The sequence below is a fragment of the Salvelinus fontinalis genome, chromosome 2 (genome assembly GCF_029448725.1).
Source record: "Salvelinus fontinalis isolate EN_2023a chromosome 2, ASM2944872v1, whole genome shotgun sequence".
Taxonomy (NCBI): Eukaryota; Metazoa; Chordata; class Actinopteri; order Salmoniformes; family Salmonidae; genus Salvelinus; species Salvelinus fontinalis.
The window spans coordinates 90265137-90382636 of NC_074666.1; the positions used below are offsets into that span (position 1 = coordinate 90265137).

A 117500-nucleotide genomic window follows, 5' to 3' on the forward strand; every position below is an offset into this window, starting at 1 on the left:
AAAACATCTACAGTGACAAGAAAAAGTATGTGAAACCTTTGGAATTACCTGGACTTCTGCATAAATTGGTCATCAAATTTGATCTGATCTTCATCTATAGACAATCACAACAATAGACAATCTGCTTAAACTAATAACACACAAACAATTATATGTTTTCATGTCTTTATTGAACATACCGTGTAAACATTCACAGTGCAGGGTGGGAAAAGTTTGTGGATTCAATAACTGGTTGACCCTCCTTTGGCAGCAATAACCTCCACCAAACATTTTCTGTTGTTGCGGATCAGACCTGCACAACAGTCAGGAGGAATTTTGGACAGTTCCTCTTTACAAAACTTTTTCAGTTCAGCAATATTCTTGGGATGTCTGATGCTCCCTCCACCATACTTTACAGTTGGGATGAGGTTTTGATGTTGGTGTGCTGTGCCTTTTTTTTCTCCACACATAGTGTTGTGTGTTCCTTCGAAACAACACTTTTTGTTTAATCTGTCCACAGAATATTTTGCCAAAAGCTGTGGAACATCCAGGTGCTCTTTTGCGAACTTCAGACGTGCAGCAATGTTTGTTTTGGACAGCAGTGGCTTCTTCCGTGATGTCCTCCCATAAACACTATTCTTATTTAGTGTTTTACAGATTGACTGATCATTGACAACAGAGATGTTAGCATGTTCCAGAGATTTCTGTAAGTCTTTACCTGACACGCTAGGATTCTTCTTAACCTGTTGAGGCTAGGGGGTGCTGTTGTCACTATTTATGTAAATCGTGTAATTTTTTAAATGGCTTCCTACTAAATTCTTGATCGTACAATATGCATATTATTATTATTATTGGATAGAAAACAGTCTCTGGTTTCTATAGCCGTTGAAATTTTGTCTCTGAGTGGAACAGAACTCATTCTACAGCAATTTCCCTGACATGGAGTCAGATTTCACACATTTTGGCCCCTGATCTGGAGTCAGTTTAAAGGCCACTGTTATTGCTATGAGCATACAGACACTGCTTACGTCTTCCCCTGGATGCCTTTACGTGATGACGATTTGAATGGTATCGATTGCGCAATCACAGCCCCTATAAAACAAAAACACGTGTAGGTAGGAACTCTTTTCCAGATGCGTCATGCGCGCGGTGGACACCGACCTGCACTTTTTCCAAGCACTAGTGAAGCCAGTTATATTTCTCCGGTCATGTTTCTACTCGTTATAGGAGTTAAAAACATCATAAGGTAGTTAATTTAAACCGTTTTATAGCAATTTATTTCCGTTTAGTGCGATTTTGGGACATTTATTTCTGAGACACTGTGAATCTCTGGGCACGGTTCCAGTTCATGCCGAACGCAATGGGCATTTCGACATGGCAAGAGGACAGCTTTCGACCAAAAGACGATTAGACCCAAGAAAGGATTCTTTGCCCAATATTCTGATGGAAGAACAGCTCAAAGTAGGAACAATTTATTATGATAAATCTTGTTTCTGTCGAGAAATGTTAATCGCTTAGGGGGCCATCTTGTTTGACGTAGCTTCGCTTGGCGCAAACTGTATTGAAAAGTAAGGATAATTAAAAAAATGTAAATCAGCGATTGTATTAAGAATTAAATTATCTATCAATCGCTGTCCACCCTATATTTTTTAGTCACGTTTATGAGTATTTATGTATACGGCTAGATCACTGTCTAATATGGCGCACGACATTGTCTGACCAGCTGGGCTACTTTTGTCATTGTCTAACCATGATTTTGGTGGCTAAATATGCACATTTTCGAACAAACTGTATATGGATTGTGTAATATGATGTTACAGGAGTGTCATCGGAAGAATTCTGAGAAGGTTAGTGAAAAAATTAATATATTTTGGCGATGTTTACGTTATCGCTCTCTTTGGCTAGAATCAATGCTCTGGTAACGTTTGCATATGTGGTATGCTAATATAACGATTTATTGTGTTTTCGCTGTAAGACACTTAGAAAATCTGAAATATTGTCTGTATTCACAGGATCTGTGTCTTTCGATTAGTGTATGCTGTGTATTTTTACGAAATGTTTGATGATTGCTCTATATATTTATTCTAGTCCATTTGTGACGGTGGGTGCAATTGTAAACTATGACATCTACCTGAAATATGCACATTTTTCTAACAAAACCTATCCTATACCATAAATATGTTATCAGACTGTCATCTGATGAGTTTTTTTCTTGGTTAGTGGCTATCAATATCTTAGTTTAGCCGAATTGGTGATAGCTACTGGTTTGGTGGACAAATAAAAGATGGTGTCTTATGCTAATGAGTTTAGCTAATAGATTTATATCTTTACATATTGTGTCTTCCCTGTAAAACATTTAAAAAATCGGACATGTTGGCTGGATTCACACGATCTGTGTCTTTCATTAGCTGTATTGGACTTTAATGTGTGAAAGTTCAGCCTCCCGGGTGGCGCAGTGGTCTAGGGCACTGCATCGCAGTGCTAGCTGCGCCACCAGAGTCTCTGGGTTCACGCCCAGGCTCTGTCGCAGCCGGCCGCAACCGGGAGGTCCGTGGGGCGACGCACAATTGGCATAGCGTCGTCCGGGTTAGGGAGGGTTTGGCCGGTAGGGATATCCTTGTCTCAGTATGTAAATGTAATAAAATGTATGCACTCTACTGTAAGTCGCTCTGGATAAGAGCGTCTGCTAAATGACTAAAATGTAAATGTAATGTAAATGTATAATGTCCGCTATTGTGTCATTATAATATCCACTATTCTGTCATTATAATATCCACTTTTCTGTCTTTATAATATCCACTATTCTGTCATTATAATATCCACTATTATGTTATCATAATATTATGTCTGAATTGTAGAACCACTCTAGGTATCAAAAACCAATATAACAAAATTATTTGATAACATTTTGAATTTGGCATTTACTACTATAGCCCATAGAAACACATTAAATAATTTATTCAGAAATGGCAAAAAAAGACAGTCCAAAAATAATACGTTTTGGACGCTACAAACAGAAGTTGGCACTTCGATGGTACCTACTTCAGACGAGTCCCATGGGGCTTGTGGGGGCCGTAAAGACACAAAACTACCTCCATTACATTTTTAAACCGTTACCGGTCACCTTTGAACGAGTCCCGTGATACAGTCCCGTGGGGGTTGTAGTGCAAAGCGGAGGACACCATCGTGTTCATGAGGGTCTCATCTAGACCAAGTTGTTCGGAAGCTACATATGTTTTTGTGAGAAGACCAGTATTCGGGATGTCTCATTGTCTAACAAACACCACTGCAGCTCAGCCACCTTCCACCGCAAGTACGGAAGGCTGCCATAGGTGAATGTGGTGGATTGAGACGCAACCCATGCACAAAAAACAGATATCTCTAGCTTAAACTGATGCATTTTGATGGGGATGTTTTCATTATGTTACTTAGATTGATGCACCGGTGTGTCAATAGACTCTAATAAGCCGACCCAGCATAGTAGGGACACCCTATTTCTGAACAAAGTAATAAACCTTAAACCACCCAACAGGTGGGGCCAATACTGTACTGAGCAGAGTAGTGTTTAACCCACCATCTTCAGTAAGCCGGTATGGTCCGATGTCTGAGGTCAAAACACCACCACAAAAACACAGGTTTTAGAAAAACAAGATTAAGCTTTATTAGACATTCATAAGACTGACGGAAGGGTCTGGAACCTATAGAGCCTGTTAGCAGGACAAGATGGCGCTGGAACCTATAGAGCCTGTTAGCAAGACAAGATGGGGCTGGAAACTATAGAGCCTGTTAGCAGGACAAGATGGGGCTGGAACCTATAGAGCCTGTTAGCAGGACAAGATGGGGCTGGAACCTATAGAGCCTGTTAGCAGGACAAGATGGGGCTGGAACCTATAGAGCCTGGTAGCAGGACAAGATGGGGCTGGAACCTATAGAGCCTACTAGCAGGACAAGATGGGGCTGGAACCTATAGAGCCTGTTAGCAGGACAAGATGGGGCTGGAACCTATAGAGCCTGTTAGCAGGACAAGATCAATCAATCAATTCAATCAATTTTATCTTATATAGCCCTTCGTACATCAGATAATATCTCGAAGTGCTGTACAGAAACCCAGCCTAAAACCCCAAACAGCTAGAATGCAGGTGTAGAAGCACGGTGGCTAGGAAAAACTCCCTAGAAAGGCCAAAACCTAGGAAGAAACCTAGAGAGGAACCAGGCTATGAGGGGTGGCCAGTCCTCTTCTGGCTGTGCCGGGTGGAGATTATAACAGAACTATGGCAAGATGTTCAAAAATGTTCATAAGTGACAAGCATGGTCAAATAATAATCATGAATAATTTTCAGTTGGCTTTTCATAGCTGATCATTAAGAGTTGAAAAACAACAGGTCTGGGACAGGTGGCGGTTCCATAACCGCAGGCAGAACAGCTGAAACTGGAATAGCAGCAAGGCCAGGCGGACTGGGGACAGCAAGGAGTCACCACGGGCGGCAGTCCCGACGCATGGTCCTAGGGCCCAGGTCCTCCGAGAGAAAGAAAGAGAGAAGGAGAAAATTAGAGAGAGCCAAGATTTTCAAAATGTTCATAAATGACAAGCATGGTCAAATAATAATCAGGAATAAATCTCAGTTGGCTTTTCATAGCCGATCATTAAGAGTTGAAAACAGCAGGTCTGGGACAGGTAGGGGTTCCATAACCGCAGGCAGAAGAGTTGAAACTGGAATAGCAGCAAGGCCAGGCGGACTGGGGGCAGCAAGGAGTCACCACGGCCGGTAGTCCCGACGTATGGTCCTAGGGCTCAGGTCCTCCGAGAGAAAGAGAGAAGGAGAAAATTAGAGAGAGCCAAGATTTTCAAAATGTTCATAAATGACAAGCATGGTCAAATAATAATCAGGAATAAATCTCAGTTGGCTTTTCATAGCCGATCATTAAGAGTTGAAAACAGCAGGTCTGGGACAGGTAGGGGTTTCGTAACCGCAGGCAGAAACAGTTGAAGCTGGAATAGCAGCAAGGCCGGGCGGACTGGGGACAGCAAGGTGTCAGCATGCCCGGTAGTCCTGACGTATGGTCCTAGGGCTCAGGTTCTCAGAGAGAAAGAGAGAACGAGAGAATTAGAGAGAGCATACTTAAATTCACACAGGACACTGGATAAGACAGGAGAAGTATTCCAGGTATAACCAACTGACCCTAGCCCCCCGACACATAAACTACTGCAGCATAAATACTGGAGGCTGAGACGGGGCTGTAACCTATAGATGGGGCTGTAACCTATAGAGCCTGTTAGCAGGACAAGATGGGGCTGGAACCTATAGAGCCTGTTAGCAGGACAAGATGGTGCTGGAACCTATAGAGCCTGTTAGCAGGACAAGATGGGGCTGGAACCTATAGAGCCTGTTAGCAGGACAAGATGGGGCTGGAACCTATAGAGCCTGTTAGCAGGACAAGATGGGGCTGGAACCTATAGAGCCTGTTAGCAGGACAAGATGGGGCTGGAACCTATAGAGCCTGTTAGCAGGACAAGATGGTGCTGGAACCTATAGAGCCTGTTAGCAGGACAAGATGGGGCTGGAAACTATAGAGCCTGTTAGCAGGACAAGATGGGTCTGGAACCTATAGAGCCTGTTAGCAGGACAAGATGGGTCTGGAACCTATAGAGCCTGTTAGCAGGACAAGATGGGGCTGCAACCTATAGAGCCTGTTAGCAGGACAAGATGGGTCTGGAACATATAAAGCCTTATAGCAGGACAAGATGGGGCTGGAACCTATAGAGCCTGTTAGCAGGACAAGATGGGGCTGGAACCTATAGAGCCTGTTAGCAGGACAAGATGGGTCTGGAACCTATAGAGCCTGTTAGCAGGACAAGATGGGTCTGGAACCTATAGAGCCTTATAGCAGGACAAGATGGGGCTGGAACCTATAGACCCGGTTAACAGGCCAAGATGGGGCTGGGCTGTGCTATATACTGTGCTATATGCTGATATATCCTCCTCATGGACAGATTCTTCCCCGTCGCCGGTCCCATGTGGTTGCCAATGTAATGGTGGGCTTTGGGCATGCATTGGATTGCAAGTCCCTGTCTCACTGACCCCTGAATACAGTGGGCCTATATTATCTCATCAAGTTGAAGAAAGTGAACAGTAGACATTCAGGACTAAAATCAATATCAAATCACATAGAACCAATCTACACAAAGTGTTCTACAGGCTACAGGTCTATATCATGTATCCTTCTCTCCTTAAGGGAGGGTCGGCTATGTGTTCTATAGGGTATAGGTCTATATCATGTATCGTCCTCTCCTTAAGGGAGGGTCGGCTATGTCACATGATTTGTAGGGCTCATCGGGCCTACCGGTAGGTATAGGTAGTGTGTATGTGTGTGCAGATAGTCCTAAATGAATTGTGAATAATGATGAGTGATGAAGTCAAGATGGTCAAAGACCATACCCCCAAAACATGCTAACCTCCCCTGCTATTGTAATGGTGAGAGGTTAGCATGTCTTGGGGGTATGATATAAAATGCTAACCTCCCCTGCTATTGTAATGGTGAGAGGTTAGCATGTCTTGGGGGTATGAACTTTCTCATTCATCATTATTCACAATTCATTCAGGATTATCCGTAATTATGGTGGCATCCATATTAATGTAGACATGTTCAGAAACATATTATTTTCTTATTTACAATAAAAGTGACTCCAAAATGACACAATACATTATTTACCATTTAAAAATATCTAAAACATCCAAAATGAGCTGCAAATGCATCCAACAAGTTTGTAGAGTCACAAGCTTGATGTACTCATTGAGTGCTAGGAATACTAAACTTTAGACTACTTGATTTATAAGAATCTTTAAGGGTGTGAATAATTTGGACCCCTACATTTATGAAGAAAAAAACACATTACTTGTTAAATACAATGTATTTCTCTGAGCAATTGTATTAGTCTAAAAAAAATACCCTTTTTTTTTGCCTACAATATAGCTCAGTATTTGAATTATTTATTTTATACAGCCGTTATTGTTCATCTTTATCAAGGGTGTCAATAATTTGGGACCGCACTGTATCTATTACACAGTCAATCAACTAAGCAAACCCAGCTGCTATCATATTGGTGCCTTTGGGAGATCCCCTTCAATGGTAAACGGCCTGAGTAAGACATCTTCATTTATCCACCATCTTTGATACTGTTCCTTCATTGGTCGCCTTGATAAAAGTCAACCAGATTGAGTGAAGATTTTGTGGATTGAGGTAAAAAAAACATCCATAATTATAATGACAGAATAGTGCATATTACAACAAAAATATATATAAACAATATAATTCACACATTGTATAACCTTGGTGCAAGTAATGTGCTCTGTCGAGTTACAAATAACATAAACACAACTCGATTGTCTAAATGTCAATGCTTGTATTGAGCAAATCCAATGACTACATGAAGAGACATTTGAGGAGAGCATGGTCACAAAGGTAGAAGGAGCAGTCTGTCAATCATAAGCTCCGCCCCTACACCTCAGTCCACACAATCAACAATCGATCACGTCACCCGATTAGACTACAATCCCCCCATTAAACAGTGCAAATCCTTTTACCAGCCACACCATTCATATGGTGAATGTGGTACTACACACGCCACGTGTGTCGTACACATTACCTTTGAATGGGGATTCAGAACCACACATCGGACTGTGTGATACGCGACCCTTTCAGTGGTGATTCAGAACCACACATCGGACTGTGTGATACGCGACCCTGTCAGTGGTGAATCAGAACCACACATTGTACTGTGTGATACGACCTTTTCAATTATGATTTTTGACAATTTCATCTGAGACTGAGTGTGCATGTTCATCATAGAAGGCCAAAGTTCAAATTCATGTTTTTTCAGGGAATTGCCCATTCTCACCATTAGCAGCATAGAGCAAGATTGTGCTCACTCTACCACAGTAGACTTCTGAGGGTATTTGACTTCATTTGCTTGTAATACATCATTTGCTTGTAATATCTTACAATAAACAAAAACCTTTCAACTTCATCTACATAACCTTTTTAATGTTTTTCAAAATAGTGCTATCAGGCAACAAGTTCAAGACAATTTTGTTTGCATTTTCAAATGATATATACCCCTTGATTATGGCTTATGCCTTTATTGTAGTAGCATACCTATGTTGTGATGTCATAACTAGAACAGTAAGAAACTACTACTGGATATAGTCGATGGGATAGTTGTTGTTGTCATGGGAGACTGAAAACTCATGTGGCTGGCCACCCCTTTACAACTCAGAAGGCATGTTTTTGCAGAGAGTAAAAGTGAACTAGACAGTTTTGGTAAGCAACTGCCCTCAAACAACACTGTTCAAAGTGAAATCATTGATGGACAAAACATAAAACCATAGTTTTGAGTTACAATAGCTGACAATCTGCAGCGAAGGTTGTTTTTATAAAGCACAATGAGCCCATCCGCTCAGTGGCCTTGGGGTTTGTGTCGGCCCTGAGATTGGAAGGGAACCCAATTCATCTCTGCTTGGCACTGCGCATTAAACCTCTTAAGGATCAGACGCTTTTTTTCAATTTTCACCTAACCTGACATACCCAAATCTAACTGTCTGTAGCTCAGGACCTGAAGCAAGGATATGCATATTCTTGATACCATTTGAAATAAAACACTTTGAAGTTTGTGGAAATGTGAAATTAATGTCGAAGAATATAACACATTAGATCTGGTAAAAGATAATACATGGAAAAAAACATGCAAATTTTTTTAATCATTATCTTTGAAATGCAAGAGAAAGGCCACAATGTGGTTTAGGCGCAATAAAATGTTGGCCACTAGATGGAAGCAGTGTATGTGCAACCGTCCCTTGGGGGTGGACATCGATCCCGTAGAGGCTATCATTTACCATTTTAACTAAGGCTGTCTCTGTGCAGTGGTGGGCATGAAAACCAGACTGGAAATTTTCAAAAATAGAGTTGGCACTTAAAAAATAATTTAGCTGTTGAAAACCAAGTGGTCCAGAATTTTGCTAAAGAATGAAATGGAGATTGGCCTAAAACTGCTTAGAGCTGAAGTACAGTATCTAGATGACTTTTCTTCAGAAGGCGTTTCACCATCGCAGTTTTTAGTGCAATGGGGAAAGTGCCTGGCAGTGATTAACAATAGCTTGCACTTCTTCAGATATGCAATTAAAATGTTTTGTCAGAAATGTTTCCTTAAAGTTCTTCGTGTTTTGGCACATACTTCGCCTCCACAGCAACATTAACACCTGCGTAAATGCATGTTCACACTCACAGGTTTCTGGGAAATGATTCTGTTCTGGTAAGAGACGTTCCACATCCTGTTGTTTGAGAATCTACTGTATAGCCACAATGAAAGCCAATTCAACCCACACACATACACATACACACACACACACACACACACACACATACACACACACACACACGTTTCTTGGAAATGTCTCTCTTCTGATAAAAGTCGAGGATGTCACTAAACTCTTAGAAAAAGGTTTCCAAAATGATTCTTCGGCTGTCCCTATAGGGGAGCCATTTTTGGTTGCAGGTGGAACCCTTTTTGGGTTCCATGTAGAACACTCTGTGCAAAGGATTCAACATGGAACCCAAAAGGGTTCTATCTTAAACCAAAAGGGTTCTACCTGGAACCAAAAATGTTTCTTCAAAGGGTTATCCTATCGGGACAGCCAAAGAACCCTTTTAGGTTCTAGATAGCTCCTTTTTTTCTAAGTGTAGTCACTAGTTTGAGGCAACGGAAAAGCTGACTGGATAGTTTAGGACCTGTGAGAAGTCTTATCTTCACCTAAAACTAACCAATGTTTAAATCAAGGATGTCTCTTCCTTCAGAAAGACACTAATGTCAGTCTCACAATGACAGATTATTATTATTTTTTCACCATTATTTAACCAGGTAGGCTAGTTGAGAACAAGTTCTCATTTACAACTGCGACCTGGGCAAGAATAAAGCAAAGCAGTTCGACACATACAACAACACAGAGTTACACATGGAATAAACAAAACATACAGTCAATAATACAGTAGAAAAAAAGTATATATACAGTGTGTGCAAATTAGGTAGGATAAGGGAGGTAAGGCAATAAATAGGCCATGGTGGAGAAGTAATTACAGTATACCAATTAAACACGGGAGGATATAGAGTTAGAGAAAATGGGACAGGAGAAAGGAAGAGAGGGAGTCAGTAGAGAGAGGTAGTCAGTAGAAAGAGGTAGTCAGTAGTGAGAGGAAGTCAGTAGAGAGAGGTAGTCTGTAGAGAGAGGTAGTCTGTAGAGAGAGGTAGTCTGTAGAGAGAGGTAGTCTGTAGAGAGAGGTAGTCTGTAGAGAGAGGTAGTCTGTAGAGAGAGGTAGTCTGTAGAGAGAGGTAGTCTGTAGAGACAGGTAGTCAGTGGGAAGAGGTTGTCTGTAGTGAGAGGAAGTCAGTAGAGAGTAGATACAACAGGGAGTCAGAAGATACAACAGGGAGTCAGTAGCTACAACAGGGAGTCAGTAGAGAGTAGATACAACAGGGAGTCAGAAGATGCAACAGGGAGAAAGTAGATACAACACATAGTCAGTAGAGAGTAGATACAACAGGGAGTCAGAAGATACACCAGGGAGTCAGCAGATACAACACATGGTCAGTAGAGAGTAGATACAACAGGGAATCAGTAGAGAGAGGGGGTCAGAAGATGCAACAGGGAGTCAGTAGATACAACAGGGAGTCAGTAGAGAGAGGGAGTCAGAAGATGCAACAGGGAGTCAGTAGATACAACACATGGTCAGTAGAGAGTAGATACACCAGGGAGTCAGCAGATACAACAGGGAGTCAGTAGAGAGTAGATACAACAGTGATTCAGTAGAGAGTAGATACAACAGGGAGTCAGCAGAGAGTAGATACAACAGGGAGTCAGTAGAGAGTAGATACAACAGGGAGTCAGTAGATACAACAGGGAGTCAGTAGAGAGTAGATACAACAGGGAGTCAGTAGAGAGTAGATACAACAGTGATTCAGTAGAGAGTAGATACAACAGGGAGTCAGCAGAGAGTAAATACAACAGGGAGTCAGTAGAGAGTAGATACAACAGGGAGTCAGTAGATACAACAGGGAGTCAGCAGAGAGTAGATACAACAGGGAGTCAGCAGAGAGTAGATACAACAGGGAGTCAGTAGAGAGTAGATACAACAGTGATTCAGTAGAGAGTAGATACAACAGGGAGTCAGCAGAGAGTAGATACAACAGGGAGTCAGCAGAGAGTAGATACAACAGGGAGTCAGCAGAGAGTAGATACAACAGGGAGTCAGTAGATACAACAGGGAGTCAGTAGAGAGTAGATACAACAGGGAGTCATAACAATGATATTGTTATGTGTATTCATATAGTTGATGATAATGTTGTGTGTATTCATATAGTTGATGATAGTGTTGTGTGTATTCATATAGTTGATGATAGTGTTGTGTGTATTCATATAGTTGATGATGTTATGTGTATTCATATAGTTGATGATAATGTTATGTGTATTCATATAGTTGATGATATTGTTATGTGTATTCATATAGTTGATGATGTTATGTGTATTCATATAGTTGATGATATTGTTATGTGTATTCATATAGTTGATGATATTGTTATGTGTATTCATATAGTTGATGATATTGTTGTGTGTATTCATATAGTTGATGATATTGTTGTGTGTATTCATATAGTTGATGATATTGTTATGTGTCTTCATATAGTTGATGATAATGTTGTGTGTATTCATATAGTTGATGATATTGTTATGTGTATTCATATAGTTGATGATAATGTTGTGTGTATTCATATAGTTGATGATATTGTTATGTGTATTCATATAGTTGATGATATTGTTATGTGTATTCATATAGTTGATGATATTGTTATGTGTATTCATATAGTTGATGATATTGTTATGTGTATTCATATAGTTGATGATAATGTTATGTGTATTCATATAGTTGATGATGTTGTGTGTATTCATATAGTTGATGATAATGTTATGTGTATTCATATAGTTGATGATAATGTTATGTGTATTAATATAGTTGATGATATTGTTATGTGTATTCATATAGTTGATGATATTGTTGTGTATTCATGTAGTTGATGATAGCCAATTAACAAACATTTTCTCTTTCTAATCTACTGTTAACTATTTTCACTCAGGAAGGTATTTTGTGTGAAAGAGAGACTAACAAATATTGTGGAAAGACTGACAATAACGTACATTTCCTCAAAACAGGTTGGGTGTATTCATTGGTGCCCACCGTAGCAAAACACTTTGCAACAGAAATCGTTTAGGTCATGTTGTACAGCATTCAGAGTAAACTGTTTATGCAATGTTTATGCAACGAAACAGGTAATAGCCTACGACTCGGCTGTTGATGCGGAAACCTGAACGTAGCCTGAGGGATATACTATGATGCAAGCTACATATATTGGTTTTCTAAAGCTAGCTCAGGCTTCATCCGTATAACAATATACAGAGCGCTCGTCATCAGGAAGGTGCTCTCTCAGCAGAAGAGAAAATATCTCAATGACTTCAAATCAAACTGTATTTATACATCACATTTTAGACATGGAAAGCAATGCAAAGTGCTTTACAGGGAAAAACGATTGAAAAACAATATTTACTACACAACGAACATAAGATAAAAAATGAAATAATGACACAGAATTAATGACTAAGAAGCACCCTAAGGAAAAACATCCCTTTTCTGTATGTCCACAGTGTCGGCCCCCCTCAGGTTCTCTGGCAGGATATTCCAGAGGCTGGGGGCATAATAACTAAAGGCTGCCTCTCCGTGCCTCTTGGTCCCCCCTCAGGTTCTCTGGCAGGCTATTCCAGAGGCTGGGGGCATAATAACTAAAGGCTGCCTCTCCGTGCCTCTTGGTCCCCCCTCAGGTTCTCTGGCAGGCTATTCCAGAGGCTGGGGGCATAATAACTAAAGGCTGCCTCTCCGTGCCTCTTGGTCCCCCCTCAGGTTCTCTGGCAGGCTATTCCAGAGGCTGGGGGCATAATAACTAAAGGCTGCCTCTCCGTGCCTCTTGGTCCCCCCTCAGGTTCTCTGGCAGGCTATTCCAGAGGCTGGGGGCATAATAACTAAAGGCTGCCTCTCCGTGCCTCTTGGTCCTAGTCTATGAGATAGTTAAATGAAAAGTGAACACTTAAAATAAACCATTAGGCTACATCTCACACACATACAGACAAAGCAATCAGAGACATGGGGGAAGGTATTGTGAAGGTAGAAAGATAACAGTGAATATGAGACATGGAGGAAGGTATTGGGAAGGTAGAAAGATAACAGTGAATATGAGACATGGGGAAGGTATTGGGAAGGCAGAAAGATAACAGTGAATATGAGACATGGGGAAGGTATTGGGAAGGTAGAAAGATAACAGTGAATATGAGACATGGAGGAAGGTATTGGGAAGGTAGAAAGATAACAGTGAATATGAGACATGGAGGAAGGTATTGGGAAGGTAGAAAGATAACAGTGAATATGAGACATGGGGAAGGTATTGGGAAGGTAGAAAGATAACAGTGAATATGAGACATGGGGAAGGTATTGGGAAGGTAGAAAGATAACAGTGAATATGAGACATGGAGGAAGGTATTGGGAAGGTAGAAAGATAACAGTGAATATGAGACATGGAGGAAGGTATTGGGAAGGTAGAAAGATAACAGTGAATATGAGACATGGAGGAAGGTATTGGGAAGGTAGAAAGATAACAGTGAATATGAGACATGGAGGAAGGTATTGGGAAGGTAGAAAGATAACAGTGAATATGAGACATGGAGGAAGGTATTGGGAAGGTAGAAAGATAACAGTGAATATGAGACATGGGGGAAGGTATTGGGAAGGTAGAAAGATAACAGTGAGACATGGGGGAAGGTATTGGGAAGGTAGAAAGATAACAGTGAGACATGGGGGAAGTTATTGGGAAGTTACTTTCGAACTGTTTGTCTAGCAGATTAGTAAGAATGTCTCACCCCATGTACAATTATGGTCTTTTTCCCTTTATTCAGATTACAACTTCTGACTTTCGGTTATTTGAAAATGAAATAATCTCCAAAATATTGCTATTTTCAAAACGAGCCAAAGAAAGTTGGTTGCAATTTCTTCTTTAATCCACCAGAAAACACAGAACAAATATTACAACAAATATTATGATTAAACTCAAATATACTTATTGATTAAAAAAAAGAAATGGGAAAAAATGTTTAAAAATGAATAGGACTGGTGGAGTTATGTCACACATAAGGCTAACAAAAGTATATGGAAATGTGTGCTCTACTCAAAATGACATCCAACTAATTGCAACAATACTGCAAAAATGGAAGAGACAAGTGGAAGAGGGAAAAAGTAAGGAACTTGTCTTTCGGCCCTACATGAAAGACCAAAATTAGTTAAAGATGATTGTGATAAATAAAAAAAGTATACCAGTTTCATTTCAGGACCAAAAAATTGACAGCTGTGCCATATATATATCGCGAAATATTTGGGAAGAGATTTTCGATGTACTGATTTTGTGGCACATGGTTTATGAACTGATATACAAAACAACGCTGGATTCAAAACTTAGAGTTTTCAATTTAAATGACTATGCAAAATTCTTGCAACCAAAAGATTGTCATATATACGAGGGATACAATCCTCCCAGCTCTGCAGATTTTGCTGCGAAGAGACAGAATCATTAGATCATTTGTTTTGGTACTGTCCATATGTAGCTTGTTTTTGGTCGCAGGTTCAGGAATAGCTGAAGAATTGTAACATTTACCTGGAGCTAACTCTGCAAATAGCACTGCTGGATGATTTAAAAACGTCTATCGATCAATAATATAATATTACTCTTAGCAAAATTTTTTATCTTTAATGTACAATATGTAGAATCTATGAGAATAGAAAGGTTCAGAACTTTTCTGAAACATCACAGTTGAATGCTATATGGCAAATAGAGACCAACACTGGATGGTGTTCAGAGATAGATGGGAAGGGTTGAATGAAGCTGAACGGTGGGACTAAAAACAAACAAATTATAACTATTGTCAAATATACTGTGTCCGTAAAATGTGTATAAGCCTAAGAGCTGTTGTCCATTAGTTTACTCCAATTAGGGGAGGGGTGGTAGGGTTAATGAAAATAATATTGATTTAAAAAATATATATATAGAGTATACATATTTCATTTCAATTAACGTGTGCCTTGTTGAAAGTTAATTTGTGGAATTTCTTTCCTTCTTAATGCGTTTGAACCAATCAGCAGTATCCAAAATCCATAGGATGTAGTGATCACAATATAGTAACCATATCAAGGAAAACCAAAGTTCCAAAGGCTGTGCCTAATATAGTGTATAAGAGGTCATACAATAGGTTTTGTAGTGATTCATATGTTGATGATGTAAAGAATATTTGCTGGTCTGTGCTGTGTAATGAGGAGCAACCAGAAGCTGCACTTGACATATTTATGAAATTGCTTAATCCAGTTACTAATAAGCATGCACCCATTAAGAAAGTTACTGTAAAAACTGTTAAATCCCCTTGAATTGACGAGGAATTAAAAAATGTATGGTTAAGAGTGATGACGCAAAAGGTATGGCAAATTAAGAATCATGTGACTAACCTAATAAAGATGCACTATACTATGAAAATATAAATTATATAAAGAATGATAGTAAAAAGCTTTGGATTACCTTAAATGACATTTTGGGGAATAAAAGGCAAACTCAGCTCCATCATTCATTGAATCAAAATGTGTTTTTTGCAGAAATGCCTTCTGGAACATTTGAACTTTCATGTGCCTTCATAACAAACTTGTATGCCATCTGTAAATACGAATAAAATGGTTAAAATTAGGACCCTAGTTGGTTTAGCCACAGAAAAAGCCAGTGACCTTCCTGCTAGCCGTGTTTTGCTGAGATAATGAGCGGGCTGGACATGCCGAGAGATGAGTTCGGATTAGTCTGCCATACAGCACGCTTCTGTATATATGAGCTGGTCAGTATGTGTAGGTAATTCTGTCTAACACAGCTTTTTAACCTTTCATGCGTGAGTTCGAAATATCTCTATCGGTCGCTCCAGCGTGAGTTTTTTATGCACGTGATGTTAGAACGTTCTCTCCATTCCAGCATGTGATTGTTACACAACAGTACGTTTAATCCTCGCTGCCCTCAAACCAAGACACGCAGCCTGTTTTTAGTTTCCAACTTATCCATTTCAAATTATTTTTGAACAAGTTTTTTATTTTCTAAGAACAGGTTGAAATTAGGTGAGTTCTGCCTCATTCATTCATATAAAAGTAGTCATTTTTACTTTTGCGGACCAATTAATTTTTTTGACATTTCTGACCCCGGAACAAAATTCCGCAAGCACTTCCCAATTGTTTGTGCAGTTCAAGTCTGCAGACATTTGCTCATCTCCCGTCCTGCACACAAGTGTTCACATTCCCCGTCTGTTGCCTGCATCACAGTCATAGTTGTTTTCGTTACCAATAATAACTTTGGAAATGTGTGTGTTTCTATCAAAGTAAGTGCATGTCGTGTTATGTCGTTTCTACTGTAGCATAATATTTGTGTGTATTTTCCTTATAACCGCTGACACGCGAGGTAGCGTTACTAATTTCATAACCATTATGGCGTTTTATTCAATCGTGCTTATGTAGCTGTAACGGCTGTCGCTCTCCTCATCCTCGGACGAGGTGAGGAGAGAAGGATCTTCAGACCAAAATGCAGCTTGAGGGAAATAAGCCATCTTTTATTTTAAACGCTGATGGCAACACGAAACACAAAACACTTTCAAATTTACAAAACAAGAAAACGACGTATACGAAACCTGAACATAAACTTACATAACTAACACGTAACACTTACGGACAGGAAACACACTACATCGAAACGAAACGAACAACCGAAACAATCCCGTATGGTGTAAGACATAACACAGACACAGGAGACAATCACCCACAAACAAACAGTGAGAACGCCCTACCTAAATATGACTCTTAATTAGAGGAAAACGCAAACCACCTGCCTCTAATCAAGAGCCATACCAGGCAACCCAAAACCAACATAGAAACAGATAACATAGACTGCCCACCCAAAACTAACGCCCTGACCAATTACACATACAAAAACAACATAAAACTGGTCAGGACCGTTACATAACCCCCCCCTCAAGGTGCGAACTCCGGGCGCACCAGCACAAAGTCCAGGGGAGGGTCTGGGTGGGCAGGTGACCACGGTGGTGGCTCCGGCTCTGGACGCTGTCCCCACACCACCATAGTCACTCCCCGTTTTTGTCTTCCCCTCCCAATGCCCACCCTAAAACTCACATCCCCTAAATAAACAGCGAGCACCAGGAGAAGGGGCAGCACCGGGACAAAGGGCAGCACCGGGACAAGGGGCAGCACCGGGACAAGGGGCAGCACCGGGATAAGGGGCAGCACCGGGACAAGGGGCAGCACCGGGACAAGGGGCAGCACCGGAACAAGGGGCAACACCGGGACAAGGGGCAGGTCCCGGCTGATAAACTCTGGCAGATCCTGGCTGAGGGACTCTGGCAGGTTTATGCAGGCTGACGGCTCTCGACGCTCATGGCAGGCTGACGGCTCTCGACGCTCATGGCAGGCTGACGGCTCTCGACGCTCATGGCAGGCTGACGGCTCTCGACGCTCATGGCAGGCTGACGGCTCTCGACGCTCATGGCAGGCTGACGGCTCTCGACGCTCATGGCGCTCTGACGGCTCTGGCTGCTCATGGCGCTCTGACGGCTCTGGCTGCTCATGGCTCTCTGACGGCTCTGGCTGCTCATGGCTCTCTGACGGCTCTGGCTGCTCATGGCTCTCTGACGGCTCTGGCAGATCCTGTCTGGTTGGCGGCTCTGGCAGATCCCGTCTGGTTGGCGGCTCTGGCAGATCCTGTCTGGCGGGCGGCTCTGGCAGATCCTGTCTGGCGGGCGGCTCTGGCGGATCCTGTCTGGCGGGCGGCTCTGGCGGATCCTGTCTGGCGGGCGGCTCTGGCGGATCCTGTCTGGCGGGCGGCTCTAGCGGCTCCTGTCTGGCTGACGGCTCTAGCGGCTCCTGTCTGGCGGATGGCTCTGTAGGCTCATGGCAGACGGGCGGCTTTGCAGGCTCATGGCAGACGGGCGGCTTTGCAGGCTCATGGCAGACGGGCGGCTTTGCAGGCTCATGGCAGACGGATGGCTCAGACGGCGCTGGGGAGACGGATGGCTCAGATGGCGCTGGGGAGACGGATGGCTCAGATGGCGCTGGGGAGACGGATGGCTCAGATGGCGCTGGTGAGACGGATGGCTCTGGCCGGATACGGCGCACTGTAGACCTGGTGCGTGGTGCCGGAACTGGAGGCACCGTGCTAATGATAAGCACCTTCCTACTAGTGCGGGGAGCAGGGACAGGGCACACTGTATTCTCAAAGCCCACTCTATAACTGATGCATGGTACCGGCACTGGTGACGCCGGGCTGAGGACAAGCACATCAGGATTAGTAGGGGGAGAAGATACAGTGTGTAAAGGGCTCTGAAGACGCACTGGTAGCTTAGTGCGTGGGGCCGGAACTGGAGGCACCGGGCTAGATACACGCACTACAGGGAGAGTGCGTGGAGGAGGAACAGGGCTCAGGATACGCACTGGTAGCCTAGTGCGTAGTGTAGACACTGTAGGTACTAGGCTGGGGCGGGGAGGTGGCGCCGGAAATACCGGACCGTGGAGGCGTACTGGCTCTCTTGAGCATTGAGCCTGCCCAACCTTACCTGGTTGAATGCTCCCGGTTGCCCGACCAGTGCGGGGAGGTGGAATAACCCGCACCGGGCTATGTAGGCGAACCGGGGAAACCATGCGTAAGGCCGGTGCCATGTATGCCGGCCCGAGGAGACGCACTGGAGACCAGACGCGTTGAGCCGGCCTCATGACACCTGGCTCAATACCCAATCTAGCCCTCCCAGTGCGGGGAGGTGGAATAACCCGCACTGGGCTATGCACTCGTACAGGAGACACCGTGCGCTCTACTGCGTAACACGGCGCCTGCCCGTACTCCCGCTCTCCACGGTAAGCCTGGGAAGTGGGCGCAGGTCTCCTACCTGCCCTTGGCCCACTACCTCCTAGCCCCCCCCCAAGAAATTTTTGGGAATTACTTACGGGCTTTTTTGGCTTCCGTGCCAGACGCGTTCCCTCATAGCTCCGGTTCCTCTCCCCGGTAGCCTCTGCTCTCCTCAGTGCCTCCAGCTGTTCCCATGGGAGGCGATCTCTACCAGCCAGGATCTCCTCCCATGTGTAGACACCTTTTCCATCCAATAAATCGTCCTATGTCCATTGCTCCTTCTTCTCCTGTCCCTTACTCCGTTTATTTTTCCCTTGCCGCTTGGTCTTAGCGTGGTGGGTGATTCTGTAACGGCTGTCGCTCTCCTCATCCTCGGACGAGGTGAGGAGAGAAGGATCTTCAGACCAAAATGCAGCTTGAGGGAAATAAGCCATCTTTTATTTTAAACGCTGATGGCAACACGAAACACAAAACACTTTCAAATTTACAAAACAAGAAAACGACGTATACGAAACCTGAACATAAACTTACATAACTAACACGTAACACTTACGGACAGGAAACACACTACATCGAAACGAAACGAACAACCGAAACAATCCCGTATGGTGTAAGACATAACACAGACACAGGAGACAATCACCCACAAACAAACAGTGAGAACGCCCTACCTAAATATGACTCTTAATTAGAGGAAAACGCAAACCACCTGCCTCTAATCAAGAGCCATACCAGGCAACCCAAAACCAACATAGAAACAGATAACATAGACTGCCCACCCAAAACTAACGCCCTGACCAATTACACATACAAAAACAACATAAAACTGGTCAGGACCGTTACAGTAGCTAGCCTGTTTGGGAAAGGCGTGCCGCTAGCGGGACACATCTGGTGAAATTACAGAGCGCCAAATTCAAATTAAATTACTATAAATATTTTACTTTCATAAAATCCCAAGTGTAATACTTTAAAATAAAGCTTAACTTGTTGTTAATACAGCCACCGTGTCAGATTTCAAAAAGGCTTTACGTCGAAAGCAAACCATGCGATTATCTGAGGACAGCGCCCCGCATACCAACACATGAAAAACATATTTCAACCAGGCAGGTGTGACACGAAAGTCAGAAATAGCAATATAAAAAATGCCTTACCTTTGATGATCTTCTTCTGTTGGCACTCCAAAAGGTCCCAGTTACATCACAAATGGTCCTTTTGTTCGATAATGTCCTTCTTAATATCCATAAAATCTCAGTTTAGCTGGCGTGGTTCAGTCAATAATCCAACTGTTTCCCTCCATCAAAATGCATACAAAATGAATCCCAAACGTTACTAATAAACTTTTCCAAACAAGTCAAACAACGTTTATAATCAAACCTTAGGTATCCTAATACGCAAATAAACGATAAAATTTAAGACGGAGAATAGTATGTTCATTACCGGAGACAAATAAGAACTAACGCGCTTTCTTCCACGCGCTTGGAAACACTACAGCCAAAATGGGAGCCACCTAGAAAAACTACAATTAGATCAATGGTGAGCTCACCCGTGATGTGATTAATTATACATAGTAACTGCTATTAGCTAATTCATATTGTAGTTTATGTCAGCAGAGAGTTATAAAAATATGACCGCTTGTGTTGCATCAATCTTTCCTCAGTTAGCGCTAGGACAAACATAGCCTACATTTTTCCCATTTGGATGATTGTGTTTTGCTATAGATACTTCTGTGAATATCTGAACATTGCATCCAAAAATAAACTGCTCACATTCTGGACATAACTTTGTAAGGACTGTGTTTGTGTAAATAGTTTCTGAAAAAAAGTGTGGCCAGCTCAAATGCTGATTGTTGCATCATTCGAAACTGGCTGTTCTAAATAAGCTTTCTAAATAAGTGTTCTTATCACACGCGTGTGATGGTACGTGTGATGGTACGTGTGATGGTACGTGTGAAAGGGTTAAAAAATGTATCACGTAGTAAAACTGCATAAGTGTTGCTCTCCACTTTCTGGAGGACCGAGTTTTAAAATCAGTGGAATTCGAGTTTGATAGCAAAGTAGATGGAGAAAACACCTGTTTCCGGATTACATCTTCAAACTAAGGGCAACCGTGGTATCTGTAAGGGAGACGTGTCCATCCACGATGTATATGGGTAAGATAGTCTAGCTAGCTACATTTTCAGACATTACACATTTATAATTTTGACAGAAAGTGGTTTTATTTCAAGTTAAAGTGTACTGTTAGCTAGCTAATGTTAGCTGGCTGGCTCACAAGCTAACGTTACATGTATAATCTTATTATTCATATCTCAGAGCCATTTGCTTTGCTAGTTATAGCATAATGTTAGCTAGTTAACTTTGAACCTGGTTGGTTAGCTACCTGCAAATTCATGCAGGATAGTAATGTCATGAGTTGGGATTATGGTTCATTGTTTAGCTAGCTAGCTAAGATACATGTCTTAACATAAGACTCCACTATGCAAGTATCCATTTCAAAAGAATGTCACTGCAAGAACTGCTGATAGACATAGTTGGTAAATTTGCTATGGCCATCTACTCCGATTTCAGAGCAAAGGTAAGATAGTCTAGCTAGCTACATTTTCAGATATTACACGTTTCTAATTTTGACAGAAAGTTGCTTTAATTTCAAATTAAAGTGTACTGTTAGCTAGCTGGCTAACGTTAGCTGGCTGGCTCACTAGCTAACTTTATGTGTATGATAATATTATTTGTATCTCAGAGCCATTTGCTTTGCTAGTTACAGCCTAATGTTAGCTAGCTAGCTAACATTGAACCTGGTTGGTTAGCTACCTGCAGATGCATGCAGGGTAGCAACGTCATGAGTTGGGATTATGGTTAATTGTTTACCTAGATGGCTAGCTACATGTCTTAACAAAAGACTCCACAATGCAAGTAACCATTTCAGGTGCGTTTGTAAACTCAGTCTGAGTATGCCAGAGCGCAGAATAACTGATGAATTTACGAATGCTCAACACCCATTGAATATGGCCGGTTTCAGTAAACGTCTGCAAAAAAGTGTAATTCATTTGTTGCCAGCAGCACAGCTACAGTCACCAATGCTCTGGATAACATGAAAAAAGCCTAACCAGCTTTGCTAGGGAGAGTAAAATGGTCAGGGGGTGTTCTCTCATTTGTGTCTCAAAGTAGCTAGCAAGCAAACCAATGTTAGCCAGTTAGTTTGGGTGCTTGACTGCTGTTGTGAGGTCAGAACGCTCGGATCAACAGTGCTCATCGGCCAGAGCGTCCAATGTGTGCTCTGAATGCTCCAAGAGCGAAACGAGATGGGTGGGGCTAAAGCTTAAGGGGGTGTGAACGATGCTGAATGGGTGTAGACCAGTAGTTCCCAAACTTTTTATAGTACCGTACCCCTTCAAACATTCAACTTCCAGCTGTGTACCAGGGTCAGCCCACTCTCAAATGTTGTTTTTTGCCATCATCGTAAGCCTGCCACACACAACTACAGTGGGGAGAACAAGTATTTGATACACTGCCGATTTTGCAGGTTTTCCTACTTAGAAAGCATGTAGAGGTCTGTAATTTTTATCATAGGTACACTTCAACACTTCAACAAAAATCCAGAAAATCACATTGTATGATTTTTAAGTAATTAATTTGCATTTTATTGCATGACATAAGTATTTGATCACCTACCAACCAGTAAGAATTCCGGCTCTCACAGACCTGTTAGTTTTTCTTTAAGAAGCCCTCCTGTTCTCCACTCATTATACCACTGCTGGCTTGCTTCTGAAGCTAAGCAGGGTTGGTCCTGGTCACTCCCTGGATGGGAGACCAGATGCTGCTGGAAGTGGTGTTGGAGGGCCAGTAGGAGGCACTCTTTCCTCTGGTCTAAAAAATATCCCAATGCCCCAGGGCAGTGATTGGGGACACTGCCCTGTGTAGGGTGCCGTCTTTCGGATGGGACGTTAAACGGGTGTCCTGACTCTCTGAGGTCATTAAAGATCCCATGGCACTTATCGTAAGAGTAGGGGTGTTAACCCCGGTGTCCTGGCTAAATTCCCAATCTGGCCCTCAAACCATCATGGTCACCTAATAATCCCCAGTTTACAATTGGCTCATTCATCCCCCTCCTCTCCCCTGTAACTACTCCCCAGGTCGTTGCTGCAAATGAGAACGTGTTCTCAGTCAACTTACCTGGTAAAATAACGGTAAAACAAACAAAACAAACAATTACCTGTATTAATTTCACCTGTTTGAACTCGTTACCTGTATAAAAGACACCTGTCCACACACTCAATCAAACAGACTCCAACCTCTCCACAATAACCAAGACCAGAGAGCTGTGTAAGGACATCAGGGGTAAAATTGTAGACCTGCACAAGGCTGGGATGGGCTACAAGACAATAGGCAAGCAGCTTGGTGAGAAGGCAACAACTGTTGGCGCAAGTATTAGAAAATGGAAGAAGTTGAAGATGACGGTCAACCACCCTCGGTCTGGGGCTCCATGCAAGATCTCACCTCGTGGGGCATCAATGATCATGAGGAAGGTGAGGGATCAGCCCAGAACTACACGGCAGGACCTGGTCAATGACCTGAAGAGAGCTGGGACCACAGTCTCAAAGAAAACCATTAGTAACAGACTACGCCGTCATGGATTAAAATGACGGCGTAGGTCCCCCTGATCAAGGCAACGCATGTCCAGGCCCGCATGTCCAGGAACAATATCATCCACATGTATCGATCACAAGTTTGCTGCCAAATGAGTTCTGTTTTACTCACAGATATAATTCAAACAGTTTTAGGAACTTCAGAGTGTTTTCTATCCAATAGTAATAATAATATGCATATTGCACATCTAGAACAGAGTACGAGGCCATTTAATTTGGGCACAATTTTTTTTTTTTTTTAACTAACAAAATAGTTCTACAAGCAGTTATTACAACAACAAGAAAATAGCTTCAAGTGTTTTTTCCAAATACTGTTTGATTCAACTAATAGAAGCATGGACGACCTGACCAGATAGGTCCAGAAGGTTAAATTAAAATAAATTAAAATTAAATTGAGAGGACATCAGTTCTGTGTTTGAATCCATGATAACAATGACGGAGGGACAATCAAGGCGGAACAACATGGTTGTGGACGGACTTGCAGAATCTACACATGAGACCTGGACGGAGTCTGAGGTCAAAGTGAGGGAAAATGATCTCTGAGAAATTGAATATGGACCACCGGAAGATTGAGGTTGAGTGCACTCACAGGACTGGAAAACCCACCTCCGGCCCAGGTGACAGGGCCAGGCCGATAGTGGTCAAGGTCTTGACGTTCAAGGACAATGTAGCTGTTCTGGAAAGAGCCAAGAACTTCAGAAGAACGTATATCTTCCTCAACGAGGACTATCCTGAAGCTGTGCGCCAGAAGAAGAAAGAACTGATCCCAGCCACGAATGTTGCCAGAGCGTGTGGGGACATTGCTTACATCCGCTATGACAGGCTCATTTTTCATGCTTCCTCTCAGTAGCCTGGAAGGGATGTCTGAGTCAAGCCTATGGGTTTGTAGCTTCAACCCTGCAGCATACACACACACACACACACACACACACACACACACACACACACACACACACACACACACACACACACACACACACACACACACACACACACACACACACACACACACACACACACACACACACACACACACACACACACACACACACACATTGATTAATGGACTGCTGAATGTATGTTTGCTCTTATCCTTATTATGTCTATCTCTGCTAAGCTACCCAGGAAAGGGCTGAAAATAGCCTATATTAATATATGAGCCTTAGAAATAAGGTTAATGAAATCAATAACTTGCTAACATCAGATAACATTCATATATTAGCCATTTCTGAGACTCACTTAGATAATTCATTTGATGATACAGCAGTAGCAATTGAAGGATATAACATCTATAGAAGAGACAGAAATGCTTATAGGGGAGGTGTGCTCTATATATTCAGAGCCAAATCCCTGTAATGCTTAGAGAAGATCTTATGTCAAGTGTTATTGAAGTGTTGTGGTTGCAGGTTCACTTGGCACATCTAAAGCCTTTTCTTTTGGGGTGTTGCTATAGGCCACCAAGTGCTAACAATCAGTATCTAAATAATATGTGTGAAATGTTTGATAGTGTATGTGTTGTCAACAGAGAGGTCTACTTTCTTGGGGGCCTGAATATTGACTGGTTTTCATCAAGCTGTCCGCTCAAGAGGAAGCTTCTCACTGTAACTAGTGCCTGTAATCTGGTTCAGGTTATTAATCAATTTACCAAGGTATTTATAAACATTACAGGAACAATATCATCCACATGTATCGATCACATTTTTACTAATACCGTCAAACTTTGTTCTAAAGCTGTATCCGTACCCATTGGATGCAGTGATCACAATATTGTGGCTGTATCCAAAAGCTATAAGTTCTCAAAGCTAGGCCAAAATAGTGATCATACAAAAGATTTTGCTGTGACTCTTATGTGGATGATGGTAAAAATATTCAAATAAAATAAAATTGTATGTGTCACATGAGCCGAATACAACAGGTGTGGACCTTACCGTGAAATGCTTTCTTACAAGCCCCTAACCAACAATGCAGTTTTAAGAAAAATAAGAGTTAAGAAAATATTTATTCAATACAGTAAAGTAAAAAATAAAAGAGTAACAATAAAATAACAATAAGGAGGCTATATACAGGGGGTACCAGTACCGAGTCAATGTGCGGGGGCAGTCGTGAGGTTAGTCAAGGCAGTTGAGGTAATGCAGTACATGTAGGTAGGAGTAAAGTGACTATGCATAGATAATAGACAATAAACAGCGAGTAGCAGCAGCGTTTTGATTAGCTGTTCAGCTTATGACTTGGGGATAGAAGCTGTTCAGAAGCCATTTGGACCTAGACTTGGCGCTCCGGTACCGCTTGCCGTGCGTTAGCAAAGAGCACAGTCTGTGATTAGCGTGGCGGGAGTCTTTGGCAATTTTTAGGGCCTTCCTCTGACACTGCCTGGTATAGAGGTCCTGGATGGCAGGAAGCTTGGTCCCAGTGATGTACTGGGCCTTACGCACTACCCTCTGTAGCGCCTTGCGGTCTGAGACCGAGTAGTTGCTATGCCAGGCGGTGATGCAACCAGTCAGGATGCTCTCGATGGTGCAGCTGTAGAACTTTTTGAGGATCTGAGGACCCATGCCAAATATTTTCAGTCTCCTGAGGGGGAATAGGCTTTGTCGTGCCCACTTCATGACTGTCTTGGTGTGTTTGGACCATGATAGTTTGTTGGTGATGTGATAGGAGTGGCTATAGAGTCAGCTACCATCCTCAGAAATGTCTATATAGTACCTTTAAGTTAAGACCTCACAGATCTGTTCATGCCAGAGTAATTCAATTAATGATATTAATTGATTCTTAAAGAAGACAAGTTGTAAATCATGAGCCTCATCTTGAGGAGTCACATGTGACAATAAAACAATTGTATGAGTGCTGATCTAGGATCAGTTTAGTATTTTAGATCATAATGCATCAGATTACATGGAGAGGGGTGACCGGATCCTATATCAGACACCTGTATGAATAGGGGACCAGAAGTCACCAGGGCCAAGAAACCGAAAACATACTGTTGTAAAGTCTAGTTACAGCATGTGTTTAGTGTCATCTAGTGGAAGATACGAATACAACACTATTCATAGAGTGGGGGGATAGCTGATTCAAACAGAAAGTAAAGTTGGTATTTTGTACTGGATCCATTTTGAGACAAATGAGCAGAAAACACTATATGCAGAGAAGTACAAAATAAAGTAAGTATTTCTGAACAATAATCTATTCTAATGGACATAGTAAGATAATTAATACATGGAATGAGATGATACTAGTTAGTAGAACTGCTACTTGAGCTTAGTTGCTGACAGACAGCAGTTTTCAAGTGGAAACTAATCAGTAGACCTACATGTTATCAGTCAAACGTCTGGTAAAGATGGTGGAGGAGCGTTTCAATTATAGGGTTTTATGTTTATCTTAGGGCTTCTCAAGCCTTTTGTTCCTACTCAGTATTTACACACCTGATTCAACTTGTCATCAAATATTTAAAACAGTTTAATATTTGAGGCATACAAATGAACATTCTCAAATTAAAACCTGTTTGGTTTGTAGGCATGCTTACAATTATTAAAGGCCACCAGTGATTCACATTTTGGAGGAGCAACATTTGGTGCATTGGCATGGGCTTCATGCAACTGACTGTTAGCGCCACATTCTGTTTACTGTTGTTATATAAAGGAGTTAAACCGTGAAGCATTCCCTGAAGTCTCGCCTCTGAGCCACCAAGGTAAAGACAGTTTCACGTTGGATATTCAACGGATATACACGCTTTCAAACCTCAATAGCTTTCAAGCCACTTGAGCCACAGACTCCAAATAAGTGCCATGATGTTGGAAAAATTGCGCACAACATTATACACAGGTCTTATTTTCACGATTTGGACATTAAATTGCTTTCCAAAGCAAATAAACATGTGGAAATGTGAGCAGCATTTTGTATTCCTAGCTGATTCAGTACAAACTTTTTTTTACATTCGAATTTCAATCGCTCCTTGGTCATGTGACCTACTTGACTCAAACAAGGTCCAGAATGTCCACTGACTACCCTTCTATATTGCACACCCTTGAGTTTGTCCATTTTCATCTCAAACGTTTTTACATTCATTTTTCAAACTTTCAAACATTTGTGACCTACTGATCTCAAACTACTTTCAGAATGTCCGTGGACTGGTGGAGACGGAGTGAAGCTTACACTCCGGTAACGCGACCGATCCCGGAGAAGCTGGCGGGAGCCCTGGGGAGAGTTCTCTTTTCTTTGTGAAGGGCAGGGCACCCTGGAATGGGTTCGCCCCAAGAGAAGGGCCCAAGCCCTGGAAAGCGTTGCGGTTCCGGTGGCGTCCGGTGAGCTCTCGCTGGCCCTTGAAAATCCGGGAGAGAGTGTATAAATCACGCAAAAATGAGCATTAGGGAGGTGGGGCACTGATGTTGGGCTATTAGGCCTGTGTCGCAGTCGGTGTTCCAATTCATCCCTAAGGTGTTCGATAGGGTTGAGATCAGGGCTCTGTACAGGCCAGTCAAGTTCGTCCACACCGATCTCAACAAGCCATTTCTGTACGGACCTCGCTTTGTGCGCGAGACATTTTCATGCTGAAACAGAAAACGGCCTTCTGCAAACTGTTGTCACAAAGTTGGAAGCACAGAATCGTCTACAATGTCATTGTATGCTGTAGCGTTAAGATTTCCCTTCACTGGACCAAAGGAGACGAGCCTGAACTATAAAACCCCCCCCAGACAATTATACCTCATCCACCAAACTTTTCAGTTGGCACTATGTATTTGGGCAAGTAGCGTTCTCCTGGCATCTGGCAAACCCAGATTTATTGGACTGCCAGATGGTGAAGCGTGATTCATCACTCCAGAGAACGCGTTTCCACTGCTCCAGAGTCCAATGGCGGCGAGCTTTACACCACTCCAGCCGATGCTTGTCATTGTGCATGGTGATCTTAAGCTTGTGTGCGTGCGGCTGCTCGGCCATGTAAACAAATTTCATGAACCTCCCATTTCATGACGAACAGTTCTTGTGCTGATGTTGCTTCCAGACACAGTTTGGAACTGGGTAGTGAGTGTGGAAACCGAGGACAGGCAATTATTACGAGCTTCAGCACTCGGTGGTCCCGTTCTGTGATCTTGTGTGGCTTACCACAATACGGCTCAGCTGTTGTTGCTCCTAGAAGTTTCCACTTCACAATAACAGCACTTACAGTTGACCGGGGCAGCTCTAGCAGGGCAGAAATGTGATGAACTGACTAGTTGGAAAGGTGCTATCCTACGACGGTGCCATGTTGAAAGTCACTGAGGTCTTCAGTAAGGCCATTCTACTGCCAATGTTTGTCTATGGAGATTGCATGGCTGTGTGCTCGGTCTTATACACCTGTCAGCAACGGTAGCTGAAATAGCCAATTATACTAATTTGAAGGGGTGTCCACATACTTTTGTAGATATACTGTACATTCTCTGTCCTGCTACTGGCAGGCCTATAACGTTATGTGAACTGATCTGAACAGGTTTAGGCTGGTCATCTAGGATATGTAGGCTATAGCTGAGGTATAGACCTCGATCTGCATATCACTAACAAACCGCTATTATACATTTTATTACTTTACATAATATATAATATCTTACTTGTTGCAAAAAAACGTTCCAATTGGATCGATGATTCCCCCCAGATCAATCAGACCTGTTTTAGCCCTTCTGTCTACATTCTAAGATACGTTTAGAAAAGAACAGATTGAAAGACAATAAATAGCCTACTTTTAATGACTAAAAATAAGTGTGAGACATGGCCTTGTGTTGCTGCACTGTCTAGAACTACCTTAAAACCTCTACCACTTCTCTCTCCCGGATCCGGGATCCTCCTCATTAGAAAAGCTGACTAGCATAGCCTAGCCTAACGGGACAGGGATATCATATAATATAATTTTCATGAAATCACAAGTCCAATACAGCAAATGAAAGATAAACATCTTGTGAATCCAGCCATCATTTCCGATTTTTAAAATGTTTTACAGCGAAAACACAATATGTATTTCTATTAGCTAACCACAATAGCCAAACACACAACCGCATATTTTCACCATGTTTTCACCGCATAGGTAGCTTTCACAAAACCGACAAAATAGAGATAAAGTTAGTCACTAACCAAGAAACAACTGCATCAGATGACAGTCTTATAACATGTTATACAATACATTTATGTTTTGTTCGAAAATGTGCATATTTGAGGTGTAAATCATAGTTTTACATTGCAGCTACCATCAAAAATAGCACAAAAGCAGCCAGAATAATTACAGAGAGCAACGTGAAATAAATAAATACTCATCATAAAACATTTATGAAAAATACAAGGTGTACAGCAAATGAAAGATAAACATCTTGTGAATCCAGCCAATATTTCCGATTTTTTAAGTGTTTTACAGCGAAAACACAATATAGAATTATATTAGCTTACCACAATAGCCAAACACACAAACACATTTATTCACCGCAAAGGTAGCTTTTGCAAAAACCAGCAAAAGATATAAAATTAATCACTAACCTTTGGACAACTTCATCAGATGACAGTCTTATAACATCATGTTATACAATACATTTATGTTTTGTTCGAAAATGTGCATATTTAGAGCTGCAAATCGTGGTTATACATTGTGAATACGTAGCAACATTTTCCCAGAATGTCCGGAGATATTTTGGACACTCACCTAATCTGACCAAAGAACTCATCATAAACTTTACATAAAAATACTTGTTGTATGGCAAATGAAAGATACACTGGTTCTTAATGCAACCGCTGTGTTAGATTTTTTAAAATAACTTTACCATAACATACAGCTTGCGTTATTGTGAGACAGCACTCACCAACACGGCGGAGAATAGGACTCAACATTTTACACAGAAATACGAAATAACATCATAAATGTTTTCTTACTTTTGCTGAGCTTCCATCAGAATGTTGTACAAGGAGTCCTTGGTCCAGAATAAATCGTTGTTTGGTTTTAGAGTGTCCATTTCTTCTGTCGAATTCGCGCCACAATGCTAGCCAAGGTTGCTAACATTCCCATCCTCTCTTGGCGCAAAGAACGGAAAACTCCAAAAGTCCCAATAAACGTTAAATAAACTGATAAAACTGGGTTGAAAAACCTACTTCATGATGTTATTATCATATGTATCAAATAAAATCAGAGCCGGAGATATTCGCCGTGTATACCGAACGCTTTTCAGAAGACAATGTCGAGCTCCCCTGCGCGCCTTCGAGGACAAAGAAAATACTGGACCTGTCACTCCAAAAGCTCTTATTCGACCTCAGATCAAGCTAGACACCCCAATCCACCTTCCACTGCCTGTTGACATCTAGTGGAAGGCGTATGAAGTGCATGCATATCGATAAATAAAAGCCAGTTGAATAGGCAGGCCCTGAAACAGAGCCTCTTTTTCCGATTTTTCACCTTCTGTATGGAAGTTTGCTGCCAAATGAGTTCTGTTTTACTCACAGATATAATTCAAACAGTTTTAGAAACTTGAGAGTGTTTTCTATCCAATAGTAATAATAATATGCATATTGTATGATCTAGAATAGAGTACGAGGCCGTTTAAATTGGGCACGATTTTTTCCAAAGTGAAAACAGCGCCCCCCTATTGACAAGAAGTTACAAACAGTGACTTATTATTAGTTCATTGACAGTTACCATGGAGAAGAGATGTCACAACTACATGTTCATGTGCTTGCATTGAATCGCCTGACTGTTTTGATATGTCTGTTAGTAAATGTTTTATTTCAAAGAGAGAATGATTATAATAGAAACCAATTGACATTCAATAATTAATTGTCACTGTGTAAACCATAACCAACATGCTGGATCTCTGTTTAGGGGTCAGTGCTCTGAAATGAGTCTCTCTGGGGAGAGAGAGGAGGGGGACCCTGCCTCTGAAATGAGTCTCTCTGAGGAGAGAGAGGAGGGGGACCCTGCCTCTGAAATGAGTCACTCTGAGGAACATGACACCAAAGCTAAGAGGTGAGATGACAATTTTGTTTAAGAATAATTAAGTTTATTTCCAAAATACTATAGCCACAATTTCTTCACTTTAGTTTTTTCATCATAAATGATTGCTTATGGGTACCTTCAATATTGCTATTTTTTAAAAACGCTATATATCCATTGTTTAGCTTGAATAGAATGTTCGTATCTTGTATATAAAACGAATGCACTTACAGATGTCATATCTTAATTTGACCCAGTTTCTCACAGCAGGAAAATTATGTGGATTATAATTCATTAATAGGTTTTGTAGGGGTTGGTACCTTTTTTCATTAGGGCAAATCAAACTGGACATTTTTTAAGTGAAAATTTCAAACTATAGAAGCCTTTTTAAAGCTTGAATACACTACAGTACGATAACTGCATTGTAAGTCACTCTGGACCCAGTTTCCCGATAGCGATGGAATTTAGGTTTACGAGTGTTTTAAGATGCATCTTTCCTACAACAGCTGAAGATGTAACATACATTTCCCACTCACAACGTAGAGAGAACGATTTCTAAGTGCTTCGTTAGAGCATGTTGTTATGTAGAAGATCGAAAGTAAGGGAGCCCTGCTCTCAGATCAGCTTTCTGCTTTCAAATATTTTCTTAACATTATAATTAGTTCACAATACTGACAACGGATCAGCTCCTAGAGAGACATTACCACCTACGGCTGAAAATATTGAGGCGCCTTATTCTAAGGCTTATCCAATAAAAGTGCACTAAATCACAGATTTGGCACATCATTGCGCAAATGTTAGGCATCAAATATATTGACAAATTACTGACAGTAGTCTACAAGTGGCAATATAACTCCATTGATTGAACATTAAATGTATTTCAATATGATTGAAATAGGCTTATAAACTACTGTTAATATTTTAATGCAGTCATCTGGGCTTTTATTTGAAGCATACTTTCATATGTCACTTGTTTGTATCAATTACAAAGACATTTGTAACTTTGTATTTGTAGTCAACTTTGTTCTGAAATGATCAGCGATCAAAGAGAGACGGATTAACCATGTGAATCTATTTTTAGCAGAAATCTTCTCTGTATAAAATGATGCTGGAGGGGGAGAAGCATCTAAAGACTCAGCTGTTCTACGAGTGGTCTGAGGCAGGCGTTAGATTTTGAGCATTTTCAAGTGCATCGTTAATAATGATGGTTTTGCCAAACAGCTCAGAGATTTAACAATGATCGTACAAAGATTCTAATGATGAATTTAGCCTTAAGAAGCTTTTGTGAAACCGGGCCATGGATAAAAACATCTGCTAAATTCAAAAGTATGTGTTTTACATACAGATCTTATATTACTGTATTGAATTATAAAAAATAAATATTATGCTGATGTCACAAATGTATGATTTGTACAGTTCTTTATTATACATGTAGCTATTTGTAACATTTTAACTGTGTAAAACCTAGCAGTACAACTTATTTCTCTGAGAGTGAGACAGATATATAGCATTTTGGAAAACAAACACACAATTATTTGTCGTTCTGAAATGAAACCATAGATATTAAACAAACACGTGTCTGTCATTGAATGCCATGATTAGCTAGTGAAAAAACACAACAATCTTTTTCATAATTTCTTTAAGCAATAAAATCAAATTTACCAACATTTCTGACAATGGATATATTGCGTTTTGGAATTAAACTTCTTATTTTTCCCTATTTGAGTTCAGAGTAAATGAGAGAAGAAATGTTTGTCTCTGTTGTGTTGAAGCCCAATCAAGCGCAAGAGACCAGCCTCCCTTGCACCCAGCTGTGTGTCCATGAAGAGTGACCGGTCTATGTTTCCTCCTATAACGTTTAGAGAGGGAGACTTTTCTACTGAACAAAGGTAAGAAGAACTCATGGGACATGGTCAGTGAGTTAAACAACTCTGTCTCTAGTAATTTCTCCTCCCATTTTCCCATTTATTTTTGTTGTTATAATAATCTATAGGAAAATACTTTTTTCGATTTTCTTAGTCCTAAAACAATATTAAACAAACACAACATTCCCTCTGTGTGTGTGTGTGTGTGACGAACAGTGACACATTATTATTAATGACAGTTACCATGGAGAATAGATATCAATCAACTAGATGTGATGCATTAAATCACATGACGGTTTCTATATGCCTGTTTGTAAATGTTTTATTTCTCAAAGAGATAATTCATAAATGAGAACAATTGACATTCAAGAATTAGTTGTCACTGTGTTAACCACAACCAACATGCTGGATCTCTGTTTAGGGGTCCGTGTTCTAAAATGAGTATCTCTGGAGAGAGGGAGGAGGGGGGCCCTGTCTCTAAAATGAGTCTCTCTGGAGAGAGAGAGGGGGGCCCTGTCTCTAAAATGAGTCTCTCTGGGGAACATGAGATCAAAGTTAAGAGGTGAGATGACAATATTGTTTAAGAATTTATTATGTTTTTTTCCAAAATGCGATATCCACATTTTTTATCACATTTGTGTGATAGGAACATTTCTTTCACAACAGAATATCACATGAAGATATGGCAACTGTACTATAAGTCTCTCTGGGGCCAGTTTCCAGATAGTGATGGAATTTAGACTTACGAGTGTTTTAAAGATGCATCTTTCCTACAACTGCCGAAGATGTTACATGCTTTTCCCAAAACATCATCCAGAGTAAACAGTCGCTATGTGTCTCTTTGGAGCATGTGTCGAAACTGATAGGATTGAAAGGAAGGGAGCGCTGCTCTCAGATCAGCTTTGTACATTCAAATCTTTCTTTAAATTATAATTTGTTAAAAATACTGACGACGGATCAGCACCTAGAGAGATATTAACACCTACAGCTGCAAATATTGAGGCGGCTTTTTCTGACACTTACACAATAAAAATGCACTACATCACAGATTTGGCACATCATTGCACACATGTTAGGCTACACATAATGAAATATATTGAGACAAATTACAGACCAACAGAAAGAAAAAAATGCCGCCGACAAAGAATGCTGCCTTGCTTCTAGTCCTTAGGACACTTTGCAGTATTTCGTTTATTATGTAATATTTCTTACATTGTTAGCCCAGAAAATCGCATGTGTTATTACATACAGCCGGGAAGAACTATTAGATATCAGAGCGGCGTCAACTCACCAGCACTACGACCAGGAATATGACTTTCCCGAAGCAGATCCTTTGTCCGCACCACCCAGGGCATTTGAACTGATAACAGAGGCCGACCCAAAACAATGCCACCGTAGAGGAGGGAGCCAGAGCGGTCTTCTAGTCAGACTTAGGAGACGCGCACACCACCCACCGCTTCCGAGTATATTACTTGCTAATGTCCAGTCCCTAGATAACAAAGTTGACAGGATCAGCGGAAGAGTTGCTTTCCGGAGAGACATCAGGAATTGTAACATACTCTGTTTCACGGAAACATGGCTCTATCGGGATATACTGTCACAGTCACCTGGATTCCTAGTGCATCGCAATGACAGAAATAAACATCTCTCCGGGAAGAAGAAGAAGGGGGTGTATGTTTCATGACTAACGACTCATGGTGTAATTGTAACAACATACAGGAACTCAAGTCCTTTTGTTCACCTGACCTAGAATTCCTCACAATCAAATGCCGACCGTATGATTTCCCAAGAGAATTCTCTTCGGTTATTGTCACAGCCGTGTATATCCCAGCTCAAGCCAATACCACAACGGCCCTCAAGGAACTTCACTGGACTTTATGCAAACTGAAAACCATATATCCTGTGGCAGCATTTATTGTAGCTGGGGATTTTAACAAAGCAAATTTGAGGAAAAGGATGCCTAAATTCTATCAGCATATTGACTTTAGCATTCACGCTGGAAAAACACTGAACCATTGCTACTCTAACTTCCAGGATGCGTACAAGGCCCTCCCCGCCCTCCTTTCGGCAAATCTGACTACAGCTCCATTTTGCTCCTCCCTTCCTAAAGTCAGAAACTCAAACAGGAAGCACCCGTGCAAGGACTATTCAGTGCTGGTCTGACCAATCGGAATCCACGCTTCAAGATTGTTTTGATCACGTGGACTGGGATATGTTCCGGGTAGCTTCCGAGAATAGTACTGACGTGTACACTGAGACGGTTACTGATTTCATCAAGAAGTGTATAGGAGATGTTGTACCCAGTGTGACTATTTAAACCTACCCTAACCAGAAACTGTGGATTGATGGCAGCATTCACACAAAACTGAAAGCAGGAAGCACCACATTTAACCATGGCAAGGTGACGGCGAATATGGCAGAATACAAACAGAGTAGTCATTCCCTCCGCAAGGCAATCAAACAAGGAAAACCTTAATATCGAGACAAAGTGTAGTCGCGATACAAAGGCTCAGACACGAGACGTATGTGACAGGGATTACAGTCAATCACTGACTACACAAGGAAAACCAGCCCCGTATCGGACACCGACGTCTTGCTGCCGGACAAGCTAAACACCTTCTTCGCCCATTTTGAGGATAACACAGTCCCACCGACGCGGCCAGCTACCATGGACTGTGGTCTCTCCTTCTCCGTGGTTGACGTGGAATTGTTAGATATTACTTGTTAGATACTGCTGCACTGTCGGAGCTAGAAGCACAAGCATTTCACTACACTCGCAATAACATCTACTAACCATGTGTATGTGACCAATACATTTGATTTGATATAGCATTTAATAGCTTAAAAACGTGATTATTTGTCTCTCTGAAATGAAACCATCAAGTGATAGATTTTTAACAAACCCATGTCTGTCATTGAATGCCATAATTAGCTAGTGAAAAAACACAACAATATCTTTCATAATTTCTTTAACCTGTTGAGGATGGGGGCGCTGTTGTGACTATTTATGCTAATCGTGTAATTTTTGAAACGGCTTCCCACAAAATCCTTGATCGTACAATATGCATATTATTATTATTATTGGATAGAAAACAGTCTATAGTTTCTATAGGAGTTGAAATTTTGTCTCTAAGTGGAACAGAGCCCATTCTACAGCAATTTCCCTGACATGGAGTCAGATTTCAGAAATTTTGGCACCTGATCTGGAGTCAGTTAAAAGGGCACTGTTATTGCTATGAGTATACGGACACTGCTTACGTCTTCCCCTGGATGCCTTTACGTGATGACGATTTGAATGGGGTCGATTGCACGTTCACAGGCACTACAAATGAAAAAACCCTGAGGCTAGTCACTGTTTTGGAGCTGCGTCATGCGCCTAGAGGACACCGACCCGCGCCTGTTCCAAGCATTAGTGGAGGGAGTAATATTACTCGGGTCATGTTTCTACTCGTTATGGGAGTTAAAAACATCATAAGGTAGTTAATTTAAAGCGTTTTATAGCAATTTATATCTGTTTAGTGCGATTTTGGGACATTTATTTCTGAAACGCTCTAAATTGCTGGGCACGCTTCCAGTTCATCCCGAACGCAGTTGGCATTTCCACATGGCAAGAGGACAGCTTTCCACCAAAAGACGATTGGACCCAAGAAAGGATCCTTTGCCCAAGATACTGATGGAAGAACAGCTCAAAGTAGGACATTTTTATTATGATAAATCGTGTTTCTGTCGAAAAATGTTAGTGGCTTAGGACGCCATGTTTTTTGACGTAGCTTCGCTTGGCGCAAACTGTATTGAAAAGTAAGGATAATTTAAAAAATGTAATTCCGCGATTGTATTAAGAATTAAATTGTCTATCAATCCCTGTCCACCCTATATTTTTTAGTCACGTTTATGAGTATTTATGTATAAGAGTAGATCACTGTCTAAGTGGCGCACGGACATTTTCTCACCAGCTTGGCTACATTTCACATTGTCTAACCATGATTTTGGTGGCTAAATATAAACATTTTCGATCAAACTCTATATGGATTGTGTAATATGATGTTACAGGAGTGTCATCTGAAGAATTCTGAGAAGGTTAGTGAAAAAATTAATATATTTTGGCGATGTTGACTTTTATCGCTCACTTTGGCTAGAATCAATGCTGGGCTGCTATGTGCTATATGCTATGCTAATATAACGATTTATTGTGTTTTCGCTGTAAGACACTTAGAAAATCTGAAATATTGTCTGTATTCACAGGATCTGTGTCTTTCGATTAGTGTATGCTGTGTATTTTTACGAAATGTTTGATGATTAGTAAGTAGGTAAACACGTTGCTCAATGTAGTTCTTCTAGTCCATTTGTGACGGTGGGTGCAATTGTAACCTATGCCATCTACCTGAAACATGCACTTTTTTCTAACAAAACCTATCCCATACCATAAATATGTTATCAGACTGTCATCTGATGAGTTTTTTTCTTGGTTAGGGGCTATAAATATCTTAGTTTAGCCGAATTGGTGATAGCTACTGGTGTTGGTGGACAAATAAAAGATGGTGGATTATGCTAATGTGTTTTTAGGTAATAGATGTACATCTTTACATATTGTGTCTTCCCTGTAAAACATTTTAAAAATCGGACATGTTGGCTGGATTCACAAGATCTGTGTCTTTCATTAGCTGCATTGGACTTTAATGTGTGAAAGTTAAATATTTAAAAAAAATATTTTTTTTGAATTTCGCGGCTCTGCCTTTTCAGTGGGGGGGGGGGGGGGAGTGCCGCTAGCGGCACTCTCATCCTAGACAGGTTAAAGCAATAAAAGCAAATTTACCAACATTTCTGAAAATGGAATGAAACTTCTTATTTTTCCCTATCTGAGTTCGGAGTAAATGAGAGAAGGAATGTTTGTGTCTGTTGTGTTGAAGTCCAATCAAGCAGGAGAGACCAGCCTCCCTTGCACCCAGCTGTGTGTCCATGAAGAGTGACCGGTCTATGTTTCCTCCTATAACGTTTAGAGAGGGAGACTTTTCTACTGAACAAAGGTAAGAAGAACTCATGGGTCATGGTCAATGAGTTAAACAACACTGTCTCTAGTAAATTCTCTTCTCCCATTTTACCATTTATTTTTGTTGTTTTCATAATCCATATTCTAATCCTTTTTCGCATTTTCATAGTCATAAAACAATATTAAACAAAAACAACATTCCCTTCCTCTGTGTGTGTGTGTGCGTGCGTGTGTGTTTGAGAGAGAGAGAGAGAGACCTCCCTGGATGAGGAGATGTAATATCATGTTTTGTCCACAGTTACCAACAGGAGAGATCAGAGTCAGAGATTCTCAGTGGTCAATCTTCCCAGAGTCATCAAACAGACCTGGCCTCCATATTCAGTGTATGTAGTCCTTTTATGTACATTTGTTTTTGTTTACCTCAAGTAAAGTTGATCTGTAAATCATTCATTAATATGTCAATGAGAAAGCATTTATTATCTTGCTTAACTTAATGACTTAATTTATCTCAGTTGCTTGAAGAGAATATTATGACATTTGTGAAGAACGAGCTGAAGATGTTCAAGAGGATTCTTAGTCCAGAACTCCCAGAAGGCTTTGAGTTTCAGAAGCAGGATATGGAAATGGTGGATGCTGAAGATGAGCAGCAGGAGAGCAGTGCCAGAGAGGGGGCTCTGAAGATCACACTGCACATCCTGAGGAAAATGAACCAGAAGGAGCTTGCTGACACACTGGAGAAAAGTAAGAGTTGTCTGCCTCATGATAAATGCTGTTTTATAACAAACATTTAAAAACTGTAGATAAAGTACAGCTAAAGTAGCTGTGTAACTCAATGATATTGTAACAGCCTTAACACAACACCTAGTGACCTCATCAAGTAGCAGCGGAATGTGTTGTGTTGATTATTTTAGACACAGAGAAGAGGAGTGAGACAGTGAAGAGGAGAGACAGAGGAGAGACAGAGAGAGACAACATGAATAATACCATAAATAATACCAATAATAATATAATCAATCACTCCAGTGTGTAATGCATTATGAAAACATTTACACATTTATACAGACAGTTAAGAGAATACATTATTATAATGTACAACACTATAACACCGTCCTACAATACTGTAGGCATTAAAACAGACGTAATATTAGTATCCTCTGTGTTATTTTTAGATTCAGTAGAGCTTGATGTGATTTGCCAACGTCAACTCAAATCTAATCTAAAGAAGAAATTTCAATGTATATTTGAGGGGATCGCTAAACAAGGAAACCCAACACTTCTCAATAAGATCTACACAGAGCTCTACATCACAGAGGGTGGAACAGGAGAGGTCAATAATGAACATGAGCTGAGACAGATTGAGACAACAACCAGGAAACAAGCAATACCAGAGAGAGGAATCAAATGTAACGACATCTTCAAACCCTTAACTGGACAAGACAAACCGATCAGAACTGTGCTGACAAAGGGAGTCGCTGGCATTGGAAAAACAGTCTCTGTGCAGAAGTTCATTCTGGACTGGGCTGAAGGAAAAGCAAATCAGGATGTCCAATTTGTATTTTCATTCCCTTTTCGGGAGCTGAATTTGATGAAAGGGGAAAAACACACTTTGATTGATCTTCTCAATCACTTCTCAATGGAAACCAAAGAATCAAGAATCTCCAACTACGACAAGTACAAAGTTCTGTTCATCTTTGATGGTCTGGATGAGTGCCGACTGCCCCTAGACTTCCAGAAGAACAAGATCTGTTGTGACGTCACAAAGTCAACCTCAGTGGACGTTCTGCTGACAAATCTCATCAAGGGAAATCTGCTTCCCTCTGCTCTCCTCTGGATAACTACCCGACCTGCAGCAGCCAATAAGATCCCTTCAGGGTGTGTTGACCAGGTGACAGAGGTACGAGGGTTCAATGACCCACAGAAGGAGGAGTACTTCAGGAAGAGATTCAGGGATAAGGACCTGGCCAGCAGAATCATCTCACACATAAAGACATCAAGGAGCCTCCACATCATGTGCCACATTCCAGTCTTCTGTTGGATTTCTGCAACAGTCCTTGAACACATGCTGAAACAGAAGAGAGAAGAGATGCCCAAGACTCTGACTGAGATGTACACACACCTTGTGGTGTTTCATACCAAATGGAAGAATGAAAAATATCTTGGGAAAGAAGAGGCAGGTCCTGACTGGAGTAAAGAGAGCATTCTGTCACTGGGAAAGCTGGCTTTTCAACAGCTTCTGAATCACAATCTGATTTTCTATGAAGAAGACCTGAAAGAGGCTGGCATTGATGTCAATGAAGCCTCAGTGTACTCAGGATTGTGCACACAGCTCTTTAAAGAGGAATGTGGGCTGTACCAGGACAAGGTGTACTGCTTTGTGCATCTGAGCATTCAGGAGTTTCTGGCTGCTGTATATGTGTTCCTCTCATTCATCAACAACAATGAGAATCTAATGGCCAAACCGCAATCAACTTCCAGTAACTTTACTGCACTGTTCAGAGACAAGCCTGAAGTTGCTTTCTACAAGAGTGCTGTGGATAAAGCCTTACAAAGTGAGACAGGAAACCTGGACCTTTTCCTTCGCTTCCTTCTGGGCCTCTCACTGGAGTCCAATCACAAGCACTTACGAGGTCTACTGACAAAGACAAGAAGCAGCTCACAGAGCCATGAAGAAACAGTCAAGTACATCAAGGAGAAGATCAGGGAGAATCCCTCTCCAGAGAGGTGCATCAATCTGTTCCACTGTCTGAATGAACTGAATGACCATTCTCTAGTGGAGGAGATTCAAAGCTACCTGAGATCAGGAAGTGTCTCAAAAGCCAAACTGTCACCTGCACAGTGGTCAGCTCTGGTCTTTGTGTTGCTGACATCAGAGAAGGAGGTGGATGTGTTTGACCTGAAGAAATACTCCAGATCAGAGGAAGGTCTTCTGAGGCTGCTGCCAGTGATCAAAGCTTCCAGAGCTGCTCTGTGAGTACAAACATGACATTTAAGTACCAATCATCAGGAAGAAATATTCCGTTTAGAGAACTGATATTGAAAAACTAGATTGAAAAACATTTTGAATCAATGCATTGATGTTCACATAACTATAACGATATGACCATACAATTGTGGTAGAAGGAAGATGAATCTATATGTTGTTTGAGAGAATTAACCATTCTCCTTCTACACTACTGGTGTTAAATTAACAGTGTGTTTTTGACATCATGATGATCTTTCTGTCAGGCTGTCAGGCTGTGGAGTCACAGAGGAAGGTTGTGCTTCTCTGGTCTCAGCTCTGGAGTCAAACCCCTCACACCTGAGAGAGCTGGATCTGAGTAACAATGACCTGAAGGATTCAGGAGTGAAGCTTCTCTCTGCTGGACTTAGGAATCCCCACTGTAAACTGGAGACTCTGAGGTCAGTATTCCTGTAGTTGGTCAACAAGTGATAACTGTTCACCAGATCCACATGTGTTTTCCAGGCACACATAGTCCACACCATATGTGTTTGGACAGTGAAGCTTACAGTTTTACATTTGTCGCTATGCTCCAGCATTTTGGATATGACATAGAATGTTTGATATTAGGCGACAGTACAGTGTGTTACCTTTTATTTGAGGGTAATGGTGAGAGGTTAGCATGTTTTGTTGTAGCCTCTCACTCATTATTATTCATGATTCATACATGATTTTCTTAATCATGGCACCATCAGGATTACTTTAGTAGTGTTTAGAAACATGTTATCTACTCACTTAGACAGATGATTAATCCAGTCATCATCCACCATTCAGTTACTATTGGTCAAAACATAACCCAAAACACAACCAAAACAAACTGCAAATGCAACCCACGAGTTTGGAACCAAATACTAAACTTTTGACGACTTTAATACACTGTAAGTGAATTGGTCAGAATAGTTATGACTTCTTCAAATGGGGGGACTAGATACATAAAGTGCTTTAATTTCTAAACTGTGAAAAAGATATGTATGAAAATACCCTCAAATAAAAGGTGACATTATATACTGTCACCTCATATGAAACATTTGATCTCCAATCCAAAATGCTGGATTATAGAGCCAAATCAAAATGTTTTCTTCACGGTCAAACTAGATATGTTTTGGACTGTATACTCAAAACAATCTAAATCTGATACCTGACTTTCTGTATTTTGACTGATACTGCTTTGTTAACTGGTCTGGTCTGTCTACTCAAATATTTGTGTTTTATATTTCTCTCTACAAGCAGTACTTTGATTATTAGAAATGTTTCATAATGATACATCCATTTAAAATGTTGTAAAAAATATACTGCCACTCCATTCACCACCAAATAATAGCATTGCGATTTTTAATATGATTTTACTCTTTTATCAGGCTGTCAGGCTGTGGAGTCACAGAGGAAGGTTGTACTTCTCTGGTCTCAGCTCTGAGGTCAAACCCCTCACACCTGAGAGAGCTGGATCTGAGTAACAATGACCTGAACAATTCAGGAGTGAACCTGCTCTCTGATGGACTAGGGAATCCCCACTGTCAACTGGAGACTCTGAGGTCAGTATTCCTGTAGTTGGTCAACTACTGATAACTGTTCACCAGATCCACATGTGTTTACCAGGCACACATAGTCCACACCATATGTGTTTGGACAGTGAAGCTTACAGTTTAAAATTAGGCGCTATGCTCCAGCATTTTGGATTTGATATAAATTAGAATGTTTCATATTAGGTGACTTTACAGAATGTTACCTTTTTATATGAGTGTATTCATACATATCTGTTTTACCCTTTAGAAATGAAAGCACTTTATCTGGGATTCTTCTATTTGAAGAAGTCGTAATTATTTGGACAAATTCACTTATAGTGTATTAAATTATTCAAAAGTTAAGCATTTGGTCCCATATTCTTTGCCTGCAGTGATTACATCAAGCTTGTGACTCTACCAACTTGTTGAATGTATATGCAGTTTGTTTTGGTTGTGTTTTGGATTGTGTTTTTCCTAATAGAAACTAAATGGTGAATAAAGTCCTGTCATTTTAGAGTCACTGCACTTGTACTGTATGTAAGAATAGAAGATGTTTCTGAACACTTCTACATTCATGTGGATACTACCATGATTATGAATAATGAATTAATCGTGAATGATTATGAATGACCAGAGGAACAAATATCATGCCCCCTCTGTTATTGGTAATGTTGAGAGGTTAACTGTTTTGTTGAATCCTCTGTAACTTTTCACTCATCATTTTTCAGGTTTGATTAATGATTTTTCTTAATCATGGAATCATCAGGATTATTTTAGTAGTGTCTAGAAACATGTTATCGACTCACTTAGACGGAAGATTAATCCAGTCATCATCCACCATTCAGTTACTATTGGGCAAAACACAACCCAAAACACAACCAAAACAAACTGCAAATGCAACCCACGAGTTTGGGACCAAATACTAAACTTTCGACTACTTTAATACACTATGAGTGAATTGGTCAGAATACTTATGGCTTCTTCAAATGGGGGGACTAGATGCATAAAGTGCTTTTATTCTGAAACGGTTCAATAGATACGTATGACAATACTGTCAAATAAAAGGTGACATGTATGTATGTATGTATGTATGTATGTATGTATGTATGTATGAAAACACTCTGAATTTAAAGGTGACGTTATATACTGTTATATATTTATTTATATGTTTATATATACTGTCACCCCATCGGAAAAGTTGATATCAAATCCCAAATTCTGGATTATAGAGCCACATTTAAAATGTTAGGTTCATTGTCAAAATAGATTTGGTGTGGACTCAATACAATCATAATCTGATACCTCACTGTCTGTCTTTGGACTGAAACTACTTTTTAAACTGGTTTGGTCAGTCTACTCAAATATTTGTAATTTACATTGTGTCTCTACAAGCAACAATTTGATCATTTGTCATTTATGAATTCGTATGGCAGGTTTCAGGACACAGATGTATCTGAATATGTTGAAAAATAATAGCAGTGTGATTTTAAAGTGCTGTTACTCTTTTCAGGCTGTCATTCTGTCTAGTCACAGAGGAAGGCTGTGCTTCTCTGGTCTCAGCTCTGAAGTCAAACCCCTCACACCTGAGAGAGCTGGATCTGAGCTACAATCACCCAGGAGACTCAGGAGTCAGACTGCTCTCTGCTGGACTGGAGGATCCACACTGCAGACTGGAGAAACTCAAGTATGTAGAGGATTTATGTCAATGTTCATATCCGACATGTTTGAGTTATCAGGCTAGTTAAGACACCAATTGGACAAAAGTGTGTGTGTGTGTGCGTTCACGTGTACCACTCAATAACTGTCTGTTCTGCTTACCTCTATACAGTGTGGAATATGGTGGAGAGTACACAATGAAACCTGGGCTTAGAAAATGTGAGTGTTTACTGCTGTGAAGAATATGACTAAGAATAAGTCTTAATTCAAGTCAAAGACCACCATCATTACTTACTTGGTCATATTAAATATAAGCTGTAGTTCTACAGAAGCAGAAATCAGGGACACCAAAGCTTAGAAAGAGTTGCTTTAACAATGTGTGTGTCTGTGTATGTGTGTGCCGTGTTTGTGCTACATAAGAAGTGTGTGTGTGTGTGAGTAAATAATGGGAATAAGTGTGTTTTATATTACCATACAGTATCACATATGATCTCAAGTTACCTTAACTTCTCCTTTTGATACCTAGAAACATCTACATCAAATTAATTAGTGAAAAGTGAGTTAACATTCTAATGTGAATGATGATGATTTCTAATATTGTGTCTGGTTTCATCCATCAGATGCCTGTGATCTCACACTGGACCCAAACACAGTAAACATACACCTCTCTCTGTCTGAGGAAAACACAAAGGTGACATGGAGGAGGGAGAGGCAGCCGTATCCTGATCACCTAGAGAGATTTGAGGACTGTGGACAGGTGCTGTGTAGAGAGGGTCTGACTGGGCGCTGTTACTGGGAGGTAGAGTGGAGTGGGAGTGTGGCAATTATAGGAGTGACATATAAAGGAATCAGCAGGAGAGGAGGGGGTATGGACTGTCTGATTGGATGGAATGACAAGTCCTGGAGTCTGTTCTGCTCTTACAATAGTTACAAAGCCTATCACAATAATAATCCCACTACCATAGACGTCCCCCCCTCCAGCCCCCACAGAGTAGGAGTGTATCTGGACTGGCCAGCCGGCACTCTGTCCTTCTACAGAGTCTCCTCTGACTCACTGACCCACCTGTACACATTCCACACTACATTCACTGAGACCCTCTATCCAGGATTTAGGGTTTGGTTTGAAGACTCCTCAGTGTCCCTGTGTCAAACACAACATGATGTTTCACTCTAATCCTGGTCATGTTCAGTAAGACACAATGGAGCAACAATGTAGAATATCTCTCTAGTGTGTAAACATACGATTGTAAATATTCATGAATACACACTATTGAAGTTGACAGACATTGTCAACTAGATTCTTTCATTAATAGAATGAATCACCACACTGTCTGGTAAAAACTGTTTTCATTTAGAAATCACTGATCTTGTTGTTATTGGTCTTCTTGGTGTTTGTAAATATTGTTGTCTGTAAAAAGTTAATATGTTAAATTCTTGACACAACAATCATGTTTCTGTATAAACTCAATTCCACTGAATGAAATGTACATGTGACAGATGTGACTAATAAAGGTTAATCAACCTGATGAAAGAAGAGAGGTGGAAATGTTTTATTATTGATCAGAATATGACAGTACAGTAAATGGACTACAGTAATAGGGGTTGTGTTCAGTACATAGAAATGGGTCTTATTCAGATGAAAAGGAAGCTTTTATGATCTCACACAAACAGACTTTAACTGTATAAAATGTCAACTTCAATGGGGTCGTAGCTGTATCTTAGTGGTGTGTTTTTAGTGAATCTCCTTTCTCTGTCGTCTCTGGTACAACACCCTCTGTGGGGTCGTAGCTGTATCTTAGTGGTGTGTTTTTAGTGAATCTCCTTTCTCTATCGTCTCTGGTACAACACCCTCTGTGGGGTCAGAAACATTCAGGGGAAGTGGAAAGAGATCCTGTGACGTGACTTACTCTTTTGGACGTTAACATCACAACATCTTAACTCCTCCTCCACAGTTACTGGATTGGTTCAACAGGACAGAAGAGAACCTCCCCCGACATTTAATATTTTCTCGTCAGCACCAGAAAGACAGAAACATTCGCATTTATTTTTTGCCTGCTAGGTTTCTGTTTGTGTACAATGATGACTCCTGGGTAAATACACACTCTTGTTACGTTGCAACAAGCAGCTTCAGGAAGTGATACTGTGTATTCAGTATTCACATTATAATACACACTATTCTGTCATTATAATATACACTATTCTGTCATTATAATATTCACTATTCTGTTACTATAATATCCACTATTCTGTCATTATAATATCCACTATTCTGTCATTATAATATCCACTATTCTGTCATTATTAAATCCACTATTCTGTCATTATAATATCCACTATTCTGCCATTATAATATTCACTATTCTGTCATTATAATATTCACTATTCTGTTACTATAATATCCACTATTCTGTCATTATAATATCCACTATTCTGTCATTATAATATCCACTATTCTGTCATTATTATATCCATTATTCTGTCATAATATCCACTATTCTGCCATTATAATATTCACTATTCTGTCATTATAATATTCACTATTCTGTCATTATTATATCCATTATTCTGTCATTATAATTTTCACTATTCTGTCATTATTATATCCATTATTCTGTCATTATAATATTCACTATTCTGTCATTATAATATCCACTATTCTGTCATTATAATATCCACTATTCTGTCATTATAATATTCACTATTCTGTCATTATAATATTTACTATTCTGTCATTATAATATCCACTATTCTGTCATTATAATATCCACTATTCTGTCATTATAATATTCACTATTCTGTCATTATAATATTTACTATTCTGTCATTATAATAGACACTATTCTGTCATTATAATATCCACTATTCCAGTATTATAATATCCACTACTCTGTCATTATAATATCCCCTATTATGTCATTATAATATCCACTATTCTGTCATTATATTATTCACTATTCTGTCATTATAATATCCACTATTGTGTCATTATAATATTCACTATTCTGTCATTATAATATTCACTATTCTGTCATTATAATATTCACTATTCTGTTACTATAATATCCACTATTCTGTCATTATAATATTCACTATTCTGTCATTATAATATTCACTATTCTGCTACTATAATATCCAATATCTGTCAAAATAATATCCACTATTCTATCATTATAAAATCCCCTATTATGTCATTATAATATCCACTATTCTGTCATTATATTATTCACTATTCTGTCATTATAATATCCACTATTGTGTCATTATAATATTCACTATTCTGTCATTATAATATTCACTATTCTGTTACTATAATATCCAATATCTGTCAAAATAATATCCACTATTCTGTCATTATAATATCCACTATTATGTCATTATAATATCCACTATTCTGTCATTATAATATTCACTATTCTGTCATTATAATATCCACTATTGTGTCATTATAATATTCACTATTCTGTCATTATAATATTCACTATTCTGTCATTATAATATTCACTATTCTGTTACTATAATATCCACTATTCTGTCATTATAATATTCACTATTCTGTCATTATAATATTCACTATTCTGTTACTATAATATCCAATATCTGTCAAAATAATATCCACTATTCTGTCATTATAATATCCACTATTCTGTCATTATAATATCCACTATTCTGTCATTACAATATCCACTATTCTGTCATTATAATATCCACTATTCTGTCATTATAATATTCACTATTCTGTCATTATAATATTCACTATTCTGTCATTATAATTTTCACTATTCTATCATTATAATTTTCACTATTCTGTCATTATAATATCCACTATTCTGTCTTTATAATATCCACTATTCTGTCATTGTAATATCCACTAATCTGTCATTATAATATCCACTATCTGTCATTAAAATTGCCCTCGATAGAAGCCTGTGTTACAGACATAAGGAAGTGGATGGCTGAAAACGTTCTACTTTTAAACTCGGACAAAACAGAAATGCTTGTTCTAGGTCCCAAGAAACAAAGAGATCTTCTGTTAAATCTGACAATTCATCTTGATGGTTGTAAAGTCGTCTCAAATAAAACTGTGAAGGACCTCGGCTTTACTCTTGACCCTGATCTCTCTTTTGACAAACATATCAAGACTGTTTCAAGGACAGCTTTTTTCCATCTACGTAACATTGCAAAAATCTGAAATTTTCTGTCCAAAAATGATGCAGAAAAATTAATCCATGCATTTGTTACTTCTAGGTTAGACTACTGCAATGCTCTACTTTACGGCTACCCGGATAAAGCACTAAATAAACTTCAGTTAGTGCTAAATACGGCTGCTAGAATCCTGACTAGAACCAAGAAATTTGATCATATTACTCCAGTGCTAGCTTCCCTACACTGGCTTCCTGTTAAGGCAAGGACTAATGTCAAGGTTTTACTGTTAACCTATAAAGCGTTACATGGGCCTGCTCCTACCTATCTTTCCGAGTTGGTCCTGCCGTACATACCAATACGTACGCTACGGTCACAAGACGCAGGCCTCCTAATTATCCCTAGAATTTCTAAGCAAACAGCGGGAGGCAGGGCTTTCTCCTATAGATCTCCATTTTTATGGAACAGTCTGCCTACCCATGTGAGAGACGCAGACTCGGTCTCAACCTTTAAGTCTTTACTGAAGACTTATCTCTTCAGTAGGTCATATGATTGAGTGTAATGTGGCCCAGGAGTGTGAAGGTGAACGGAAAGGCTCTGGAGCAACGAACCCCCCTTGCTGTCTCTGCCTGGCCGGTTCCCCTCTCTCCACTGGGATTCTCTGCCTCTAACCCTATTACAGGGGCTGAGTCACTGGCTTACTGGTGCTCTTTCATGCCGTCCCTGGGAGGGGTGCGTCACTTGAGTGGGCTGAGTTACTGACGTGATCTTCCTGTCTGGGTTGGCGCCCCCCCTTGGTTTGTGCTGTGGTGGAGATCTTTGTTGGCTATACTCGGCCTTGTCTCAGGATTATAAGTTGGTGGTTGAAGATATCCCTCCAGTGGTGCGGGGATGTGCTTTGGCAAAGTGGGTGGGGTTATATCCTTCCTATTTGGCCCTGTCCGGGGGTATCTTCGGATGGGGCCACAGTGTCTCCTGACCGCTCCTGTCTCAGCCTCCAGTATTTATGCCGCAGTAGTTTGTGTCGGGGGGCTAGGGTCAGTTGGTTATACCTGGAGTACTTCTCCTGTCTTATCCAGTGTCCTGTGTGAATTTAAGTATGCTTTCTCTAATTCTCTCGTTCTCTCTTTCTTTCTCTCTCTCTGAGAACCTGAGCCCTAGGACCATACGTCAGGACTACCGGGCATGACGACTCCTTGCTGTCCCCAGTCCGCCTGGCCTTGCTGCTATTCCAGTTTCAAGTGTTCTGCCTGCGGTTACGGAACCCCTACCTGTCCCAGACCTGCTGTTTTCAACTCTTAATGATCGGCTATGAAAAGCCAACTGAGATTTATTCCTGATTATTATTTGACCATGCTTGTCATTTATGAACATTTTGAAAATCTTGGCTCTCTCTAATTTTCTCCTTCTCTCTTTCTTTCTCTCGGAGGACCTGAGCCCTGGGACCATACGTCGGGACTGCCGGGCGTGGTGGCTCCTTGCTGTCCCCAGTCCGCCTGGCCTTGCTGCTGTTCCGGTTTCAGCTGGTCTGCCTGCGGTTATGGAACCGCCACCTGTCCCAGACCTGTTGTTTTTCAACTCTTAATGATCCGCTATGAAAAGCCAACTGAAAATTATTCATGATTATTATTTGACCATGCTGGTCATTTATGAACATTTGAACATCTTGGCATAGTTCTGTTATAATCTCCACCCGGCACAGCCAGAAGAGGACTGGCCACCCCTCATAGCCTGGTTCCTCTCTAGTTTTCTTCCTAGGTTTTGGCCTTTCTAGGGAGTTTTTCCTAGCCACCGTGCTTCTACACCTGCATTCTAGCTGTTTGGGGTTTTAGGCTGGGTCTCTGTACAGCACTTCGAGATATTAGCTGATGTACGAAGGGCTATATAAAATAAACTTGATTGATTGATTATAATATCCACTATTCCAGTATTATAATATCCACTACTCTGTCATTATAATATCCCCTATTATGTCATTATAATATCCCCTATTATGTCATTATAATATCCACTATTCTGTCATTATATTATTCACTATTCTGCCATTATAATATCCACTATTGTGTCATTATAATATGCACTATTCTGTCATTATAATATCCAATATTCTGTCATTATAATATCCAATATTCTGTCATTATAATATCCACTAGTCTGTTCAGATAACAGGAGATAACCATGGAACTGGAGGAATCCAACTGGAAACTTGGTATCTTTGATTGTTTTTCCCAGTTTATGATTATAACATCACATACAAATTACAAACTATTGTTAACCAGAACAGTGTCCAGGTTCAGCCCCAATTATCTCTATTCTAGGGAGAGAGAGATGACCAGCTTCAGCCCCAGTTATCTCTACTGTAGGGAGAGAGAGACATCCAGGTTCATCCCCAGTTATTTCTACTCTCGGGAGAGAGACATGTCCAGGTTCAGCCCCAATTATCTATATTCTAGGGAGAGAGAGATGTCCAGGTTTAGCCCCAGTTATCTCTACTGTAGGGAGAAAGAAACTCCCAGGTTCATCCCCAGTTATCTCTATTCTAGGGAGAGAGAGATGTCCAGCTTCAGTCCCAGTTATCTCTATTCTAGGGAGAGAGAGATGTCCAGCTTCAGTCCCAGTTATCTCTACTCTAGGGAGAGAGAGATGTCCAGGTTCATCCCCAGTTATCTCTATTCTAGGGAGAGAGATGTCCAGGTTCAGCCCCAAGTTATCTCTACTGTAGGGAGAAAGAAACTCCCAGGTTCATCCCCAGTTATCTCTATTATCGGGAGAGAGATGTCCAGGTTCAGCCCCAGTTATCTCTACTCTAGGGAGAGAGATGTCCAGGTTCAGCCCCAGTTATCTCTACTCTAGGGAGAGAGAGATGTCCAGGTTCATCCCCAGTTATCTCTATTCTAGGGAGAGAGAGATGTCCAGGTTCAGCCCCAAGTTATCTCTACTCTAGGGAGAAAGAAACTCCCAGGTTCATCCCCAGTTATCTCTATTATCGGGAGAGAGATGTCCAGGTTCAGCCCCAGTTATCTCTACTCTAGGGAGAGAGATGTCCAGGTTCAGCCCCAGTTATCTCTATTCTAGGGAGATAGAGATGTCCAGGTTCAGCCCCAAGTTATCTCTACTCTAGGGAGAAAGAAACTCCCAGGTTCATCCCCAGTTATCTCTATTATCGGGAGAGAGATGTCCAGGTTCAGCCCCAGTTATCTCTACTGTAGGGAGAGAGAGATGTCCAGGTTCATCCCCAAGTTATCTCTACTCCAGGGAGAGAGAGATGTCCAGCTTCAGTCCCAGTTATCTCTATTCTAGGGAGAGAGATATCCAGCTTCAGTCCCAGTTATCTCTACTGTAGGGAGAGAGAGATGTCCAGGTTCATCCCCAAGTTATCTCTACTCCAGGGAGAGAGAGATGTCCAGGTTCAGCCCCAGTTATCTCTACTCCAGGGAGAGAGAGATGTCCAGGTTCAGTCCCAGTTATCTCTACTCCAGGGAGAGAGAAATGTCCAGCTTCAGTCCCAGTTAACTCCATACTAGGGAGAGAGAGATGTCCAGCTTCAGTCCCAGTTAACTCCATACTAGGGAGAGAGAGATGTCCAGCTTCAGTCCCAGTTAACTCCATACTAGGGAGAGAGAGATGTCCAGCTTCAGTCCCAGTTAACTCCATACTAGGGAGAGAGAGATGTCCAGCTTCAGTCCCAGTTAACTCTATACTAGGGAGAGTGAGAGTTTGACCAAACCATTTACCTTATCAGTGAGTGATGAAGATCTGGTACTTGTTTCCACCCTCATGAAAACTAAGTGTTGTAATAATTATATTTGAGAGAGTGTTATCACTTATCTAGATATATACTTTACTATACTTTTTTCAACCCATTGGAGCAAAGGACAACAGACTGATGATTGTCGTCTTCGTATACCTGTCACTGTCATTCGTTGATTGTCTAATAATTGTATACAGTGTGATTACAGCCCAGGATCGAACCAGGATCGGTAGTGACCCCTCTAGCACTGAGATGCAGTGCCTTAGACCGCTGTGCCATTCGGGAGCTAAGCTTGGACTGGTTCGAATCAATATAACCTGGTACAGGAGGCTTGGACTGGTCGTAATGAATAAACTCTGGTACAGGAGGCTTGGACTGGTCCTAATCAATACAACTCTGGTACAGGAGGCTTGGACTGGTCCTAATCAATACAACTCTGGTACAGGAGGCTTGGACTGGTCCTAATCAATACAACTCTGGTACAGGAGGCTTGGACTGGTCCTAATCAATACAACTCTGGTACAGGAGGCTTGGACTGGTCCTAATCAATACAACTCTGGTACAGGAAGCTTGGACTGGTCCTAATCAATACAACTCTGGTACAGGAGGCTTGGACTGGTCCTAATCAATACAACTCTGGTACAGGAGGCTTGGACTGGTTCTCATGAATACAACTCTGGTACAGGAAGCTTGGACTGGTTCTCATGAATACAACTCTGGTACAGGAGGCTACGATTGGTGTGTTTCACTGTTGTAATTAATTAAACTATGGACTTTTATTTATTTATTTATTTATTTATTTATTTTTATCCCCTTTTCCCCACAATTTTCGTGGTATCCAATCGCTAGTAATTACTATCTTGTCTCATCGCTACAACTCCCGTACGGGCTCGGGAGAGACGAAGGTCGAAAGCCATGCGTCCTCCGAGGCACAACCCAACCAAGCCGCACTGCTTCTTTAACACAGCGCGCCTCCAACCCGGAAGCCAGCCGCACCAATGTGTCGGAGGAAACACCGTGCACCTGGCCCCCTTGGCTAGCGTGCACTGCGCCCGGCCCGCCACAGGAGTCGCTGGAGCGCGATGAGACAAGGAAATCTCTACCGGCCAAACCCTCCCTAACCCGGACGACGCTAGCCCAATTGTGCGTCGCCCCACGGACCTCCCGGTCGCGGCCGGCTGCGACAGAGCCTGGGGGCGAACCCAGAGACTCTGGTGGCGCAGTTAGCACTGTGATGCAGTGCCCTAGACCACTGCGCCACCCGGGAGGCCCAACTATGGACTTTTCTAATGTGAATTTATTACACATCTTCACAGCAGCAATCACTGGTAAAAATTTAAATAACACATTTGTTAAAAATAATAAAAGTGCCTTTAAAACAGTGAAGCCCTTTTGTACAATGCAAGGAAGTACTACATCAATGGTACACAATTCAGAAGACTGGTATCCAGGTTTTGATTGGCTTGCCCCGACTGGCCGTTGGACTGGAACCCGGAGGACAGGCTGGTCAACGACCCAATGAGTGTGCAGAACGCCTTCCAGAACCGGGAGGAGAACTGAGGACCCCGGTCGGAGACCATGTCCACCTGGAATCCATGCACGGGCACAGGGTTTTGTCCTTCTCCACAAAGAAGAGCCCTGCGCCGGCGGGGGAGGCAGAAGGATGCACCCTGCAGCCAGGGAGTCCTCCATCTAGGTCTCCATAGCCTTGGTCTCCGGACCCAACAGAGAGTACAGTCGTCCCCGAGCCACTATCTCCAAATGTAGTACGAAGACAACATGTGCTTACCCACCCAACACCTGCCATATTTACTGACACCTATTCAATCCTCTCAGATATACATGTGTCTATGGGTAGGGGGGTAGGAGTTGATATGCCTGTGTCTATGGGTAGGGGGCTAGGAGTTGATATGCCTGTGTCTATGGGTAGGGGGGTAGGAGTTGATATGCCTGTGTCTATGGGTAGGGGGCTAGGAGTTGATATGGATTGCATGCTGATTTTAGTGGGGCGGCTTAGCAACTCAATAGTCCAATGAGTGGTAGTGTTTAATGGAAGTTATTACGGTATAATACCACGTAGTGTCGTGTCATGCTGTGTTTCACATTCTGCATCAGTGAACAGAATAGAAGCTGCAGTTCTGTCAACGTACACCAGAGGAGGACATACGACCACCAATAATGACTGAGGAAAGATCTACATGTACTTTACAACAGGAACAGCTGTCTGTAGACCACTGGTTTCAGTCCCACCCAAAGACCAGCTGATGGTTTCATATCTACTATCTCTAGTTATCAGAGTCATTCACCAGGGACGTGTCCTAGATCTGACACTGAGTTACAGGCAGTGATGTGTTGTTCCCCTTTCTCCCCCAGAATACACCTGCTTCCCCTCCCCTCCTCCTCTCCTTATTTATAGCTTCATGTAAATTAAGGGGTTATTTTATCTCCTCTCAGAACTGTGTGGGGGGGAGAAGGGGGGGGGGGGTGCTGAAACTGAGGGTGCATCCCAAATGGCACTCTATTCCCTTTCCAGTGCACTACTTTGACCAGGGCACTATAAAGTACGCTCTCCCCAAAATTCACAGAAGAGTGACTCCACCTATACCAGGCAGGCCCATTGTCAGTGGTAACGGATCTCTGACAGAGAATATCTGTACCATTTTGTGAAACCCTGGTTAAACTCTCTCCCCACGTATGTCAGAGAATCTATTGATTTTATTCATATTTTGAAATCTGTGGACCCTATTCCTGAAAAATTATATTCTGTATACTTTTGATGTTACCAGTCTATATACTAACATTGCCCATCAGGGCGGCCTAGAGGTCCTCCTGTTCTACCTCAGTGAACGTCCTCCTAATGCTCTACCCAGCACCAATTGTATTGTGGACTTGGCTGAACTGCTACTAACCTCCAACTATTTTCTCTTCAGAGGAGACTTTTTCCTTCAGACCAAAAGGGACAGCGACGGGGATCACTATGCCTTCTAATTATGTTAACCTATATCATTATGTTAACCTATATCATTATGTTAACCTATATCATTATGTTAACCTATATCTAGGAATGTTTGAAAACATGTGGGGCTGAATCCAGACCTTAACCCCTTTCTTGCAAACATTCTCCTTATTTGGAGATATTTGGATGACATTTTCATGGTCTATACAGGGACCCCGGAAGAACTCTTGAAATTCCCTGCTTATCTGAACTCCATGAATGAACACCTTTGTTTCATCATTAACTGTGACCTGTCACAAATCCGTTTTCCTGATGTGATGGTTATTAAGGATAAAACCTCCCTCTCTGCAGATCTCTATAGGAAACCTACGGACAGGAATACCCTCCTTAGAGGTGACAGCTTTCATCCACATCCACTTATTAAAAGTCTCCCTATAAGTCAATTCAGCCGTATCAGAAAAATGTGCAGATCTGATGCCTCTTAAAAGAAACAGACCACGGACCTCACACAAAGGTTTAAGGAAAGGGGGTACAAAGACAATTGGGTAAAACATGCCAATACTCGTTTTGAAGGACTAACACAGTTGGAAAGCCTTCAACCAAAAGTTCAAGAAAAAGCAGAACATGTCCCATCATGCTTCACCCTATACTCACCATTGGGGAAGGCATTAAGGACATTATCAGGAAGCACTGGTACATTATTGATACTGACCCACAATTGAAACAAATTTTTAAATATCCCCCACGTTTGGTCTTTAAAAGACCACCTAACGTGAGAGACATTGTGGTCAAATCTGATTATCCACCAGAGAAAAGGGAAACTTTCTTGGACAAGGTTACGGAGGATAATTACAAATGTTGCCAATGTGCTCAATGCAGCTTCACCTACACATGCAACTCATTTACCTACCCCCAGACCAGGACAGAGATTTAAGATCAAAGGCCTGACTACCTGCATGTCCACCAATGTTATTTACATGTTGACATGTCCTCGTGGTCTGTCTTACAAAGGGTAAACCCATAGAAGCCTTAAGACACGGATCATTGAACACCGCAGCAATATACGGACAGGTGAGACAGGAAATCTGGTTGTACAAGCTGGACATTCTATTAGTTCTCTGAGATTCATTGGAATAGAAATGGTCAAGATGTCACGCAGGGGAGGGGACTACGAGAGGACACTTCTTCAAAGGGAATCTTTCTGGATCCACAGGCTCAACACACTGTCTCCTCTTGGCCTTAACGAGGAGTTTGACTTGAAAGCATTTTTATAATTTGAAAATGTCAAAATGATGTTATTTTACCCAAATATTATCCTAATATTGTATATGTATATATACATATACTACTGTAAATATTGATCACATTCCTTGTGTACGATCATATATTTTTATACATTGAATGTTTAGGACTGTGAACATGTGTTACATTTTTTGTACCTCGTGTTTCAGGAAGTGATGTCACTGAGTACTGCCCCTATATATAGGACCTTCCACCCCCACCGGGGATATGGATGCCTGATGAAGACATAAGGGTCGAAACTTTATTATAAATAACATCACCTGGGAGCATGAGCAGCAGTGTGCTGCATTTTCCTTTCTGTTTAAATTAATATAAACATCATGGATTATATAATGGAGGAGGGTAGAGGATATGTGGTGATTAATATAAACATCATGGATTATATAATGGAGGAGGGTAGAGGATATGTAGTGATTAATATAAACATCATGGATTATATAATGGAGGAGGGTAGAGGATATGTGATTAATATAAACATCATGGATTATATAATGGAGGGTAGAGGATATGTGGGGATTAATATAAACATCATGGATTATATAATGGAGGAGGGTAGAGGATATGTGGTGATTAATATAAACATCATGGATTATATAATGGAGGAGGGTAGAGGATATGTGATTAATATAAACATAATGGATTATATAATGGAGGAGGGTAGAGGATATGTGGTGATTAATATAAACATCATGGATTATATAATGGAGGAGGGTAGAGGATATGTGATTAATATAAACATAATGGATTATATAATGGAGGAGGGTAGAGGATATGTGGTGATTAATATAAACATCATGGATTATATAATGGAGGAGGGTAGAGGATATATGGTGATTAATATAAACATCATGGATTATATAATGGAGGAGGGTAGAGGATATGTGGTGATTAATATTAACATCATGGATTATATAATGGAGGAGGGTAGAGGATATGTGATTAATATTAACATCATGGATTATATAATGGAGGAGGGTAGAGGATATGTGATTAATATAAACATAATGGATTATATAATGGAGGAGGGTAGAGGATATGTGGTGATTAATATAAACATCATGGATTATATAATGGAGGAGGGTAGAGGATATGTGATTAATATTAACATCATGGATTATATAATGGAGGAGGGTAGAGGATATGTGGGGATTAATATAAACATCATGGATTATATAATGGAGGAGGGTAGAGGATATGTGGTGATTAATATAAACATCATGGATTATATAACGGAGGATATAAACATCATGGATTATATAATGGAGGAGGGTAGAGGATATGTGATTAATATAAACATAATGGATTATATAATGGAGGAGGGTAGAGGATATGTGGTGATTAATATAAACATCATGGATTATATAATGGAGGAGGGTAGAGGATATGTGATTAATATAAACATCATGGATTATATAATGGAGGAGGGTAGAGGATATGTGGGGATTAATATAAACATCATGGATTATATAATGGAGGAGGGTAGAGGATATGTGGGGATTAATATAAACATCATTGATTATATAATCGAGGAGGGTAGAGGATATGTGATTAATATAAACATAATGGATTATATAATGGAGGAGAGTAGAGGATATGTGGTGATTAATATTAACATCATGGATTATATAACGGAGGATATAAACATCATGGATTATATAATGGAGGAGGGTAGAGGATATGTGATTAATATAAACATAATGGATTATATAATGGAGGAGAGTAGAGGATATGTGGGGATTAATATAAACATCATGGATTATATAACGGAGGATATAAACATCATGGATTATATAATGGAGGAGGGTAGAGGATATGTGGTGATTAATATAAACATCATGGATTATATAATGGAGGAGGGTAGAGGATATGTGATTATTATAAACATCATGGATTATATAATGGAGGAGGGTAGAGGATATGTAGTGATTAATATAAACATCATGGATTATATAATGGAGGAGGGTAGAGGATATGTGGTGATTAATATAAACATCATGGATTATATAATGGAGGAGAGTAGAGGATATGTGGGGATTAATATTAACATCATGGATTATATAATGGAGGAGGATAGAGGATATGTGATTAATATAAACATCATGGATTATATAATGGAGGAGGGTAGAGGATATGTGGGGATTAATATAAACATCATGGATTATATAATGGAGGAGGGTAGAGGATATGTGGTGATTAATATTAACATCATGGATTATATAATGGAGGATATAAACATCATGGATTATATAATGGAGGAGGGTAGAGGATATGTGATGATTAATATAAACATCATGGATTATATAATGGAGGAGGGTAGAGGATATGTGATGATTAATATAAACATCATGGATTATATAATGGAGGAGGGTAGAGGATATGTGGTGATTAATATTAACATCATGGATTATATAATGGAGGAGGGTAGAGGATATGTGGTGATTAATATAAACATCATGGATTATATAATGGAGGAGGGTAGAGGATATGTGGGGATTAATATAAACATCATGGATTATATAATGGAGGAGGGTAGAGGATATGTGGTGATTAATATAAACATCATGGATTATATAATGGAGGAGGGTAGAGGATATGTGGGGATTAATATAAACATCATGGATTATATAATGGAGGAGGGTAGAGGATATGTGGGGATTAATATAAACATAATGGATTATATAATGGAGGAGGGTAGAGGATATGTGGGGATTAATATAAACATCATGGATTATATAATGGAGGGTAGAGGATATGTGGTGATTAATATTAACATCATGGATTATATAATGGAGGAGGGTAGAGGATATGTGATTAATATAAACATCATGGATTATATAATGGAGGAGGGTAGAGGATATGTGGGGTTTAATATAAACATCATGGATTATATAATGGAGGAGGGTAGAGGATATGTGATTAATATAAACATCATGGATTATATAATGGAGGAGGGTAGAGGATATGTGATTAATATTAACATCATGGATTATATAATGGAGGGGGGTAGAGGATATGTGATTAATATTAACATCATGGATTATATAATGGAGGAGGGTAGAGGATATGTGGTGATTAATATAAACATCATGGATTATATAATGGAGGGTAGAGGATATGTGGGGATTAATATTAACATCATGGATTATATAATGGAGGAGGGTAGAGGATATGTGATTAATATAAACATCATGGATTATATAATGGAGGAGGGTAGAGGATATGTGGTGATTAATATAAACATCATGGATTATATAATGGAGGAGGGTAGAGGATATGTGATTAATATTAACATCATGGATTATATAACGGAGGAGGGTAGAGGATATGTGGGGTTTAATATAAACATCATGGATTATATAATGGAGGAGGGTAGAGGATATGTGATTAATATAAACATCATGGATTATATAATGGAGGGGGGTAGAGGATATGTGATTAATATAAACATCATGGATTATATAATGGAGGAGGGTAGAGGATATGTGATTAATATTAACATCATGGATTATATAATGGAGGAGGGTAGAGGATATGTGGTGATTAATATAAACATCATGGATTATATAATGGAGGAGGGTAGAGGATATGTGATTAATATTAACATCATGGATTATATAACGGGGGAGGGTAGAGGATATGTGGTGATTAATATAAACATCATGGATTATATAATGGAGGAGGGTAGAGGATATGTGGGGATTAATATAAACATCATGGATTATATAATGGAGGAGGGTAGAGGATATGTGGGGATTAATATAAACATCATGGATTATATAATGGAGGAGGGTAGAGGATATGTGATGATTAATATAAACATCATGGATTATATAACGGAGGAGGGTAGAGGATATGAGGTGATTAATATAAACATCATGGATTATATAATGGAGGAGGGTAGAGGATATGTGGTGATTAATATTAACATCATGGATTATATAATGGAGGAGGGTAGAGGATATGTGATTAATATAAACATCATGGATTATATAATGGAGGAGGGTAGAGGATATGTGATTAATGTAAACATCATGGATTATATAATGGAGGAGGGTAGAGGATATGTGGGGATTAATATAAACATCATGGATTATATAATGGAGGAGGGTAGAGGATATGTGATTAATATTAACATCATGGATTATATAATGGAGGAGGGTAGAGGATATGTGATTAATATTAACATCATGGATTATATAATGGAGCGGTGATGAGGGTAGAGGATGGTGGAGGGTCAAAAGCAGAACAAATATATTTGAGATAGTTTATCATACAGCCCATTTGTAACGGCAGCCTTCCCTCTCTTCACTAGAAGAGGAGGTGTAACAGGGATCGGACCAACAGGCAGCGTAGCCAGTGCTCAATATGTTTAATTAAACGAAAACAGTTTTAACACTTACAACGATACAAAACAACAAAATGTGGCAAACCGAAACAGTCCTAGCTGGTGCAGACAAAACACAGAGACAGGAAACAACCACCCACAATCCCCAACACAAAACAAGCCACCTATATATGATTCTCAATCAGGGACAACGATTGACAGCTGCCTCTGATTGAGAACCATATTAGGCTGGACACAGAAACAGACGAACTAGAAACACAACATAGAATTCCCACCCAGCTCACGTCCTGACCAACACTAAACAAGCAAAACACATAAGAAATCTGGTCAGGACGTTACACCATTTGCTTAAATAGTTGCGACACATTTAAAGTGACTTGTAGGTAAGTGTGTTTAGAGTAAAGATCAATAATTATAATAGTATTATTAGAACTGTGGAAGTCTGTTAACCCCCAGACATGTCAATCAACTATGAGAGTAGCTAGTGATTGTAGAGGCCCCTCCCTCTGGTCCTACATGGCTTGGTGATAGGTTAACTGTAGAGGTCCCTCCCTCTAGTCCTCCCTGTCTGTCTCCTTATAGGGGGGTCCTGCAGCCTCTCCTCTCCTCAAACTCCAACCCTGCTCATCTCTCAGCTGGACAGTAAGGGCCGTTCACACCACACACTGACAACATGCTGGGGACACTCTGCACTCTCATCACTGCTCTAACATGTAAGGATTTACTGTTTGTTCATTCTGAATCTAAAGAATTCAATAGAAGTTGTACATTCATGTATGATGAAATGTCTTAATAAATTGTGTGTTTAATTCCCACAGATGTCAGTTGCCAGAAAGCAGTGACACAGACACCTTCAGTACTGACTGTCAGTACAAAGGGGACTGCTACTTTTTACTGTGACATCACCAAAGATGAAAGAAATTATGTAAGCTGGCATAAGCAGGTTCCAGGAGGAGCTCCTCAGTATGTGTTAAGGTTTTACCGTACTCAGGCCTCCCCTGATGTATATGGTTCTGGTTTCTCCTCTGATCGTTTCACATCTAAAGCCACGTCTGATAAGGATTATCAGTTTATAATCAGTAATGTGGAGGAGACAGACTCAGCAGTGTATTACTGTCAGACTCAGAATGATTCTCCTTTTGCGTACGTATCACAGTGATATACACCATGACAAAAACCTCCTCACCAAACACACTCACTTCTGCTTTCAGATGTTCTGAATATAGACACTAACTGAATGTCAAGTCATCCTGAACCAGTGTGTCTGCAGTAGGAGAACATTCCATGCTTGTGTTTTACACAAAACCCTTCACACATTTACTAGAATGTTGTCATTAACAATTACACCTAGTTGTCCCAAAGCATGAATGATAAAGTGATATTCCAGAAGGTTCAGTCCTAACAGAAGACTCCATGTATCAGACAACCTCCATGATAGTCAGTCCCCTGGTTTACAGTAGAGACATATTACATCAACAGTCATTTAGTAATGTACTGTTAGTTCAGAACCCCACTATCAGGTCCAGATAATATTATTATATTGTTATTATCTATATTATGACATGCTTATTTCAGTAAACCAACCAACACAACTCACATGAAACTAAATACTGCTCTTTTCAGTGTAACCAAAATGATCCCATATAGTTTTTGTTATACCAATCTAAAATATATATATTTTTGATAGTTGAATAGTTACAGTATGTTACGAATCCCTTTGGCCCGGCAGTCTAGGGGGCATTGTAACGAGACCCGTAACATAACACATGCAAATTATAGTAGTGAAAAAGTAACAGTGAGAACGAAATAACCACAGTAAACTAAATTACCGTCAAACACTCATGGTTTTTTTTTAAACACGCGGTAAAGAAGGGCAGGAAAAGGGGCTGAGCTGGACCCAAGGAAAGAAGCAAATATCCAAAAACACCCCTAAGCTAGTCTAGCCTACTTCAATACAGCTAACTAGCAGGCTGTTAGCCAGCCTGCCAGCTTAGTGGAGTCTGCCACTAGCATAGTCAGTGTAGTCAGCTCAGCTAGCCCCATTGAGACTGTGTCTGTGCCTCGACCTAGGTTGGGCAAAACTAAACATGGAGGTGTTCGCCTTAGCAATCTCACTAGGATAAAGACCTCCTCCATTCCTGCCATTATTGAAAGAGATCTTGATACCTCACATCTCGAAATAGGGCTACTTAATGTTAGATCCCTCACTTCAAAGGCAGTTATAGTCAATTAACTAATCACTGATCATAATCTTGATGTGATTGGCCTGACTGAAACATGGCTTAAGCCTGATGAATTTACTGTGTTAAATGAGGCCTCACCTCCTGGTTACACTAGTGAACATATCCCCCGTGCATCCCGCAAAGGCGGAGGTGTTGCTAACATTTACGATAGCAAATTTCAATTGACAAAAAAAATAATGACGTTTTCGTCTTTTGAGCTTCTAGTCATGAAATCTATGCAGCCTACTCAATCACTTTTTATAGCTACTGTTTACAGGCCTCCTGGGCCATATACAGCGTTCCTCACTAAGTTCCCTGAATTCTTATCGGACCTTGTAGTCATAGCAGATAATATTCACATTTTTGGTAATTTTAATATTCACATCGAAAAGTCCACAGACCCACATAACATAACATAACAGACTGTAACCTGGGGACTGTTGATAATAGAGACGGACACTCTGGACTGTAACCTGGGGACTGTTGATAATAGAGAAGGCCACTCTGGACTGTAACCTGGGGACTGTTGATAATAGAGACGGACACTCTGGACTGTAACCTGGGGACTGTTGATAATAGAGACGGACACTCTGGACTGTAACCTGGGGACTGTTGATAATAGAGACGACCACTCTGGACTGTAACCTGGGGACTGTTGATAATAGAGACGGACAATCTGGACTGTAACCTGGGGACTGTTGATAGTAGAGACGGACACTCTGGACTGTAACCTGGGGACTGTTGATAGTAGAGACGGACACTCTGGACTGTAACCTGGGGACTGTTGATAGTAGAGACGGACACTCTGGACTGTAACCTGGGGACTGTTGATAATAGAGACGACCACTCTGGACTGTAACCTGGGGACTGTTGATAATAGAGACGACCACTCTGGACTGTAACCTGGGGACTGTTGATAATAGAGACGGACACTCTGGACTGTAACCTGGGGACTGTTGATAGTAGAGACGGACACTCTGGACTGTAACCTGGGGACTGTTGATAGTAGAGACGGACACTCTGGACTGTAACCTGGGGACTGTTGATAGTAGAGACGGACACTCTGGACTGTAACCTGGGGACTGTTGATAGTAGAGACGGACACTCTGGACTGTAACCTGGGGACTGTTGATAATAGAGACGGACACTCTGGACTGTAACCTGGGGACTGTTGATAATAGAGACGGACACTCTGGACTGTAACCTGGGGACTGTTGATAGTAGAGACGGACACTCTGGACTGTAACCTGGGGACTGTTGATAGTAGAGACGGACACTCTGGACTGTAACCTGGGGACTGTTGATAGTAGAGACGGACACTCTGGACTGTAACCTGGGGACTGTTGATAGTAGAGACGGACACTCTGGACTGTAACCTGGGGACTGTTGATAGTAGAGACGACCACTCTGGACTGTAACCTGGGGACTGTTGATAATAGAGACGACCACTCTGGACTGTAACCTGGGGACTGTTGATAATAGAGACGACCACTCTGGACTGTAACCTGGGGACTGTTGATAATAGAGACGACCACTCTGGACTGTAACCTGGGGACTGTTGATAATAGAGACGACCACTCTGGACTGTAACCTGGGGACTGTTGATAGTAGAGACGGACACTCTGGACTGTAACCTGGGGACTGTTGATAATAGAGACGACCACTCTGGACTGTAACCTGGGGACTGTTGATAATAGAGACGACCACTCTGGACTGTAACCTGGGGACTGTTGATAGTAGAGACGGACACTCTGGACTGTAACCTGGGGACTGTTGATAATAGAGACGACCACTCTGGACTGTAACCTGGGGACTGTTGATAGTAGAGACGGACACTCTGGACTGTAACCTGGGGACTGTTGATAATAGAGACGACCACTCTGGACTGTAACCTGGGGACTGTTGATAGTAGAGACGGACACTCTGGACTGTAACCTGGGGACTGTTGATAATAGAGACGACCACTCTGGACTGTAACCTGGGGACTGTTGATAGTAGAGACGGACACTCTGGACTGTAACCTGGGGACTGTTGATAATAGAGACGGACACTCTGGACTGTAACCTGGGGACTGTTGATAATAGAGACGGCCACTCTGGACTGTAACCTGGGGACTGTTGATAGTAGAGACGGACACTCTGGACTGTAACCTGGGGACTGTTGATAATAGAGACGGACACTCTGGACTGTAACCTGGGGACTGTTGATAATAGAGACGGCCACTCTGGACTGTAACCTGGGGACTGTTGATAATAGAGACGGACACTATGGACTGTAACCTGGGGACTGTTGATAATAGAGATGGCCACTCTGGACTGTAACCTGGGGACTGTTGATAATAGAGACGGACACTATGGACTGTAACCTGGGGACTGTTGATAATAGAGACGGCCACTCTGGACTGTAACCTGGGGACTGTTGATAATAGAGACGGCCACTCTGGACTGTAACCTGGGGACTGTTGATAATAGAGACGGCCACTCTGGACTGTAACCTGGGGACTGTTGATAATAGAGACGGACACTCTGGACTGTAACCTGGGGACTGTTGATAATAGAGACGGCCACTCTGGACTGTAACCTGGGGACTGTTGATAATAGAGACGGCCACTCTGGACTGTAACCTGGGGACTGTTGATAATAAAAACGGCCACTCTGGACTGTAACCTGGGGACTGTTGATAATAGAGACGGCCACTCTGGACTGTAACCTGGGGACTGTTGATAATAGAGACGGACACTCTGGACTGTAACCTGGGGACTGTTGATAATAGAGACGGACACTCTGGACTGTAACCTGGGGACTGTTGATAATAGAGACGGACACTCTGGACTGTAACCTGGGGACTGTTGATAATAGAGACGGACACTCTGGACTGTAACCTGGGGACTGTTGATAATAGAGACGGCCACTCTGGACTGTAACCTGGGGACTGTTGATAATAGAGACGACCACTCTGGACTGTAACCTGGGGACTGTTGATAATAGAGACGGACACTCTGGACTGTAACCTGGGGACTGTTGATAGTAGAGACGGACACTCTGGACTGTAACCTGGGGACTGTTGATAGTAGAGACGGACACTCTGGACTGTAACCTGGGGACTGTTGATAATAGAGACGGACACTCTGGACTGTAACCTGGGGACTGTTGATAGTAGAGACGGACACTCTGGACTGTAACCTGGGGACTGTTGATAATAGAGACGGACACTCTGGACTGTAACCTGGGGACTGTTGATAATAGAGACGACCACTCTGGACTGTAACCTGGGGACTGTTGATAATAGAGACGGACACTCTGGACTGTAACCTGGGGACTGTTGATGATAGAGACGACCACTCTGGACTGTAACCTGGGGACTGTTGATAGTAGAGACGGACACTCTGGACTGTAACCTGGGGACTGTTGATAATAGAGACGGACACTCTGGACTGTAACCTGGGGACTGTTGATGATAGAGACGGCCACTCTGGACTGTAACCTGGGGACTGTTGATAATAGAGACGGACACTCTGGACTGTAACCTGGGGACTGTTGATAATAGAGACGACCACTCTGGACTGTAACCTGGGGACTGTTGATAGTAGAGACGGACACTCTGGACTGTAACCTGGGGACTGTTGATAATAGAGACGGGCACTCTGGACTGTAACCTGGGGACTGTTGATGATAGAGAAGGCCACTCTGGACTGTAACCTGGGGACTGTTGATAGTAGAGACGGACACTCTGGACTGTAACCTGGGGACTGTTGATAATAGAGACGGCCACTATGGACTGTAACCTGGGGACTGTTGATAATAGAGACGACCACCATGGACTGTAACCTGGGGACTGTTGATAATAGAGACGGCCACTCTGGAATGTAACCTGGGGACTGTTGATAATAGAGACGGACACTCTGGACTGTAACCTGGGGACTGTTGATAATAGAGACGGCCACTCTGGACTGTAACCTGGGGAATGTTGATAGTAGAGACGGACACTCTGGACTGTAACCTGGGGACTGTTGATAATAGAGACGGACACTCTGGACTGTAACCTGGGGACTGTTGATAATAGAGACGGACACTCTGGACTGTAACCTGGGGACTGTTGATAGTAGAGACGGACACTCTGGACTGTAACCTGGGGACTGTTGATAATAGAGACGGCCACTATGGACTGTAACCTGGGGACTGTTGATAATAGAGACGACCACTCTGGACTGTAACCTGGGGACTGTTGATAATAGAGATGACCACTATGGACTGTAACCTGGAGACTGTTGATAATAGAGAAGGCCTCTCTGGACTGTAACCTGGGGACTGTTGATAATAGAGACGACCACTCTGGACTGTAACCTGGGGACAGTTGATAATAGAGACGACCACTCTGGACTGTAACCTGGGGACTGTTGATAATATTGCTGGTTGGTATAAACAGGTTCCAGGAGGAGTCCCTCAGTACGTGTTAAGGTGGTACCACACTGGTTGGAGCTCTGTAGAATATGGTTCTGGTTTCTCCTCTCATAAATTCACATCTAATCATCAGTCTAAATCAGATTATTGTTTGATTATTAACAATGTGGAGGAGACAGACTCAGCAGTGTATTACTGTCAGACTCAAAATGACTCTCCTATCCCAGTGATATACACCATGACAAAAACCTCCTCCCCAAATACACTCACTTCTGCTTCATGGCAGTGGGGTGAACTCTAAGAAACAGCAGTTGGTCAGTGATTATTACAACAATACATACATGTCACAATGGGAGATCTGGGAATGGAAGAACCATTCATTCCTACATGTCAAAAAGATTATAAGAAGACATTGTCTGAAAGGAAACTGATGTTGTCTCTCTTGTTGTCATCATCATCACCACCATCATCATCATCATCATCATCAGGTCAAAACTGCATCATATGGATAGTGCTTTAACTGATGGATTCAAAAGGACCAGACACCAACAGCAGAATATGATGCTATTCTATATACTGTTACTTCATAGAGAGGAACTCTAGAAAAGCCTGAGATGTTTGTAGAGAGACTGAAGCTCTGTCTGAATGGGATGTTTCAGTTCCTGTCCTCTCAGTAGAGAGAGTGAAGCTCTGTCTGAATGGGATGTTTCAGTTACTGTCCTCTCAGTAGAGAGAGTGAAGCTCTGTCTGAATGGGATGTTTCAGTTACTGTCCTCTCAGTAGAGAGAGTGAAGCTCTGTCTGAATGGGATGTTTCAGTTCCTGTCCTCTCAGTAGAGAGAGTGAAGCTCTGTCTGAATGGATGTTTCAGTTACTGTCCTCTCAGTAGAGAGAGTGAAGCTCTGTCTGAATGGGATGTTTCAGTTCCTGTCCTCTCAGTAGAGAGAGTGAAGCTCTGTCTGAATGGGATGTTTCAGTTCTTGTCCTCTCAGTAGAGAGAGTGAAGCTCTGTCTGAATGGATGTTTCAGTTACTGTCCTCTCAGTAGAGAGAGTGAAGCTCTGTCTGAATGGGATGTTTCAGTTCCTGTCTTCTCAGTAGAGCGAGTGAAGCTCTGTCTGAATGGGATGTTTCAGTTCCTGTCCTCTCAGTAGAGAGAGTGAAGCTCTGTCTGAATGGATGTTTCAGTTCCTGTCCTCTCAGTAGAGAGAGTGAAGCTCTGTCTGAATGGGATGTTTCAGTTCCTGTCCTCTCAGCAGAGAGAGTGAAGCTCTGTCTGAATGGGATGTTTCAGTTCCTGTCCTCTCAGTAGTGACAGTGAAGCTCTGTCTGAATGGGATGTTTCAGTTCCTGTCCTCTCAGTAGAGAGAGTGAAGCTTTGTCTGAATGGGATGTTTCAGTTCCTGTCCTCTCAGTAGAGAGAGTGAAGCTCTGTCTGAATGGGATTTTTCAGTTCCTGTCCTCTCAGTAGTGAGAGTGAAGCTCTGTCTGAATGGGATGTTTCAGTTCCTGGCCTGTCAGTAGAGAGAGTGAAGCTCTGTCTGAATGGGATGTTTCAGTTCCTGTCCTCTCAGTAGAGAGAGTGAAGCTCTGTCTGAATGGGATGTTTCAGTTCCTGTCCTCTCAGTAGTGAGAGTGAAGCTCTGTCTGAATGGGATGTTTCAGTTCCTGTCCTCTCAGTAGAGAGAGTGAAGCTCTGTCTGAATGGGATGTTTCAGTTCCTGTCCTCTCAGTAGAGAGAGTGAAGCTCTGTCTGAATGGATGTTTCAGTTCCTGTCCTCTCAGTAGAGAGAGTGAAGCTCTGTCTGAATGGGATGTTTCAGTTCCTGTCCTCTCAGTAGAGAGAGTGAAGCTCTGTCTGAATGGATGTTTCAGTTCCTGTCCTCTCAGTAGAGAGAGTGAAGCCCTGTCTGAATGGGATGTTTCAGTTCCTGTCCTCTCAGTAGAGAGAGTGAAGCTCTGTCTGAATGGATGTTTCAGTTCCTGTCCTCTCAGTAGTGAGAGGGAGGAGGTTATTGTACGGCTGTGTATACAAACTGAATCACTGTGGTATTCGGACAAGGAACCAAGCTCATTGTTACTGGTGAGTTCCCTTTCTTTCAACCTTATATGTTTTTTAAAATGGGTTTTTGTAATACATAATAGTTAATAAAGTTAAAGTACTTAACATGATATTATTTTTTCATATTTATTTAGTGTAAATAACCTACTTTGTGGACTGATTATCAAGAGTCATGGACACCATGTGACATCTTCATAGCCTACAGTATATCTGTAGTTGTTGATTTCACATTTAAACTTAAAAAACGTGATGGACTATTTGACCATGTAGTTACTGCTGTCACTTGACAACACTACTCATTTATAATGTCTCATACAATAATAATATATTTACTCAGAGGTAGATTTGAATGTGAAGTCTACATAAAGTTGTATGAAACTTTAAAATGTTGGTCCCACGTTATATTAAATAATGATAAAACCATGTATATGGTAGTTACACACAATGTTGCTACATGATTCATTACATTGCAGTTGGTAACTCCGTTTGCTGGTTGACTAGTAGTAGGATATATGTGTGATTGTATCCCTCATTCACCACATCTGACTTCTTGATTATGTTTAAACTTAGAGATCTGAACTCATTATCCACTTGCACAGAAATCTGCTTTACCTCTGAAAAGTCACATATGGAGAGTTACTTAGAAAGTCCAGCTACAAACAGAGATATGAGTAATATGTAACAATAGAATTACATGGTTTTAGTGCCTTTTAGTTTAGGAGCCCAACATGATAATTGTTTGTAGCCTTTGAGACAATGTTGTATTTTTTATTCTACAGTATAATCACACAACCCTGTTTCATTCTACTAACATATCAAATGATTTAGTGTAATATTTATTCTGCTCATTCCATTGGTCCAGACTCTAGCCTCCCTCCGCCTGTCTTGACCATCTTCCCTCCGTCCAGCGATGAGTTGAAGTCCAGCAAAGTCACCCTGGTGTGTCTGGCCAGTCAGATGGCCATGGGCTACGCCGATGTCAGCTGGACCGCGGGAGGGAATCCGGTCACCGGCGGCATCGCTACGAGTGGCCCGGTGCCGCAAGCCGACAAGACGTTCCAACTCAGCAGCTGTCTGACCGTTGACACGTCAGAATGGAACCAGGACAAAGTGTTCTCATGTAAAGTCACCGCGGGCTCCAAGTTCGCTGAGAAAGGCATCAAGAAGTCTGTATGCAGCACTGAATAGCCTGAGAACCATTGTAATGTCCATTTGATTTTCTACATCACTTTTCAAGATATTGTTAATGCATTAGAAGTTTAACCTGCATATATACATTATGTTCCATAAAAGATAAATAGCTAATCACACTGATATCATAGGCTATATGATAAGTATACTTTTTATATTTGAAATTGGTTGTTTTGCAGATGTATAATAGAGGAATAGTTAGAGCTTTGCTGTATTGTGGATATTAAAGAACATTCTAAAGAACACGTGTTTGTATTTGAGCATGTTGATGAACATCAGTGTTAGCAGCACTAAATGAGGGGGAGTTTAACTGAACTCAAATAGAGCAGCTCTCTGACTTTAGTCCAGATCCAGAAATAGTTGATCTAGATATCCAGGATGTAGAGCAGGTTTACTGTAATGTTAATGAATAACCAGAGATGGACCAGAGGTTTAAATTACAACTTCACATTATTGAGAACCTTCATTAGTGTGATATGACTGTATTATAAGATCATTCTGAAAGTATATATTTAATAATCATCCACATCTATTTAAAATAGTTAATTTGATGTACAAATGTACAATAACATTTTACTCATGAATCTTTTCTCTCCGTACATCTTTGCCAGCAGGGGGAAAAATAAGAGATATAATATTATAATATGCTTCCACCTTGTGGCTCAAACAGTTGTAGTTCATTATAGTTTTACTTCATTATAGTTGTATTTCATTATAGTTGTACTTCATTATAGTTGTATTTCATTATAGTTGTATTTCATTATAGTTGTAGTTCATTATAGTTTTACTTCATTATAGTTGTAGTTCATTATAGTTTTACTTCATTATAGTTGTATTTCATTATAGTTGTACTTCATTATAGTTGTATTTCATTATAGTTGTATTTCATTATAGTTGTAGTTCATTATAGTTGTAGTTCATTATAGTTGTAGTTCATTATAGTTGTAGTTCATTATAGTAGTATTTCATTATAGTTGTATTTCATTATAGTTGTATTTCATTATAATTGTATTTCATTATAGTTGTATTTCATTATAGTTGTAGTTCATTATAGTTGTAGTTCATTATAGTTGTATTTCATTATAGTTGTAGTTCATTATAGTTGTAGTTCATTATAGTTGTAGTTCATTATAGTTGTATTTCATTATAGTTGTATTTCATTATAGTTGTAGTTCATTATAGTTGTAGTTCATTATAGTTGTAGTTCATTATAGTTGTATTTCATTATAGTTGTAGTTCATTATAGTTGTATTTCATTATAGTTGTATTTCATTATAGTTGTATTTCATTATAGTTGTATTTCATTATAGTTGTAGTTCATTATAGTTGTATTTCATTATAGTTGTAGTTCATTATAGTTGTATTTCATTATAGTTGTAGTTCATTATAGTTGTAGTTCATTATAGTTGTATTTCGTTATAGTTGTATTTCATTATAGTTGTATTTCATTATAATCATTTCCAGACTAAATCCATCACCAGTTTCAAATCATTCAGAAATGACGTTATTGAAAGTTAGTGTACAATATCTCTGTTGTCAGTACGTTATTGAAAGTTAGTGTACAGTATCTCTGTTGTCAGTACAAAGCTCTCCTCAGTTCTGTGTTGGTCTGGTTCAGAGAGGAGTGTAGTGATGTAGTTGAGACTAAATCAGTCTAACTAAGGTTTAGGGACCCTCCTTCCTCTAGTCCTCATGAACCCTTGTCCTGTTCCATTTTCTCTCTCTGTGTCCTCATCTGGTTCCTCACATCTGTCCTCGTTGGTGCCCTCACTCTGTCTGGTCTTGTTCACATTGGGGAGAATCCTAACTTGCAGTTCAGTCACATTTTCACTTAGTCTCCCATTGGCATCAATGCATGACTAAGTTAGGATTCACCCCATCGTGCCTCAGTGATCAGAATAGAGTCTGCAGTTCTATCAACGTACACCAGAGTGAGACATAGGACCACCAATAATGACTGAGGAAAGATCTACATGTACTTTACAGCAGGAACAGCTGTCTGTAGCCCACTGGTTTCAGTCCCACCCAAAGACCAGCTGATGGTTTCATGTCTAGTATCTCTAGTTATCAGAGTCATTCACCAGGGACGTGTTCTAGATCTGACACTGAGTTACAGGCAGTGATGTGTTGTTCCCCTTCTCCCCCAGAACACACCTGCTTCCCCTCCTCCTCTCCTTATTTATAGCTTCATGCAAATGAAGAGGTTATTTTATCTCCTCTCAGAACTGTGTGTGGGGGGGGGGGGGGGGGGGGGGCTGCAGGTGACCAGAGGAGTGGACTGAAACTGAAAATGTGTCCCAAATGGCCCTATGTTCCCTTTATAGTGCACTACTTTTGATAAAGGCCCATTGGGTTCTGGTCAACAGTAGTGCACTATAAAGGGAATAGGGAGACATACTGAGTACCTCATCATTATGTTGGTCTTGTGTAGAACTAGTATAGGATAATAAACTCCATTCATGGTTTGATGGAGGTAGGAGATTAGATACCTCATCATTATGTTGGTCTTGTGTAGAACTAGTATAGGATATTAAACTCCAGTTATGGTTTGATGGAGGTAGAATATGAGTCAGTGAAGAAGACAAGGCCTCATGTAGAGCAATGAGAGCAGCTGCTGATTGGTTAACTGTAGAGGCCCCTCCCTCTAGTCCTCTCTGGCTTGGAGATAGGTTAACTGCAGAGGTCCCTTCCTCTGGTCCTCCCTGTCTGTCTCCTTATAGGTGGATCCTGCAGCCTCTCCTCTCCTCACACTCCAACCCTGCTCATCTCTCAGCTGGACAGTAAGGGCCGTTCACATCACACACTGACAACATGCTGGGGACACTCTGCACTCTCATCACTGCTCTAACATGTAAGGAATTTACTATATGTTCAACATGAATCAAAAAAAGACATTAGAAGTTGTTAATTCATGTATGATTAAATGTCTTAAATTGTATTTCATTCCCACAGATGTCAGTTGCCAGAAAGCAGTGATACAGACACCTTCAGTACTGACTGTCAGTACAAAGGGGACTGCTACTTTTTACTGTGACATCACCAAAGATGAAAGCAATTATGTAATCTGGTATAAACAGGTTCCAGGAGGAGCTCCTCAGTATGTGTTAAGGTATTACCGTACTCATGCCTCTCCTAATGAATATGGTTCTGGTTTCTCCTCTGATCGTTTCACATCTAAAGCCACGTCTGATAAGGATTATCAGTTTATAATCAGTAATGTGGAGGAGACAGACTCAGCAGTGTATTACTGTCAGACTCAGAATGATTCTCCTTATGCGCAAGTATCACAGTGATATACACCATGACAAAAACCTCCTCACCAAACACACTCACTTCTGCTTTCAGATGTTCTGAATATAGACACTAACTGAATGTCAAGTCATCCTGAACCAGTGTGTCTGCAGTAGGAGAACATTCCATGCTTGTGTTTTACACAAAACCCTTCACACATTTACTAGAATGTTGTCATTAACAATTACACCTAGTTGTCACAAAGCATGAATGATAAAGTGATATTCCAGAAGGTTCAGTCCTAACAGAAGACTCCATGTATCAGATAACCTCCATGATAGTCAGTCCCCTGGTTTACAGAAGAGACATATTACATCAACAGTCATTTAGTGATGTACTGTTAGTTCAGAACCCCACTATCAGGTCCAGATAATATGATCATTATGTTATTATTATTGTAACGGGTTTCGTCCTCTTCGTCTGAGGAGGAGTAGCAAGGAACGGACCAATATGCAGCGTGGTAAGTGTCCATAATGATATATTTAATCAATCAAACAGAACACTGAACGAAATAACAAAAATACAAAACAAACAACCCGAAACAGTCCCGTATGGTGAAAACACTAACACAGGATTCAACCACCCACAAAACACAAAGAAAAACAGGCTGCCTAAATATAGCTCCCAATCAGAGACAACGACTGACACCTGCCTCTGATTGGGAACCATACTAGGCCAAACACAGAAATAGACAACCTAGACATACAACATAGAATGCCCACCCACATCACACCCTGACCAAACAAAACATAGAAACATACAAAGCAATCTATGGTCAGGGCGTGACAATTATACATATTATGACATGCTGATTTTAAGAAAACTTAACAACATAACTCACATGAAACTAAATACTGCTCTTTTCAGTGTAACCAAAATTATCCCATATGTTTTTTTTTTGTCCAATATAAAATATTGATATTTTTGATAGTTGAATAGTTACAGTAATTTAAATTGATTAAAAGTGCATCATACAGAAGCTGATAGGGTGAGATATAGAGGCCCCTCCCTCTGGTCCTCCCTGGCTTGGTGACTCTGCACTCTCATCACTGCTCTAACATGTAAGGAGTCTGACTTCCTGGAGTTTTATTTCCTAGTTTATTAATAATGAGTCGGGGCCTCCCTGGTGGCGCAGTGGTCTAGAGCACAGCATCGCAGTGCTAGCTGCGCCACCAGAGTCTCTGGGTTCGCGCCCAGGCTCTGTCGCAGCCGGCCGCGACCGGGAGGTCCGTGGGGCGACGCAAAATTGGCTTAGCGTCGTCCGGGTTAGGGAGGGTTTGGCCGGTAGGGATATCCTTGTCTCATCGCGCTCCAGCGACTCCTGTGGCGGGCCGGGCGCAGTGCGCGCTAACCGAGGGGGGCGGGTGCACGGTGTTTCCTCCGACACATTGGTGCGGCTGGCTTCCGGGTTGGAGGCGCGCTGTGTTAAGAAGCAGTGCGGCTTGGTTGGGTTGTGCTTCGGAGGACGCATGGCTTTCGACCTTCGTCTCTCCCGAGCCCGTACGGGAGTTGTAGCGATGAGACAAGATAGTAATTACTAGCGATTGGATACCACGAAAAGGGGATAAAATTTATTTAAAAAAATATAAAATAAAAATAAAATATAAAATAATGAGTCTGTATGTTTCTCTTTACTACATGTCTTCTTATTTCCCAGGTGTCAGTGGTGTGACTGTGGTGACACAGAAGCCTCCTGTTGTGACAGTGAGGAAAGGAGAGACAGCCTCTCTCTCTCTCTCACTCTGGACTGTAACCTGGGGACTGTTGATAGTAGAGACAGACACTCTGGACTGTAACCTGGGGACTGTTGATAATAGAGATGGCCACTATGGACTGTAACCTGGGGACTGTTGATGATAGAGACGGACACTCTGCACTCTGGACTGTAACCTGGGGACTGTTGATTATAGAGACGGCCACTCTGGACTGTAACCTGGGGACTGTTGATAATAGAGACGGGCCACTATGGACTGTAACCTGGGGACTGTTGATAATAGAGACAGCCACTCTGGACTGTCACCTGGGGACTGTTGATAATAGAGACGACCACTCTGGACTGTAACCTGGGGACTGTTGATAATAGAGAAGGCCACTCTGGACTGTAACCTGGGGACTGTTGATAATAGAGACGGACACTCTGCACTCTGGACTGTAACCTGGGGACTGTTGATAATAGAGAAGGCCACTATGGACTGTAACCTGGGGACTGTTGATAATAGAGAAGGCCACTATGGACTGTAACCTGGGGACTGTTGATAATAGAGACGGACACTCTGCACTCTGGACTGTAACCTGGGGACTGTTGATAATAGAGACGACCACTATGGACTGTAACCTGGGGACTGTTGATAATAGAGAAGGCCACTATGGACTGTAACCTGGGGACTGTTGATGATAGAGACAGACACTCTGGACTGTAACCTGGGGACTGTTGATAGTAGAGATGGCCACTATGGACTGTAACCTGGGGACTGTTGATGATAGAGACGGACACTCTGCACTCTGGACTGTAACCTGGGGACTGTTGATTATAGAGACGGCCACTCTGGACTGTAACCTGGGGACTGTTGATAATAGAGACGGGCCACTATGGACTGTAACCTGGGGACTGTTGATAATAGAGACAGCCACTCTGGACTGTCACCTGGGGACTGTTGATAATAGAGACGACCACTCTGGACTGTAACCTGGGGACTGTTGATAATAGAGAAGGCCACTCTGGACTGTAACCTGGGGACTGTTGATAATAGAGACGGACACTCTGCACTCTGGACTGTAACCTGGGGACTGTTGATAATAGAGTCGGCCACTATGGACTGTAACCTGTGGACTGTTGATAATAGAGAAGGCCACTCTGGACTGTAACCTGGGGACTGTTGATAATAGAGAAGGCCACTATGGACTGTAACCTGGGGACTGTTGATAATAGAGAAGGCCACTATGGACTGTAACCTGGGGACTGTTGATAATAGAGAAGGCCACTATGGACTGTAACCTGGGGACTGTTGATGATAGAGACAGACACTCTGGACTGTAACCTGGGGACTGTTGATAGTAGAGATGGCCAATTTGGACTGTAATCTGGGGACTGTTGATGATAGAGACGGACACTCTGCACTCTGGACTGTAACCTGGGGACTGTTGATTATAGAGACGGCCACTCTGGACTGTAACCTGGGGACTGTTGATAATAGAGACGGGCCACTATGGACTGTAACCTGGGGACTGTTGATAATAGAGACAGCCACTCTGGACTGTCACCTGGGGACTGTTGATAATAGAGACGACCACTCTGGACTGTAACCTGGGGACTGTTGATAATAGAGAAGGCCACTCTGGACTGTAACCTGGGGACTGTTGATAATAGAGACGGACACCCTGCACTCTGGACTGTAACCTGGGGACTGTTGATAATAGAGTCGGCCACTATGGACTGTAACCTGGGGACTGTTGATAATAGAGAAGGCCACTCTGGACTGTAACCTGGGGACTGTTGATAATAGAGATGGCCACTCTGGACTGTAACCTGGGGATTGTTGATAATAGAGACGACCACTCTGGACTGTAACCTGGCGACTGTTGATAATAGAGAAGGCCACTCTGGACTGTAACCTGGGGACTGTTGATAATAGAGACGGACACTCTGCACTCTGGACTGTAACCTGGGGACTGTTGATAATAGAGACGGCCACTATGGACTGTAACCTGGGGACTGTTGATAATAGAGAAGGCCACTCTGGACTGTAACCTGGGGACTGTTGATAACAGAGACGGCCACTATGGACTGTAACCTGGGGACTGTTGATAATAGAGACGGCCACTATGGACTGTAACCTGGGGACTGTTGATAATAGAGAAGGCCACTATGGACTGTAACCTGGGGACTATTGATAATAGAGAAGGCCACTCTGGACTGTAACCTGGGGACTGTTGATAATAGAGACGGACACTCTGCACTCTGGACTGTAACCTGGGGACTGTTGATAATAGAGACGGCCACTATGGACTGTAACCTGGGGACTGTTGATAATAGAGACGGCCTCTCTGGACTGTAACCTGGGGACTGTTGATAATAGAGACAGACACTCTGGACTGTAACCTGGGGACTGTTGATAATAGAGACGGGCCACTATGGACTGTAACCTGGGGACTGTTGATAATAGAGACGGGCCACTATGGACTGTAACCTGGGGACTGTTGATAATAGAGACAGCCACTCTGGACTGTCACCTGGGGACTGTTGATAATAGAGACGACCACTCTGGACTGTAACCTGGGGACTGTTGATAATAGAGAAGGCCACTCTGGACTGTAACCTGGGGACTGTTGATAATAGAGACGGACACCCTGCACTCTGGACTGTAACCTGGGGACTGTTGATAATAGAGTCGGCCACTATGGACTGTAACCTGGGGACTGTTGATAATAGAGAAGGCCACTCTGGACTGTAACCTGGGGACTGTTGATAATAGAGATGGCCACTCTGGACTGTAATCTGGGGATTGTTGATAATAGAGACGACCACTCTGGACTGTAACCTGGCGACTGTTGATAATAGAGAAGGCCACTCTGGACTGTAACCTGGGGACTGTTGATAATAGAGACGGACACTCTGCACTCTGGACTGTAACCTGGGGACTGTTGATAATAGAGACGGCCACTATGGACTGTAACCTGGGGACTGTTGATAATAGAGAAGGCCACTCTGGACTGTAACCTGGGGACTGTTGATAACAGAGACGGCCACTATGGACTGTAACCTGGGGACTGTTGATAATAGAGACGGCCACTATGAACTGTAACCTGGGGACTGTTGATAATAGAGAAGGCCACTATGGACTGTAACCTGGGGACTATTGATAATAGAGAAGGCCACTCTGGACTGTAACCTGGGGACTGTTGATAATAGAGACGGACACTCTGCACTCTGGACTGTAACCTGGGGACTGTTGATAATAGAGACGGCCACTATGGACTGTAACCTGGGGACTGTTGATAATAGAGACGGCCTCTCTGGACTGTAACCTGGGGACTGTTGATAATAGAGACAGACACTCTGGACTGTAACCTGGGGACTGTTGATAATAGAGATGGCCACTATGGACTGTAACCTGGGGACTGTTGATGATAGAGACGGACACTCTGCACTCTGGACTGTAACCTGGGGACTGTTGATTATAGAGACGGCCACTCTGGACTGTAACCTGGGGACTGTTGATAATAGAGACGGGCCACTATGGACTGTAACCTGGGGACTGTTGATAATAGAGACGGCCACTCTGGACTGTAACCTGGGGACTGTTGATAACAGAGACGACCACTCTGGACTGTAACCTGGGGACTGTTGATAATAGAGACGGACACTCTGCACTCTGGACTGTAACCTGGGAGCTGTTGATAATAGAGACGGCCACTATGGACTGTAACCTGGGGACTGTTGATAATAGAGACGGCCACTCTGGACTGTAATCTGGGGACTGTTGATGATAGAGACAGCCACTCTGGACTGTAACCAGGGGACTGTTGATAATAGAGACGGCCACTATGGACTCTAACCTGGGGACTGTTGATAACAGAGACGGCAACTCTGGACTGTAACCAGGGGACTGTTGATAATAGAGAAGGCCACTCTGGACTGTAACCTGGGGACTGTTGATAATAGAGACGGCCACTATGGACTGTAACCTGGGGACTGTTGATAATAGAGAAGGCCACTATGGACTGTAACCTGGAGACTGTTGATAATAGAGAAGGCCACTCTGGACTGTAACCTGGGGACTGTTGATGATAGAGACGGCCTCTCTGGACTGTAACCTGGGGACTGTTGATAAGAGACGGCCTGTCTGGACTGTAACCTGGGGACTGTTGATAATAGAGACGTTGTCTCTGGACTGTAACCAGGGGACTGTTGATAATAGAGACAGCCACTATGGACTGTAACCTGGGGACTGTTGATAATAGAGACGGCCACTATGGACTGTAACCTGGGGACTGTTGATAATAGAGAAGGCCACTAAGGACTGTAACCTGGGGACTGTTGATAATAGAGACGGACACTCTGGACTGTAATCAGGGGACTGTTGATAATAGAGACGGACACTCTGGACTGTAACCAGGGGACTGTTGATAATAGAGACGGCCTCTATGGACTGTAACCTGGGGACTGTTGATAATAGAGACGGACACTCTGGACTGTAACCTGGGGACTGTTGATAATAGAGACAGACACTCTGGACTGTAACCTGGGGACTGTTGATAATAGAGACGGGCCACTATGGACTGTAACCTGGGGACTGTTGATAATAGAGAAGGCCACTCTGGACTGTAACCTGGGGACTGTTGATAACAGAGACGGCCACTATGGACTTTAACCTGGGGACTGTTGATAATAGAGACGGCCACTATGGACTGTAACCTGGGGACTGTTGATAATAGAGAAGGCCACTATGGACTGTAACCTGGGGACTATTGATAATAGAGAAGCTCACTCTGGACTGTAACCTGGGGACTGTTGATAATAGAGACGGACACTCTGCACTCTGGACTGTAACCTGGGGACTGTTGATAATAGAGACGGCCACTATGGACTGTAACCTGGGGACTGTTGATAATAGAGACGGCCTCTCTGGACTGTAACCTGGGGACTGTTGATAATAGAGACAGACACTCTGGACTGTAACCTGGGGACTGTTGATAATAGAGACGGGCCACTATGGACTGTAACCTGGGGACTGTTGATAATAGAGACGGGCCACTATGGACTGTAACCTGGGGACTGTTGATAATAGAGACAGCCACTCTGGACTGTCACCTGGGGACTGTTGATAATAGAGACGACCACTCTGGACTGTAACCTGGGGACTGTTGATAATAGAGAAGGCCACTCTGGACTGTAACCTGGGGACTGTTGATAATAGAGACGGACACCCTGCACTCTGGACTGTAACCTGGGGACTGTTGATAATAGAGTCGGCCACTATGGACTGTAACCTGGGGACTGTTGATAATAGAGAAGGCCACTCTGGACTGTAACCTGGGGACTGTTGATAATAGAGATGGCCACTCTGGACTGTAACCTGGGGATTGTTGATAATAGAGACGACCACTCTGGACTGTAACCTGGCGACTGTTGATAATAGAGAAGGCCACTCTGGACTGTAACCTGGGGACTGTTGATAATAGAGACGGACACTCTGCACTCTGGACTGTAACCTGGGGACTGTTGATAATAGAGACGGCCACTATGGACTGTAACCTGGGGACTGTTGATAATAGAGAAGGCCACTCTGGACTGTAACCTGGGGACTGTTGATAACAGAGACGGCCACTATGGACTGTAACCTGGGGACTGTTGATAATAGAGACGGCCACTATGAACTGTAACCTGGGGACTGTTGATAATAGAGAAGGCCACTATGGACTGTAACCTGGGGACTATTGATAATAGAGAAGGCCACTCTGGACTGTAACCTGGGGACTGTTGATAATAGAGACGGACACTCTGCACTCTGGACTGTAACCTGGGGACTGTTGATAATAGAGACGGCCACTATGGACTGTAACCTGGGGACTGTTGATAATAGAGACGGCCTCTCTGGACTGTAACCTGGGGACTGTTGATAATAGAGACAGACACTCTGGACTGTAACCTGGGGACTGTTGATAATAGAGATGGCCACTATGGACTGTAACCTGGGGACTGTTGATGATAGAGACGGACACTCTGCACTCTGGACTGTAACCTGGGGACTGTTGATTATAGAGACGGCCACTCTGGACTGTAACCTGGGGACTGTTGATAATAGAGACGGGCCACTATGGACTGTAACCTGGGGACTGTTGATAATAGAGACGGCCACTCTGGACTGTAACCTGGGGACTGTTGATAACAGAGACGACCACTCTGGACTGTAACCTGGGGACTGTTGATAATAGAGACGGACACTCTGCACTCTGGACTGTAACCTGGGAGCTGTTGATAATAGAGACGGCCACTATGGACTGTAACCTGGGGACTGTTGATAATAGAGACGGCCACTCTGGACTGTAATCTGGGGACTGTTGATGATAGAGACAGCCACTCTGGACTGTAACCAGGGGACTGTTGATAATAGAGACGGCCACTATGGACTCTAACCTGGGGACTGTTGATAACAGAGACGGCAACTCTGGACTGTAACCAGGGGACTGTTGATAATAGAGAAGGCCACTCTGGACTGTAACCTGGGGACTGTTGATAATAGAGACGGCCACTATGGACTGTAACCTGGGGACTGTTGATAATAGAGAAGGCCACTATGGACTGTAACCTGGAGACTGTTGATAATAGAGAAGGCCACTCTGGACTGTAACCTGGGGACTGTTGATGATAGAGACGGCCTCTCTGGACTGTAACCTGGGGACTGTTGATAAGAGACGGCCTGTCTGGACTGTAACCTGGGGACTGTTGATAATAGAGACGTTGTCTCTGGACTGTAACCAGGGGACTGTTGATAATAGAGACAGCCACTATGGACTGTAACCTGGGGACTGTTGATAATAGAGACGGCCACTATGGACTGTAACCTGGGGACTGTTGATAATAGAGAAGGCCACTAAGGACTGTAACCTGGGGACTGTTGATAATAGAGACGGACACTCTGGACTGTAATCAGGGGACTGTTGATAATAGAGACGGACACTCTGGACTGTAACCAGGGGACTGTTGATAATAGAGACGGCCTCTATGGACTGTAACCTGGGGACTGTTGATAATAGAGACGGACACTCTGGACTGTAACCTGGGGACTGTTGATAATAGAGACGGCCACTATGGACTGTAACCTGGAGACTGTTGATAATAGAGACGGCCTCTCTGGACTGTAACTTGGAGACTGTTGATAATAGAGACGGACACTCTGGACTGTAACCTGGGGACTGTTGATAATAGAGACGACCACTCTGGACTGTAACCTGGAGACTGTTGATAATAGAGACGGACACTCTGGACTGTAACCTGGGGACTGTTGATAATAGAGACGGCCACTCTGGACTGTAACCTGGGGACTGTTGATAATAGAGACGGACACTCTGGACTGTAACCTGGGGACTGTTGATAATAGAGACGGACACTCTGGACTGTAACCTGGGGACTGTTGATAATAGAGACGACCACTATGGACTGTAACCTGGGGACTGTTGATAATAGAGACGGACACTCTGGACTGTAACCTGGGGACTGTTGATAATAGAGACGACCACTCTGGACTGTAACCTGGGGACTGTTGATAATAGAGACGGCCACTCTGGACTGTAACCTGGGGACTGTTAATAATAGAGACGGCCACTCTGGACTGTAACCTGGGGACTGTTGATAATAGAGAAGGCCACTATGGACTGTAACCTGGGGACTGTTGATAACAGAGACAGACACTCTGGACTGTAACCTGGGGACTGTTGATAATAGAGACAGACACTCTGGACTGTAACCTGGGAACTGTTGATAATAGAGACGGCCTCTCTGGACTGTAACCTGGGAACTGTTGATAATAGAGACGGCCACTATGGACTGTAACCTGGGGACTGTTGATAATAGAGACGGCTACACTGGACTGTAACCTGGGGACTGTTGATAATAGAGACGGACACTCTGGACTGTAACCTGGGAACTGTTGATAATAGAGACGGCCACTATGGACTGTAACCTGGGGACTGTTGATAATAGAGACTGCTACACTGGACTGTAACCTGGGGACTGTTGATAATAGAGACGACCACTCTGGACTGTAACCTGGGGACTGTTGATAATAGAGACGGACACTCTGGACTGTAACCTGGGAACTGTTGATAATAGAGACGGCCACTATGGACTGTAACCTGGGGACTGTTGATAATAGAGACGGCTACACTGGACTATAACCTGGGGACTGTTGATAATAGAGACGACCACTCTGGACTGTAACCTGGGGACTGTTGATAATAGAGACGGCTACACTGGACTGTAACCTGGGGACTGTTGATAATAGAGACGGACACTATGGACTGTAACCTGTAGACTGTTGATAATATTGCTGGTTGGTATAAACAGGTTCCAGGAGGAGTCCCTCAGTACGTGTTAAGGTGGTACCACACTGGTTGGAGCTCTGTAGAATATGGTTGTGGTTTCTTCTCTCCTAAATTCACATCTAATCATCAGTCTAAATCAGATTATCGTTAGATTATTAATAGAGTTACATATTTAACATTATATTCTTTTTTCATATTTATTTAGTGTAAATAACCTACTTTGTGGACTGATTATTAAGTGTCATGGACACCATGTGACATCTTCATAGCCTACAGTATATCTGTAGTTGTTGATTTCACATTTAAACTTAAGAAACGTGATGGACTATTTGACCATGTAGTTACTGCTGTCACTTGACAACACTACTCATTTATAATGTCTCATGCAATAATAATATATTTACTCAGAGGTAGATTTGAATGTGAAGTCTACATAAAGTTGTAATCAACCTTTAAAATGTTGGTCCCACGTTATATTAAATAATGATAAAACCATGTATATGGTAGTTACACACAATGTTGCTACATGATTCATTACATTGCAGTTGGTAACTCCGTTTGCTGGTTGACTAGTAGTAGGATATATGTGTGATTGTATCCCTCATTCACCACATCTGACTTCTTGATTATGTTTAAACGTAGAGATCTGAACTCATTATCCACTTGCACAGAAATCTGCTTTACCTCTGAAAAGTCACATATGGAGAGTTACTTAGAAAGTCCAGCTACAAACAGAGATATGAGTAACATGTAACAATAGAATTACATGGTTTTAGTGGCTTTTAGTTTAGGAGCCCAACATGTTAATTGTTTGTAGACTTTGAGAAAACGTTTTATTTTCTATTCTACAGTATAATCACACAACCCTGTTTCATTCTACTAACATATCAAATGATTTAGTGTAATATTTATTCTGCTCATTCCATTGGTCCAGACTCTACCCTCCCTCCGCCTGTCTTGACCATCTTCCCTCCGTCCAGCGATGAGTTGAAGTCCAGCAAAGTCACCCTGGTGTGTCTGGCCAGTCAGATGGCCATGGGCTACGCTGTTGTCAGCTGGACCGCGGGAGGGAATCCGGTCACCGGCGGCATCGCTACGAGTGGCCCGGTGCCGCAAGCCGACAAGACGTTCCAACTCAGCAGCTGTCTGACCGTTGACACGTCAGAATGGAACCAGGACAAAGTGTTCTCATGTAAAGTCACCGCGGGCTCCAAGTTCGCTGAGAAAGACATCAAGAAGTCTGTATGCAGCACTGAATAGCCTGAGAACCATTGTAATATCCAGTTGATTTTCTACATCACATTTCAAGATATTGTTAATGCATTAGAAGTTTAACCTGCATATATACATTATGTTCCATGAAAGATAAATAGCTAATCACACTGATATCATAGGCTATATGATAAGTAGAATTTTTATATTTGAAATGGGTTGCTTTGCAGATGTATAATAGAGGAATTGTTAGAGCTTTGCTGTATTGTGGATATTAAATAAAGAACATTCTAAAGAACAAGTGTTTGTATTTGAGCATGTTGATGAACATCAGTGTTAGCAGCTCTAAATGAGGGGGAGTTTAACTGAACTCAAACAGAGCAGCCTGCTCTCTTTTGACCAGATCCAGAAATGGTTAATCTAGATATCCAGGATGTAGGGCAGGTTTACTGTAATGTTAATGAATAACCAGAGATGGACCAGAGGTTTAAATGACAACTTCACATTATTGAGAACCTTCATTAGTATGATATGATTGTTTTATAAGAACATTCTGAAAGTATATATTTAATCATCTATTTAAAATAGTTGATTTGAAAAGGCAACTTGATTATTTCCCAGGCAATATTTGCTTGTACTTTTCACTGTATGAAGAGTTAAAACAACAGTACAGTAACATGATAAATTCAATATATTCATAGTTTATATTCAATAGTGTTATAAACGTATGTCTTACTATAATGTACAATAACATTTTACTCATGAATATTTTCTCTCCGTACATCTTTGCCAGCATGGGGGAAAAATAAGAGATATAATATTATAATATGCTTCCACCTTGTGGCTCAAACAGTTGTATTTCATTATAGTTGTATTTCATTATAGTTGTATTTCATTAATAATGAATAATAATTTCCAGACTAAATCCATCACGCAGTTTCAAATCAATCACAAATGACGTTATGGAAAGTTAGTGTACAGTATCTCTGTTGTCAGTACGTTATTGAAAGTTAGTGTACAGTATCTCTGTTGTCAGTACGTTATTGAAAGTTAGTGTACAATATCTCTGTTGTCAGTACAAAGCTCTGCTCAGTTCTGTGTTGGTCTGGTTCAGAGAGGAGTGTAGTGATGTAGTTGAGACTAAATCAGTCTAACTAAGGTTTAGGGACCCTTCTTCCTCTGGTACTAGTGGATGGGTATAGTAGTAGAGAGACTATATCAGTCTAACTAAGGTTTAGGGACCCTCCTTCCTCTAGTACTAGTGGATGGGTGTAGTAGAGAGACTATATCAGTCTAACTAAGGTTTAGGGACCCTCCTTCCTCTAGTACTAGTGGATGGGTGTAGTAGAGAGACTATATCAGTCTAACTAAGGTTTAGGGACCCTCCTTCCTCTAGTACTAGTGGATGGGTGTAGTAGAGAAACTATATCAGTCTAACTAAGGTTTAGGGACCCTCCTTCCTCTAGTACTAGTGGATGGGTGTAGTAGAGAGACTATATCAGTCTAACTAAGGTTTAGGGACCCTCCTTCCTCTAGTACTAGTGGATGGGTGTAGTAGAGAGACTATATCAGTCTAACTAAGGTTTAGGGACCCTCCTTCCTCTAGTACTAGTGGATGGGTGTAGTAGTAGAGAGACTATATCAGTCTAACTAAGGTTTAGGGACCCTCCTTCCTCTAGTACTAGTGGATGGGTGTAGTAGTAGAGAGACTATATCAGTCTAACTAAGGTTTAGGGACCCTCCTTCCTCTAGTACTAGTGGATGGGTGTAGTAGTAGAGAGACTATATCAGTCTAACTAAGGTTTAGGGACCCTCCTTCCTCTAGTACTAGTGGATGGGTGTAGTAGTAGAGACTATATCAGTCTAACTAAGGTTTAGGGACCCTCCTTCCTCTAGTACTAGTGGATGGGTGTAGTAGTAGAGAGACTATATCAGTCTAACTAAGGTTTAGGGACCCTCCTTCCTCTAGTACTAGTGGATGGGTGTAGTAGTAGAGAGACTATATCAGTCTAACTAAGGTTTAGGGACCCTCCTTCCTCTAGTACTAGTGGATGGGTGTAGTAGTAGAGAGACTATATCAGTCTAACTAAGGTTTAGGGACCCTCCTTCCTCTAGTACTAGTGGATGGGTGTAGTAGAGAAACTATATCAGTCTAACTAAGGTTTAGGGACCCTCCTTCCTCTAGTACTAGTGGATGGGTGTAGTAGAGAGACTATATCAGTCTAACTAAGGTTTAGGGACCCTCCTTCCTCTAGTACTAGTGGATGGGTGTAGTAGTAGAGAGACTATATCAGTCTAACTAAGGTTTAGGGACCCTCCTTCCTCTAGTACTAGTGGATGGGTGTAGTAGAGAGACTATATCAGTCTAACTAAGGTTTAGGGACCCTCCTTCCTCTAGTACTAGTGGATGGGTGTAGTACTAGAGAGACTATATCAGTCTAACTAAGGTTTAGGGACCCTCCTTCCTCTAGTACTAGCGGATGGGTGTAGTAGAGAGACTATATCAGTCTAACTAAGGTTTAGGGACCCTCCTTCCTCTGGTCCTCATGAACCCCTTGTCCTGTTCCATTTTCTCTCTCTGTGTTCTCATCTGGTTCCTCACATCTGTCCTCGGTCGTGCCCTCACTCAGTCTGGTCTTGTTCACATTGGGGAGAATCCTAACTTGCAGTTCAGTCACATTTTCACTTAGTCTCCCATTGGTATCAATGCATGACTAAGTAAAGATTCACCTGAATTGGAAGTTTGCATTCACCCCACTGTGCATCAGTGATCAGAATAGAGTCTGCAGTTCTGTCAACGTACACCAGAGTGAGACATAGGACCACCAATAATGACTGAGGAAAGATCTACATGTACTTTACAACAGGAACAGCTTTCTGTAGACCACTGGTTTCAGTCCCACCCAAAGACCAGCTGATGGTTTCATATCTAGTATCTCTAGTTATCAGAGTCATTCACCAGGGACGTGTCCTAGATCTGACACTGAGTTACAGGCAGTGATGTGTTGTTCCCCTTCTCCCTCAGAACACACCTGCTTCCCCTCCCCTCCTCCTCTCCTTATTTATAGCTTCATGTAAATGAAGAGGTTATTTTATCTCCTCTCAGAACTGTTCGGGGGGGAGGGGTGGTGGTAGGGGGGTCTGCAGGTGACCAGAGGAGTGGACTGAAACTGAAAATGTGTCCCAAATGGCACTATGTTCCCTTTATAGTGCACTACTTTTGATAAAGGCCCATTGGGTTCTGGTCAACAGTAGTGCACTATAAAGGGAATAGGGAGACATCCTGAGTACCTCATAATTATGTTAGTCTTGTGTAGAACTAGTATAGGATAATAAACTCCAGTTATGGTTTGATGGAGGTAGAATATGAGTCAGTGAAGAAGACAGGGCCTCATGTAGAGCAATGAGAATAGCTGGTGATTGGTTAACTTCAGAGGCCCCTCCCTCTGGTCCTCCCTGTCTGTCTCCTTATAGGTGGGTCCTGCAGCCTCTCCTCTCCTCACACTCCAACCCTGCTCATCTCTCAGCTGGACAGTAAGGGCCGTTCACACCACACACTGACAACATGCTGGGGACACTCTGCACTCTCATCACTGCTCTAACATGTAAGGAGTCTGACTTCCTGGAGGTTTTACTTCCTGGTTTATTAATGAGTCTGTATGTTTCTCTTTACTACATGTCTTCTTATTTCCCAGGTGTCAGTGGTGTGACTGTGGTGACACAGAAGCCTCCTGTTGTGACAGTGAGGAAAGGAGAGAAGGCCACTATGGACTGTAACCTGGGGACTGTTCAGGATAGTGCTGCTCGTTGGTATAAACAGGTTCCAGGAGGAGTCCCTCAGTATGTTTTGTTTTGGTATCATGGTGATAACCGTGTATTCTATGGTTCTGGTTTCTCCTCTCCTAAATTCACATCTAATCATCAGTCTAAATCAGATTTTCGTTTGATTATTAATACTGTGGAGGAGACAGACTCAGCAGTGTATTACTGTCAGACATATGACAGCTCTGTTAAAGAGCACGTATCACAGTGATATACACCATGACAAAAACCTCCTCCCCACCAAACACACTCACTTCTGCTTTCAGATGTTCTGAATATAGACACTAACTGAATGTCAAGTCATCCTGAACCAGTGTGTCTGCAGTAGGAGAACATTCCATGCTTGTGTTTTACACAAAACCCTTCACACATTTACTAGAATGTTGTCATTAACAATTACACCTAGTTGTCACAAAGCATGAATGATAAAGTGATATTCCAGAAGGTTCAGTCCTAACAGAAGACTCCATGTATCAGACAACCTCCATGATAGTCAGTCCCCTGGTTTACAGTAGAGACATATTACATCAACAGTCATTTAGTGATCTACTGTTAGTTCAGAACCCCACTATCAGGTCCAGATAATATTATTATGATGTTATTATCTATATTATGACATGCTGATTTCAGTAAACTAACCAACACAACTCACATGAAACTAAATACTGCTCCTTTCAGTGTAACCAAAATGATCCCATATGTTTTTTTTAGTCCAATATAAAATATATATATTTTTGATAGTTGAATAGTTACAGTCATTTAAATTGATTAAAAGTCCATCATACAGAAGCTGATAGGGTGAGATATAGAGGCCCCTCCCTCTGGTCCTCCCTGGTTTGGTGATAGGTTAACTACATAAGCCCCTCCCAGTGGTCCTCCCTGTCTGTCTCCTTATAGGTGGGTCCTGCAGCCTCTCCTCTCCTCACACTCCAACCCTGCTCATCTCTCAGCTGGACAGTAAGGGCCGTTCACATCACACACTGACAACATGCTGGGGACACTCTGCACTCTCATCACTGCTCTAACATGTAAGGAGTCTGACTTCCTAGGGGTTTTACTTCCTGTTTTATTAATGAGTCTGTATGTTTCTCTTTACTACATGTCTTCTTATTTCCCAGGTGTCAGTGGCGTGACTGTGGTGACACAGAAGCCTCCTGTTGTGACAGTGAGGAAAGGAGAGACAGCCACTCTGGACTGTAACCTGGGGACTGTTACTACTAGTGCTGCTCGTTGGTATAAACAGGCTCCAGGAGGAGTTCCTCAGTACGTGTTAAGGTGGTACCACACTGGTTGGAGCTCTGTAGAATATGGTTCTGGTTTCTCCTCTCCTAAATTCACATCTAATCATCAGTCTAAATCAGATTATCGTTTGATTATTAATACTGTGGAGGAGACAGACTCAGCAGTGTATTACTGTCACACATATGACAGCTCTGTTAAAGAGCACGTATCACAGTGATATACACCATGACAAAAACCTCCTCACCAAACACACTCACTTCTGCTTTCAGATGTTCTGAATATAGACACTAACTGAATGTCAAGTCATCCTGAACCAGTGTGTCTGCAGTAGGAGAACATTCCATGCTTGTGTTTTACACAAAACCCTTCACACATTTACTAGAATGTTGTCATTAACAATTACACCTAGTTGTCACAAAGCATGATTGATAAAGTGATATTCCAGAAGGTTCAGTCCTAACAGAAGACTCCATGTATCAGATAACCTCCATGATAGTCAGTCCCCTGGTTTACAGTAGAGACATATTACATCAACAGTTATTTAGTGATGTACGTTTAGTTCAGAACCCCACTATCAGGTCCAGATAATATTATCATTATGTTGTTATTATACATATTATCACATGCTGATTTTAAGGAAACTTACTAACATAACTCACATGAAACTAAATACTGCTCTTTTCAGTGTAACCAAAATGATCACACATGGTTTTTGTTAGTCCAATATAAAATATATATATTTTTGATAATTTAATAGTTACAGTCATTTAAATTAATCAGAAGTCCATCTTCTCTGAAGCTGATAGGGTGAGATATAGAGGCCCCTCCCTCTGGTCCTCCCTGGTTTGGTGATAGGTTAACTACAGAGGCCCCTCCCGCTGGTCCTCCCTGTCTGTCTCCTTATAGGTGGGTCCTGCAGCCTCTCCTCTCCTCACACTCCAACCCTGCTCATCTCTCAGCTGGACAGTAAGGGCCGTTCACACCACACGCTGACAACATGCTGGGGACACTCTGTACTCTCATCACTGCTCTAACATGTAAGGAGTTTACTGTTTGTTCATTCTGAATCTAAAAACAATGCCAATGAAGTTTTACATTTATGTATGATTAATTGTCTTAATAAATGGTGTGTTTAATTCCCACAGATGTCAGTTGCCAGAAAGCAGTGATACAGACACCTTCAGTACTGACTGTCAGTACAAAGGGAACCGCTACTTTTTACTGTGACATCAACAAAGATGAAAACAAATATGTAATCTGGTATAAACAGGTTCCAGGTGGAGCTCCTCAGTATGTGTTAAGGTTTCACCATACTCATGACTCTCCTAATCAATATGGATCTGGTTTCTCCTCTGATCGTTTCACATCTAAAGCCACGTCTGATAAGGATTATCAGTTTATAATCAGTAATGTGGAGGAGACAGACTCAGCAGTGTATTACTGTAAGACATGGGACGACTCTGTTAAAGTGTACGTATCACAGTGATATACACCATGACAAAAACCTCCCCACCAAACACACTCACTTCTGCTTTCAGATGTTCTGAATATAGACACTAACTGAATGTCAAGTCATCCTGAACCAGTGTTTCTGCAGTAGGAGAACATTCCATGCTTGTGTTTTACACAAAACCCTTCACACATTTACTAGAATGTTGTCATTAACAATTACACCTAGTTGTCACAAAGCATGAATGATAAAGTGATATTCCAGAAGGTTCAGTCCTAACAGAAGACTCCATGTATCAGATAACCTCAATGATAGTCAGTCGCCTGGTTTACAGTAGAGACATATTACATCAACAGTCATTTAGTGATGTACGTTTAGTTCAGAACCCCACTATCAGGTCCAGATAATATTATCATTATGTTGTTATTATACATATTATGACATGCTGATTTTAAGGAAACTTACTAACATAACTCACATGAAACTAAATACTGCTCTTTTCAGTGTAACCAAAATGATCACACATGGTTTTTGTTAGTCCAATATAAAATATATATATTTTTGATAATTTAATAGTTACAGTCATTTAAATTAATCAGAAGTCCATCTTCTCTGAAGCTGATAGGGTGAGATATAGAGGCCCCTCCCTCTAGTCCTCCCTGGTTTGGTGATAGGTTAACTACAGAGGCCCCTCCCTCTGGTCCTCCCTGTCTGTCTCCTTATAGGTGGGTCCTGCAGCCTCTCCTCTCCTCACACTCCAACCCTGCTCATCTCTCAGCTGGACAGTAAGGGCCGTTCACATCACACACTGACAACATGCTGGGGACACTCTGCACTCTCATCACTGCTCTAACATGTAAGGAGTCTGACTTCCTGGAGGTTTTACTTCCTGTTTTATTAATGAGTCTGTATGTTTCTCTTTACTACATGTCTTCTTATTTCCCAGGTGTCAGTGGTGTGACTGTGGTGACACAGAAGCCTCCTGTTGTGACAGTGAGGAAAGGAGAGAAGGCCACTCTGGACTGTAACCTGGGGACTGTTCAGGATAGTGCTGCTCGTTGGTATAAACAGGTTCCAGGAGGAGTTCCTCAGTACATGTTAAGGTTCTACCATGGTAATAGTGCTCCTACCTATGGCTCTGGTTTCTCCTCCTCTAAATTTACATCTAATCATCAGTCTAAATCAGATTATAGTTTGATTATTAATAATGCAGAGGAGGTAGACTCAGCAGTGTATTACTGTCAGACATGGGACAGCTCTGTTCAAGAATACGTATCACAGTGATATACACCATGACAAAAACCTCCTCACCAAACACACTCACTTCTGCTTTCAGATGTTCTGAATATAGACACTAACTGAATGTCAAGTCATCCTGAACCAGTGTGTCTGCAGTAGGAGAACATTCCATGCTTGTGTTTTACACAAAACCCTTCACACATTTACTAGAATGTTGTCATTAACAATTACACCTAGTTGTCACAAAGCATGAATGATAAAGTGATATTCCAGAAGGTTCAGTCCTAACAGAAGACTCCATGTATCAGATAACCTCAATGATAGTCAGTCGCCTGGTTTACAGTAGAGACATATTACATCAACAGTCATTTAGTGATGTACTGTTAGTTCAGAACCCCAGTATCAGGTCCAGATAATATAATTATAATGGTATTATCTATATTATGACATGCTGATTTCAGTAAGCTTACCAACATAACTCACATGAAACTAAATACTGCTATTTTCAGTGTAACCAAAATGATCCCATATGGTTTTTGTTAGACCAATATGAAATATATATATTTTTGATAGTTGAATAGTTACAGTAATTTAAATTGATTAAAAGTCCATCATACAGAAGCTGATAGGGTGAGATATAGAGGCCCCTCCCTCTACTCCTCCCTGGTTTGGTGACTGTTGATGATAGAGACAGCCACTCTGGACTGTAACCTGGGGACTGTTGATGATAGAGAAGGCCACTATGGACTGTAACCTGGGGACTGTTGATGATAGAGACAGCCACTCTGGACTGTAACCTGGGGACTGTTGATAATAGAGAAGGCCACTATGGACTGTAACCTGGGGACTGTTGATAATAGAGACGGCCACTCTGGACTGTAACCTGGGGACTGTTGATAATAGAGACGGCCACTATGGACTGTAACCTGGGGACTGTTGATAATAGAGACGGCCACTCTGGACTGTAACCTGGGGACTGTTGATAATAGAGACGGCCTCTCTGGATTGTAACCTGGGGACTGTTGATAATAGAGACGGCCTCTCTGGATTGTAACCTGGGGACTGTTGATAATAGAGACGGCCGCTATGGACTGTAACCTGGGGTCTGTTGATAATAGAGACGGCCTCTCTGGACTGTAACTTGGGGACTGTTGATGATAGAGGCGGACACTATGGACTGTAACCTGGGGACTGTTGATAATAGAGACGGCCACTATGGACTGTAACCTGGGGTCTGTTGATAATAGAGTCGGCCTCTCTGGACTGTAACCTGGGGACTGTTGATAATAGAGACGGCCTCTCTGGACTGTAACCTGGGGACTGTTGATAATAGAGACGGGCACTCTGGACTGTAACCTGGGGACTGTTGATAATAGAGACGGCCGCTATGGACTGTAACCTGGGGTCTGTTGATAATAGAGACGGCCTCTCTGGATTGTAACCTGGGGACTGTTGATAATAGAGACGGCCGCTATGGACTGTAACCTGGGGTCTGTTGATAATAGAGACGGCCTCTCTGGACTGTAACTTGGGGACTGTTGATGATAGAGGCGGACACTATGGACTGTAACCTGGGGACTGTTGATAATAGAGATGGCCACTATGGACTGTAACCTGGGGTCTGTTGATAATAGAGTCGGCCTCTCTGGACTGTAACCTGGGGACTGTTGATAATAGAGACGGCCTCTCTGGACTGTAACCTGGGGACTGTTGATAATAGAGACGGGCACTCTGGACTGTAACCTGGGGACTGTTGATAATAGAGACGGCCTCTCTGGACTGTAACCTGGGGACTGTTGATAATAGAGACGGGCACTCTGGACTGTAACCTGGGGACTGTTGATAATAGAGACGGCCACTCTGGACTGTAACCTGGGGACTGTTGATGATAGAGACGACCACTCTGGACTGTAACCTGGGGACTGTTGATAATATTACTGGTTGGTATAAACAGGTTCCAGGAGGAGTCCCTCAGTACGTGTTAAGGTGGTACCACACTGGTTGGACCTCTGTAGAATATGGTTCTGGTTTCTCCTCTTCAGTTCCTGTCCTCTCAGTAGAGAGAGTGAAGCTCTGTCTGAATGGGATGTTTCAGTTCCTGTCCTCTCAGTAGAGAGAGTGAAGCTCTGTCTGAATGGGATGTTTCAGTTCCTGTCCTCTCAGTAGAGAGAGTGAAGCTCTGTCTGAATGGGATGTTTCAGTTCCTGTCCTCTCAGTAGAGAGAGTGAAGCTTTGTCTAAATGGGATGTTTCAGTTCCTGTCCTCTCAGTAGAGAGAGTGAAGCTCTGTCTGAATGGGACGTTTCAGTTCCTGTCCTCTCAGTAGAGAGAGTGAAGCTCTGTCTGAATGGGATGTTTCAGTTCCTGTCCTCTCAGTAGTGAGAGTGAAGCTCTGTCTGAATGGATGTTTCAGTTCCTGTCCTCTCAGTAGAGAGAGTGAAGCTCTGTCTGAATGGACGTTTCAGTTCCTGTCCTCTCAGTAGAGAGAGTGAGGAGGTTTTTGTACGGCTGTGTATACAAACTGAATCACTGTGGTATTCGGACAAGGAACCAAGCTCATTGTCACTGGTGAGTACCCTTTCTTTTAACCTTATATTTTTCTATTCAAGGTTTTTTGTAATAATTAATAGTTAATAGAGTTACATATTTAACATTATATTCCTATTTCATTTGTATTTAGTGTAAATAACCTACTTTGTGGACTGATTATCAAGAGTCATGGACACCATGTGACAGCTTCATAGCCTACAGTATATCTGTAGTTGTTGATTTCACATTTAAACTTAAGAAACGTGATGGGCTATTTGACCATGTAGGTTACTGCTGTCACTTGACAACACTACTCATTTATAATGTCTCATGCAATAATAATATATTTACTCAGAGGTAGATTTGAATGTGAAGTCTACATAAAGTTGTAATCAACCTTTAAAATGTTGGTCCCACGTTATGTTAAATAATGATAAAACCATGTATATGGTAGTTACACACAATGTTGCTACATGATTCATTACATTACAGTTGGTAACTCTGTTTGCTGGTTGACTAGTAGTAGGATATATGTGTGATTGTATCCCTCATTCACCACATCTGACTTCTTGATTATGTTTAAACTTAGAGATCTGAACTCATTATCCACTTGCACAGAAATCTGCTTTACCTCTGAAAAGTCACATATGGAGAGTTACTTAGAAAGTCCAGCTACAAACAGAGATATGAGTAATATGTAACAATAGAATTACATGGTTTTAGTGCCTTTTAGTTTAGGAGCCCAACATGTTAATTGTTTGTAGACTTTGAGAAAACGTTTTATTTTCTATTCTACAGTATAATCACACAACCCTGTTTCATTCTACTAACATATCAAATGATTTAGTGTAATATTTATTCTGCTCATTCCATTGGTCCAGACTCTACCCTCCCTCCGCCTGTCTTGACCATCTTCCCTCCGTCCAGCGATGAGTTGAAGTCCAGCAAAGTCACCCTGGTGTGTCTGGCCAGTCAGATGGCCATGGGCTACGCCGATGTCAGCTGGACCGCGGGAGGGAATCCGGTCACCGGCGGCATCGCTACGAGTGGCCCGGTGCCGCAAGCCGACAAGACGTTCCAACTCAGCAGCTGTCTGACCGTTGACACGTCAGAATGGAACCAGGACAAAGTGTTCTCATGTAAAGTCACCGCGGGCTCCAAGTTCGCTGAGAAAGACATCAAGAAGTCTGAATGCAGCACTGAATAGCCTGAGAACCATTGTAATATCCAGTTGATTTTCTACATCACTTCAAGATATTGTTAGAATTATAATTTTTCTTTGCATATATACTGCATACATTCTGTTCCAAAAAAGAGAGAAATAGCTACTAATACTTATATCATAGGCTATATGATAAGTTTGAAATTAATTGATTTGCTGACTTATAATAGAGGAATAGTTAGAGCTTTGCTGTATTGTGGATATTCAATAAAGAACATTCTAAAGAACAAGTGTTTGTATTTGAGCATGTTGATGAACATCAGTGTTAGCAGCACTAAATGAGGGGGAGATTAACTGAACTCAAATAGAGCAGCCTGCTCTCTGACTTTAGTCCAGATCCAGAAATAGTTGATGTAGATATCCAGGATGTAGAGCAGGTTTACCAAAACAATTATTTGTACTGCTTTAATTACGTTGGTAACCAGTTTATAATAGCAATAAGGCACCTCTGGGGTTTGTGGTATATGGCCGATATACTACGGCTAAGGGCTGTATCCAGGCACTCCACGTTGCGTTGTGCTTTAGAACAGCCCTTAGTCGTGGTATATTGGCCATATACCATACCCCCTCAAGACCTTAATGCTTAAATATAAGATCATTCTGAAAGTAGCTATTTAATTATCCTCCATTTCTATCGAAAGAAAACTGTTGATTTGTAAAGAAAGCATGTTATTGGGGATCACATTATTTCCTGTACAATATTTGCTTGTACTATTTCACTGTATGATGAATTAAAACAATAGTCCAATAACATGATATATTCAATATATTCATAGTTTATAGTTACAATATGCAATAGTGTTATAAACTTGCATCTTATTACGATGTACAGTACCATTTTAGTCATTAATATTTTGCCAGCAGGTGGAAAGAGAAAAGAGAAACATATTGTAATATGCTGCCACCTTGTGGCTCAAACAGTTGTAATATGCTGCCACCTTGTGGCTCAAACAGTTGTAATATGCTGCCACCTTGTGGTTCAAACAGTTGTAATATGCTGCCACCTTGTGGCTCAAACAGTTGTAATATGCTTCCACCTTGTGGCTCAAACAGTTGTAATATGCTGCCACCTTGTGGTTCAAACAGTTGTAATATGCTGCCACCTTGTGGCTCAAACAGTTGTAATATGCTGCCACCTTGTAGCTCAAACAGTTGTAATATGCTGCCACCTTGTGGCTCAAACAGTTGTAATATGCTGCCACTTTGGATAATTGAGGCATGGATTGTTCATGAGTATATTTGCCAGCAGGGAGAACGAGGAAAGAGTTGTATTTCAACAGTATATTTGTAAAGTAGTCCTGTAGTACCTCACTCTGTATTTTCAGTATTTACTAGGGGTGAAACGGTACGTGTATTCGTATTGAATCATTCGGTACAGGGTCCACTATGCACAGGGTTCGGTACGCACTGTGAACCGAACAATACATTAATCATATATTATAGCTAGGAATATATATTTATATATTTCATTGTAAAACATATATTATTGCATAAACCAATGGCTTATAAATTAATGTGGGAAAAATACCCACATAGTAATAAAGCTGTCTTAAAAAAAGAAGTTGTTTTGTCTTGTATCTGATTAGTTATTTCCCTCCAGCGAGAACAGAGCTGAGAGGTCGTTGTAGCAGCAATTAGTTTATGAAGGAATTAGCAGTCAGCTAAATGCAAAGGAGCAACATGGCTTCATTGGCGAGCCAGGGCAACAATATGCGGCTGACTCCGGTAGGGCTAAAGAAATCAATGCAGCGATAGCAATATTCATAGCGGCAGAGGGTTGAGAGATACCTTGATACCTTCGGTGTATTCTGCACTGACTAATCAAGCTGTGAGGAAGAATGTCAAAGATATTGTGACTTTGTCTGAAAATGACATAAGACTAGTAGAGGTGCAAACCTCTCAAAACAGTCACAACACTGACATGCACTGAGAACATTCCATCAGTTTCCATGGTCCTGCCTATGAAAACAATGATCCTGAAATCAATGGTGTCATCTGATGAAGATGAACCCGCAGTAAAGGATGTCAAGACTGCTATAAGAGTTAACCTGGAGCCTAGATATGCTGACCCTGGTGTCCAAGACTTTTTACACAAGAGCACCGCTTTGGACCCCCGGTTCAAGTCCCTGCTGCACCTGGATGCTGCTGCTTGTCTGAGAGTCTACAATGAACTCTCAGCAGAGATTGTGACCAATATACAACAGGTATTGTATTTATTTTGTTAATGTGACATTTATTATTTTATTAATTAGTGATTTAACAATTAATTATAAAGTAATAATTGTAATTGTTATAATACTGTCTGATATATATTTCTAACAACAAATCATATTTTTTAAGCCACTTCAAAGAGAGTCATTTTCATCTAATTTAATTCTGCAGGGTCAAGCCACAGATACCACAGGAGCCAACCCCTCTCCAGAGACGGCAGACGACAGGGGTTCTCCTCCAGAAAATAAGACTGCCATGGCTGAGCTTTTTGGGGAGTTGTTCACCACCCAGGAGCAGGGAACCAAGTCAAAGGTCAAGGTCATAGAGGAGGAGGTGACCTCATACAGGGAAGTGGACTGTATTGCCCTGGATGCTGGTCCACTTACATGGTGGAAGACCAAAGAGTTAATATACCCTCATGTTGCCATGTTAGCAAGGCGCTACCTGCTACCTGGCTGTATCTGGGACCTCTGTCCCTAGCGAGAGGGTATTCTCCACAGCGGCTGACATAGTCACAGCAAGCCGATCTGTGCTCACTGCAGATAATGTAGATAGACTAATCTTCTCAAAGAAAACCTGATAATGTTTTTATTATTTAAGTAACCAGTCTCAAGTGGTCCTATGTTGTTTAAGGCACTGCTATGTGACTTTATTTTGAAATATGCCGCTGGACTACATTTACATTTAAGTCATTTAGCAGACGCTCTTATCCAGAGCGACTTACAAATTGGTGCATTCACCTTATGATATCCAGTGGAACAACCACTTTACAATAGTGCATCTAACTCTTTTAAGGGGGGGGGGGGGCTAGAAGGATTACTTTATCCTATCCTAGGTATTCCTTAAAGAGGTGGGGTTTCACGTGTCTCCGGAAGGTGGTGATTGACTCCGCTGACCTGGCGTCGTGAGGGAGTTTGTTCCACCATTGGGGTGCCAGAGCAGCGAACAGTTTTGACTGGGCTGAGCGGGAACTGTACTTCCTCAGAGGTAGGGAGGCGAGCAGGCCAGAGGTGGATGAACGCAGTGCCCTTGTTTGGGTGTAGGGCCTGATCAGAGCCTGAAGGTACGGAGGTGCCGTTCCCCTCACAGCTCCGTAGGCAAGCACCATGGTCTTGTAGCGGATGCGAGCTTCAACTGGAAGCCAGTGGAGAGAGCGGAGGAGCGGGGTGACGTGAGAGAACTTGGGAAAGTTGAACACTAGACGGGCTGCGGCGTTCTGGATGAGTTGTAGGGGTTTAATGGCACAGGCAGGGAGCCCAGCCAACAGCGAGTTGCAGTAATCCAGACGGGAGATGACAAGTGCCTGAATTAGGACCTGCGCCGCTTCCTGCGTGAGGCAGGGTCGTACTCTGCGAATGTTGTAGAGCATGAACCTACAGGAACGGGTCACCGCCTTGATGTTAGTTGAGAACGACAGGGTGTTGTCCAGGATCACGCCAAGGTTCTTAGCACTCTGGGAGGAGGACACAATGGAGTTGTCAACCGTGATGGCGAGATCATGGAACGGGCAGTCCTTCCCCGGGAGGAAGAGCAGCTCCGTCTTGCCGAGGTTCAGCTTGAGGTGGTGATCCGTCATCCACACTGATATGTCTGCCAGACATGCAGAGATGCGATTCACCACCTGGTTATCAGAGGGGGGAAAGGAGAAGATTAATTGTGTGTCGTCTGCATAGCAATGATAGGAGAGACCATGTGAGGATATGACAGAGCCAAGTGACTTGGTGTATAGCGAGAATAGGAGAGGGCCTAGAACAGAGCCCTGGGGGACACCAGTGGTGAGAGCACGTGGTGCGGAGACAGATTCTCGCCACGCCACCTGGTAGGAGCGACCTGTCAGGTAGGACGCAATCCAAGCGTGGGCCGCGCCGGAGATGCCCAGCTCGGAGAGGGTGGAGAGGAGGATCTGATGGTTCACAGTATCAAAGGCAGCCGATAGGTCTAGAAGGATGAGAGCAGAGGAGAGAGAGTTAGCTTTAGCAGTGCGGAGCGCCTCCGTGACACAGAGAAGAGCAGTCTCAGTTGAATGACTAGTCTTGAAACCTGACTGATTTGGATCAAGAAGGTCATTCTGAGAGAGATAGCAGGAGAGCTGGCCAAGGACGGCACGTTCAAGAGTTTTGGAGAGAAAAGAAAGAAGGGATACTGGTCTGTAGTTGTTGACATCGGAGGGATCGAGTGTAGGTTTTTTCAGAAGGGGTGCAACTCTCGCTCTCTTGAAGACGGAAGGGACGTAGCCAGCAGTCAAGGATGAGTTGATGAGCGAGGTGAGGTAAGGGAGAAGGTCTCCGGAAATGGTCTGGAGAAGAGAGGAGGGGATAGGGTCAAGCGGGCAGGTTGTTGGGCGGCCGGCCGTCACAAGACGCGAGATTTCATCTGGAGAGAGAGGGGAGAAAGAGGTCAAAGCACAGGGTAGGGCAGTGTGAGCAGAACCAGCGGTGTCGTTTGACTTAGCAAACGAGGATCGGATGTCGTCGACCTTCTTTTCAAAATGGTTGACGAAGTCATTAGCAGAGAGGGAGGAGGGGGGAGGAGGGGGAGGAGGATTCAGGAGGGAGGAGAAGGTGGCAAAGAGCTTCCTAGGGTTAGAGGCAGATGCTTGGAATTTAGAGTGGTAGAAATAGGCTTTAGCAGCAGAGACAGAAGAGGAGAATGTAGAGAGGAGGGAGTGAAAGGATGCCAGGTCCGCAGGGAGGCGAGTTTTCCCCCATTTCCGCTCGGCTGCCCGGAGCCCTGTTCTGTGAGCTCGCAATGAGTCGTCGAGCCACGGAGCAGGAGGGGAGGACCGAGCCGGCCTGGAGGATAGGGGACATAGAGAGTCAAAGGATGCAGAAAGGGAGGAGAGGAGGGTTGAGGAGGCAGAATCAGGAGATAGGTTGGAGAAGGTTTGAGCAGAGGGAAGAGATGATAGGATGGAAGAGGAGAGAGTAGCGGGGGAGAGAGAGCGAAGGTTGGGACGGCGCGATACCATCCGAGTAGGGGCAGTGTGGGAAGTGTTGGATGAGAGCGAGAGGGAAAAGGATACAAGGTAGTGGTCGGAGACTTGGAGGGGAGTTGCAATGAGATTAGTGGAAGAACAGCATCTAGTAAAGATGAGGTCAAGCGTATTGCCTGCCTTGTGAGTAGGGGGGGAAGGTGAGAGGGTGAGGTCAAAAGAGGAGAGGAGTGGAAAGAAGGAGGCAGAGAGGAATGAGTCAAAGGTAGACGTGGGGAGGTTAAAGTCACCCAGAACTGTGAGAGTTGAGCCATCCTCAGGAAAGGAACTTATCAGGGCGTCAAGCTCATTGATGAACTCTCCAAGGGAACCTGGAGGGCGATAAATGATAAGGATGTTAAGCTTGAAAGGGCTGGTAACTGTGACAGCATGGAATTCAAAGGAGGCGATAGACAGATGGGTCAGGGGAGAAAGAGAGAATGTCCACTTGGGAGAGATGAGGATCCCAGTGCCACCACCCCGCTGACCAGAAGCTCTCGGGGTGTGCGAGAACACGTGGGCAGACGAGGAGAGAGCAGTAGGAGTAGCAGTGTTATCAGTGGTAATCCATGTTTCCGTCAGTGCCAAGAAGTCGAGGGACTGGAGGGAAGCATAGGCTGAGATGAACTCTGCCTTGTTGGCCGCAGATCGGCAGTTCCAGAGGCTGCCTGAGACCTGGAACTCCACGTGGGTCGTGCGCGCTGGGACCACCAGGTTAGAGTAGCAGCGGCCACGCGGTGTGAAGCGTTTGTATGGTCTGTGCAGAGAGGAGAGAACAGGGATAGACAGACACATAGTTGACAGGCTACAGAAGAGGCTACGCTAATGCAAAGGAGATTGGAATGACAAGTGGACTACACGTCTCGAATGTTCAGAAAGTTAAGCTTACGTTGCAAAAAATCTTATTGACTAAAATGATATAGTACTGCTGGCTGGTGAAATAGGCTAGCTAGCAGTGGCTGCGTTGTTGACTTTGTTTGAAAGTGTAGCTGGCTAGGTAACCTCGACAATTACTCTAGACTACACAATTATCTTGGATACAAAGACGGCTATGTAGCCAGCTAAGATCAAACAAATCAAACTGTTGTACTGTAATGAAATGAAATGTAATACTACCTGTAATACTACCTGTGGAGCAAAGCGGAATGCAACTACTCGCTCCAAACCAAACCGGAAGTGCGTATCGTAGAGGGAGAGGCAATAGAAGTGTTGTTTCTTGTATTATTGTCTTTTGTGTCTTTAGAGGACTGCTTCACCTTAATGTCCCCTTTCCCTTTTCTTCTGTCCTTATTTTGTCCCACTTTGTCCCTTCTTTGTCCCTTGTTCTCTTCTGCCAACTAGACACTCCTTGTTAGCTAGCTAGCTTCTTTCAGGAATGTCCCTAGCAACTGCCTAGCAACAGGTAAACAACTTAGCTAGCTAAGAAAACGGTATAATTTTATGAAAAATGGTTACTTTTTCAAAAGCCTTTCTTCTTTGTTTGCTGCTTGTTTGGTCTCCTATTCAGTTTGCAGTTTTCTTTTGATTTTTTTTCGATGTACTTTACTCTAAAAAAACATTTAAATTTCAATATTTGTAGGAGCTCATCTTTTCAGCTGCTGCTGCTTAATTTGGAACTCCGGAACTACACACTCTTGTTGAAGTTCTGTTTTAAATTACTGTTTTATTTCATGTTACAAGGCAGGCCCTGCTGTTGTTTGTTGTCCCTTTGTTTCCATATGCTCCTGGGTATTCAAACTACCCATGTTACTATTATAATACATGGAAAATCTAAATACAAATGACATATTTCTTATTTTGACATGTATTGAAACCGAACCGTGACACCACTGTACCGTATCGTACCGAACCAAGAGTTTTGTGAACCGTTTCACCCCTGGTATTTACAGATACTATACAGAGACATATTGTGTATGGATCCACTTATTATAATACGAGATGAATCCAATGATAAGAACATTTCTAGACTACATCATGTCCATCACACATCAACACAAATCATCAATCACAAATCATCAATCACAAATCATCAATCACAAATCATCAATCACAAATGATAATGTTACTGAAAGTTAGTGTACTGTATCTCTGTTGTCAGTACAAAGCCATCATCAATTCTGTGTTGACCTGGTTCAGAGAGGAGTGGTGATGTAGTTGAGACTAAGGAGGATGGCTATAATGATAAGTATAACGATAAACTATAAAACATTGGCGAGCATCCACACTAGATTAGTTTATTGTTTATCGTTTGTACAGTACACCTGTCAATCATTGCCTAAGGCCTAGGGACCCTCCTTCCTCTAGTCCCCGTGAACCCTGAACCCGTGCCGTTTTCCCGGTCTGGAGTCCTCATCTGTACCCTTATCTGTGCCCTTGGTGGTGCCCTCACCTCTCCTCTTAACGGTGCCCTCATCTCTGCCCTCAGTGGCATCCTCAGCGGAGGCCGGGGTGAAACCCTCCGTACGGGGCGTTGAGGGGTCCACACAGGGGGCCGGGGGAGTTTCCCAGCCTGCAGGTCATCTACGAAGCCCTCCACCCTGTCGAACTTGGAGCTGAGCCTTCCCAGCTCATCCTTTAGAGAGTTGAACTGTTTATAGAGATCCCCCAGGGCCTCAGACAGGGGCTGAATTGTGGAGAGAGATAGAGGGAGAGAGAGAGCGAGAGAGAGAGGGATAGACGGAGAGGGAGAGAGCGAGAGAGAGAGTCATGTCACTGAATTGCTACACACTGGGCAAAAACTGGTTGAATCAAAGTGGTTTCCACGTCATTTCAACCAAAAAAAAACATGTGATGACGTTGAATCAACGTGGAAAACTGATTGGATTAGAAAAATGTCATTAATGCGTTTGAGCCAATCAGTTGTGTTGTAACAAGGTAGGGGGGCTATACAGAAGATAGCCCTATTTGGTAAAAGACCAAGTCAATATTATGGCAAGAACAGCTCAAATAAGCAAAGAGAAATGACAGTCCATCATTAATTTAAGACATGAAGGTCAATCAATACGGAAAATGTCAAGAACTTCGAAAAGTTTCTTCAAGTGCAGTCGCAAAAACCACCAAGCGCTATGATGAATCTGGCTCTCATGACGACTGCCACAGAAATGGAAGACCCAGAGTTACCACTGCTGCAGAGAATAAGTTCATTAGAGTTACCAGCCTCAGAAATTGCAGCCCAAATAAATGCTTCACAGAGTCCAAGTAACAGACACATCTCAACATCAAGGAGAATGTGTGAATCAGGCCTTCATGGTTGAATTGCTGCAAGGAAACCACTACTAAAGGATACCAATAATAAGAGGAGACTTGCTTGGGCCAAGAAACACGAGCAATGAACATTAGACCGGTGGAAATTTGTCCTTTGGTCTGAAGAGTCCAAACTGAAGATTTTTGGTTCCAACCGCCGTGTCTTTGTGAGATGCAGAATAGGTGAACAGATGATCTCCAACCCAACTGTTTTGGGCTTATTGGGACTATAATTCGTTTTTCAACAGGACAATGACCCAACACACCTCCAGGCTGTTTAAGAGCTATATTACCAAGAAGGAAAGTGATAGAGTGCTGCATCAGATGACCTGGCCTCCACAATCCCCCGACCTCAAACAAATTGAGATGCTTTGGGATGAGTCGGACCACAGAGTGAAGTAAAAGCAGCCAACAAGTGCTCAGCATATGTGGAAACTCCTTCAAGACTGTTGGAAAAGCATTCCAGATGAAGCTGGTTGAGAGAATGCCAAGAGTTTGCAAAGCTGTCATCAAGGCAAAGGGTGGCTATTTGAAGAATCTCAAATATAAAATATATGGTATAAATTTTGGGGTTACTACATGATTCCATGTGTTATTTCATAGTTGTGATGTATTCAATATTATTCTACAATGTAGAAAATAGTCAAATTAAAGAAAAACCCATGAGTAGGTGTTCTAAAACGTTTGACCGGTAGTGTAGGAATGCTGTTCATTGACTACCGCTGTTTTATAGCTCATCATTCAACACCATAGTACCCTCCAAGCTCATCATTAAGCTTGAGGACCTGGGTCTGAACACTGCCCTGTGCAACTGGGACCTGGATATCCTGACGGGCCGCCCCCAGGTGGTGAAGGTAGGAAACAACACCTCCACTTAGCTGATCCTCAACACTGGGGCCCCACAAGAGTGCCTGCTCAGCCCCCTCCTGTACTCCCTGTTCACCCATGACTGAGTGGCCACGCACACCTCCACCTCAATCATCACGTTTTCAGACGACACAACAGTAGTAGGCTTGATTACTAACAATGACGAGACAGACTACAGGGATGAGGTGAGGGCTCACAACCTCTCACTCAACGTCAAAAAAACAAAGAGCATCGTAGACTTCAGGAAATAGCAGAGGGTGCACCCCCCTATCCACATTGACAGGACCACAGTTGAGAAGGTGGAAAACTTCAAGTTCCTTGGCGTACACATCACTGACAAACTGAAATGGACCACCCACACAGACAGTGTGGTGAAGAAGGCGCAACAGAGCCTCTTCAACCTCAGGAGGCTAAATACATTTGGCTTGGCACCTAAAACCCTCACAAACTTTTACAGATGCACAATTGATAGCATCCTGTCAGGCTGTATCACCGCCTGGTACGGCACCTGCTTTGCCCGCAACCGCAAGGCTCTCCAGAGAGCGGTGCGATCTGCCCAACACATTACTGGGGGCAAACTACCCGCCCTCCAGGACACCTACAGCACCCGATGTCACAGGAAGGCCAAAAAAGATAATCAAGGACATCAACCACCTGAGCCACGGCCTGTTCACCCCGCTATCATCCAGAAGGCGAGGTCAGTACAGGTGCATCAAAGCTGGAACCAAGCGACTGAAAAACAGCTTCTATCTCAATGCCATCAGAGGCCCAGCACATCTACACAGGAGAAGGTCAACAGAGTGGGAATAGTCTAGATCAGGCCACTATCATGAAGGGGCCAGTCGAAGGACTATGGGCCTGTTTCCCGGATACAGTCCTGCAATAAAAAAGCAAGATCAAAGGAGAATCTCCATTGAAAATGTTTTTTAGTCCAGAATAAGGCTTAATCTGTGTCCGGGAAACCAAACCAATATGTTTTGAACTACAAATGCAACTGAAAAGTTAGTGCACTAAATTATGACACCATGAAGTCCACACGCTGCTTTACACGCTTCTTTACACACTGCTTTACACACTGCTTTACACACTGCTTTACACACTGCTTTACACACTGCTTTACACACTGCTTTACACACTGCTTTACACACTGCTTTACATACTGCTTTACACCTTGCTTTACACCTTGCTTTACACCCTGCTTTACACCCTGCTTTACACCCTGCTTTACACACTGCTTTACACACTGCTTCACACACTGCTTTACACACTGCTTTACACACTGCTTTACACACTGCTTTACACACTGCGTTACACACTGCTTTACATACTGCTTTACACACTGCTTTACACACTGCTTTACACACTGCTTTACACACTGCTTTACATACTGCTTTACACACTGCTTTACATACTGCTTTACACACTGCTTTACATGTTGTAAAATCCTAACTACAATCTAATGGGATGACATCAACAAAGTTTACACACTGCTTTACACGCTGCTTTACATGTTGCTTTACACGCTGCTTTACACGGGCCACATGGCTAAGATGTAGTCTACACACTGCTTTACACGTTGCTTTACACAGACCACACGGCTAAGATGTAGTCTACACACTGCTTTACACGTTTGTGAAATCCCTACTACAATCTAATGGGCCACGCTGCTAAAAGGCTAGAATACATTAAAATAAAATATGATGGAAAACATCTCATTGTGTCATTTGCAGGAAACATCAGGACAGAAGACATGGGAAACTAGAGCCTCATTAACTTCTAACGAGTCAGAAACCCGGATCCGGGAGCACCCCCCACCAGTAAAAAAGCTGAATAGCATAGCTAGCATAGCGTCACAAGTAAATAGTAGCATCTAAATATCATTCAATCACAAGTCCAAGATACCAGATGAAAGATCCACTTCTTGTGAATCCAGCAATCATTTCTGATTTTTAAAATGTTTTACAGGGAAGACACAATATGTAAATCTATTAGCTAACCACGTTAGCAAAAGACACCATTTTCTTTGTCCACCATTTTTTCTCTCCACCAGTAGCTATCACCAATTCGGCCAAATAAAGATATTGATAGCCACTAACCAAGAAAAAACCTCATCAGATGACAGTCTGATAACATATTTATTGTATAGGATAGTTTTTGTTAGAAAAATTTGCATATTTCAGGTAGAAGTCATAGTTTACAATTGCACCCACCATCACAACTCGACTAGAATAAATACAGAGAGCAACGTGTATTACCAATTTACTCATCATAAAACATTTCTTAAAAATAGACAAAGCATAGCATTGGAAAGACACAGATCTTGTGAATTCAGACAATATTTCAGATGTTCTAAGTGTTTTACAGCGAAAACACAATAAATCGTTATATTAGCATACCACGTGTGCAAACGTTACCCGAGCATTGATACAAGCCAAAGAGAGAGATAACGTAATCATCGCCAAAATGTATTAATTTTTTCTCTAACCTTCTCAGAATTCTTCCGATGACACCCCTGTAACATCATATTACAACATACATATAGAGTTTGTTCGAAAATGTGCATATTTAGCCACAAAAAAACGTGGTTATAACATGACAATACTAGCAAAACTAGCCTGAAAATGTCGGGCTCCATTTTGGACAGTGATCTGGCGTAATGAATAACTAATCGTAAACTTGACTAACAAATATAGGGTGGACAGCAATCGAAAGACACATTAGTTCTTAATGCAATCGCTGAATTACATTTCTAAAAATATCCTTACTGTGCAATACAGGGTTCGCCAAGCGAAGCTATACCAAAAAAAATGGCGGAATATGCGTATAACATTTTTCGACAGAACAACGATTTATCATCATAAATAGTTCTTACTGTGAGCTGTTCTTCCATCAGTATCTTGGGCAATGTATCCTTTCTTGGGTCTAATCTTCTTTTGGTCGAAAGCTGTCCTCTTGTCCGTCGAAATGCCCACTAACGTTCGACCGGGACCCCGAAACGTGCCCGGTGCTTCAATGTGCATCACAAAGCAATGCCTCAAAATCGCACTAAACGGATATAAATTGCTATAAAACGGTTAAAATTAACTACCTTATGATGTTTTTAACACCTATAACGAGTAAAAACATGACCGGCGATATATAAGTGGCTAAACCAACGCTTGGAAAGAGAGAGAGTCCGACGTCCATCTTGCGTGAGGCGCAGCAGGAAAAGAATGGTACATCCGGTCTTTTCTGTTTTATACTGGCCCTGATTGCGCAATCGACTCCATTCAAATTGTCACCTCTTACTGACATCTAGAGGAAGGCATGGGCAGTGTTTGTATCCTCATAGGATTTACAGGGACTTTAAAACTGACCTGGGACCAGAGGCCAAAATGTCTGAAATCTCACTCCATATCAGGAAAAGTGCTGTAGAATGAGTTCTGTTTCACTCAGAGACATAATTCAAACGGCTATAGAAACTAGAGAGTGTTTTCTATCCAATAATAACTATAATATGCATATTGTACGAGCAAGAATTAAGTATGAGGCAGTTTAATTTGGAGACGATAAATGCTAATGTTGAAACAGCTATGTTATTGTGCACTGCAGCCTATCCAGGCACGCACGCACACAAACACACACACACACACACACACACACACACACACACACACACACACACACACACACACACACACACACACACACACACACACACACACACACACACACACACACACACACACACACACACGGAAAGAAAGAAACACTGGTCTGGAGGTCTGTAGTGTTACAGTGAAATGTCATCTCTAAAGGCTGTCTGGAGGTCTGTTGTGTTACAGTGAAATGACATCTCTAAAGGCTGTCTGGAGGTCTGTACTGTTACAGTGAAATGTCATCTTTAAAGGCTGTCTGGAGGTCTGTTGTGTTATAGTGAAATGGCATCTCTAAAGGCTGTCTGGAGGTCTGTTGTGTTATAGTGAAATGGCATCTCTAAAGGCTGTCTGGAGGTCTGTAGTGTTACAGTGAAATGTCATCTCTAAAGGCTGTCTGGAGGTCTGTTGTGTTACAGTGAAATGGCATCTCTAAAGTCTGGCCACAGATACAGTGGAGGTATTTGATGTGGAAGCAGCATCCCTCCTCCTCCCCCCTCCTGCTTCCCTCTCCTCCTCCTTCCTCCTCCTCCTCTTCCTCCAGTACATTCCTGCAGACTACAGTAATCATATGTGGAACATCTGGGCTCTGCCTGCAGCCCGACCAGCTCCGACCCCTCTCTAATACCCTTTTCACACTACTGAACTGAACTGAGCCAAACCAAGCCGAGACAAGCTGAGCGGTTAACCCAGTCTTACAACCTGGGAATCACATACACACACTGGCAGCTCATAAAGTTATAATCAAAACATTATTCAGCCAGTAAACTTAGGAGAATAATACGTTACATCATTGTTTGGGCCGAGTCGGAATCATGTGATGGAGCAATGAAACACGTAACAATTTATTGAAAAAACGACACGTATACACAGTTCATGTTCACAGAAAAGAATACACCTTGTTGCTGTCAGGTTGTTGCAGTTTACATGGTTATACACAGTGTTGCCTCATATTCCAGATGATGTAATAACCTGTAGTTCAATAAAGATCCCATGGAGTTAACCTGACATCATTACAGAAACCAGATGATTTAATAGACTGTAGTTCAATAAAGATCCCATGGAGTTAACCTAACATCATGATAGAAACCAGATGATTTAATAGACTATAGTTCAATAAAGATCCCATGGAGTTAACCTAACATCATGATAGAAACCAGATGATTTAATAGACTATAGTTCAATAAAGATCCCATGGAGTTAACCTGACATCATGATAGAAACCAGATGATTTAATAGACTGTAGTTCAATAAAGATCCCATGGAGTTAACCTGACATCATTAAAGAAACCAGATGATTTAATAGACTGTAGTTCAATAAAGATCCCATGGAGTTAACCTAACATCATGACAGAAACCAGATGATTTAATAGACTATAGTTCAATAAAGATCCCATGGAGTTAACCTGACATCATGACAGAAACCAGATGATTTAATAGACTGTAGTTCAATAAAGATCCCATGGAGTTAACCTGACATCATTAAAGAAACCAGATGATTTAATAGACTGTAGTTCAATAAAGATCCCATGGAGTTAACCTAACATCATGACAGAAACCAGATGATTTAATAGACTATAGTTCAATAAAGATCCCATGGAGTTAACCTGACATCATGAGAGAAACCAGATTATTTAATAGACTATAGTTCAATAAAGATACCATGGAGTTAACCTGACATCATGACAGAAACCAGATGATAGACTATAGTTCAATAAAGATCCCATGGAGTTAACCTAACATCATGACAGAAACCAGATGATTTAATAGACTATAGTTCAATAAAGATCCCATGGAGTTAACCTAACATCATTACAGATACCAGATGATAGACTATAGTTCAATAAAGATCCCATGGAGTTAACCTGACATCATTACAGAAACCAGATAATTTAATAGACTATAGTTCAATAAAGATACCATGGAGTTAACCTGACATCATGACAGAAACCAGATGATTTAATAGACTGTAGTTCAATAAAGATCCCATGGAGTTAACCTAACATCATGACAGAAACCAGATGATTTAATAGACTATAGTTCAATAAAGATCCCATGGAGTTAACCTGACATCATGAGAGAAACCAGATTATTTAATAGACTATAGTTCAATAAAGATCCCATGGAGTTAACCTGACATCATGACAGAAACCAGATGATAGACTATAGTTCAATAAAGATCCCATGGAGTTAACCTAACATCATGACAGAAACCAGATGGTTTAATAGACTATAGTTCAATAAAGATCCCATGGAGTTAACCTAACATCATTACAGATACCAGATGATAGACTATAGTTCAATAAAGATCCCATGGAGTTAACCTGACATCATTACAGAAACCAGATAATTTAATAGACTATAGTTCAATAAAGATACCATGGAGTTAATAACCTGACATCATGACAGAAACCAGATGATAGACTATAGTTCAATAAAGATCCCATGGAGTTAACCTGACATCATTACAGAAACCAGATAATTTAATAGACTATAGTTCAATAAAGATCCCATGGAGTTAACCTAACATCATTACAGAAACCAGATTATTTAATAGACTATAGTTCAATAAAGATCCCATGGAGTTAACCTAACATCATTACAGAAATCAGATGATTTAATAGACTATAGTTCAATAAAGATCCCATGGAGTTAACCTGACATCATTACAGAAACCAGATGATAGACTATAGTTCAATCAAATCAAATCAAATCAAATTTTATTTGTCACATACACATGGTTAGCAAATGTTAATGTGAGTGTAGCGAAATGCTTATGCTTCTAGTTCCGACAATGCAGTAATAACCAACGAGTAATCTAACCTAACAATTCCACAACTACTACCTTATACACACAAGTGTAAAGGGATAAAGAATATGTACATAAAGATATATGAATGAGTGATGGTACAGAACGGCATAGGCAAGATGCAGTAGATGGTATAGAGTACAGTATATACATATGAGATGAGTAATGTAGGGTATATAAACATAAAGTGGCATAGTTTAAAGTGGCTAGTGTTACATGTATTACATAACGATGGCAAGATGCAGTAGATGATATAGAGTACAGTATATACATATACATATGAGATGAGTAATGTAGGGTATGTAAACATTATATTAAGTGGCATTGTTTAAAGTGGCTAGTGATACATTTTTACATAAATTTCCATCAATTCCCATTACTAAAGTGGCTGGAGTTGAGTCAGTATGTTGGCAGCGGCCGCTAAATGTTAGTGGTGACTGTTTAACAGTCTGATGGCCTTGAGATAGAAGCTGTTTTTCAGTCTCTCGGTCCCTGCTTTGATGCACCTGTACTGACCTCGCCTTCTGGATGATAGCGGAGTGAACAGGCAGTGGCTCGGGTGGTTGTTGTCCTTGATGATTTTATGGCCTTCCTGTGACATTGGGTGGTGTAGGTGTCCTGGAGGGCAGGTAGTTTTCCCCCGGTGATGCGTTGTGCAGACCTCACTACCCTTTGGAGAGCCTTACGGTTGTGGGCGGAGCAGTTGCCGTACCAGGCGGTGATACAGCCCGACAGGATGCTCTCGATTGTGCATCTGTAGAAGTTTGTGAGTGCTTTTGGTGACAAGCCGAATTTCTTCAGCCTCCTGAGGTTGAAGAGGCGCTGCTGCGCCTTCTTCACAACGCTGTCTGTGTGGGTGGACCAATTCAGTTTGTCCGTGATGTGTACACCGAGGAACTTACTACCCTCTCCACTACTGTCCCGTCGATGTGGATAGGGGGGTGCTCCCTCTGCTGTTTCCTGAAGTCCACAATCATCTCCTTTGTTTTGTTGACGTTGAGTGTGAGGTTATTTTCCTGACACCACACTCCGAGGGCCCTGACCTCCTCCCTGTAGGCCGTCTCGTCGTTGTTGGTAATCAAGCCTACCACTGTAGTGTCGTCCGCAAACTTGATGATTGAGTTGGAGGCGTGTATGGCCACGCAGTCGTGGGTGAACAGGGAGTACAGGAGAGGGCTCAAAACGCACCCTTGTTGGGCCCCAGTGTTGAGGATCAGCGGGGCGGAGATGTTGTTACCTACCCTCACCACCTGGGGGCGGCCCGTCAGGAAGTCCAGTACCCAGTTGCACAGGGCGGGTTCGAGACCCAGGGTCTCGAGCTTGATGACGAGTTTGGATGGTACTATGGTGTTAAATGCTGAGCTGTAGTCGATGAACAGCATTCTCACATAGGTATTCCTCTTGTCCAGATGGGTTAGGGCAGTGTGCAGTGTGGTTGCGATTGCGATTGCGTCGTCTGTGGACCTATTGGGTCGGTAAGCAAATTGGAGTGGGTCTAGGGTGTCAGGTAGGGTGGAGGTGATATGGTCCTTGACTAGTCTCTCAAAGCACTTCATGATGACGGAAGTGAGTGCTACGGGGCGGTAGTCGTTTAACTCAGTTACCTTTGCTTTCTTGGGAACAGGAACAGTGGTGGCCCTCTTGAAGCATGTGGGAACAGCAGACTGGGATAGGGATTGATTGAATATGTCCGTAAACACACCAGCCAACTGGTCTGCACATGCTCTGAGGACGCAGCTAGGGATGCCGTCTGGGCCGGCAGCCTTGCGAGGGTTAACACGTTTAATTGTTTTACTTACGTCGGCCACGGTGAAGGAGAGCCCACAAGCTTTGGTTGCGGGCCTTGTAGGTGACACTGTATTGTCCTCAAAGCAAGCAAAGAGGTTTTTAATTTGTCTGGTAGCAAGACGTCGATGTTTTGTTGACGGGGCTGGTTTTCTTTTTGTAATCCGTGATTGACTGTAAACCTTGCCACATTCTGGTGTTTGAGCCGTTGAATTGCGACTCTACTTTGTCTCTATACTGACACTTTGCTTGTTTGATTGCCTTGTTGGGGGAATAGCTACACTGTTTGTATTCGGTTATGTTTCCAGTTGCCTTGCCATTATTAAAAGCAGTGGTTCGCGCTTTTAGTTTTGCGCGAATGCTGCCATCAATCCACAGTTTCCCATGGGCGATGAGAGGGCAGGCACGTGGCACGAGTCTTCTAAAAGTCCTGGTTCTGACTGTGCAGAAGAGTTTAAGATGAGGAAAGTGATGCGTTCATGGTGGTTGTGAGTAACTGTGAGGGAAATGGGAATCGTGGTCTAGCGCACCAGTCCTGTTCCTAGGGGACGGTTGTCTAGAGCAGAGACTGGGATAGGGGGTTGTAAAGGGACTAGAGGAACGCGTAATGATAAGGCCACTGACCGGTCTAGGAAATTGCCTGCAGCACCTGAGTCCACTAGGGCAGGACAGCCGTCCTGCGGAAAGCCGTCAACAGGGCCTGGTCGCTCCAGCCAGGGGACGCTGCCACCATCCGGAAATCCAGAGTGTACTCCGATGCTGTCCTGGACCACTGGCGTAGTCGGAGTAGAGCCTCACCTCCCTCTCGACCCTCTGTGGTGTGGTCGCAGACGGCAGGGAAGAGTTGGGTGAAGCGCTCATCGGACCAAAGCACTTCTGGTCCGTCCATCTCCCAATCTCCCTCTCGGAAGCCATCCCGGCATGACGGGCCAGGTGGAGGTCATACTGCTGGAGAAAACCCCTACAATGAGCTGTGGTGCCGTCAAACAGCTCCGGGAGTGGCAGGTGGACGTTGCTGATCGGACAGGGTGATGTAGATGGTGGTGTGGTGGCTGGAACGACCGCGGGGAGCTGGGAAGTTGGTGGTGTAGCCTGCAGTGGGCGTACGGCCCGGAGCACCTCGTCCATGGCAGTCCTGAGGCGCTCCAGGCACGAGTCGTGGTGGCGGAGCTTCGCTCCTACAGCGGAGAGGTCGGGATGTCCTGCTGCTTCCTGTTTTGTTGGGTCGGCCGTTCTGTCGCTGGTGTAGAGAGGAGTAGGCAGGAGGCAGTCACATGTTTAGAACTACTGAATTTATTTAAAGCTCCATAGATCAAAGCAGGATGAAACCCAAACACTGTTGTGCCCAAAATATTTCAAAATATAAGGCACAGGGCAAACCCAAAGTGCAAAATATAAAGTACTCAGGGAATAGTAGGAGAGATTCCTCTCAGGAAAACAAGTAACATTTACAATGACCGACAAAGACAAATTGCAGAGGGAGTATATATACAGTGATAGATTGGGGATTGGAACCAGGTGTGTGTAATGATGACGAGACAAGTTTTGGTTTGATGAGTGAAGGGCGTTTCCAGCAATAGGTTCGGCAGCAGCTAGAAGGCCGGCAACGCCGAATGCCTGAGCTGGACAGGAGGAGCGAAAGCGAAGGCTGATGTGACAATCAGCCGGTGTGGTTGTGGAGCCAGAGAATACAAGGGTTCAAACTGTAGAACAAAGTTCCTACATTTAAATATAAAAATGGACTTTATCAAACAAAACTAGGCTACATTTTATCTCTGGGACCCTCAGGATGACAAATCAGAGCCAGATTACTGAATGTAAGTACATTATTTACCTTCAGAGGTGAATGTATCAAACCAGTTGCTGTGATAAAAGTTTTTGTTGTTGTGCACTCTCCTCAAACAATAGCAAGGTATTTTTTCACTGTAATTGCTACTGTAAATTGTGCTGTTAGATGAACAAGAATGTAAGCTTTCATATTAGCGCACATTAGCTCAACCGTCCCGGTATAGCGACACCGATCCCGTAGAGGTTAAACTGTCTATTTCATTCTGTCATCAACATTCCAAGTGGTCTAGGGAAAGTAATAACACTTCTATTCAGTTCTAACTACAAACTCTAATAGACAGTGATTTGATATTCCAGGCTCACAAACAAAGTGAGAGAGGACCCTGTCAAGATTGACTTCACTATCGATCTGAAGCATGAGGTAAGCTTATATCCGACCGCTTCATAGTTTTGAGTTCTGATGGTTCTAATGGAAATGTGTATAAAGAGTAATTTAAATCATTTGTTTTTAACATTTTGTAATAATTGCTACACTCATGACGGTGTTGGCAATTGATGTTATTCTTCAATAACACTAACTCCAAAGCAAATTAGGGGGAGAAAAATAGGTTTATTCAGAGAGGACAAATCAAGATGTTATGCTGGGAGTCAGATGTTCAGTCTCCCCTGTCCTCAGCTTTTCCCCACTGAACAAAGGAACCGGATGCCATTTATAACCCCCACTCTATCCTGGGGTTGACCAATCAGATGTCCTTGCAGAACGACTGGGCCAATGGCCAAATAACCAGTATTCTGCTCCCGACTCAATGTACAGACCAATGAAAACGTGGCACACGCAGCACACGTCGCTCTGAGTTCAGGAGTGACATTCCACAGATTCTAACAGATGTTGAACTGAAATCCACCTCCTATTTACAATTTGCTATTGACTATTAGTACTCTAGTTTTTAGTCCTCTCATGCTCTGCGTTGTGTATTTATCTTCAAATTATACTTATAATGGAATGGAGAAAACAGATGTTTTCATTTGATCGTAATTTGTGTCACTGACACTGCACTTTCTTCAACTTGTTGACAGTGAGCCTATACGCTAATATCGCCTTAAGCATTGTACTGTAACGCTTGTCGTCTGGGAAAGGAGAGG

At 42.2% G+C, this 117500-nt stretch overlaps 2 protein-coding genes, 2 long non-coding RNA genes and 2 gene segments (V, D, J or C); 4 read left to right on the forward strand and 2 right to left on the reverse strand.

Annotated features, from left to right (window-relative positions):
- Positions 1-26769: 26769 nt before the first annotated feature.
- On the forward strand, positions 26770-46273 carry LOC129831384 (NLR family CARD domain-containing protein 3-like). The gene is made up of 13 exons (XM_055894741.1): positions 26770-26848; positions 31513-31656; positions 33396-33512; positions 33910-34050; positions 38396-38512; positions 38774-38858; positions 38988-39216; positions 39645-41442; positions 41701-41874; positions 42832-43005; positions 44486-44659; positions 44804-44850; positions 45252-46273. Exons 2-13 carry the CDS (start codon positions 31529-31531, stop codon positions 45803-45805), a joined length of 3738 nt encoding a protein of 1245 aa, XP_055750716.1. The 5' UTR covers positions 26770-26848; positions 31513-31528; the 3' UTR covers positions 45806-46273.
- Positions 46274-61715: 15442 nt separating this feature from the next.
- Positions 61716-71241, forward strand: LOC129831397 (immunoglobulin lambda-1 light chain-like). Its single transcript, XM_055894764.1, has 4 exons — positions 61716-61838; positions 61944-62281; positions 69792-69828; positions 70670-71241. The coding sequence occupies exons 1-4, from the start codon at positions 61799-61801 to the stop codon at positions 70993-70995; spliced, it is 741 nt and encodes a 246-aa protein (XP_055750739.1). The 5' UTR covers positions 61716-61798; the 3' UTR covers positions 70996-71241.
- Positions 71242-73788: 2547 nt separating this feature from the next.
- Positions 73789-85846, forward strand: LOC129831390 (Ig lambda chain C region-like). The segment is given in 2 exon segments: positions 73789-73849; positions 85268-85846. Coding segments are annotated over 2 exon segments (366 nt in total).
- On the reverse strand, positions 80365-80989 carry LOC129831406 (uncharacterized). The gene is made up of 3 exons (XR_008755712.1): positions 80884-80989; positions 80576-80618; positions 80365-80531 (listed from the first exon to the last, which is right to left on the reverse strand). It is a non-coding gene; the product is annotated as an uncharacterized LOC129831406 (long non-coding RNA).
- Positions 81536-83133, reverse strand: LOC129831412 (uncharacterized). Its single transcript, XR_008755714.1, has 3 exons — positions 83027-83133; positions 81853-81938; positions 81536-81587 (listed from the first exon to the last, which is right to left on the reverse strand). It is a non-coding gene; the product is annotated as an uncharacterized LOC129831412 (long non-coding RNA).
- A 6996-nt stretch (positions 85847-92842) lies between the features above and the next one.
- LOC129831417 (Ig lambda chain C region-like) lies at positions 92843-97278 on the forward strand. The segment is given in 2 exon segments: positions 92843-92915; positions 96708-97278. Coding segments are annotated over 2 exon segments (366 nt in total).
- Positions 97279-117500: the final 20222 nt, after the last annotated feature.

Excerpts from the sequence above, each read along its gene's own strand:
- LOC129831384 (XM_055894741.1), top strand. The coding sequence starts at position 31,529 with ATGAGTCTCTCTGGGGAGAGAGAGGAGGGGGACCCTGCCTCTGAAATG. Across the intron at positions 34,051-38,395 it reads CATGAGATCAAAGTTAAGAG|TCCAATCAAGCAGGAGAGAC; the intron begins GTGAGATGACAA and ends GTTGTGTTGAAG. Across the intron at positions 43,006-44,485 it reads TGTCAACTGGAGACTCTGAG|GCTGTCATTCTGTCTAGTCA; the intron begins GTCAGTATTCCT and ends TACTCTTTTCAG.
- LOC129831397 (XM_055894764.1), top strand. The coding sequence starts at position 61,799 with ATGCTGGGGACACTCTGCACTCTCATCACTGCTCTAACAT. Across the intron at positions 61,839-61,943 it reads TCTCATCACTGCTCTAACAT|ATGTCAGTTGCCAGAAAGCA; the intron begins GTAAGGATTTAC and ends TAATTCCCACAG. Across the intron at positions 62,282-69,791 it reads CTTTTGCGTACGTATCACAG|GTGGTATTCGGACAAGGAAC; the intron begins TGATATACACCA and ends AACTGAATCACT.